Raw genomic sequence first — 117,261 nt, 5'->3', positions numbered from 1 at the left:
AATAGATAATATAAAAAATTGCATAAAGTCACGTAAAGTAAACATTGAGAATGAGAAGGAAATGAAATATAAATAATATTAAATAAAAAATATATTTTAGGAAGTATTAGTAATAATAAAAAGTTAGAACGAAAAAAAAAAAGAACTAAAAGAAAGAAATTAAAAAATAATCTATAATTACATCGTATAATTATCAGTAATTTACAACCTATCCCCTCTGAATTGGAGAGCGTAATTACATCTGTTAATTATAGTTAATTACCTGCTGACTTAAATATGTCTTAATATAATTACATTCAATTATACTAATGATAATTTTTCAAACAGGATATAAAAAATATTTGCAGCGCATTCTAACAAATAATAGAGAACGAAAAGAATCTGATCTAAGAAAGAAAAATAATCCTTCCACCTTCTGACAAAGTACACCAACTAACAAAAGTCCTATTTTTTCAAATTTTATGAAATTTCACAGAAAATTAATGCAAACAAAATTCTGATCTCTCGTGGAGAGCGTGAGCGTGCTGGACACACACATACATGAATGTTTCTTTTTGTGTATAAAATAATTATACCACGTTGATTTGCTTAACGGGACGATACTCTTTGCTTTTTTATTTATTTATCAAATATTTTTTAATTTAATTTTTTTTTAATTGATAATTTTGACAAATTAAGAAAGGATAATTTTTTTTACTATACTCTCAATTTATTAATATTGAGTTAATATTTTTAAAAAATATAGTGAGTAAATATATTTAAAACTCTATCAATTAATAAGGATAAAATGGTAAAGTCACTATACGAATCATTGTTTTCAACCGCACTATGGAAATTGGAACTTGTAATTTTTACTTCTTTTGTTTCATCTTCCACACATGTTCAACATTTATATTGAAGCTCCATTAACTACGGATCCACAATTTCACAAATTGTAAAATTTATATCTCAGGTCGCGCTCCTAATAACAGAAATTTTTCTCACATTCCCAGCGACTTTGAACCGAGACCTATGCTTTCCTTTGAAGAATATCAAATGGACGAAAGAAGTTTCAGAATTAATCTTTGGAATATAACCAGAATAAGACCCATTCCCATTTCCAAAGCCCCAAATTAAACGTCTGTGAGTTCTTTTGGAAATGCTATGTTACGTGCCCCCAAGTGCAAGGTAAATTTTTCAAGCTAAGTAGCCTGTAGTCAACAAATCTCATGATACCTTCAGAAATGAGAAAAATAAAGCCTACATTTGAGAAACTGCAAGTAGCATAAAAACAAGGGTCATTTATCTAAATAATATAGTATATATAATATTAATTACGAATTTTAATACATATTTTAATTTTATTAAAAATAATAGTATTTTTTTATTCAAAAAAATAAAATAATAAAAAAATATTTTTCTCTTTCTTCTGCTCCTTTCTCTCTTTCCTTTTTCCTTTCTTTTTCCATTTTTCCCTTTCTCTCTCTTTCTCTTTCTCCCCCGCACTCTCTCCTTCTTCTCTTTTTTTGTCTGATTTTTCTTTCTCTCTATTTTTCATGTAGAAGAAGCAAAAAAAAAAATATTTGATTCAAAACCTCAATAGAAAAGTGTTAAAAGTTGTTTAGGTGGTTTTGCAAAATCGGAGTTAAAAAGTAATGACATAGATGAGCCTTTTATCAAACGACAATCGCATAGATGATGACCCAAACTTTTAACGGATGACATAAATGAGCCTTTTCTCAAAGTTAGATGATTTATTTGAGCCTTTTTTTCCTTAAAATATTTTTAATACAATAATATATTCCGTTAATAAGAAAAAAAATAAAAAATAATTATAACAGATTTTGAATGCAATATATTATAATTAAAATATGGTGAATATATAATTAAAATATGTTTAATACAAAAATTATTATAAGTATTATATATGAATTTCAAATATTTAAATATTATTTAAATTAGAATAATTAATTATTATTTTTAAAAGAGAGAGGAAGAGAAAGAGAAAGAGAAAAAGAGAGTAACAGAGTGGTTTTAGTTATTAATTAAAGTAAATATGTTGTGATAAAAAAATATCTTAAAAAAAATCATTATTAATCTAAAAAAACTTTTTTATGTAATAATTCGTAAAAACAATAGATATGCGGAGCCGGATGGGTTTGAGTCTACAAATTTATGCGGATTGCCCCCGAACTGTTCGCCCCGTTTGCCATCCCAATTAGCAGCTCTGTTTGGGGTTCGAGCTTTTTTATGTCTTAACAATATCCAAGGTTCGGCAAAGTATTGGTAGACGAGACCCACATTAAACAGAGATGACAGTCCTACTTCCATAAACTATTGAATGAAGAAGGGGGCAAAGAGATTGTGTTGGGAGATTTGGAACATACAGGGAGGCGTCACGATTTTGGGATTTGCGAGAGTATTAAGGTTGAGGAGGTTAAGGGTATTGTTCGTAGTATGCACTGGGAAAGAGCGATCGGACCTGACGAGGTTCCTGTGGAATTTTGGAAGAGCGCGAGCTCGGTAGGTTTGGATTGGCTAACTATGCTATTTAATGTCATCTTTAAGACGACAACGATGCCCGAAGAACGGAGGTCGAGCGTAATGATTCCCTTATACAAGAACAAGGGGATATCCAGAGCTGCGACAACTATAGAGGTATCAAGCTTCTAAGCCATACTATGAAAGTGTGGGAAAGAGTAGTGGAGATGAGGGTGAGGAGAGGAGTGTCTATTTCAGAGAACCAGTTTGGATTCATGCCGAGAAGCTCGACTATAGAAGCCATCCATCTTATGAGGAGACTGGTGTAGTAGTATAGGGAGAGGAAGAGGGACTTGCATATGGTATTCGTTGACCTAGAAAAGGCGTACGATAAAGTTCAACGAAAGATACTGTGGAGATGTCTGGAGGCTAAAGATAAATCGGTGGCGTACATTAGGGTGATCAAGGACATGTATGAGGGTGCCAAAACTAGGGTAAGGACAGTCGGAGGCGACTCAGAGCACTTTCTAATGGTGATGGGACTACATCAAGAATCAGCCCTTAGTCCGTTTTAATTTGCCTTGGTGATGGATTGATTGACGCGACAAATTAAATGTGAGGTGCCATGGTGTATGCTTTTCGCAGACGACATAGTCTTGATCGATGAGACTCGTAGCGGAGTTAAGGCTAAGCTGGAGGATTGGAGACAGACCTTGGAGTCTAAAAGGTTCAAGCTGAGTAGGACCAAGACAGAGTACTTAGAGTGCAAGTTCAGTGATACACCTCAAGAGGTTAGAACTGAAGTTAGGCTTGGTGACTAGGCCATCCTAAAGAAAAGTAGTTTCAAGTACCTTGGTTCTATTATGCAAGGCAGCGGGGAGATTAACGACGATGTCACACATCATATTGGGGCAGGATGGATGAAATGGAGGCTCGCTTCCAGTGTGCTATGTGACAAGAAGGTGCCACCACAACTTAAGGGCAAGTTCTACAAAGTGGTGGTTAAACCGGCTATGTTATATGGGGCGGAGTGTTGGCCAGTTAAGGTATCTCACGTTCAAAAAATGAAAGTTGCTGAAATGAGAATGCTAAGATGGATGTGTGCCCATACTAGGAGCGACAAGATTAGAAATTAGGCTATTGGGGTCAAGGTAGGAGTGGCCTCGGTGGAAGACAAGATGCGGAAAATGCGACTGAGATGGTTTGAACACGTGAAGAGGAGAGACACAGATGCCCCAGTGCGGAGGTGTGAGAGGTTGGCCATGGATGATTTCAGAAGAGGTAGGGGTAGGCCGAAGAAATATTGAGGAGAGGTGATTAGACAGGACATGACGATGTTACAACTTATCGAGGATATGACCTTAGGGTAGAAGGCTAGTTCATAGTCTCGTTATTCTTCCTTTTTAGTAGGCTTATTAGCGCACTATAATTTCTTGTGATCTGATTTCTGTTATAATCTATTACTTTCTGTACTTTGATTGCTCTCTTCTATTCTATTTTATCTGAGTTGCTTGTGTTATTTGCTTAGCTTTGAACTTCTTATCCTTATCTGATTTCGCTTATGATTTTTTCTGAGCCAAGGGTCTTTTGAAAACAGTCGTCCTATCGTGGTAGAAATCAGGTCTGCATACTCTTTACCCTCCCCAGACCCCACGTGTGGGATTTCACTGGGTTGTTGTTGTAACAATATCCAAGGTTCACGTTGGGCTTCATATTCGAGCTTTTTTTATGTCTTAATAATATCCAAGGTTCATGTTGGGCTTCAAATTCGAGCTTTTCTATGTCTTAACAATATCCAAGGTTCACGTTGGGCTTCACATTTGGAAATTTGACACTTTCCATGGTGATGAAAATTTGGGTCTGCACACTAGAAGGGCCCAAATTCTTTGATAAATCTTATACTGGCATCTTTCCATGGAGCTAATAATCAACCCTAGAAAATTAAATTGAAGTGTTTTTATTAATAGCTCTAATTTGGATTATAATTATGATTAGTAGCTATAGTTTTTTCTAAATTAAAGAGATGAAAATTCTGTAAATTGGTTCATTTGAGGGGGATTGGTCCTATAAGTAATTTAATTGATCTAGCCCACCATTCTAATACTTTTTAGAAAGAATGACAGTTTTCAGAATCCATTTTGGAACATAAGAGTATGTAAATTTTTTAATTGAAATTGACATATTTATAAATTACATTACAGAATATTATAAATCATACGTTTCTACAATTGCAAATCTTTAGAAAATATCTTTAAAATCTTAATTTAAAAGCTTTTATTAGCCAAATAATAATAGTATTATATGATATAGATGAATTATAGAATTCCTAATTTGATCTGGCCGAGGGAAAAAAAAGGAATACCACCATCATTCAGTGACTATGTAATAAAGCTTGGTAAAGTATACATTTGATATATTTTTTTTAATCACCAACTATAATGAACTCTTTATTAATATATCAGTGACAATTGTCAAGTGGGCTAAAGAAAAAATTATCTGTTGACACTTTTTATGGCTGCCAAAGTTAAACGGGATCGTTTGGTTTGGATGAGATTAATTATGTTGAGATAGTTTTTATTGTTGGTTCCTTTGTCATATTCAAAATTATATTCATAACATAATTTTAAGAATAAGTTGTTTGTTTATAAAAATATCCTCCACTTTATATATTATTATTTTTTTACATTTTCTTTTCAAACTTTAGTTATTTATTCTTAAAAATAAAATTTTCATTTTATTTAACTTAGATATTTTTGTGTATGCATTTCCATGTTTGTGCCATGTGTTTTAAAAATTAAACTTTCATCTTACTCAACTTAAAAATAAAACTTTCATCTTATTTAACTTAAAAATAAAACTTCCATTTTAAGTTTATTAAAGCAAATAAAATTTTATTATTAAAATTATCTATATTTTAATTGATATATAAACATAAGTTTTAAGTATGTAATAAACTATTTAATTAAAAATATGTAATTTAGTAATCGAGTGAACATTTTAAGAGATATTAAAATATAAATAAAAATAAGAATTAGACAAATAAATTCAACTTATAATATATTTATAAATATAAGAATTTGTGTATTTCTTGTTTAATTTTAGACCAAGAATAAGCCGATAGACTTCAAAAAGGAAAAGCTCCATCTGAATTCAAAGTATGTGTCGGATCAACTTTTAGGGTGCATTTATTCTATTTTTAAATAATTTAGGGGTAACTCCCTAGCTTCTTGTCCTTCAAGCATGGTGGCACATCCCCAAGACAGTATCTAGTGCAGCTACTGAAACACGATAAGGTGACAGTATAATCGTGGAATAAAAGTTGTGCCTCGACAAGAAGCCTCACATTTTGCATGTGGATTCCAAGTAATAAAAGCTTAGATAAATTAAGATGTATCGCTGAAATTTCGATCATGGTTCGTATCTTATGATTATCCCAATTTTGAAATCATTATTTCTTTCTTAAAACTCCTGTGAATATAGCTCCTTAATTCTCTTTTAATCATAGTTAGGTTAGACTTCCTTCTTTTAAAATGTTCCAGATTGTAATATTCCATTATCCGTTATTTGTGAATTCCTTTCTTAGTTAAATAGGTCATATAAATAATTGATTAAGGGAGTACTTGAATTTTGTTTACCTTATCTTGTTCTGATTTTTGAGTAAAATTGTAGTAATTCTTCCCAGATTTTAGTTATAAAATTACATCGGATATATGTTAGTTGTATCTTGTTCTGGTCCTTCTGGCTAGGGTCAAATGGCATTTAACTTTTAGGTTGTGGTGATCAGTGATAACATTTGATTTACTTAACTACCTTATAAACTATTAAAATAATCTTTGTCGTCTCTGTCCCCACTTTGAAATAAATTAAAAGTTGAAAGTGTTGGGTTTAATTAATAGGTTGAATGGGAAATTGAGGGAAAAAGAAGTGGAGAGGAAATGATATGTTCTCTCTTATTTTATTAAATAAGCTTTGGTCCCACATAGGTGGTGGAAATGAAAAGTCTCCTATTTAAAAATAGAAGCACTCCTTCATGTTGCTAAAGGGTCAAGAAGAGGGTCTCCCCTCGCGCCGTCGTCGTCGCCGCTCGCTCGGCTCGGCTCCGGCTCCGGCTCCGGCTCCGGCTCCGGCTCCGGCTCCGGCTCCGGCTTCGGATTTGGATTTGGATTTGGTCAATTGATACTCGCGCCGTCGTCGTCGCCGCTCGCTCGGCTCGGCTTCGGATTCGGATTTGGATTTGGTCAATTGATTTGATTGATAATCTTTTTGGACCAAATTTTCTTTAAATTTTTAATTAATTAATATTATTTATTTAATTAATTAATTAAGTGGAAAAAAAAAATCCTGACCCGCGACCCGCGACCTGCGACCCGTTTCTTCCCGGATTAATTTAAAATTTCCCTCCGTTTTTTCCAACGGATTTTTGAATGGTTGCAACCTTGTCCGAAAAGTTGCAAACCTTCTCAACAGGCAAACCTTTTCCCAACAGGTGCCTTTTCTGAAAAGGTATACGAAATTCTGAACATATCATCTTCTTCTTCTTCTTTCTGCACTTCCTAAAATCGTGTGATATACATCCTTCAAGTGGTTCGCTGTCATCAAAGATTTGCAGTACCTCTACTTTGGTGAGTAATCGTTCTATCCTGGGAGGAAAGATTCCAAAAACCTCGGGTACTTTGAGGGGAATAATTTCCTTAAGGACACACTGTGCACTCAGTGGGCTCGATTCTGTTTCTGCATTAATATTTTCAGATTCTGTTTTTATTATTTTCAGAAGTTTCTGTTACTGTTTAATATTTTCCAATACAGTTTATTAACAGAAAGTTGGACATCCATGTGATGAATCTTTTTCTTACTTTTTTTTTGCTAGAAAGTGAAAGGCAACACTCTTTTCATATTACCTTTATCCTTACAATATAACAATATCTACTACTCTTCTCACCAGTTATTTTTTAAAGAAATGCTCACCCACATGACCAAACAAAAAGAAAGGATAAAAAGAATTAATCTATATTCACCCTCTTAATTTACTACTACTCAATACTAACCAAAATTTAAAATACTAGTCAAGAAGTTTTATGTGCCTATAGAAGTCAGCAGATTTAAGATAAAATTCAGGCCTCTATGTGCCAGTTACGGGTGGCAAATGGTCGGGTTATAAAGCTAAAGTTTAGCAAGTCAAAACAGATCAAATTAATAAACAACTTATAATCCACCTTGTTCAAAAATTACATAGGTCAAATAACAGGTCTTAAAACATGATCCAACCTCGTATCTTTTTGAAGGAAAAATATGAAAGCTAATATATTTGTCTTAAAATTATGAGCATAAGCTCTTCAATAAGGTGTATATTTTTCAATCTTCGAATTTGATTTTGTAGGTTTGTGTAGTGTTGCATTTTGGTCAGATGAATTTTGACCAAAAGCTTGAAAAATCATTTCAAGTTCAACTCGTTGGGTCAAATCAATAAACGAGTTATAAAATGGGATTTATTTCAATTTTGATCCAGTTACTAATTAAAATGAATTAATTTTACCATCTCTAGTGCGACTACTCAACAATATGTTTATTGATTGTCCTAAAATAAAGGGGAAAAGACTTTAACATGTATTTTTTATGCACTAAGAAGCATTGAAGCATTTGATTGAAAGTAGTAAAGATAATGCTACTAACACGATTTCTAATGGTGGGTCACTATATGCACTTGAGGTTGACTCTTTGCTTAATTCATGTTTTTTAATCTTCTCCTCCCTATTGTTCATATGACACGAAATGCACTAAACTCACTAATTATATCAAGTGGAGAAATTGACATTATGGAATTTGAATTCTTTACTGTGGGAGAAACTTAAAGTATATAGGGTTTTGATGATCATAACTATATGGCTAATACAGCTAAAAGGGAAAAAATGTGTGATATCAATGAGTCAGATTTATGTTTTATTTATGTTTTAGAATCTATTTAAATTGTCTTATTTTAAGTATTTTTTAACCCAAAAGCTAAAACTACATTCAAACAAACTTGTAGAATCTGTTTGGATTGGCTTTTTCTTTTGACTTATAAGCCAAAAGACAAAAACCATAAGTTATAAATTCTAACGTATGAGTTTTGACTTATTTTTAACATCTTACCTTAAAATCAATTGTATAAGAACTTTTTAATTTATTCAAACACTTCAATGTGCTTAAAAACTGTTTTGACTTAAATACACTTAAAATAAGCCAATCTAAATACTCTTAGTCATATTTGTATGTTTATTTAAGTCTGATGTTTTTTATAAGAGTATTTAGCTTTATCATAGATATACATGTAAGTATATTTATTGTAGCTTATGAAACTTATTTTTTTTATTTTTCTAATTTTTAAGGAATTTATTTTGAGAGAGAAAACATTTTGATCAAGTAAATACGAGAATAGTTTTAAGAATTTTTTTCTCCATAAAAACACACCTTGTATTTTGTCTATTACATTTTTGTTTCCTTCATATTTTTTGAAGAAATTTGAAGAGATTACTAATTAAATTTATTACTACTCTGAATGCTGTAAAGTGTAAAAAGCAGTGGAAAATGGAAGTTGTGTATTTGCTAAGAATGAGGTTGACAATATTCGTATAACCTATAGGTTAGGATTTAATCTTTTCTTGTATGCCAATCATGGGACTCTATTTTCAATCTCCACCTAATTATGTCTTCTAGAGAAAAACAACTTCTGCAAAATTCTGTTCACTCGGTTTTGATTTGTTACAAGATTAAATATTTGCGTAACTTATAATAGTTTGGGGACCTTTTGTAGAGTTATGCTTATTATGAAATGCTTAAAACGTGTTTTATTATAAGTGAAAATAGTAATGTTGACAACTCATATGGAACATTTTTCAAAGAAAATAAATAAGGAGGTAACTAGAAAATCTCTTTATGCAAACAGGGCGGAGCTGGCATTTATCGAAAATTACACTATTTATATATAATTAAAATTATTATTTTTATGTATATATATAACAAATGTTGAATCTCTTAACTTCTTCATGTGTTTATTTTTTCATATTTTGAACTTGATGAATGAAAATTTTAGCTCCGTCATTAATTGAAAATATCCTAAAAATGCATTTCTTAGGAATTATTATCTCCGTCTCATATTAGATGGGCACTTTTTATTTTATATGGTGATTAAGAAATCATTAATAGATTGATCAACTTTACTATTTTGCCCTTTGTTCATATTAATTAGTTTTTTGGAAAAGAAAATTTTTGAATCTTCAAAATTTATTTAAACTTTTAAATTATATTAATTATAGAAATAAAATTTTAAAAAAAAATTAATTTTATTCTAATTTAATAAGTAATCAAATAATATAAAATAAATATTTTTAAGAAGATAATCGAAGGTTTACCTTCATTCCCTTGGGAGTTGTAAACTGTAATATCCAAATGGCAGATATTTTTCAAAAAAAGGAATGGCTAGAAATGGAAGAACCCTACATTGAACGACGACTTTGAATTATTAGTTAGTTGTCCCAAGAAACACAAGAGACAGCACATTCATGTATGGGGGTAAAAAATTGTCATATATAAATGTCCTCTAAAGGGAAAGAGCAAAAGCCAAAAGAAAGAAAGAAAAAAAGGCAAAAGCTAAGTGAAAATGCCAAAAGCATTTATGCCATTAAAGAGCATATGGGGAATTTTGGGTCCCATATCCAACTAATTGCTAATATATCTAATATAAGATGTGGCTTAGATTTGCTCAGACCAAAAATATCTACTTTGTTTTATATTCAACAAATTGCCAGAGTCCACCAGCTGCACATAAATTGTTCTGATTTTCTAAGTGCCTTCTTCTAATGTCTACATCAAAACAAAAGTTTGATGTGATTGTCAACTCATTCAGATGAACTCTTCTATTCAATCTTGCCCAAGATAAATTTGAAGAGTTTTAAGTTATTTATAATTAGTTAAAGATTGTTCATAATTATCAAATAGATACTTAGAGCTAAGTCTTCCTAAAATATGACATTATGATCTTGGAAGAAAAAGGATATATGTTAGCTACGGTAAATATCATATGGTCCTATAAAAATTCTTTACGTTAACTGTATATAACTTAAACTCATTCTTGAAACAGCTAGAGATATCTGAGGTTGACAAGCAGTTTAAAACTTCTAAGCGACTGGTGATAAGAAAGGGAGAGGGGGAGGAGTGAATTTGGATGGACTACATAGCTTTTGTAGAATCCTCAAGGATCATAATTATCTGCATGAATGAGAAGACTTTAGGCACAATTGAATTCCCTCTAACATATTTCTAGACTTTGTGTTAGCTAAATTGTGTTTTTAGTTGGGATTGTTTTTTGGAGTAAACTTTAGAGAGTCATTCCTGCAGAAGATTTCATAATGTGAAGATAAAATCTGAAAAGAAGGCTCAATTATTATTCATACCACCCGTAAAATTGGAAAAGGCCGCCTTCCGAACTAAAATTTAGACGGGTACATGATATACATCTAAACGTTTCTCTCTTCCACTTTCAACTGTCAGTTGTATAAAGTTTATGTACATGGAAAAAACACACTGACAAAGCAAAAATATGTTACAAGGGAAGGATAAACACTGATTTAAACAATAGCTTTCCCTGTTTCACTTGGAGCACTTGAGGGAGATTCTTTGCCCTGGTACATACATGCTGTTGTAACTATCCATCAGGCTGGAAGACCAACATCCATCTTCCACAAGGTAAGTTGGTTAACAAGTATGTACTTCAAAGCTGAAGGGGACAATTGCTCACCTTAGACTCTCTCCTGGAAGCTGAGTGACCTAGAAAAGGCTGCAGGGTTAGCCTGCAAAGCCGGAGTTGTAGTGGCAGGGTGATCCTTCTCACTGCTTTTCACTTGCAAGGCCTTGAAAAGCCCTCCCCTGCTAACAGAGTCGTACTTGATTCCCAGTGTTGACCATATTGAACTCTTTGCAGCTTCATCGGGATCATCTATCCGCAATGTTTTTGGTACTAAAATAGACCCCTCTGAGTTCTTTTGACCCTCGGGATTGTTTGGCTTAAGCAATTCACCGTCCCTTGAATGCTTCCCTAAAGGAGAATTAGGAGCTGAGCCTGATCCTTTTTGGTTTGCTGTTGGCGATGGTGGAGTTAACCAAGGAAGACTCCATGGACCAGGCACATTGCAACTCCAATAAGGTGGAGGGCAGAATGGCATGGGATATCCAGCAGGACTAATGGCAGGGAAAGGAACAGCAGTGTATGGAAAAGGCCAAGGTACTCCTGGGATGCAAGGAACTGGAGATGGGAAGCCATTTATAGTTTGCACAACTGACTCTGGGGGGCAGTTTTTAACTCCTTCTGCCATTGAATTTGAAGTGGTGACTGAAGATCCACTAGAGCAGTCATCCCCATTTTCTCCACCTATGCCAGACGGATTCTTGTGTTCTGGTCTGTAAAAACCATTTCGGATCCCATTTGGTGTCTTGTTCTCAGCAAGATTCAAAACAGAGGCCATAGAGTCACACAGTGGCAAGTCACGACCAAACGATAGGACAGTTCCATTGGGTTTGAACGCTGGATGATGAAATCCGTTCGGAGGATCAATTCTTGCAGATTCAAGGGCTTCAGAGATCATGATGTGACGACAATTCGATGCAGAGTTCTTATTCTTGCGACGACCAGCTCCAACAGGCACATTCCTCATGGTACCCCCAGCAGTCCAATATCTCTGGCAACTCTTGCAGAAATGACGAGGCTGATTGACGTTGTAATTATTGTAGTAACAGAATTTCGTATCCATACTATTGCAACGAGGGCAGGGGAGGATTTTGTCTGGCTTCTTCAGTGTTTTCTGCTGGGAATTCGATGCATCATTCTGATCATCCTCAGTCTTAGAAGATTTCACTGTGGGGGAGTCATCATCAATAGTATGAGTTTTAGACTTGTTCTCTGATGGAGACTTAAGATTTTCTGATTCTTCCATCATTAGATTTTGGTCTTTCTCCTCTAGCTTGGCTTCACTGAGCTCTCTTGTCATTTGATCCTAAAAAATTTAAACCAAAACTTTATGAGTTGCCTGTAAGATTCCCATATGAAAGCTACAGTCAATGATGTGAGCTAAAATTCAGTCTGCACAATGGAAAGAATCTCAAAAGTTCTTGGCACTGATAAATTTGACTTTCCTATAGGATTCCCATTAAGTTGGAAAAGAGGATAAACTACAGAAAAGCTTTGATTCTTTCTCCAATTTCTTTAGTTACAACTACATCTAGTAAAAAGGGGTCATCATTGAAAAAGATATTGAGCATAAATTTTACACAGGACTTGTTAAAACTTCTAGATAATGACTGAACGGGGCAAAAGAATGTTCAATTGCTAATACGGAAATGGACCAAAAATGCAATATGCCTCACAAATGCTCTCATTTAACCTACAACAACAACATACCCAATGAAATCGCACAAGTATACACAAATCTTACAATTACCTCGTGCATACAGAGAGACTGTTTCCGAAATACATCGGAAACAAACTACTTTTTTGGTTCAAAATTTGCCCTAAAACGAACAGACCATACCTGATTATCAAATCTGATACTTTATTTCCATTGGAAAATCCCAGAAATTAATACCATAACATCAGAAAGCTAATACAACAATTAATTCAACTTACATCAATGGATAATTCAAATCAGTACCTTATCAGCCTCTTCCTTTTCGTATACACTTCCATCATCTGATTCATTTTGCTGTGAACTGTTTCCTTCCTTATCCACTAAACATGGATCACGATCCGACTCGGTACTACTTTCTTCAGCAGTAACAAAATCACTAGCACTCACATATTTCCCGACATCGGGATCTTCGCCGGAGACTATTACCGGTAGTATCTTTCCATTCTCAGGCAAAGCAATTTTCTTCCCAAATAGCTTAATCTCTGGGTCCTTCACTTGCCTCATTTTACCGGAGAAAAAAAAACAAACGAAAAAAGCGAAAAAAAGAAGAAGAAGAAGTAGAGATTAATCTTCTTATTGAACTCTCGTTTAGTCGCCGTGAATTCGCCGCCGCCGGCCAACGTCGTCCGAAAAGTGAACGATGATTTTTTTATTCTTTTTTTTTTCTCGCGAGATACGATAATAGAAAGTAGGAAATTAGGCCTTGTTGGCAATGTTGAGGTTTATGATTTTGATCTCGCTTAATTTAAACGATAGGATGGTAGAATATGGATGCCACGTCATGGACCCCCTCCATTAATTTTCTCAGCCACAAGATTTATTGTGGCCCTTCATTTAGCATATGTATCTATCAGTGCTTTATTACATTTATGAGTTTCTTTATGAATATAAGTAATTTTAAGTAATAGCAAAAATTATTTTTTAGAAAGCAAAAATAACAGATTTTTTCTCATAGTTATATCTGGAATCTTAATCCAGCACAAACTATTATATATATAATCACAATATTTTTAAAATTAATCAATTAAATATAAATTACTACTCTCTCTGTTCATTTTTACTAGCTTACTTTGTACCTGACATGTTTCTTAAGAAATAATAATTAATATAGAAAAATAATCATAATATTCATATTTAGTATTAAGTCTTGAAAAAATGATTTGGAGATTAAATAATTAATACTAAGGATAAGAATTTTAAATTTTTTTATCATTCTTGATATATTAAAAATAATAAGTAAAAGTAAAAATATTTTTGAAATAATATACAAATCTATTTTTAAAATAATAACCAAATAAAAGTGAAGAGATGGAATACTTTTAAAGAATATTTTTACGAAAAACACTTACAATAAAAAGATATTTTCTAAATAGACAAACTTTAAAAAATTTGTCGAATAAATTATTAGATTCATGAGTTGCACAGAAGCTTTTGGTGCACCCTGCGTGAACCAAATCATTTTGCTCAAATTTTAGGGGTTCCATTTAGTTCACATACTATTTAATGTAAAAAATGTGGTCCAAATGTTTGTAAAAAAAATAATAAAAGTGTTCTTGGAAATACATATTACATACAAGGATATATAAAGATTGATTTATTTTTTTGCAGAGTATATATTCCTGGCGTTTAGAATGCGCTAGTGCATAATATAGTTAAATTCTATCTTACGCTTTTATATCATATTTATTATATTTTAATTTTTCAAATTGAATTATAAATAATGCAGTGGTATCTTTATGAACATGTAAGGCATATTTTAAAGCAATAAAATATGGTTGTTTTTAGGCGAAAAATATAGATCACATATTAGTCAATGCAAAAGTTAAAATATAGGAATTATTTATATATAAATTAATATTGAAAAATCAATAATAATTTATTATTTGAAAATAATATTCTTTTTCAAAAGTGTTCTTTTTTTTCTTCCCTTTCTCCTCTTTTTCCAAATATAAATCAGACGGACATGATCTTGATAGTCAAACAACGAATAAGAACTAATAGTATCTTATTATTATCATAAATAATGTTGACTAAAAAATTAATATTTTTTTCGTTTGTAGTGTTGAAAACTTGAAATTCATCTAACTCTGTAATTTATAAATGAGCTAAATAAATATAGTTGATAAATATGACTTGACCATCTTAGTTAGAATTTCTATTGTTTGTATTACTTTATGTATGATCTGACAATAGTATATGTCTTGTCAAAAATCTAATAAAGCGTGTTATAAAGGGTCATTAAATTAAAGTTTGATGTCTATATATATATAATTAAATCTCCTCTTATATTCTCAAACTCAATTAAACTGCTAGTAAGAAAAGAAACAATGAAAAGAAGTCGCAGTCAAACGCTCCATATTTTTGGAACACGCTTTCCAAAATAATGTGTCTCTTCTCTTGAGTTTATGGTGTTCTTGACCCATGTAATAATCCAAGGAATCGTTTGATTGAGAATAAATCATTGCATGATTAATTATTTTGGGATTAACTATTATGAATAAGTTATTCCATCATGTATAAAAGATAAATGATCATCACATTACTATGGTATAAATCGTGAGATGAGTTATATCAGGAAGGAGGTGAAGTCGGCGGTTTGTCAATCAAACAAGACATCAAAATTTTATTTTTAGATTAATTTTTTTTATTCCAGAACTATTTATTTTTATCCCTCACACCAAACGACCCCTAAGAGTTGTTTTATAATCCATCCTTCTATTTTTACTTATCCACTATACTATTTTGAGATGTCCAATAATATTCTTCCAGTTTATAATACCAATTAATAATATACCATCTATTTTACATTTACTATTACATACTGTTTATTTTTCAATGTTTAAATGACTTGTATTTAATAAGAGTGATTTGGTAAATAATTCCTATCATTTACTTTTTTTTTAATTCTCATGACAAGTATAGTGGGTAACTATTGTTGGGGGAGGGATTATTAATTTGCTTATATTCAGTTCACGAATACTTTATATAAATTTTATGGCTGTGAGATCTAACTTGCAAATCTAAATTTATGGCTGTGATCTCTTGCAAATTTCATTGACAAAGAGAACAATAAATTAACAGGAAATACTAGACAATCAAAAATATCTTCTGTTTTTTTTAATTTTCTTTTATCATTTATCGCCTTTAAACTACAATCCGCACGACAGGTAGTTTAAAATCTTTTCCTTGCTGTCCCAGCTTGCAAACTCATAGTTTCCAATTTTATTTTATTATTTTTCTTTTTTTAAAAAATAAAATAGAACATAATATGATCTGTATATAGTAAGAGTGTGTTTGGTTCGACTTATTTTAAATATTTTTGAGTCAAAATAACTTTTAAGCAATTTTTGAGTGTTCGAATAAATTAAAAAATACTTATAAACTCTTATTTTTAAGATAAAAAGACAAAAATAAGCCATAAATTAAAGGCAATAAGCCAATACAAGCAGGCTCTAAGTACTCCATGTCTCCATGCGTTTAAAAAGAACGATCTACTTTTCTTTTTAATCTATTTGAAAAAGAATGATTTTTTTTCTTTTGGCAATACTTTATTTCAGTTTTTCACATGTCATATTTAAAATCACAAGATTAAATGATATTTTGATATATTTGACATAAATTTAATTAAAAATAAAAATTTTATTTTTTTATTTTTTTTAATTTCGTATCAAGTCAAATAAAATAATTCGATTATAATCGCAGGGAATATTATTCTATAGTCCGTATAGCCAACCTAAACCAAAAGGGCAAAAAGGTGAGGAAGATATCATCCGTCTGATAATTTTAAGCTGATCATTTGATTGGACGACTGCACATGGAGATTTGGGTAACTGATGCTGACTCATACATAAATTAAATGATATCATAAATCAACCAATCAGGAAACGGAGAGTGTGAATTATTGCAAAAAGGTGAAGCTCAAAACAACTTTGTTTACATTATTGTCACTCTTATCTCATATCTGACTCCACTCTGGAAAATTGGATAAAATGTTTTGTCCACAAAAAGTAAGGGAAAAAAAAAGAGTTAACTGACTAGAAGAAAATGTCTATTAATATATATATATGAAGTGGGATTATGGTGGACAAACCACAAGTTATTTGCCTTTTTGCCTGTTAAGAGGAGTATCTACTTGTTCACTTTTGCGATCACATTTGTCATTATTCTATTCACTAGCATTAACACTTTTGTGATTACAATCACAATACTACCTTCATCATCACAACTATCAACACTACTACTACAAATCATGTTCACCATCACCAGCTAACATTATTTTTATTTATCAAACAATTATTTTATTGAATTCATATTTTTTTGAATGCTTATTTACTATTTTATTTTAATTATATATTTATTGTGTTTACAAATAAATAAATAATGTATATTCAAATATTAGAAAAAAAAAGGGCTCAACCGTTCAGATTTAGATATTTTAATTTTAATAAATAAAAAGACTTTTAAGACATACTATGTGAATTAGTTACTAGTATAAGATTAAAATGGTCAAATTATTTTACTTTATATGTAGAAGCTGATACAATATGACATGTTTGATAAAGAAGAACATAAAAGGCCTAACTATTTTTGTATGTTCGCTGTTCTTAATTAAACATTTTATTTTGGTACATGATCAATCAAACATCAGCGTATGAAATAGGTTGCTACAAATGTTAGTTTTCTAAAACACTTAATAGAATACTAGTATCACCCAAAAAAAAATTTGACTAAATTTTCCAACTAAAAGTAATCTGACCGTAAAAAGAAAAAGGTACTATTTTTTTTTTCAAAAAAAGTTTAACTATAACTAATAAGTATCAAAAAGTTATTTTTCATAAGTAATTCTATCAAATCGAATATCAAATTTATAATTTACTCATCTATAAATATATATTTAAGATTTATATACATTGGAAGGAATTTGATTTCAAAATCTACCCATCAAAATTATGTTAACTTTGGTGAATTTTGATTGGTCTGCTATTTCCTCCCTGTCAATGGGACATCTCCACGTTAGGAAGCTAAGGGCTCATTTGATACGAAAAATAAAAAATAACTAATTTCGAGATTAATTTTAAAATAAGCGTATACTATATTTGATTGAGATAAAATCGCCGAATAATTTATTCTGTACTTGTAGTCTTATTTTTAACTCTCTTTTAAATTTGAATAATAATTTATTCTCCAATCAAACGTGTCCCTAAAAGTCCAGCATTATTTTAAAGCAAAGTTTGCTTATGTTTGGACAAAGAAAAGGTTGTTAAACAGATTAGTCTCTTAATCCATTTTATCAAGCAATAGTCAAGTGGCCATGACACTTGTTAATCATCCTGTAAAAACTTTACTAATCACGACATTTTTATGCTTATCTAATAGGATTAGAGAAACCAACATCTGTCCTGTTGGCTCTCTTTTAAGAAATTCCCCCAAAATAAAGAATGAAAAGAAAAGCCCGTAAAAATATAAAAGTGGCTGCAATATCTTTTTCTCTTTCGGTGTAGAGCCTTGCTGATTTGTCTCTAAAATAAAACACATTTTTCTACTCCCTTTGTCCATGTGTATCTATTTATATTTGACTTGACATAATTTTTAAAATATATTATTTATTATTTTATTTAATAAATAATAGTATTTAATAATCAAAATTAATGTAAAATAATAAATTAATTTATTAATTTTTAAATCAATTATATAAAAATAAATATTTATTTTTAATATAATAAATAAGTAAAAATTGTCAAATAAAGTATTTAAGTTTGGCGTAGACCCCAAAAGTATGGAATTTAATATTTTTGGGGATGTAATGATGATTTATTTTTGTAATATAAGTCTTCTCGAAAAGGGCCTTTTATTTTAATTATTCACTTTTCTTTAATTAAAAAAAACTAGGACGGTCATGTGGAACCTGTACACTTGGGGTTAATAAATTGGTCATTACGTAAAAGACAAGTTGTGATTAGACTTGTTGGGATCAAAATGGAAAAATTAGGAAGTAGTCACTAGTCATCTTGCTCTCTCGTGTTTTGCTTTAACTTGAGATTTATTGATTATCTTTAATCAATAAATTGTTGAAGTTTAACTGAAACAAACGAATTAGTACTTTATATTTGAAAGATGCAATAAATGACAAAATTCATTGTGTATAGTTGGGCAAAATTGTGTTGTTTGTATCTCAATAAGCAAGAAAAAAAAAATAACAAATATTTTGATGCATTTATTCACCCTTTTTGATGAAAGAAGTCTCATTACATCTCATGAAATAGAGGGCCTTTTTTGGGCTAATATTTCGATATACCAATACATTTGTTTTTTTGCTGAAAATTGCCACATTAGCACATCTTACCAAAACTTTTGAACTTATAAAATTATATATTTAACTTTTGTACTCCTAATCGTTTAATATAATCATTAACACTAATTTATAACTAGAATGCATCAACAAATCTTATGATTAAGAAATGGTGTTTACTTCATTAATTCTGAAAAACTCTTATGTATGGTTGGTATAGTGTATGAATTTGAACCAACAACACTTATTTTTTCTATGTATATACTTTGGGGTTATCTCAGTCTCGTAATTTTTTAAAATTCTCTAATTTGATTACATTTTAGCTTAGACTTGAAACTAATTTATTAATATTGTTGGTGCGGAAGATGTAGATATGATCTTAATGGTTTTATTTGAGGATGAAATAATTTCTTTTACCGTTATTTTTAGAGATGGAAATTAGGGTGGAGCACGCCTTGACCCGCTAAGACTTTGACGTGCCTTGTCCTGCCCTACTTAGTATTTGCCAAACTTTTATAGTTAGATATTCTTATAACTTAAAATTTTAACCTATGATTCTATGAATATAAATATAGAAAAATTAGAGAATTTGACGTATGTGAGTTTTGACGTTTGGATTTAACTTATCATTTCAGATCTGTTATTATAAAAAACTATACGTAAAAATATATTTTTATAAGATATGTTTTGTGAATCAAATATGGATTCATTTGAAAGAAAGGACCTTAGTTCATGTCTAAGTTCCTTACAGTAGGCTCGATGAACAAAGAACAAAATTGGCCCAAATTCAAACCCAAATATTTTGTTTTATTTTGGGTAAATTACCCTTTTACACATATTCCCCTAATATATTTACTTTTACTCCCATATACACCAAAAAAATTCCAAATTCCCTCCTTTTCCTTTCTCTCTCTAAACCTCACTGATACATCCGCCCTCTTCCTTCATTCTTGCCCTAATTTGCTCTAGTTAATTAGTTACTCTTCAACTGTTAATCAATTTCAAGGTTCCAAATAAAGTATTGTATCAATCTTTCCTTATATGGAATTTTAATCCATCCTCGTTCAATCTGATTTCTCCTAAAATTTGTATATTTTGATTTCTTCTGAAAATCTTTGAAAAATCTTCTAAATTTTTATCATTTGCTTTCTTCTGTAAATCTTTCTATTTTTGTTTCTCATACCTTCAATTATACATATGAAATCCGTTCATGGTCTCAAACAGTCCACTAAAAATCAACGTATTCTTGTTTCTCCTGGTTCTGATTCGTCTTGGGAAGGTTACGACGAAGTTAGATCCAAACATCGTAACGATCCAGCAGTGATGAATAAGCTACGTGAGAATTTGAAGTCGAAAGCTACAGTTAAACATGCACCCAATGAAATAGACAAAAAGATTGAAGGGGTTACAACACGCCCTAATCTCCCAAAGGTATGTGTTCAATTAAGTTTTTTGTTTTAGAATGAAAATTTTGTGAAGGTTTTAATGATTCTGATACATATCATTTATGTATCAGATACATAATATCTTTTTAAAATGAAATCTTTTTGGAGATTTTCTATTTCTGATACATCATGTTTAAGTGTCAGTTTCTGTTATTTTAATTTTTAATGATTCTGATACATAATGTCTTTTTCAAATGTATTTTTTTTGGAGATTTTCTATTTCTGATACATCATGTTTAAGTGTCAGTTTCTGTTGTTTTAATTTTTAATGATTCTGATACATATACAGTTATGTATCAGATACATAATGTCTTTTTCAAATGTATTTTTTTGGAGATTTTCTATTTCTGATACATCATGTTTAAGTGTCAGTTTCTGTTGTTTTAATTTTTAATGATTCTGATACATATATATTTATGTATCAGATACATAATGTCTTTTTTAAATGTAATTATTTGAGATTTACTATTTCTGATACATTATGTTTAAGTCTCAGTTTCTGTTATTTCAAGTTTAATGATTCTAATACATCTACATTTATGTATCAGATACATAATGTCTGTTTCATATGCAATTTTTTGAGAATTACTATTTCTGATACATCATCTTTAAGCCTCAGTATTTGTTATTTCAAGTTTTAATGATTCTGATACATATACATTTATGTATCAGATACATAATGTTTTTTTCAAATGCAATTTTTTGGAGATTTACTATTTCTGATACATCATGTGTAAGTGTCATTTTTTGATGTTTCAAGTTAATGATTCTGATACATATACATTTATGTATCAGAATATAATATATAATTGTTTCTGATACATCTTCTGTATGCATCAGAATCTCATCTCATGCATCAGATATTTTAATGCATATGATACATCGTATTTATGTATAAAGTTCAAGTTGTATTTAACCATTTTCATGTCAATGCAGGAAATGAAATACGTCATCAAGAAGATCCCGTCCCACCCATTGAGATTCGAAACGGCATATAGGGCTAATTTTCTTTATGATTTTGAATCATCAATTGGTGAAGGAGGTATAAAGTTATTTAGGCAATCCATATTTGGTCACTATTTAAATATACCAAACTGCAACTTTCAAGGGCAAATCATCAAATGTCTCTTACTTCTTGATGTAGACTAAAAAAACAAAGAAGAATTGCACATTCGTCATGTGCAGGGTAATATACTGCGATTTACAATAAATGATTTTGCTATCATTACTGGTTTGCGATGTACCGGTAATATGACTTCAAGTATTCTGATGATCAAACAAGTAGATTATTGTCTTTATATTTTCCTGGTGCCAAAAATGGGGTCAACAAAGCTCATTTCGTTGAGCGTTTTCTGGTTGGAGGATGGAAAACAAACGAAGATGCTGTTCAGATGGCCATTCTCTATTTCATCCATACTTTTATTTTTTCTCAACTAGGTGATGCACCTATATCAGTTGATGATTTTAAGATGGTAGAAGATGGTAGTTATGAGCAATATCCATGGGGGAAAATAGCATATTCAAAATTGATAAAAGGAATGCGTCAGGAGTTTTCAAATGCCAAACAAATGTATCGTCTAGGCGGCATGCCATACGCTCTGAATGTTTGGATATATGAATGTGCATCTCAAGTTCCCTCTTAAATTGCTGTAAGAGTGGGTAATAAAATTCCCAGAATTCTTAACTGGCGTGTTGTCGCCGTGAAGCCAAAATTTGAGACCTTCATGTCTACCATCTTCAGTGAGGTACATACTTTGAATATTATTCGTTTATGCACTGATTCATTATACATAAAATCTAAGATACATTTTATATTCATGACCTTGATACAGTATAATTTGATTCATAAAGTAGATGTATCAGCTCATATATTTATGTATCAGGATATAAATGTATCAATATATAATGTATCTGATACATATACTTTATATAACCTTTCTGATACATATAATTGTATGTATCAGAAACTTATTTATCAGTATTTACAGCTCATGAAAACTCTATATTATGTATCAAATTATAATATATCAAGAATTACATCTCATGATACATCTGCATGTATGTATCAGATAATGTTGTTTTTCTATCAGTTTAGCATGTATGAAGGATTAATGTTTTTGATACATCATATTTATGTATCAGCATTAACATGTATCAATTATTCAATTGTTTTTTGACAATCAATCAATATTTTTTGCAGTATCCATGCTCCAACATTGTCCAATCTCAACATGAAATGGAATCTATTGTCGTTCATGACAGCCAACAGAAACCCGGAGCTTCAACATCGGCTGCCAAGGTCAATTTCAGAAAACCTCATGAAGTCCCTGGATTTGAGGACTTTTCAACAACACCACCCACAGAATTATTAAAGAGATCCAAGGATGTCGCTGATACATCTTCTCCACCACCTTCCAAGAGAATAAAGACTTCCCCTGCTAAAAAGCCAATTCAAGTAGAAATAGCCAACATGCACAAGGATTTCATACCACCAAATGAATCAGAAAAGCCTGTTTCTCCTGATAATGAACTAGGGGCGAAGTCACCAAATGAATCAGAAAAGGCTGTTTCTCCTGACAATGTACCAGGGGCGAAGTCAGTTGTAGGAGGTGAATCTTTCGGTCATTCGGATCAAATTATTCATATGCAATTCAAAGCATTGAAGAAGTCCATAAAGAAGTCTCTAAAGAGATAAGTAAGTTTTTAATTTAAGATGATTCACTACAATATACTTTTAATTAGGTTATACATTCTGATTTTTCATATACATGTATCAAGGTTGATCGGAAGTTCAAGCGTTTGGAGAATAAAATGGATTCAAATCACATTGATCTTTTGAAAGCCATAGACAGTATGGCGAACCGAATGACTGGCACATCATCTCAAGTTAAAAAAGATAATTTTGATCAAATATTCCATATGGTTGAACAACAAGAAGCACCTACTGGATTGGAGGTGCACAATTTTGCAAATAAATCTAACCCACCCCCCAAAAAATGACAAATCTAATGTCCAGGAAGATATTAAGGTACATACATCATGTAATATTTGATATTTATGCTTTTAAACTTCTGGATACTTTTCATTGTCATGTATCAAATGCAAATGTTATTATATTTTCAGGGACCTGAACCATCCACCATGATAAATCAGGTGGACAATATATCGGAACAAAGCATTTCAGCAGATGTTCCTGAATTATTTGATCAGCAAGTTTATTCTGATACATTAAAGGTAATGTATCAGAAACAAATTGATGAACAATTTGATTCTATATATATATTTTGTATAAGCCAAACCTCTTTAAATATATATATATATATATATATATATATATATATATAGACATTTAGTACATATATATCATAAGTAAATGTTATTATGTTTCCAGAAAGATGAACCATCCGTCAAGATACAAAAGGTGGATGATGTATCACAACACAACATTGTATCAGATGATGTATGATATCTGCACAATTTTTATTAAGTAATTAGTTTTTTAAGATAATGTATTATATCCACAGTTTTTTATTAAGTAATTGTTTTTTTAACATTTGTAGGAATCGAAAACATTAAATTTTACACCACAATTGAAGGATGTATCAGCACACCAAGTGGAACCACAAAGAGCAGATACTGATCAGCTTATTGCTGATTCTGATACATTACAGGTAATGTATCAGATACATTACTGAGATAAAGTCAACATTATTAAGTTTTTTAATGATGTTATACATTACGTGTAGAACACTGGAAAGAAAGATGGAAGAGTAGCCGATGTTAAAACTGACAAAGTAGAAGAGCAAGTTGAGGAGATTGAAAAAGAAAAAATCAAACCAAGCACATCAGAATCCAATACTTCAGCACCATTTTCGACCGAAACTCTGGATGTGATAGATGCTCTAATATACGGACTTCCATTACCAGCCATGCCATTGACAGATGTTAGTCATGAGCAAGTTCAGGATGAATGTCTATTACGCGATAGCCAGCTACCAACCACTCTTCCATCAAAAGCTAATATATTGTCTGACGATGCGAAGACACCATTTCAAAGAAGCACGATTCCTTCGAAGATCTTATAGTCGCCGTATCTTTCAAACTTTGGATCGAGTGAAAAGGGAAAGGAAAATTTGTCAGCTGTTATGCATCAGACACACCCTTTTGAAGGTTTTGGTATATGCTATCATCCCCCATCCAAGCTTGTCACAGACTACTCTCAATGGATAGATAAAGGACTTCTAAAATCACATGGCAACAAGTAAGTATGATATATTCAACTTATACCCATACAAGTCGTGTATTATATTTGTTATGTTATTAAACTACAAGCTTCCATTCAGGAATTCAAAGGAGGATCATTACAGATCTAAGTGCTCTTCATTTGGCTTTGAAAAAATGGACTTTGTTGTGGCATTTTCTAAAGATAAGAACTGGTTCTACCTAATGTCACAGCCGAACAGATGCTGGAACGATGAGGTAAAAATTTTATCATAAATAATATGATACAACTCATACTAACTACCTGATACATACATATTAATGTATCTGATACATAGATAGATAAATGTATCTGATACATACATAATCTGATACATGATGCTAGTTGTTATATAACTAATACTTTCTTAAAATGTACAGCACATCGATGTAATATTTTACTACCTTCGGAAGAAATCGAAGATGCAGTTGAGCAATCAGTATCGATACACAACGACAAACTGCATTTTCAAAATTTACATCGAATATGCACACACACGGTACTATCACCTTCCACCTAATATTTCTACACAAGAAGATATGGCAAGGGCCACTGTTACAGCTCATCACGAGAGATCCGTGAAGAACATAATAAGAGGTTTCTCAATACCAGCCGGTTTGCCCTGGCATTTGGTAGATGAGGTATGCATTCCAGTAAACTGCGACAGGGATTTTCATTGGGTTCTTACGGTAGTTGTGTTGAAAGAGAGGTTGATACGTGTGTATGATTCATCCCCTAGACGAAGAAGTAGCAACCCTTCCCAAGAGATCCAAAAGATAGCAGCAATGCTACCAACATACCTGCAAGACAGTGGTTTCTTTGACAACAACGAACGTACTGATTGGTCGTCTCTTGATTCATACAAGGACAAATCAACCGGTAACATGCTTGAACCACATCACCCATTTGCAGTTGAGTATGTTGAAGGAATTGCGCAACAGGGAAGTGACAACTTGTGAGTATTAACATCGGCTATGTATACCTAAATCATTCATATGTCAATTTTAATTTTTTTAAATTCGTGTATTCCTTTCTTTGCAGGGATTGTGGAGTTTTTCTGGCCATGTTTGCTGAATATCTTAGTGATGGAATTTCTATTCCAAATACCGGACTAAACGCTGAATTCTTTCGTTCAAGATATGCCGCACTCTTATGGAGATATGGTTGTCAGAAGGCCATGGATGGTTATGTTAGCGATAACGACGATCCAAAAAAACCTATGAGAGACATCTCTCCAAATCAAGGAGAATTGATTGATGTCTAATAGTTTTTTTTGATAGTAAACATCTTAGGTGATTCTGATTCTTTCAATGTATCTGATACATAAAATATAATGTATCAGATTTTATATGTTTTAATATTTCCATACATCAGATTTACTATGTTTTTCTCTGGTGTCAAAATGGAATATAAAATCAAAGTTTATGTTTTATATTCTACTGTATCAAACTTGTATCGAGTATAATATTCATAAGTGTCACATTTTTTGAATTCTGATACATGAATCAAGTTTTATTTATTATGATACATCATGCACATATATCAGATTCTCATTTCTCAATATTTAATGATTCCGATACATTAATTTTTTGCATAAGAATTCTATGTCTCAAGATTTAACGTATATGATACATCTTGCTTAGGTATCAGATTAGCATTTATCGAAATTTACTGCATATGATAATCTATAACCTATATCAAATAAGATCTTATGTATCACCCACAACTCTTATGTAATTATGGTTGTCGAAAAGACAAGAATGTTTATGTTTGGGAAAATAACGATCCAAAAAATAAACCATATGAGATTTCATTAATCCAAGTCAAGGCGAACCGATGGACGTCCTGTATTTTATTTTAAAAAAAATTGTAGCAATAAAATGTTCTAATCTTGATACATATCAACTGAAAAAAGATTTTTATATTTATGTCACGTGTCAAACTCAAATATAAAATATAATAATAGATGTTATTATATGATTCAAATAGAATGTATACCGAGATACCACAAACATCATATCTATTTAGGAATGAAATTACAAGTATTTCTATTGTGGCCTTCGTGGCCACAACGTCCACAAGAATTTGTGCTACTTGTTATCTTCTCACTAACGAGCTTTTTTCTCCCTTTCTTTGATCTTCCTGGCATCCTTTTGTATATTGGCGGCAAGACAAATTCTTCCAAAATTTCCTTCGGAGCAGTCCAGTCTTTCTTATCTAGCATTGGAACCATTGGTAATTCATAAGTATTTGCCAACGCCTCTGGTTTGTAGTAATCAGAACAATATGGGTGCAGGTCAGTAATGTTCTTGCTCTTCAACACTGCAATTACATGTGGACATGGTATCTCGTCTAGTTGAAATCTACCACAAGTGCATGTTTTTCTCTCTAGATACACAATGTATCTTATACCTAATTCGTAAACGGAATAAAGATATTCTGATGAAGCAACAACCTGCAGGAATTATATTTCAAATATATGTATCAAAACTGCTTCCTCACATACACAACTATGTATCAGAACTGATGTAAAAGGGTAATAATTATCACAGGATATACATATCAGATGAATCAACAGCCAGCAAGAAATATATTTCACATATATGTATCAGAAAGTACGTATCAATTACAGAAATGATGTATCAGAACTGATGTATCAGTATGTATTTTAAACATGTTATGTTTATATGTGTCAGTACTTATGTATCAACTACACATTTGATGTATCCGAATTGATATATCAGTGTATAATGAGCACAGGCTATACCTGAATGACGAAGCAACAAACTGATATAAATAAACTTCACATATATCTATTAGTACTTATGTATCATCTACACAACTAATGTATCTACACTGATGTATCAGTATATATTTAGAACATGTTATGCATAACTGATTAATCATCATCCTGAAGGAAAATAATCCTTACATATATATATCAGAACTTATGTATCAAATGTAGAACTTATGTATCATAATTGAAGTTTCATTATTTAATTAGCACATGTTATATATAACTGATGAATCATCAGCCACCAAGAAATAAATTTCACATATATGTATCAGAAAGTATGTATCAATTACAGAAATGATGTATCAGAACTGATGTAACAATATATATGTATCAGAAAGTATGTATCATAAAGTATGTATCATGTACCAGAACTGATGTATCAGTATATATGTGTCAGAAAGTATGTATCGTGTACCTTCATTCTCGAACACTTGATCGTGTTTGAAACTAGGATATCTTCGAATTTTCTACCCAAAGTATGTTTTGTATAAGATGCTATTTCCCTATTTTTGCAGTTCCAAGAACCAAATAACATTCTCGTTTGCTCCAAAAAGTCAATTATAGGCAGCTCTCGTGCTTCAACAAGACATCCATTGATACATTCTGCGATGTTAGAAGTCATCATTATACCCCTGTTGACAGTGGCATGAACCCTTGACCACTTTTCGTATCCTGCATTTTTTAAATATTGTGTCACCCGTTGATCGATTCTTTCAACTTTGGCCATTAATTTATCAACTTCATCTTTTCGGTATGCCTTTGCCATTGAATAGAAGATGTCACTTAGTACAACTTTGCTCCTTCTGTATTTAGTACACACATTTTTCCATATATGCCATATGCATGCAAAATGAGGAACATTGGGAAATACCATGCTTACACTCTTGATTATGCTTTCGTTCCTATCTGATACAACACACATATTGTCCCTCCACCAAATGCATTCTTGAAATTCTGAAAAAACCACGTCCATGATGAATCATTTTCCGTATCAACAATACCATACGCCAACGACAATATGCAACCTAATAAATCAATAATAGCGATACAATAGTTATTAAAATTCATCAGAATCACAACAAACGTGAAAAATGAGATGACACACTGTTATTCAATAAGAAACAGTATAAGAAAGTAATACTTGCCCCATCAAGTGTGCTAGCTGATACAAACGTCCCTTTATAAGGTCCATCAAGATGTGCACCGTCAACAATAACTACTGGTCGACAAAACTGAAACCCCCTCATCAAGGGCCTTAACGCTCTGAACAAATACATGAACTCATCAGTTGATGACTTGTGCATACTTATGTACGAATTTGGATATACGGTTTTTAGAATATGTATGTATACAGGCAGCTGTCTATATCCATCAGCAGGTTTTCCCCTTAACATCTGCAAAGCATGCTCTTTTGAACAACATGCCTGTTGATAGGTAATATCAATTCCATACGCTGATTTAATATCCTCTCGTATATCATTAGGGGTGACAATTCTCTTATGATTAACCAATTTAGGTGCTGTGAATGCACTAACAAAAGCCTTTGTAGCATGAACTTTGTTGAAAATCCTATCTCTCAGTGCACATGAATGTTCACTATTGAAATATCTAACTTTGAATATATCTGATTTTTTCCAACATGAAGCTTTCATTCTCCAACAACAGCCTTCTGAAAGGCATACTAACACATAACTGCATTTGTATTAAAAAAATGACATGTATCATACCAATATTTTTTCATTTATAATATCAACAAATACAGTGACATACTGATAGGAAGTCTGTCAACCCACATGTACTTGATACATGCTTCTTTGTATGTATTATTAAAAAAAAACATCTGATACATAGAGTATTATGAATCTGATACATACTGACAGCATTATTATCATTTTTTAACTGAGTTACAGAAATGGAGTTTTGATGTATCATGACAGGAAAAATTATTTTATTTTAAGAATGTATCAGATACACACAATAATATGTATCTGATACATACTGTTGGATACTATCCAACATCAAAATTTTCAAATGCAGAAATGGAGTTTTGATGTATCATGACAGGAAAAATTATTTTATTTTAAGAATGTATCAGATACACACAATAATATGTATCTGATACATACTGTTGGATACTATCCAACATAAAAATTTCCAAATGCAGAAATGGAGTTTTGATGTATCATGACAGGAAAAATTATTTTATTTTAAGAATGTATTAGATACACACAATAATATGTATCTGATACATACTGTTGGATACTATCCAACATCAAAATTTCCAAATGTAGAATATGTGCATACCTTTTACTGTCGGATCTTTTAACCTTGAAATTTAATTCATTATTGATTTTGTATTTGGCCATTACATCAACTAGAGTTGCTTTATCCTTATAGAATTGATTCTCCTTCACTTCCGCACCATTTGTATCATCTATGTAGTTCGTCAACTCCAATTCTGCTATATAACAATTTGCAACATTACCAGATTCTTCTAAACTAAAAATGTGGGACTCATTCGCATTTGATTCGGCACAAACGATTGCTCCAGATGTACTGTCGAATGATTTTATCTCACATCTTTTTATATCAAAGCTTGATATGCACAGGGGATAATTCACGAAAACAGGCTCTTTCTTCTTCAACTCTATGTAAAGATTAACACCCATATCATTACGAATATATATTGGCGACGAGTTACCTTCAACTATGTATCGGATTTCAATTTTTTTCTCTGATTCATCCACACTCAATTCAGCAGCGATTGCTGCTTTTAGATTTGAGTAAGATACATTGTCACCGACAACGATTCCATCACTTTTGTATTGTTCATAAGTAATATCGGATTGCCAAACTCGAGAATGTCTTAGTAGTATCGGGATATTCATATCGATTAATTGATGAAACGCGAAGTTTGCTTTGAATTGATGCTCTGTTGTTTTCCTTGTAGTCGATGCTCTGACTTTTTGGCTTCAAAATTCATGTACATAACTGTCGCCTTTTTTAATAGATCAGTAATTGATATAAAGAGCCAATCTTTTATCCATAAATAGCTGATGTGCATTAACTATTCTATAGCTAAAGTTATGTATCAGATACATAACTTATGTATCAGCAAAAATGGAAAAATAATTGAAATCAACTTCGGTATGAATTGATGCTCTGTTTTTTCCATTCGAGACGACGCTATGTTTTTTGGCTTGAATCTTCATGGACATAACAATTGATTTTTTTAACAATTGATGTATCAGATACATAACTGATGTATCAGATACATAACCCAAACTGAAAAAAAATTTGAAATCGAAGTTGGTTTGAATTTATGCTCTGTTTTTTTAAGCTTAAATCTTCAACTACACAACCGTTCTTTTTTTAACCAAATTAATCCCATTAATTAGATCAATAATTGATTTAAAGAACCAATCATCCCTTATATTAAGATACTATCCATAAATAGATGATCTTCATTAATTACTCATTAGATAATTGATGTATGAGATACAAATCTAATGTATCAGAAAAGTTAAAAAAAAGGGGATATCGGGTAATTTTGATACAATGAGGGGTGTATAGTAATTAGACTTTTCCATTATGGGATTTAGGTAAAGTTTACTTTTATTTTTCTTGTACTACATGACTCATTATTCAATGCTACTTTTGGATGTAGTTATTTTATACAAACTTGTATTTGAAACTGAACCTAACAAATTAACGCTCAAAGTATTATCATTATATAGGAATTGTCTATCGAAAAAGGCATTTCTATCACACAAATTTGAATTGTGAAATTACATAAAATATATTATTATTGGTGCAGTATTCACACACACACATGAAGGGTTTATGAAAGAATATTTTATGTTTGAGTTGAGTTTGGGCCTTTCGATAGTGATAGATGGGGATCCGACAATTGAATAGCCTCAAGGCCCCGAAATACCTCAAGAATTTGGACTCATGGCCCACGTTCGAAGTTGCTCTAAACACAAGGGATAATTACCCTTTTTGAGCTGCTTTTATAAAATATTTACCATTTATAGCAATTGTACTATGTATTAAAAGTGAATTACATATGAAATATATATGTATTATACTTATTTTTGATAAAAAAGAAAAAATTGCACTATGTATTGAAAGCGAATAACGCATGTAATATAGATGTATTACACTATGTATAAAAGTTAGATGTATTACAAGTGTCTTAAAATGTATTAGATTTGTTTGGATAAAAAAACGTGCATTATGTATTAAAAGTAAATTGTACATGCAATACAATGTATTAAAATAGTTGACAAATATTTTCTAAATTTAATATATTGAGGTAAGTTTCCCTAGTAAATGCATGTTAGCAACTATACTCAACTCTTTTCAATGTCTTTATCCACTGACCTTTCACATTCTAGAATCTAGACAATACAAATAGTTAATAATTCATTCATAAAAATTAAAAACACTTGGTCTATGATCTTGTAAAAAATTACCCATGGCCCAAAGCTTAAAATTCGATCGGCATAGTTCAAGACCAAATTCAAAAAGTTATGTTTTTGGAGTAATATTTGGTTTCAAACCCAACTCAATTCGGTTTTGGGTTTTGGATAGTAGCCCAATATTAGAGCTTTCCAAACAGACCCAAGTTCAACCTTAACGGGTATAGACTTCAACAGCCCAATTCAGTCTTTCGTTTGAAACGGGTTAATATCCTTTCCCTCATTTCTTCTTAGATTATTAGCCCCGGGACATCTATATCAAAGCTTAATTAGAAGATTAGAACACACAGCTACGAACCACGATGTTGGATACTTAATGTGACATTGGGTCTATATGTTATCTATTCTGATAAAAACGCACTCTGACTTACTGTTAACAAAATGTTAGTCCATGTGATCAGTTAGAATTTTAACTCAAATATTTCAGAATTTAATTAGAGAGGATTTTGGCCCCTCAAATATATGAAAAGACGTAAAGGCATAAAATTAGACGAACTTTGTACCAAGCAAGGACCTCGGATAAAAATATGACTATTTTGTTCCCAAAAGCTCACTTTCTAACCATGACTTGTGAGCTAATATATTTGAGAACGAAATGAATGTTTTGGTGATAAAGCATTAAGAGGAACAGTGGATTCTTACCAGAAATATAACAACGTAACTCAAAGTACCAAATATTGGTTAATTTATAAGCCTGACATCTGGCTAGTGGAATGATAACAAATACTGTGTACTATTTTTTAAAATTTTAAACAAGGAATATAATAAGTAAAATAATGAAAGCCTAGAAAGTTCTACCTGTTTGAATCTGATGCTCATGCATGTTGCATGGGTTCTGTAGTGGAAGTCCCAAATTGTTTATACATTATTTTGCTGATTGTATGAATCTTTTCTTTCGATTATTTATATCAAAAGGGCCTTATTCAATACTTTGATAATTGTAGAGTACGAATTGATTTGTGGGCACCTTAACAAATCTAAAGTGGTACCTATCACTAACATGCATTTGAACTAATTTCACAAAGTACATATTTATTTTTTTACTAATACAGACATTAAATAATTTAATTTCACATAATATCTGTTAGCTCGATACGAGCGCCTATATCCATGAAACTCTCATATTATTATATATATGTTCCACTAAGGCCTCACAAAAAATATTAGAGTAGCAAGAGTACTTATTGAGGCACATCATTATTTTGTCACCCTCCACTTGCACAGTGTGCTCATATATATTTTGTTCCCCATTTTGACTTAATATAAATTTTTCCTCATCATAATACTTTCCACTCAAACACCAAAAAGTCAAGTGCCCTTATTTTTTGGCTTTTAAGTTTCATATCAACGGTTCACATGCAAAAAGGAAATTGGGAGGAAGATATGGACAAAGATCCCAAACCGCGTTATGTGTACTATTTATCTAATTATTAAATAATGTTGCATGCCTTCCATTGAATTCATTTTCTGATTTATACTTTTTGACTTTGTGTGACTTGATAAATGCGGATCTATAATTTCTATAGCATATGTGCACCGTAAAAAAATAAAATGTATCAAATGTGTTGGAGTGGATTAGAGACTTAATTGGAAGGGTGGTTTGCTTATATAAACTTGGTCAATTCTTTTTTCTTAAGCTAGTTTTTAGGGTTGAATTACATGGTATTAGAGTCAGATCCTTCCTTGTTTGAGCTCCTGATTTACGTTCCAGTCATGCTTGAACGTGAAGGGGTATTAGAGTGGGTTAAAGTCCCGCATTAGTTGGGAATATAAATGGTTTGCTTATATGGATTGGGCAATCCTATCTTGATTAACTAGTTTTTGAAGTTGAGTTAGATCCACGTGTCATATCTTTACATAATGAGAATCAACTAGTTTTTGGGTTGAGTTAAGCCTACGTGTCATATCTTTACATAGTGAGAATTGATTCCCCTTCCTCTAAGTAGATGACTTAGCATTCAACCAAAAACTCCATTTAGCCTTTTTTAGACTATGATTGCTAGCAAATAATATTAGAACAATTTTAAAATATATATACGTAAAATACCTCATTTATTAAAGAGACCATAATTTCACGTGCACCATAATCAATAAATTCGCCCATGAGTTGATTGCCTCAACCAAAAGAAGCTCACGGAATTAACTGCCTTTTTGTTTTCTCTTTCTTTTTTTGCCATAATAATGTGTTAGTGGTCCATATGTCCGTAATAAGCATGTATAAAATGGAGCACTAGACAGTTGTGTTGCAGCAAATTAAATCCTAGGAATTATTAGAAACATTGTAAGAGTAGTTGGTAATTTATAATAGCCATGGCTGGCCTTTTCTTTCGGTTATTTATGACTTTTCTTTGCTTTTCTCATGCTATCAACTGCTTGATTAATGCCGTCCCAATCACAAGTAAGTTCATATTTCATGAGCATAGGTATCTTAATTAATTTATTTTTCCTTCTGTTATTGATCGATCATCGATAATAATCATGAATATATATGTAATATATAACATGATTTATATCGACAGGAAGCACAAGTTTGGTACTACTGGACATATCTCATGAAGAACATAATGTACTGACAGACAATATAATTCGTACGGTACGTACTACTTCTTCATCTTTAATTATATTTTTCCTTTTAATTAGTCTGATGGAAATTTTTAAAACTGAATTTGTTAGGCAAATATGGAAGCAGAAAAAGCAACAAGAAGAATACTGGAGGCTGAAGAGATCATGAACGATTATCCAGGTTCTGGTGCAAATAATCGACACACTCCAAGGTCCCAATTAGGGAGAGGATGTTTTGAATGCTAGATCATCCATATATGTTTAAGATAATTAACTGTGTTAAGTACCATTTTAATCATAATTGGCTCATATTTTGAATAGTTAATTAAGAGATCTAGTTAATTGTGTGGATAATCTCTGAGAGATCTCGCTAGCTAGCACGTAGTAGCTGAATTGGTTGAGGAGTACTTATTAGCAGTATTATATATGTTTTATATGTAGTGTACTGATTTGTGTTATGATTAATATTAATTATATGAACTTTGTTTGCTATCACTTTACTAAATTGTATATACGGGTACCATTAGTTAAGAATCATGTATCATCCTTAATCTACTGATTCTGAGTCCTAAGATATGGTTCCAACTTAATTACCAATGGGAATTCTGTCAAAAAAAAAATGCAAAGCAGATGAAATGGTTCCAACTTAGAAATTTAAAGTTCTGATCTGTGGTCTAATATATTGTTGAAGGGTGTGACTATCTCACTTAAAAGATTAGGCTTTTAAAGAGAGCACACTTTTATTATTGAACTGTATTTTCTACCCTCCCCCATGTATGAGACTGATTCTTTTTCATGGGCCAAACACGTGAAAATTCTTTTTGATATGGGTGGAGGTGAGATTCGATTTCAGGACCTTTATCTGCTCTAATATCATATTGAAGTTTGTGGCCATCTAACACACTTTTATTATTTAACTATATTTTCAACATCTATAGGGAAGTTACACATGCAAAATCTGAAATTGTTTTTTTTTTACAAGATATGTTAAGTGAGTGAAACATATTATTCTCCTAATTATATTTTCTTATGAATTAGAATTTCTTAGTCTACTGGGTAATATAAAAATAACCAATTTAAGATACAACAATATTCAATATTAATGAATTTTAATTTAAAATCAATGAGTTTCATTTTTAATGTACGTGGGAAGGATATTGGTGGGAGGTGCTGATTCTGAGGCATAGTTAAAGCTTGGGAGCGCTATATCTTTTTCAAGTGCATAACAGTTTCTTCTAGTGTCACCCTTTATGCAACTTCTATGAATGTGGGGCAACCTGCAAATAATAACTTTACGATAAAATGGAGGGTTGCCGGAGTCTTGGGATTTTGTTCCAATCTGACGTGGGATATTTCTTTAGGCTTAACACACATTTTAAAATTAGCTCAAAAGGAGACGAATTGCACAAACCATAGAAGGAGTTACGTAGAACATCTCTTTCAACACTTCCCCTTTCAAAAGGGCTGGTGCTAGACAACCAAAGATTTAATGATGTTAAAATATGGCTATTAGGTAAACTAATCTCATGTACCTTTTAAATATCCTTGAGCAATTTGGCAAATCAACATTAAATGCTAGATGGAGATCGTGGGTTTTGAGGTGGTAACCATTCACGTTTATTGCATGGTCCCACAAAAATTTGGTAAAAGGTCATATTATCCCTTATTTAGAGGCTTGCTGGAATCATATCTTAGTTTTAGAAAATTTAATATTCTACTATCAATTAATATATAGTGGGTTTGAAATCTTGATGAATGCATAAACACATATCGACCGGATTGGACAATTTTAAAAAATTGTTTGTCTACTTTGGACGTCCATAGTTATATGCAAAGCAAGCTTTGGCATAAGTATTAAAAAACATAATTTAAATATAGCCTTAAAATATATTTAAAAGGTTACGTTATTTCTTAGCAGAAACTGCAAGAATATTCGGGATTGGATGCTAGTTGACTGTACTTAATTTGTAATGCATTCGTTCATTATTTAATATGCAAAAAAAGAAATAGATTAGTACGTGACCATAATGTTTCTATTTTGCCAATATAATACTGAATGAATTACTGGTGATATAACAAGAAAATCTAGAAGGGAAGTGAAAGAAAAAATAATAATAGCGTCATTCGATATTTATGTCCTCCAACTTTGGGTGTATACAAATTGACTTCTTAAATATCATAATTGTAGTTGACAAGTAGACACGCTTGTCATGCCTGTTAACTTGTGCACACTAAAGACAGAAGACGAAAATGTTAGGTCTTGACCGAATTAAAAAATACGATTTATGTGTTATGAAAAAAAAAAAACTCTATTGTCCGTCATCATCGGATGAAGGACCCAAAGCTGGTGTAGGGGGAGAAGCAATATCTGTCTGGTTAGGCTTCAAAAATCCGAGTTTTTTAATAAGCTCTTTAGCAATCAACTGGTTAGCTCTATCCGAAGGGTGGTATTCATCCCAAAACACATATTTGCTTCTGTCGCTGCACAATATCGATGCTGGATTACACGTCAATGCTGGCCTAATTTTTCCAAACGAGCAGCATGGCGAATCCGAGTTACTAAAACCTGCAATATTTACGTTGAATTTAACTTATGTACTGTATTGATAATATAAATATTTTTATATTGTCAGTCTATCACTGCACAAAATTAAAATTCTTCGTCACATAAAAAGCTTTTTATGTTTAGTCCTAATATTTATATAATTCTTGAAATAGTTCTTAGCAGTAATGTTATAATAAGTTTGTACCGTAATTGCCGGGATTAGTTATGACATCGTTAACAACATCATAAGCATCTCCAAACTTGTAGCTGGCATTTGGAAGTGTGTTTGCCAATTCCACGACAAGTTCGTCTGTTGCTTTGTTGAAGGTAAGTGCCAGCTGGTTAGTCTTGTCCTGACACTGACCATCTGAACTTAGAACTCTTTGAAGTGGAATACAACCCATTGGCCCTAGCCCAAACACCATCAACTCCCTAGCCCCCAAACTATGCAACAACTAAAAAAATTGACAATAGAAAAACGTCATAATTGGTTTAAAGATTAAGCAATTTGTTTAGGAAATTGGCATGGAAAAAACGTCTTACTGTGAGCTGTGACCTGAGAGTGTCCATTAAGTATTGGATGAAGGATTTGTCATTATACGTCCATGAATCACTATAAACAGGCATTAAGTAATTGTTGATGAAATCATTGCTTCCTAAGGCTACCACGTATCTTGCTCGTTGGAAAAATATGTCAGCTTTTTTGCTTCCAATTTTTTCTCTAATTAATTCCTGTGTGCCTTGAAACAACTCTATTTGCTTGTATAAGGAAAACCTCTGTATCTGTACTTATAATTCATCAAATTAAAGGAGACACAACATACATACTCGGTATATTTTAAAGGAAAATGTATTAATTTTTAGACAAATTGACAGGAGAATTACTTACAAATAAACCGCCTGTCTCGTTTAGAATGCCACCACCTCCAGAGGCAAAATTGACTCCGTCCTCTAGTATAACATCTTCTGTTAACGATTGATTCAGATATGCTGGTGGCCTTGGAAGCCCCATTTCATCACCTACACAATAGGCATGGTTAACATGTTGGGTGTGCAAACAAAATTCAACATTAATTGGTGGTTACAAATATTGGCAAGCTGCATATAAGTGTGACAATACTTTTAATGTTGCGTGATACATTTTGAATTTGATCTTTGGGCTGACTTAGTCGAACTTTAAGTATGTAAAGCTAGATTAGGTACTTAACTATCATCTAAAATACAAAATTGAAAATGTTAATTACCTATTATATCAGCAACAGTACGGCCATTGCAAAATCTACCATTAGGCAATCCAGTCCCAAAATCAATACCATACCATGGCAAATTCGCGCGAGCAAGGCTTTTGGAGAGGAAGTTGTTGTTGCCAACATCTGAAAGAGAGTCTCCAAAGATGAATTGTACAATCTTGCAATTGCAACCTCCAATTACAACAGCTAATAAAATTGTTACAAAAATTGGTAAAGTCAGAGTCAACTTCATGTTAAGTACTTGTAGAGGTACTGTGTTTTTTACAAGTGTTTGTAAGTTTATCCTAGGAATAATGAGGCCTTAATTCTTACCTTTTAAAATGTTTACCAAGAAAAGGAAAGTGCAAGTATCTGTGGGGACAAAATCCAAAGCATCAGCTGGGGAAGTTGGGATTTTTGGAGAGAAAAATGGACATAAAGAAGGTAGCAAGAGTTTGATAAACCAACTGTCTAAGAAATTCAAACCTACCATATCTACTTTGAGTTCTGTTACAACGATTCAACTCTAACAAATATAAGTTGCATATCCCTTTCTTAGATGTTGAGTTTAACTAATAAATATATATATTGACAGTACACAAAATTTTTACACTATTAACATAACTTGAATATGTCATAGCAGGTAGTTTGTTTTATGTTCTATGTATTTCACTCACAATAGATAGTTATATATAGTTATTTGTAAGATGACAAGGTAATTTTAACTTTATCTTCCAATTTCTGTGTATTGAAGTTAAGACTCTTCTTAGATTAGCAGGCGAGCATACCCCTTCTCTTCACTTTTATTTGTCAACTATTTCAAAAATAGATTTTCACTTTTACTTGTCATGTTTAATATATCAAGAAAATAAAATATTTTTCCCCTTGTATTATCTTTAATATTAATTTTTTATTTTTCAAATCATTTTTCAATATCTAATACTACTAAACATCAATTTAAAATGAATATTATGGGGATGCAAAGTCTAAAATGGATAAGTAAAGGTTAACAAGTGCATGGAATTCTAAAGCCAAGTTGAGTTTTTACTTCTTCGCCTCTAACACCAAGTCTCTGCTATCACTTGCAAAGGGTTATGAGAAGTCAAATTCATATATAGGTAGGCATATATACTTGGATAACATTGTTACTCCACTTAAAGAAAACCTTCTAAATTACAAATTATATTTACTGATTGTTGGACTTGTGAAAGTTTCCTCTGTCGAGATAGAGATGTGTGATATAAGAAGATTTAACTTCCTTTTAATTTCCAGTCAAAACATCGGTAAAGGTGCAAACCCAACGATGCTAGTGTTGCAACAAACTTGATTGATACTACAAGGTCACTGGTGACCCAAACAATATTAAGTCAGGCCCAGTTTACTCCTTTAAATATTAGACACTTACACTATCAACAGAAATTACGATAACGAATGTAGTTCAAGATTTGTGTTGATACCGGATTGGTTCCTCCTTATTTCCTCGGACCGTGTCATTGTTCTTTCCGTTTCTTTTACTAGTAGTCTGTTTTGGATTGACTAGCTTATAAGTTGAAAATTACTTATAAGTTTTAAAAAATAAATAGGTATAGTTTTTTTGACTTATAAGCTGATTTTAACTTATAAACTGTTTTTAACTCATTTTAACCACAAAATGACTTTAAGTTGACTAGTCAAACATTCAAAAAAAAAAAAAAACTAAAAACAATTTAGATGCAACTTATAAGCCAATCAAAATGATCCATAGATTTGATTTATTTCCCGTACAGGAATACTAAATAGAACTAATTCACACTTGATGATCAAAATTTAGAGTCTAGTATAGTGTGTAAGCATATCCGAGCACGGTGAGCCACAATCGAAAAATGTACCTAACGTGGCAGAATGTGAGCCACTTGGACATCATGCAAAATGAAAGACCCATACGATGATGAAACAAAAAAACGTAACTGAAAACAAACTACAAATCAAGAATCTGCCCACCATTATCCAAATCCAATCTTAGCCCTCCATCCCTTTTCATCAACGGCACTTATCCCCTTAATATCTCTAACCATATCCATCAAAAATCATACTAAAAAATTCATAAAATCTCCACACTCACTCTCTATTCTCACACACTACTACGCTAAAAACCATGGCTTCCATTGCCCTCAAAACTTTCATCGGCCTCCGTCAATCCTCGCCGGAAAACAATTCTCTAACTCTCTCTAAATCCCTCCCTTCTGCCCAAACCCACCGCAGGCTACGTATTAATGCTTCTAAGTCCAGTCCAAGAGTCACCGGCCGCAACCTTCGGGTTGCTGTGGTTGGCGGTGGTCCTGCTGGTGGCGCCGCCGCTGAGACACTCGCCAAGGGCGGAATTGAGACTTTCTTAATCGAACGCAAGATGGACAACTGCAAACCCTGCGGTGGTGCCATCCCACTCTGTATGGTGGGCGAATTCGATCTCCCTCTGGATATCATTGACCGGAAAGTTACCAAGATGAAGATGATTTCCCCATCCAACGTCGCCGTGGATATTGGTCAGACTCTGAAGCCTCACGAGTACATCGGTATGGTGCGTCGCGAAGTACTCGATGCCTACCTCCGTGACCGTGCTGCCGAAGCCGGTGCTTCTGTTCTCAACGGCTTGTTTCTGAAAATGGACATGCCAAAAGCCCCAAATTCACCTTACGTCCTCCACTACACAGCTTACGATTCCAAAACTAACGGAGCCGGCGAGAAGCGCACCCTCGAAGTTGACGCCGTCATCGGCGCTGACGGCGCAAATTCCCGTGTCGCAAAATCCATTAACGCCGGCGACTACGAGTACGCCATTGCATTCCAGGAACGAATTAAAATTTCCGATGATAAAATGAAGTATTATGAGAATTTAGCTGAAATGTACGTCGGAGATGATGTTTCCCCTGATTTTTACGGTTGGGTTTTCCCCAAATGTGACCACGTTGCCGTCGGTACAGGCACCGTTACTCACAAAGCAGACATTAAGAAATTCCAGCTAGCAACAAGACTGAGAGCCGATTCCAAAATCACCGGGGGAAAAATCATCCGAGTTGAGGCTCACCCAATTCCCGAACACCCAAGGCCGAGAAGATTGCAAGACAGAGTCGCATTAGTTGGGGATGCTGCAGGGTACGTGACCAAATGTTCAGGCGAAGGGATCTACTTCGCAGCGAAGAGTGGACGTATGTGTGCTGAAGCAATTGTTGAAGGGTCAGAAAATGGGAAGAGGATGGTGGACGAGAGTGATTTGAGGAAGTACTTGGAGAAATGGGACAAGACTTACTGGCCAACATACAAGGTGCTTGATATATTGCAGAAGGTATTTTACAGGTCGAATCCAGCAAGGGAAGCTTTCGTGGAGATGTGCGCTGATGAGTACGTGCAGAAGATGACATTCGATAGCTATTTGTACAAGAAAGTGGCACCAGGGAACCCCATTGAAGACTTGAAGCTTGCTGTGAATACCATTGGAAGTTTGGTGAGGGCTAATGCACTAAGAAGGGAAATGGACAAGCTCAGTGTATAAGAAGAGGATAAAATTTCATACTAGCTAATATTTTGTAATTGAAGTTTTTATGCCTTTAATCGAATTTCATGTTACTTCTTAAAGTTTTTATTGATGATTTAGCCACTTTGTTCCTATCACCTTATGTATTAGCGATTTTAAAGCAGATTCCCCGTTTATCAGATAGAGAAAGATCACCGAGATTTTGCGATCTGCAGGTAAATTTATTCCAATTCCAAGAGCATTCTGCCAGGAAGAGTAATAACTTTGAAGGAAACGGGCTTGAGTTAAGCAATGTTGAAGTTAGTTTTAAACTTTGAATTTGGATTTATGGACTAAACTGCATAACAGTGTAAAGCTTGGATAGGTAACTAATTAGATGGGGGATGCTATTTACGAAACATTACTCTTCTGCTCCTTTTTCTTCCTCCTATTCTCTCCTTCTTATCTTGCTACGTTAGTTTATTTTATAACACGTTATCAGCACGAGCCTTCATTGCTTTGAGCTATATTTTTAAGATGGTTACAAAAGATAAGAATTTTATTTTCTTAAAATGTCTAATATTTCTAAACTTGAATTTGTTGCTCTTGACATATCTGAAAAAAACTACTCATCATGGGCACTAGATGCCGAAATACATCTAGAATCGATGGGTCTGGCAGACACCATCAAAGATGATAATACGACATCTAGTCAAAACCGTGCCGAAGCCATGATATTTCTCCGTCACCATCTTAATGAGGGATTAAAATTACAGTACCTTACATTAAAGGATCCCCTTAAATTGTGTAACAATCTAAAAGAAAGATATGACCACCTGAAGTTGGTCATACTTCCACAGACATGTCACGATTGGCTAAATCTGAGATTAATGGATTTCAAAAATATAACTGAATATACTTCTGCCTTGTTTAGAATTATAACTCAGTTAAATTTATGCGGAGAAGAAATCACTGAATAAGACAAACTTGAAAAAACATACTCCACATTTTCACCTCCAAATATACTCCTGCAGCAGCAATATCGCGAAAAGGAGTTTAAAAAATATTTTGAATTACTTTCTCACCTTCTTATTGTTGAACGCCACAACGAATTATTAACGAAAAATCATGATAGTCGGCCCGTTGATTCTTTGCCACTCCCTGAATTGAATCAGACAAAATATAACCAACGAAAAAGAGGTCATGGCCCTAGTCGTGGTCATGGTCAAAGAAGAAATTATAATCATGATACTCGGCTGACATCGATAATGATCAGCAGTACAAAAATAAGAGTGAAAAGGCAAAAGCTTTACCAAAGAGAAATTCAGAAAATATATGTCTTAAATGTGGAGGTATGGGCATTGATCGCGGACTTGCCGGTCATCAAAACGTCTGGTTCAGCTATATAGGCATAGATGACAGAAAATAATCAGGAGACAAACTTTATCTCTGAAGATAATATTGAGCCTATGCATTTGGATGCAGCTGTTTTAGTTAATTTTTCAGAAGAAAATATGAATATTGATAAGCCCAATAATATTTAAATAATTTTTCTTTTTATTTGTCTATACTAAATAATATGTTGTATTTTTCTAATCCATGTAAATAAATAAAAGTTGTTATAATGAGCCATGTATTAATTATAATATTTACCTTATTTCTTTTTGAAAAAAATATGAATATGCCTCAAATTTTGTTTAGATCAATGATCAATCACGAGGATATTTGTGTAATTGATAATGGAACAACTCATGCTATTTTTAAAGACGAGAAATATTTTTTCAACTTTCTTAGAAGAAAAGGCAAATGTTATTACAATTTCTGATAATTAAAAAATGATTAAGCCTCCGGAAGAGCTACTATATTTCTGCCTAAGCGGACAAAGATTGTTATACACGATGCACGATTTTATTCTAAATTCCTAAAAACTTGTTAAGTTTTTAAAGATATCCGCAGAAATGGACATTATAATGAGACACTAAATGAAATGAATATTGAATATCTTGGTATAACCAAGAATTTCTCAGACGAGAAATATATTTTGGAAAATTTACGAACTTTGTCGTCTGGCCTATATTATGCAAAAATTAGTGCAATTGAAGCACACGTAATCGTAAACCAGAAGTTTACTGATCTAAATACATTTGTGCTATGGCATGATCGAATAGGTAATCCTGAATCAATAATGATGAGATGAATTTTTGAAAAATTCAACTGGACATCTGTTAAAGAACCAGAAGATTCTTACGAATGATGAATTTTCATGCGTTGCTTGTTATCAAGCCAAATTATTTGCCAGACCATCGACCCTGAAGGTTGACGTGGAATCTCCTGGTTTTTTAGAGCGTATACACCGAGATATATGTAGATCTATTCATCTACCTAGTGGATTGTTTAAATATTTTATGGTTCTAATAGATGCACCATCTAGATAGTCTCATGTGTGCCTTTTATTATCTCGCAACTTGGCGTTTGCAAAGATATTAGTACAGATAATAAGATTAAGGACGTAATTCCCAGATTATCCAATTAATACTATTCACTTTGATAATGCTGGAGAATTTACATCCCAAACTTTTGATGATTATTGTTTATCAATTGGAATAAAAATTAAACATCCTGCTGCTCATGTTCATACTCAAAATGGCCTTGCAGAGTCATATATTAAGCGTCTACAATTGATCGTCAGACCTCTACTAATGAAAACAAAATTTCCAAATACTGTTTGGGATCGTGCTGTCTTACATGCAGTAGTTTTTGTACGTCTCAGTCCCACACATCATAATAATTATTCTCCATCACAATTAGTATTTGGTCATGAGTCAAATATAACCCATCTACGAATTTTTGGTTGTGTGGTATACATGCCTCTAGCACCACCACAACGTATAGAGATGGGCCCTCAACGAAGATTGGGCATATATGTTGGGTTTGATTCATCCTCCATAATTCGCTAGCTTAAAATGTTGACAGGAGACTTATTTACTACTCGATTTGCAGATTGTTGGTTTGATGAAACAATTTTCCCACCATTAGGGGGAGAGAAAAAGACCCCGCAAGAGAAATTGCGTGGAAGATTTCATCACTATCTCATTTTGATCCACGTACTCGCACATATGAGCAGGAGGTCTAGAATATCATCCACTTACAAAACATAGCAAATCAAATCTAGATGCATTTACTGATTTGAAACAGATAATTAAGTCACATATCCCTAAAGTGAATGTGCATATCCGGATTGATGTCCCAAAAGAACCATCTACTAGTATCATAGCTTCTGAATCTCAAACACGCCTAAGCGTAGTAGACTATTGGGTTTAAAGGATAAAAATCCTAAAAAGAGAAAGGTAAGGAATAATAAAAATGATACTACAAAAGAACCCTCTGAAGAAGGTCAATATTTGAGTAATACTAATATTCCTGAAGAAATCAGTGAACCTGAGAATCAAGTGAATGAAGAACTTTCAATAAGTTCTATCGGTGATGAGTTAAATTTAGATCGATCGAAAATTAGGGTGGATTAATGTTTTTGCATATAATGTTGCAATTAACCTAATACAAGATAGTAAAAGTCTTGAGCCTAATTCCGTCGAAGATTGTCGACGTAGATATGATTGGCCAGAATGACAAAAGACAATTCAATCAAAATTAGACTCACTTGCTAAACGTGAGTTTTTGGACCTGTAGTCCAAACCCCTGAATGTCTAAAACTAGTTGTCTATAAATGGATTTTTCTGTGAAAACGAAATGAGAGAAATGAAATTGAAGATAAAATGCACGCCTTGTTGCACAAGGATTCTCTCAAAGACCCGGAGTCAACTATGAAGAAACATATAAAACATTAGAACGATATAAAACATATTTTGCGGTACCTAAAATATACCATTTATATGGATTTGTTTTATACTAACAAAGATTGTGCAGACCTTATTGGTTATGGAGATGAAGTTTATTTATCAGACCCACATAAAGCTCGATCTCAGACATGCTATCTATTTACACACGGTGGAACTGCTATATCATGGCGATCTACAAAGCAGTCTATTGTTGCTACTTCTTCAAATCATGTTGAAATAATAGCAATTCATGAAGCAAGTAGAAAATGTGTGTGGTTAAGATTGATGATATAATTCATCAACGAAATATGTGGCCTCGAAAATGATGTCAAAGTACCCACAGTTATATTCGAAGACAATGTCGCGTGCATAACTCAATTGAAAGGTGGCTTCATAAAAAGAGATAGAACGAAACATATTTCATCAAAATTATTCTTCACGCATGATCTACAGAAGAATAGTGATATTGATGTACAACAAGTTGGTTCTGGTGATAATCTTGCAGATTTATTCATAAAGGCATTAGCAACATCAACTTTTGAGAAGCTATGATATAAGATTGAAATGTGTTGTCTCCAAAATATCAAATGAAGTTTTCATCAGGGGGAGTAAAATACACGTTGTACTCTTTTTCCCTCAACCAAGGTTTTGTCCCATTGAGTTCTCCAAAATATCAATATGTGTAATCTTTTTTTCTTCACTAGGCTTTTTTCCATTGAGTTTTTTCTAGTAATATTTTAACGAGGCACAACATCTATGGATATTGAAAATAACTATATATATATATATTTATTCTTTCACTATAATTTTTCTTTTATATAGACATCCAAGGAGGAGTTTTATATTATGGATGTTATTTTCCAAGTGGGCACCACTTAAAAGTTGGCAAGTTGCCCACTTGGTTTCTACTCATTTTATGACTATAAATACATTTTATGGCTATAAATATAACCTCTTTCTTGCGCAATGATAGAGGAAAAAAAAAACACAAATACAAAACATTACTCTTCTGCTCCTTTTTCTTCCTCCTATTCTTTCCTTCTTATTTTGCGAAATTAGTTTATTTTATAACAGATTGTACTTATGTATGATTTTATGCTGGAAACAAAACACTTCTATCAAAAAATCCTTTTTTTTAATCTTCAAACCAAGGGCCGTGACTTGTGAGTAGTTAAATACAAAAAATAAACATTGTAGGGGTATTAGAGCCCGTTTAGATTAGCTTATAAGTTGCTTATAAGTTGTTTTCAGCTTTTTTGAATGTTTAACTGGGCTAACTTAAAGTCATTTTGTACTTAAAATAAGTCCAAAAAAATAATTAAATTTATTTAACTTAACTTATCTAAGACAGTTTAAAGCCAAAAAAAAAACTGGGTTACCTCAGTTTGAATGTCTTGGGTGAAGATTTTATCAATGGTGTGGGACCACATTCTGGACTCTGTTTCTTTTGGGATAAAATGATTGTTATTTGGTCCGTTTTTGCTAGTTTTTTTCTTTTGTGGAAAAGTTTGTTATAGCAACAGCTGTGGTAGAATAGTTGGTTTGATTCATGCGATTAGCTAAGCTGACAAGCAAATGTGTTTTCTATTCCATTCAAAGATGCTTAGATGTGCTTTGCTGATGCAATATTTTCTATTACATGCACCATGCTATACATTTACTATAAACCCCTTCTATTTCTTTTTGGTATTGAGAACCAACTTATCTGTTGGGAGCACCATAGCAGTGTGGATCAGGATTTGTTTGTCTAATCTCCCTAGCAATACCTGCCCTCTCGTTTCTGACACAGTTCGGCTTACCTTCTAGTTTCTTTTGTTAGTAACCCTGTTCCAGATAGATTCAGTTTTTGACAGTGTCTATACAGTTTCAATTCTTTTAAGAGAGAATACTCAACCCGTTAATATTTGCACTCTTGCTCTTGAACCAATTTGGCCTACTTTTTAGTTTATTCAGTTGATTCCCTCTGTGATTAGGTATTAGTTTTGGCCTACTTCCTAGTTTATTCCGTTGATTCCTCTGTGGTTAGGTTTTGGGGGTTTTTAGATTGGTTGTATCTATGCAATTACAATCTTTGCAAAACAAATACCCCCCCTATTCATGTTTGCATCTTATTCTAAGAGCCTGCATGGCCATGATTTGATATCAGGTTGATTTGAAGTTGACATGCAATTTAGTGTCTGTTTGGATTAACTCATTTTAAGCAGCTTGTAAGTTGTTTTTAGTTTATAAGATGCTTAGATAAATTAAGCCAAACAAATCCAATTATTTTTTTGGGTTTATTTTAAGCACAAAATAACTTTAAGTTGGTCAGCCAAGCACTCAATAAAACTGAAAACAACTTATCAGCTACTTATGAGCCAATCCAAATGGGCTCTTAGATCTCAAAAGTTGTATTGTTTCTTCTTAAAGTGAAAGGCGCACAATTTTATAAACTATCAAAACTTCCCCAATTCTTAGAAGCTTACAAAATGAGCTAATCTTAGCCTATAAATAAAGACTAAGGTATCAGAATATCCTTAGGCACCATATTAACAAATCTCATATCTCGATGTCAAACTCTGAGCTATTGGCACTCGGTGATTTCTTGATAATAAATAAAAGGATTTTCTCCTTCCTACTTTACTCTTTACAAGGCTATCCTTTTCAGTGCAATATTTTTTCTGAAAAGTGCTAATAACTCCCTATATTACTAAATCTAGAACAGGAAAGTATATCTTATGTGTCAAAATCTTGCATTATTTTGGTAATGATGTTAATAGGAAGTGTTAAGAGAACAATGGAAGTGATACTCAAGGTTATAATAAAGCTACGAAACAGTAAAAAATTAGTACTTGAGTATTGTTTTAGAAACTAGAACTAAGATCCCTCAAGTGATAATCTCGAGGGAGACGGTTATATCCTGGATTCCTTGAGGAAAGAGATGCCTATTTCATTTAACTAGATGTGCACCTTTTAGACGGCTCCTTCCTTTACTCCTATTTCGGCTCTTACATATGATGTTGTCACCTTTCAAACCAAGCTCTTGTGCCTGCTGTAGCTTGCCGGTGGCCATAACATAAATCGCTTTTTTGAGCTTGCATACCAAGTTAGGATTCCTAGGAGAAGAGAAGCCTGGAGTTGGAGGAAGCTGGATAGAAACTTATTCTTGCCTCCTTCTCTTATGTTGTTGAAAGGAATTCTATTCTGCACCTCAAATTGAAATAAGGCCACTAAGTTTATCTATTATGGGAAACTGAATGAAGCACATTACTGATTCTTTATTTATGCAATGTCACATGTTTTTATGTATCAGATAAGGAAGATTCTTCCTCATGCATCAGATGTGGTATGGTATGTACTAAAGAATTATCGATAGAATATTAACATCACGTTTCTGCTTTGCAGGGTGTGAAATGGCAGAAACATCAGCACTACTTTATCAGTCGGCTCAACCACATCTCTTGGTTGCAAAGGGAGCTCAATATCACAATCAAAAGCCTTTGGTATGAAATTCAACTCCAAAAACAACATTAGGAGTTTCAGTGGTTTGGAGGCTGCGACAACTGTAAGCTGTGAATCAGAATCATCCTTTCTCGGGAAAGAAAGTGTTGCTGTCCTTAAGCAATCTATTACTCCAAAGGCCCAAAAAGAAAACAAGGGATATGTTACTTGTGTTCAGCCTCAAGCATCTTACAAAGAGGCTAATCTTGGAGCCAGCGGTGGTATTGGCCAACCTTTGGCTCTTTTGGTCAAGATGTCACCATTAGTTTCAGAGCTGAAGCTTTATGATAGAGCTAATGTCAAAGGAGTTGCGGCTGATCTCAGTCACTGCAACACTCCTTCCCTAGTTACAGATTTCACTGGAGCATCTGAATTGGCCAACTGCTTGAAAGGTGTAAATGTGGAGGTCATACCTGCTGGTGTTCCAAGAAAGCCAGGTATGACACGTGATGACCTGTTCAACATTAACGCAAACATTGTGAAGACATTGGTCGAGGCTGTTGCTGATAACTGCCCTGATGCATTTATCCACATTATTAGCAATCCAGTCAACTCCACAGTGCCAATTGCAGCAGAGGTGTTGAAGCGAAAGGGTGTTTATGATCCTAAAAAACTTTTTGGGTTTACCACCCTAGATGTAGTCAGGGCAAACACATTTGTTGCTCAGAAGAAAAATTTGAGGCTTATAGACGTAGATGTCCCAGTGGTGGGTGGCCATGCTGGTATTACCATTTTGCCATTGTTATCAAAGACAAAACCATCAACTACTTTCACTGACGAAGAAGTACAGGAGCTAACTGTGAGGATTCAAAATGCTGGCACAGAAGTTGTGGAGGCAAAGGCTAGTGCAGGGTCTGCTACACTTTCCATGGCTTACACTGCTGCAATATTTGTTGAGTCCTCTCTCCGCGCACTTGATGGAGATAATGATGTCTATGAGTGTGCTTTTGTGCAGTCTGACCTACCAGAGCTTCCCTTCTTTGCTTCAAGGATTAAAATAGGAAAGAATGGGGTTGAGGCTTTGATTTCATCTGACCTTCAAGGATTGACTGAATATGAACAGAAAGCTCTGGATGCTTTAAAGCCAGAATTGAAGTCTAGCATTGAGAAGGGTACAGGTTTTATTGAGAAAGAACCTGTAGCTGCTTAGAAATTTACAAGCTGAAGAAATGATGACAGGAATAAAGTAATTTAGAAAAATTTATGATGATAAACAAATTCCAGTTTTGCAGTTGAGTTGAAAGGTGCTTCTGTTACGGAGAAACAAACAATAGTGTTGTAGAATTGTATCTCCTTTCTGGTATGTAAACTCTTTATGTGACGATGTTGAGGCACTCTTATTATGTTCTTTCTTGTTAAATCAACCTTAGTTATGCTAAAAGTGAGTATTTTAAACCCGTGTTAACTTTGCTTACCCAATTTTTGGCGTCTTACATTGAATTTTACCACAGATTATTTTCAATGTTTGTACTTGTAAGAGCTACTTTTTTTTTTTTTTGGAAAATAATTGATTGGTATTGAGGCATATTTGATTGAAATAATTGTTTCGTTCTTCAATATTGAACAAGATGAGTGTAACAAAATAAAATCCCCTCCATAAATAGGAAGCCAATTCTTTCTAAACTTCAAAAACGAATCTCCCAACCTGAACAAGATCATCCTGCCGCAACTACATCACAATTTCCAACTAGAATGGCATACTCGATAAAAATCCTATCCATTTGACTAGTATGTGATGCTAATGGAAAAAATTTAACACGAAAGAGGATGGGGAAGGAATTGAACAGTCCTTCGATAAGAAGGCCTTCGAGATTTTATTATAAATCACTTTGCCAGTTTGCGTTTGTTCTATGTAAACATCCCTTTGATTACAGTCCTTTTGCAGCCACTGTCTTCCATCTAGCAAATTCAACAATTTTCCCAGCTTGAAACTCGTTCAGTTCAGTCCATAAGCATGGAAAGTTAAGCCAGTATACTAATCACAACACTTACTAATGGCAAAATCAACTGCATCCTGTTATTTGATATATATTATAGATTCTCTCTCTGCCTATGGGTCTAGTTAAATCTAGCTTCAATCTGTATTCAGCTGACAATGGAATTCTCTTTCCTGTACAGCTAGAGTTCTCCTGACTCTGATATTATAAGTGTGATCTATACACCACATTGCATATCATTGTCATCATCCTTTCAAAAGATAAATCTTTACGAGTCCAGCTTTCATTCTGCTCCAGAATTTACTGGGTAAACATTTTACAATTACCAATAGTCATTGCACGAGCATCGACCTTCTCTGAAATGATGGAAGCGGTTCCGATCTCTAATAACAACTTCCCGACTATAGACTGCAGACAATATCTTGGCAAAGTTATGGCAATCAACACAAATCCGGAGGTCTTTTGCAACTCTAATTGACGTGCCAGGGGGAGTAGATAGAACCCCAAAAGCAATAGCCAATTTCTCACTGTGATATGATAATGCAATCTTCTTCTCTTCCGTACCCACATTGTGCAACTCTGACATTGTCTCAGCAACGTATCCTGCTATCCTCAGTTGCTGATTGATCTCGTCCAGCATCTCGTAAATTTCAGTCTTTCTTGGATGCATAAAGTCATTTGCAACGAATTCATGTATTTCTCCTCTGAACTCAATAGTACTACAAGCAGGGTTGGTTTGGATTCCCCTGTCTTTCATCATTTTTCTCACGTTTATTACCTTACCCCAATCACCAAGCGATGAATAAATATTCAACAGTAGTACATAATCTCCGGCTTCTTGTGCTTTAAGTTCAATCAAATGCTCAATGACATGTTCTCCTAGGTCAGCTTGGTGATGAATTCTACAAGCTCCTAGTAGAGTCCTCCATATAGTTGCATCTGGTTTGACCTTCATCGAATTTATAAGGTTGTAAGCTTCATCTACCATACCAGCACGACCCATTAGATCAACCACACACCCATAATGATGAATGTTTGGTGAAATCCCAAACTCTTTGCTCATACTATTGAAAAACATCCTACCCTCATCAAGTAGTCCAGAATGACTGCAAGCAGAAAGAACCCCAGTGAAAGTCTGATCATCAGGGGAAACACCTGCATTCTGCATCTCCCGAAATGCCTCAATTGCATCTCTGCCATAACCGTTGCTAGCCAACCCCGATATCATTGCAGTCCAAGACACGACATCTTTCTCGGTCATTCCCTTAAACACCTCAAAAGCATTTTCGACACAACCACATCGAGAGTACATAGTTATAAGTGCATTACAGATATTCATTGCCTTGTCAAAGCCATGTTCTTCACAATACTTATGAACTCCCTCACCAAATGCCAATGCATTCAAATTCGCACAAGCCTGAAGTAACAGCAAACAACTAACCTCGTCCGGCTGGCAATCATACGAGCTCTGCATCATATCAAATACACGCAAAGCATCGCGAGTTCGTCGGTTACGCATGTAGCAAGAAATCAACACATTCCAAGCGATTGTATCTCTATGAGACATTTCGTCGAACACTTTGCAAGCTTCGGTATACTTCTCATTAGATGAATAAAAATCCATCAGTGTGGTCAGCAGGCGTCCATCAGATTGATGCCCATATCTTAAAATTCGAGCATGAATCTGTAGCCCACCAAATAAAGACCCACTCTTTATACAACAATTTGTAACGAACGAAGATGTTAGAGAATTGGGTGACACACCTGACTTTAGCATTTCTTGATACAACAGAAAACCATTTCCCGGTGAATCACTCATTCCGTAAGCTCTAATCATGACGTTGTACTGGAAGACATCGAGTTTTCTAAATTTTGAAAATACCCGACAAGCATAACCCAAATCATGCAATGGCGGGAGAGCAAGACGAAATAAGAAAGCTGAGAAAAAAATTGAATCTTGAAAGAGAGACTTGCGGATGAGATGGGCGTGGATTTGTAGCAAATGGGGCTTACTAGAAGTTGACTTGATAAACGAAATCAAAGCTTCGGGTTTCTCCATATGGAAGTGAGTGGTAAAATTTGTGGGTCCGGGAATGCGTTGTGGGTGGTTGTCTACACGCGCCGCCGCATGAGAAGAGAGACAACGGAAGGTGGATATAGGAAGACGGTGAGAAGAGATTGCTCTCATTCTCTAATTAGTATCCTCTTTCACTCTGACCAAATTAATATGTAAATTTGGATTTAAATATGTGTGGTTAATTGTACTTATTTCCATTTTCAGTTAATTGTGATTTTGAGAATGACATTAAGGAGCAACTTGATCATTATTTTGGGTAAAACAATACAAATTGAATAACAACACGGTAAAGGTTACAATATTAGCACACAAAATTATAATTCCTCCCAATTCCTTCAAATTTAATACTACCTTCCTTCCTTTTTATTTATCAAATTTTGACTTGACACACCTATTAAAAAAATAATAATTGGTATCCTGAGTTTATCATTTTATCCCTATTAATTGATAAAATTTTAAATATATTTACTCACCATATTTTTCAAAGACATTAATTCAATATTAATAAATTGAGGGTATAATAAGAAGAAAACAAATTGTATTTTCTTGATTTATCAAAATTGACAAGTAAAAAGTAAATTTAAATTAGGAAATATTGGACAAATAAATAGAAACGAAGGGAGTAAGATTAATGACTAATTCATTTATTAAGTCAATTTGTTTTAACATGTTTAAATTTAGTCTATTTAAGAGTCTGTTTGACATTGTTGTTCAGAGACTAAAAACATTCATTTTTAGAAAAAAATATTTTTTTGAAATATTAAGTTGTTTGGCTAATCAGTAAAACCATTTTTAAATAAAACCAAAAAATAGTTTTTTTACTTTTAGAAAGAAGTTAAAAATTTCTTCTTCTTAAAAAAAGTAGAAGCAGAAAATTAATTTTTTCAAGATTAAAATATCCCTACCATATATACATATTTACCAATATATCTCTAATATTTATTTATTTTGTGTTAAATTTTCGTATGTAATGATTTTATTTGTGTAATGATTTTTAAATTTATTTTGCTTGATATTTTTAATTATATGTATTATATTGATTGAAAATTTGAATATGTAGATTTTAATTTAATAAAAATAAAAATTTAATTAAAATTTTATAATATATATTTAAAATAATTTCTCTTTATAAAATAATCTTAATATTAAAAGTTCATTGATACTTGTCCTTTTTTGTAATTTGACTTTCAAAAGCAGTTTTTTTTTTTTAAAATAGTTAAACACAATATACTTATCAAAAACACTTTTCAAATGAATAAATCAAACACAAATTATTTTGTTTCAAAATCACTTTTCTAAAAAGCTATTTTTAAAAAAAGTGTTTCTAAAAATAAATCGTTTTTTAGCATTAATGTCAAATAGGCTCTAAAACTTGGGGTGAATTAAGGCTAAATATTTGTTCAACTTTTTCATGAAGAATTTTGTCAAAATATTTTTAAGAACTTTTATTGTTTAATATGTTAAACAGAGCTTTAAGAAAGAAAAATAAATTTTATTAGTTTTGTTTAGTAATTAAACCAATTATCAGATAACTAACGAAAAATTAAAATTTAGTAAAAGTTGGACAAATTAAATTATGACTTACTCCCTCTAGTCTATATTAAATGAATTGTTGTAGTTAAAAATTTCATTAAATGAAGTGTAAATATAAAGAAAAAAGTTCTAACAATTCTCTTAAACTTTGAAAACATTACTTATTTTAAACTATGAAAAAATCTCAATAATTCACTTATTATTGAATTAGAGAAAGTATTATTTGACCCATCTTGTGTAATTGTTGGGTGGATCTTAATCCATTTTGACATATCCAAATTCAATTTAAACCATTCATATATTAATACCCTAATAAGTAGCTATTGTAAACAAAAAAAAGAAGTCAAAAGATATGTTTATTTTTCTTTTCCCCATTTTTTTAATTCTCTAATCCAACTAGCACTTAGCAGTATAAATTCTATCAATATTAAGAAGTAGAGCAAGTGAGTCCGTTCATTTTGAGTGAAGGTTATTAAAATATGACCAGATTCTTTCCCTTTTTTTTCTTTAGGTCAAATAGCAGTAATAGATTAAGATAGGTTTCTACTGCATAATTGTAGATTGGAAATACAACAATCTTTTAACAAGAAAAATTTGTAAAGCCTAATCCTAATTTCATGTCACCGAATTTAAAGTTGGTTTAACGGACATATAAATTAGTTCCAATTATAAATCAAGCTTTTGTGTCATTTCCATTTTGACAAGACTAATGTAATCTTTTGCACTACAGATTAATAATTAATCTTCTAAGCTAATTAGATGATATTCTCGCAAGTAAGAAACTAGTATATATAAACATTGTTTAATCAATGGTGGAACTGTTATTGCTACTGTAACATATAATTACAATCTTTCAGTGGATTAAGATATTTCTTAAATTAACAAAGTTTACGCTCATTCACATTGAACCTGCTATGCCGATGACGCAGCCGAAATTCTATCGTTTCGGTTCTTCAATTAAAGATAACAAATACAAATTAAATAAAAATCGTCCATTGTTATAAAAGTGAAATAAATTTATGTTAATATTGTTTTGGTCTTTGTGATAGTAATTCAAGTTCTCGAAGGTAGTCATTTGTGCGTTTTTTTAAGCAGTGGATTCCATCTGTCATATCCAATTAATTATTAGTCAAATAGTATGAAATGTGATAGTTGTGAAAACACTCCACAGTTCATAAAGAAAAAAGTTTGTAATTATTAGTCGTAAGGTGTGACATATGGTGTGAAATATGATTGATGCGAGTCACTCCGTATGTACCTAATACATAGAGTAACTTATTTATTTTAATTTATTTATCATACTTTTTATTAGTCTGTCTAACAAAAAAAAAATTATTTTCCTTTTTCTGAACTTTTTAGTTTTAATTTATCATATAGTATATTTAAGATCATACAATTAAAAAATATTTTCTACATTTTACATTTTTTTAATTAATTAAAAATCATAAGATTTCAAAAATAATAATTACTTTCTTAAATAAAGTCAAATTAAAATAAACAAATTAAAATGAAGGGATAAGAGTATATAATATTTAACTTCCTACTTAAGAGGACACTAGAGGGTGCGTTTGGTAGGGAGGAGAAAATATGTTCTGATTTTTTTCTTCATTGATTGGACAAATATTTTAAAATATATATTTTTCTTAAAGTTTACTTTAAAATGGAGTAGAAAAATTATTTCTCTTTGTGGGCGTAGAAAAGATAAGTTTTATAAATAGTATTTGGAGCCCGTTTGGATGAGCTTAAAAAAAATAACTTTTATGTATGAAGTGTTTTTAGAACTTTGAAATGCTGAAAGTTATTTTTATAAATAAGCAGTTGAGTGTTTGGATAAAAGTGCTTAAATAAGGAAAATAATGTAAATTTTAGGGTTACAAGAATAAAAATGGTAGTTTGGAAATTTAGTTAAAATATAAGGGATATAAAAGTAATTTCCATGATCAAAGAAAATGACTTTAAGCACTTAGAAAAAAAAAGTTAGGATTCCTAACTTTTTATTTTTGACTGACTTTAAAAAAACTTTATGACTTAAAGTTAGCATTAGACAAACACGTCCAAAAGCTAAAAAGAGACTTTAAGTTGTTTTTGACCAATTTAAAGCCCATCCAAACGGGCTCTTGATGCTAATTATCTCCTCCCCATACCCACGTCCACATACACACATAAAAAAGTCTCAATACTATACTTATAGTCATTTTAGAATTATACAAAAAAAAATTAGTAATTTAGAGTTCAATTATATATTTTACTAATTTATTTTCTTTTTCGTATAAAATAATACATAAATTCTCTAAGAGGATCAATCGAACAATCCCTTAATTATATGAAGTCATGAATCCGTGAAAGATTATCGGTTACACCCTTGTATGTAACAAATATACTAAAGCCGATTATGAATACATGAAGAGACACCCCCTATAAACTAATCTGTCATTAGTGAAATATTAAACTAACTTCTTGCAACAAGCATTACACGCATGACGCATGGTTTAAAGAAGAATTACTTCTATAGGCACAAACATTAGTAATTGATCTCAAGATCAAAACAATCACTCAAAATAACTTTATAACATCCTTCTAAGCTAATAATAACATTACTGTTGCGCAAAAAAAAAGAAGAAGTTCAGTCATGCAACGTTGGACTATTGTAAGAGAAGCAATCAGCAAGAAGAGACTTAATCTCTTCATCATCTTCTTCATTAGCAATTACATGAGCAGCAGTAGGAGTGTTAGTGCAATAACTACCAAAAGAAGCCTGTAATTCTGGCATACACATTAGCCTTCTCCTCTTGTAGTTAGCCTTAAAGCATGCTTGTCTCAATCTCTTTGTTTTCTCCTCAAGTTCCATGTCTGGAATTTCTTCCATCTTCTTCTTCTCTTTCTCTAATAGCTTTATCACATCCTTCAACTTTTGTTCCATCTCATTTCCTCCTCCCTTCTCCAATTCCTGCAAATATTGCATCCTCATATATAATATAGTTTAACTTCTATACACTCACTCAGGTCCTTTACTCTATTAATTTGTTTTATATATATATAAAAGCTTCTAATCTTGAATAAGAAAATTACATGTTACAACAAGTAAATATCACTTAATACTGAAAAAATTATTTCATACCTTTAGTGGACAGTAATTAAATTCATCTATAAAAATCATTGTAACATATTGTAGCAAAAGAAAAAATTATTAAAAAGTACGTGTACACTACAAGAAAATAAACTAATTTTTTCCCTCTGCATAATACTACATAACTGAAACAAGATTAACATGTTTATATAGAGTATGTAAGCCTTAACATACTTTTTTAGATGAAGTAGAAATAAAACATTGTCACATGAACGAAGGAAACGAAGGGAGTAAAGAGAGAGTGAATTAACCTTAACATTCTTGATTAGTGCCTGAAGACTCATCAACTTCCTATGAGGCCACCTTCTAATTCCCAAATCCCTACATCTTTTCTTCAAAAGTGTCAACCCAATATTGAGCTCCTTTGCTGCTCGAGTAATTGGCATGTAAAAATACTTTGAAATTGTATCTCTAGACAACATTCTTGAACTATTAATCTCCTCTCTAATTTCCCTTGTATTATCCTTCTCTTTTTCCGTTATATTAATAATTTCCTCATTAACACGATCATTAGCCATCATCTCTTGTTGATTAATGTTATCACATAACAACAATTGGTGGTATCCATTTCCGATTAATTCGGTACTTAATCCAAATTCACCGCTCATTCCATTTCCAATTTCCTCATAGCATAACTCTCCTGCACCCATAACATTGACAAATTAATAGTCAATAAATAAAAAATACTACGAGTTAATTAATATAAAATATGACCATTACCTGGGGTAAGGCTACAAAAAGATGAATAAAATGGATCTTCGAGAGTGCATTCCATCTCCATCAAAGGATTATTATTAACACTATTTTCTTGAATAGACAAATCATACTGATAATCGATTGCGTAGTGTCCTGAAAATTCACTGTTTTTAAACGTAACATATGAATATTTACGACCACACATTGAATAACAACAACTAACATATTCATTGAAATTTTACAAAATAAAATTTAGAGAGGATAGTATGTATGCGAGTCTTACCACTACAGTGTAGTGACGGTTCCCGGCACATGGAATAAAGGAGAACAAAATAATTTCTTGAAGTAGATAAAATTAAAATGAATTACCTGAAACCATCAAGAGAAGGGAGTTGTGTGGGAAGGGAAAATAAGTCTTGATGATTATCTTGCTTTGTCATGATCACTTCAAAGTTTGATTGATCACTTGCCATATTTGATATGGACATGAAATTATATGTAGTAGATCAAAAATGAATTTAGGTTTATTTTAGAGTAGGGAGAGGGACAAGATAAGGCAGGGATTAAAAGTGAAACTATGTGAAAGTAATTATTAGGATTAATTAATGCATTGGAAATCGTGCGCCGTCGTTATGCATGCATGTTTACCATTAATTAATTACATTCATCAAATGTTGATATTGATTGGTGTTTTTTATACCCACGTACGCCTGTGATAAAAACTTGTAATTATGATTTCTTTTTGGAATTTGATCCTCCATTTTCATTAAAGGATAAAATTGTTGTCGAAAATTAAATAAAAGCACCTTGAAAATATTATAGAACGAGTTGTGATGTAACAGAAAGTTTAATGTAGTTCTGTCGATATTAGAAAAATAACATAAGTATTAGATTCATGGGAACTTTCCATTGCACAGGGACTAGGAAGTCTAATTCTCTGTTACTCAATTAGTTTACTCCAACTTTGAAGGGAGAGTTGTATTGGTGGTTGCTGTTCTCAGATCCATCTCATATTAGTTGTTTATTTTTTTCTTCACATATCTTTAAAAAATTAAAATTAAAAATGATAATTTTACTAATATATTTCTTAATTTTATTTTGAAACTTTACAAACTTGTTTACACTTTCAAAAAATAATAATTAATTTTCTCTTGTTTTTGTAAATTGACTAATATTTGGGACATTTACTTTTAATAATACGGACAACTAATATGGACAGAAACCGGAGCAAGAATTAGAAGTATATGGGTTCACAATCCTAATTCTTTTAAATTCCTAGGTTCTAAATTAATAATATATAGTAAATATTCAATAAATTTTTTACTACAAGTTCAAAATTTGAACTAAAGTTATTGAATTTGGTTGAATACGTAATCATCACACTAACTTCGCCCTCAATATGTGATGGGGGTGTACATGCCAAATTTTACCAAGTAGCTATCTTAGTTATTACCATGCACTTTTTAATGGAAAATTGTTGGCAAAATATGATATCAAATTTTATATCAAATCAATAAATACATGATATATATTTATATCTTATTTAATCAAGATAAATTAATACTCTAATGTAGTGTAAACATCAGGGTAAGATGACCAAGATGATTTGAAGCACATTCCCCCACCCAATATAATTATTAAGAGTTTACTTTGATTTGTAACATTGTTTTCCTTATTTTTTTCTTTTCCTTTTATTTGTTTTCCATTTTATAGATTAGAGAAATTTTAACTTTTAAGCAAAGCTGTGGTCATGTGTAGGGACCCCCAGTATACTGAAAATAGACTCATAATATAACGTAGCAATCATTCATACTCATAAAATAAGAAAATTAATGTTGCATCATTCGTTTCATTTAGGATCATATTATAACGCTTAGGGAAGTTACGATTAAATTTATTTATTATTCACTCTAAGAGTGTAATGTCGAATTTATTCTACTTATCCCAAATGATAATCAGCAGTGGTGGGCTACTGCTACTTATTGTAGCATTTATTTGTTATACTAATGGAAGTATTTAAGAGTCCAGGTTACTGATTTATGGCAGTAAGTATTCCCCTAGATATTTGCTTCTTTTCAGACCACGCCCAACAAAAAAGTGTTACCTTGGGATAAGTTGATTTTTCCCCCTTCCCATTAGATACGGTTTTAATTTTTACTGATATTGAACTATTCTTTCTTTGTTCACTAAACATACATATGATAAGTAATTTGCATTCTACGTCAATCAACATATTAAACTTGGGATTGCAATTATCCCCATATAAAATTTATACTAAAATCTTGGTATTGTTCTTTGATAATCTTATTCTGAACCAAACGACCATAAAAGGTTTGTACGTTCTACAGGCGGAGGAGAGGGGGGGGGGGGGATATAGTTTCATGGGTCAAAACTCAAAATAGCAGACAAGCAACAAGGTTACTCAGACTCAGACATTTTCAACAAATTAACCTGGTTTTGGTGAGATATGGATGTTGCCGTGAAAACTCTAACCAGCAAAAACATCATGTCAACATTACAGAATAATGGATTTATATGACCAAAATTTGGATCAAAGAGGACTTAAAAAGACTGATCAGAATAAACTGGCAATCTACTGTAGGCTGTTTCAGTATCTTGACCTCCTTCCTCTTCAACGACCACGCCCATATCCACCTCCTCTTCCTCTACCGCTGCCACCTTTTCCACCATTAGCATAATGTTTTGTTTGCATGTTCGCTGGAAGGGGTTGTATCTGATCAACACACTTCCTAAAGCTAAAATCATCCACAGAATCGTCCTCCCTAACAACAAAGAAGCAGCGACTCTTGAAGTGTGGATGAAATCGGATTTGGAAAGCACGAACTCCTGTACCAATCTTCCTTTCTGGTTCTGCATGACCCTTCTTAAGTAAGTCAAGCAACACCATATGCTCATACTGCAATACCAAACTAACAAAATGTAAGTGATCAAGGTCATCATATCAAGCGCTCAGATGTAAGTAATAAATGTAGTATTCCAAGTATCTCCAACTCGGTCAGAGATTTAATTCAGAAAATTTAAATCCGTGAAAAATCAATCAGAGTTCCAATAGAGAATCCTTATAGAATCAACATTCTTATGCAGTAATAACTCCTCTCCAACGTAAGGTTATGATCAATACAAATCATATACTTTGCTGAGCGAGTATTTGGACATATTTCATATTTTGCTCTATAAAAAAATGAGATGAGTAGAAAATACAATTTCCACAAAGATACTAACTGAACCCCCACAAAAGTTCAAAAAGCAAGAAAGTACAGTGAATTCAAATTTGGAGCCCAAAAGAAAAGTTCTGAGGAACATGGACATTGATAGGAAGAAAGAGAGCATACTAAAAAGAAAAACCTCAAGGATGAACATGTAGTAATTCCGAGCAAAAACCAAATCAAACAGATTATCATCCCTATTCCAAAGTAAACAAGTCTAACTTGGGTTACATATTCTAAACTATTACATGGAAAGATTATAAGATAATCAGAGGAAGCCAAAAGATAATCCAGTTAACACTAATACTTACAGCTAGATGTTTGTGGTAAAAAATAGACATGTAGTCAAATACCTCGAGGTGTTGAAGCCTTTAGACTTAAAGGCATCTTTTGGAGAGAAATTATAACAGCTTATCCATGAATCAGCAGACATTCGGAAACATCCATATAAGTGCGATATAATACAATTTGATGCTTCAACGAAATGAACATTCAGAATCTTAAATGTAAAAAGTTCCTGATTCAGCTATGCCCGAGTATAATCAACTAAGCCAGAGGATCCAGGAGAAGGGTAAAAACTAAATCTTGCTTTGTACAATAATGACAACATAAAAAATCAGCTAAATTTGTGAAAATGTGATATATTATTGACATGTTTATAGATAAGACATAAAGCAAATTGAGTGGTTTTTAACCTTGTTGAGATTGAGATTGAGAGACCAGGAATGAAGGAGTTTGTAAAAGTAGTCGAACATCTCCACGGAGGAAAGGAAACTCTTAGACCCCACGCTAACTGGGACGGACACATCTTTCTTTTCCTCTTCTACAGACTGGTCGACTCTCGCTTTCTTCGTATCGTCTCCATTCTCTTCATCCTCCGGCTTGTCTCCCGCCTCCCTTGGACGCTTCGAGCCGCCGTTATCCGCCGAATCATCGGCAGCTGGAACTTCAACGTCCATCTTCTGAACGGAAGTTTCTTCTTTCTCGGCCATTGATAGGGCTTCGTTGGCTACAGGTTCAGTCTCCGCCATAGCTGAGAGCTGCCAACTTGAAATTTTCGGGGAAAAAAAAACCTAATTGTAGCTTTAGAGTTTAAAAACTGTAAACAGCGGGCTTTTTGACCCGACTTAACTGATCAAGTCGGATTATGGATACTTTGCAAGCTGTGGAAGAATTTGACAAATAGCCATTTGGACTGCTAATTAAGTTTTGGTCAATATTTTAAAACTATTTAGTGGTAGTATTTTTTTAATGTGAAAATAAATTATAAAAAAATAAATTAAACTACCACTATTTTGAATTAATATAGGGCCTTAATTTGCTGTGTAACGTATTTTCTTTTCTAATTTAAACCCTATAAATTTTAAATGTCTACACCAAGATCTTGATTTTTTTACTTCTTCATTTATTTATTTGTAAAGGAAAAAATCTTTTGGAAGAGAATGAATTAGTATAATTTACCAACACTTTTAGACCTTTCAAGCGTTATCGAATCATTTTGCTATATCTTTTATTTTACATTTGTAGATCATTGGAATTTTATTTTGGAACTCATAAATAATTACATGGCCATTCGTAATGTAAAGTTATTCAGTTTGCTGAATGTCAAGGAAGGCCCATCATTTTTCTCATTGGGCTAAAAGGTAGACATATCAACTGTTGTGAGAACAATCATTCATTGTAAAATGTATCCTTGCTCAAAAAGGGACCAATTTAGCAAAAGACTATATAGATAATTGGCACAAAGTATCATCTAAGAGATTCAATTGGCCTAAAATTTTAATAGCTTAATTAATTGATTATTAAAATTTTTATTTGTCTATGAGGGTTCGATTCAGTTTAATTAGCATAAAAAGCACTATTTTATTTTATAGCGTTGGCTGTGAATAAGCATACTCGCATTTTTTCTAAAAATATTCATTAATGTGAGAATTAATTAGTGTTAAATGACAAACTCTACTAGAAAACATATGCACGTGTACTTTTTAATTATTAGGTCTTGTTTCTTTGTCATATTTTCTCCTTTCACAGCCCCCAACCCCAGAATCCTTTCAAAGTGGATTAGGATTATATGGGGGAAATCAGAAAGAAAATATCTTACACTAAGATATTTTTTATTTTTAACCTACCTATTACCTATAACATGTGTCTTCTAGAAAGGAATATGTCCATTATCTTTAGCTCTTCTAATTAAAATTCATTTGAATCATGACCTATTCCTTTTTACAAAGTCATTATATCACATCATAATTTAAAATACAAAAGTATTCACACTTTTTGTATCCTTTTCTTTCTAATGAACTTTTCGTACAAACGTGGACAAATAGTGTGGCTTTGCGCGTGAAAATAGTCTAGGGAGTTTTGTTAATTAATTTATTTGTATAGTTGTCATGTTTAATTTGGTCTAGGCAATCAAAAAAGTCAAATATGTTCAAACTCAAACAATTGACGCTGTCCAAAATACTCTCTAAGTGCTTCTTACACTTGTTACTTCGAAGAAACCAATGCGTATGTATTATATGTCTTTTCTTTAAAATTAGAGATTACATATAAATTTAATTATTGTTATTTGGTAAAAAATTTAATATATCTAATTAAACACATGTATATTATATTATATAGAATTCTTGTTATTACGTTCTTTCATAACTTCTTCTCAAATATTTATTCATCAAGTCATTTTTTTTATGACTACTGAAAATCTTATTATCAAATTAAAGATAAATAACTTCTTATGGATAATAAAATAAAATTATACAACATATAAACTACTAAAACTATTTCGTATTGTTTCATTTTTATCGAATGTATCCAAAAATTAGTTAATTAAAAATCTCAAATACATCAAAAGAAGATATTTAAGTTTTTTTTGGGTCATTTAGGGTTTAGATTGTTTCAAAATCATGTTTAATATGAGAAAATAAAATTTTAGGATTTCTCAAATTCGGATCTTAAATATTTAAATCTTACATATTTTGAGACCGTTAAAGGTGGTAAACTGAAATCATTAGCTTAGTTCTTATAAAATGTAGTGAGGAATGAAAAAGAAAAGTGGATTTCCCCTTAATTAAGGACGAAACTTCCTTTTTTTCATGATAATTTATTTGTGGTTTTATTTTTATCATAAACAACCTTTTTAATCCCTATAAATTTAGAAATAATTTTTTCAAATTTTATTTGTGAAATTACACTATAGACGCTGTTATTATAAAAAGAATATAGAACACAATTTTAAATACTTATTTACTTTTTAAATTTGGTAGCCGTATGACATAAGTTGTGACGTAGCCGAGTAAACTTGGGTAATTAGCAGAGTAATTTCTGGGATGCCGACTATTAAAAGAGTGATATTGGGACTTCCATAAACGACGCCGTTGTATGGTTTTAGCGGTCCCGCAATTAGTGTCGATATAGTCCAAGAGAAGACTTGTATAGATGATTACTACTTTGATAATCAAAATTTGCAAGCAAAGGCCGAAAACGGAAGACTAGTTACAACTATTTCTTCTCTCAGAAAAGGAAACCACTCCTACAAATTCTCAGAAAACCAAAATCTATCAACAATTTACATTTTCAGGTACGCCAATTCTCTTTATTTTTTTTTTCCATATCAGATTGTTATTTTTCTTGTTCCGGGTTCAAGATTTTTCGTTGCGGTGAGTTAATCGGTTTCAGTTTTTGGGTTCTTGTTTCTATTACGATGAAATTGATTAAAATGGTTATGCTTTGATCTTCAAAGCTGGTTATGTTTTAGAATTATCTTACCCAGTATATTTTGTGTTGAAACTCGGGAATCGGAAGTTTTTCAAATGCAGTTTTCTTTAGTTTTTCCAATTGGGTATTTCTTTTGTTTTGTAAAAAGTCAACAAAAGGGCATACGGTATCAGTTTATAGCAACAAGCAACTACTTTGTGTTGAAGAGTTCAACTATACAAAATGGGATAGCTTGAAAATTCCCTGAATTTTGACTTTCCTATATTCATAGTTCGTTATCTATTGCAGGAAAAAAGAAAAGAGAAAATCAAAAGAAATATTAGTAGTTAGCTTACAGTTGATCTTATTAGTAAAAGCCATATCTCTTGATTGTACTTATGCTTTTGTTGGGTTTTGGAAATCTGCTTGTTAACGATTCAAACTTGAATATGGCATTTGGGTATTTATACCAGTGGACAAAAGGCTAAACCTTGTGAGGAGAAACTTGGGTGGGGGGGGGGGGGAGGGAAATCAATAATAGGCTTTTTATGAACTGTTTCTCTTGTGTGATAGAAAGGGTCACAACCTTGCACTAGGCTATATGGAGGTGTAACAAATTCCTTTCTTTTCTTGCTACGCTGACCATGTTTGTTTATTTTAGGATACGTGGGTGAACTGCTAATGGGAGAACACTTGGCTTTGTGTGTTGATCGTCTTATCATACCTGAATCTTTGCACTCTATGCAAGGGTCAGAGGATACAGGATCCTCAGGGGGAATTTCTTGCTCTCATACAGCAGTTCAATATGCCTATGGCACTGCTAATAAGGAGGATGAAGAAACAGAAGCCGGAGGCGAAGATGAGCCATTACTTCAGACTGTGGAATGCCGAATTTGCCAGGAAGAAGATAGCCCGAAGAATTTGGAGATTCCTTGTAGCTGCAATGGCAGCTTAAAGGTTAAATTTGTGAAGTTTAATTTTCGCTCTCTTATTCAAGTTGCTGCTAAATGTTGCTTGTGCATGTAATAAATATGTGTCTGTAATGCCATCTTCTTTTCTCAAGTTTCTCTTCTCAAGAACTTGACATTTTCATTATTCGTCATTTTACAACCCGCTTATCATTCATGTCTTTCATCTTGAAATTCAATCACATTGAATATTTTGATTTGTTTGTGTAAAGGGTGGTCTAGTTTACTGATTTTAGCTGCTAGAAAGCTGAGGAATGATTTTACTGATTACGTCTGTGCTGCAACTTCATGTCAAAGGTCTTTTTACGTGCATGGACTTGTCTTTTGTTCTAATTAATCTCCTCTTTTTTCTTTTCTGTGTCTTTGTTACAAAATCCAGTATGCTCATAGGAAATGTGTTCAGCGGTGGTGCAATGAGAAGGGTGATATAATTTGTGAGATTTGCCATCAGGTCCTTTCTTCTATCTGTTAATACTTGTTTGCATTTTGAGTGCTGATGCTTCATGATTTGCCTCTCCCCATCACAAAGGTACTTTTAGCCAAATGAGCTTGAAAAGAGCAAGGGAGGGAGGGATAAAGAAATAGCATGGTTTTGCATAGGCACAGAGAGTATTTGATTTGGAGAGAGATATAACTCACCTTATGCAGTAATTAGTTGATGCATTTTTCCCTTCAGAAATATAAGTAATTGGGACTTTAGAATATGTTAATGAATAAGTGCTAAAAGAGTTTCTAGTTAAGGCTCACTTATTTCATAAAAAAACTATATGTTGACTTTGAAAACTCTATAACATGCAGCCTTACCAACCCGGCTATACTGCTCCACCACCGCCTTCTCTTTCTGAAGATATTGCCATTGACATGAGGTTGGTTGAAATCGTGATTATCGTCTTTGTGCATACCAAATTTGATATATTTATCCAAGCATTTCCACAATCTATGGAACAGATATATTAATATTCTGAATTTGGTGTTTACTTTTCCAAGTATGCTTTTATCTGTATCTTTTCTACACTCTGACACTGCCACCAATATCCCAACAAAGAAGAGAAATGAAAAAAGAGGAAATAGACCACGGAATGGACGATCTTACTGTCTTCACACCTTCTCTCTGAACGGCTGAATTAGAAAGAAACAAAAAAAAATCTCTCTGAACTAATTTGTAAGTGAACCTGCGTTTTGTTCATGAACGCAAGAATAGGTCAATGTACTGTGCAATTCATGAAGTCCTGAACAAGCTCAACTGTACTTCATGCTTTCAGCAAAAAAAATAAAGGAATTTAATCGTATGTTAGATAACGGAGAGTCAAATCCTTGTCCATTGTCTATGACCATGAACTCTGCATTACCAATATGTTCAATATCTAGCGATGATTCCAATTCCCGGTTCAGTTTTGTTGTTCTATGTTTGTAGCTAAAGTGATACAAGTAGCAATTTATAGAAGATTAAGAGAAATTGTATTCATCTTTTTAGTTTTTGGTGCAAATCTGAATACATAGATGATCCTGAGGCAATCATAGTTGTCTTAGTCTCCTTGTAAGACGAGCAAGGTTTTTGTTTGCCTTTTCTTTTTTGGTGATCTGATGTAGTCACTCCACTTTGGTTACCAGTACAGTTTTTGTGCTGATGTCTATATATACACTGGAATATACCATCTCAAAAAAGTGAAAATTCAGCATCATTGACATGAAATTATTTTTCTTGGCGCAACAAGAACAGTATATGACGAACTGAACTGCCATAAACCTTTTCCCCCTCTTTTGGATATACTTAAAATATGTTTTAATTATTATATTTTGAGGCAGGTCAGTTTTAACAGTATATATATAGGCTCTTGCTGCTGAAATTTTGATTTATAATCTGATGTAACCTTTTCTTTGGTGCCAGCTTAGCTGTCAACGTCTTTATTGAGAACAATCTAACATGATCAGCATGTCATCTCACATTCTTAATCTTGAATTTTTTTTTCTTCTCTTTTCTGCCACTGATGGATTTGTCCACATGGATTGCCTTGCAGTGGGGGCTGGACAGTAGCTGGTACTCAGCTTGACTTACATGATCCTCGGCTTCTTGCAATGGCAGCTGCAGAGCGCCATCTCTTGGAGGCTGACTATGACGAATATGCTGATTCAAGTGCCAGTGGAGCTGCATTTTGCCGTTCTGCTGCTTTAATTGTAAGCAACTGCTATTCCTTTATGTTACTAAAATCATTTGCTAAATGCAGGCTAGTGGTAATGTGAGGTATGCATTATTAATTTTTTCTTATGGAAGATGATGCACCAGCAGATTCAACATTCTCCTTTTGGGTGGAGGTGGGGTTTAACCTTGACCGTATGGTACATGAATTTTCATCTTTAAGTAGTGACCTAATGGTGACTTGAGAAGAAACTTGGGAGTTCATACTTCATTGAGAGAAGTGGTGATACAATTTTCTTGGGCACATTTATCTTTGAATTATGACACTCCCTCCCTTCTTGAAAATGAGAAAAATGAGAATCTTCCTTTCTTAGGAGTCATGCTTAATGAATGCTCAAAATGGAAATAATATCAACTGCGCCCTTCCATTACCGGGAAAAAAAACTCATCCCACCCTATTTTATGTATAGTTTCATGCACATGCTACAATAGTTTTCCCTGCATGAAACTGCAGCACTAGTAAGAGAGAGGGCAGTGCAAGGTCTCATGCTTTTTTCTTCTTTTGATAAGGAAGGGTCTCATGCTACAGTTCATGCTTGTGTTCTCCTCTTATCTGCTTATATTCCCTTCCTTGTTTGTATTGCCTTTTTGTCCTTTCCGACTGGTTGAATGGATCATAAATGACCTTCACTTTATTGTCTAAATTTGTTGAAAGTTCTCCCCAGAAGCAAAATAGAGAAACTAGGGGAATTTTCCTTTCAATATTTACCTTTTCTTTTTGCCCATGCAATCTATTAATATTATATTTTGAGCTTATCTCGGTTTCTGGATAAACAAAGAATAATGCATTGTGTTCCTGCAGTTAATGGCCCTTTTATTATTGAGGCATGCTGTGACCATCGGAAATGGTGATGGCGATGATGATGATGTTTCTGCCTTTTTCTCGGTGAGTGAATCATACAGTGAAATCATCTTTCCATATGTTGCTCGATATGATGAGGCTATGATACATGAATCGCGTGGGATCACTGATCTGGTTGATTCTTTGACACAGCTTTTCTTACTCCGTGCTGCTGGTTTTCTTCTACCTTGCTACATCATGGCTTGGGCTATCAGTGTCATGCAGCGTCGAAGGCAAAGACAGGTTAGAGCCTTATATAGATTTCTATTGTTTTTCATAATCTGTAAATGGCTATTAACATGTCAAATCTTCATACTTGCTAATTTGATGATAACTTGGCATTTTTGCAAAAATCAAAATCCTTGTGGTGCAGATCAAACGATTTTTTGTTTAGTTGTAATGGTTGACTAATGCTCCATCCATGCACATGTATATAATAAATTGAGCGAATTGGATCATTGCTCTAATTATGGGAACTCTGTGGACTCTCTTTCAGAAACATTCAAGACCTACAATCCTAGTCATAGTTTAATACGTCAATACAGAGTGTTCTAGCTAAAACATGGAGAAGTCATGTTCACCCCGCATGAATGAAATACCTCATGCAAGGATATTTGTTTTTAGATACCTCACTAAAACATCTGGTCACTGAAGAAGTCCTCTTGTATGGAAGAAATACCTCATTTGCTCTTTGTACTTTTCCCAATAAATTTGTTCTCACTGTTACACATCCCAACTTCCAAACAATTCCAAGTTTATCTTGATGGTCTTACCTCTATTTTCCTGGTTTATACTTTGCATCCCACTTTTTGCTTTCATGTTGATTTTGATGCAAGTCCCAATAAATAATTGGTTATATGTCCAGTGTGATTGTGCCCACCACTGTCACTTCCAGTTGTGAGATTTTAGGTTCTGCTGATAGATGTCAGCACTTTGTACGCACATAAAGTAAATTTTAATTACGTAACATGTTGGAACTTATGTGATCTTATCATGAGAACCAAGTTGGATATTTAAGGGCATGTTGAACGAGGGATAAAAATAAATAGTCATGGAATAAAATTTTGTTGTCTTGTTTGGTTGTCAAGTTTGGGATAACTTATCCCACCATTTATACCATAGTGATGAGATAAGTTATCCCATATACATAGTGGGATAACTTATTCCAGGATAGCTAATCTTAGGATAATTAATCATGGGATAACTTGTTCCCAATCAAACAACCCCTTAAAATTCACTACTTGCTCTAGCTGTGGGAGTTAAGTCATGCTAATTTGCTTGCACTTATAAATTTAACTTTGATTAACAACAAATGAAAAAAAAGAAGAAAAAAGAAACAACTACTGTAACTTTTTCTGTCCCATTTTATACGAAATTCATACTATTTGGGAAATCAAGCAGCTTTTCTTTGACTACGTTTTATTTTAAACATCTTCAAATATTTGTGATTTTATATATATTGCAGTGTATTACTTTTTATGTAGTCTCTAAGTATATAAATCTTATTAAAAAAGTTAATCCTCGTCTGAGGCCACACCGAATATTAGATACTTTGATACTCCTACTTAGAACTCCGTTATTCATTTTGACATGGTCTGAAAGTTGTTTTTTTCATGCATCAAAACTGACAAAATAAAAGTTCATGCTAGTTCACTCATTCGTTTTTATTTTTATTTTGTGTTTGTTATTTTTCTGGATGTTTATTCTTCGTCTTTTCTTCAACACAGGAGGCAGCAGTACTAGCGGCAGCAGAAGTTGCTTTCATGCTGCAGGCAGGACAACATAGGGGCTTGCATGTAACAATAGCACCAGGACCTGCACAGGCAGCAGAACCTTCAGCAACACCAGCAAACCCAACTACCCATGTTGCAACACCAACCGGCCAGGTCGCAGCTCCTCCTCCGGAACTAGTATAAATGGCTTTGCTCAGCTGGCATGTTAAAAAGTTGTTACTGATAATGGCATTGTACTTTTGTAAGTTGCACAAGCTTAAGAGGATAGAGGTTCTTTTTTTCCTTTCTATGTATTAGTTGTATCTTAGCCCTGCCAAATTTGGAGTGATGCGGAGGCTGAAAGTGTTTCCATTTGTTCAATATTTCATTAATGCTTGAACATGTAAAAAAAACCATAGCAGCTAATTTATCTGCTTTGAATTTGGAGATACCATATCTTCATATCATGTACATTGTTTATTCTTATCAATATGGTTTACTGTTCCGTTCGGCTTCATTTAGTATTTACCGTACTTAATTGTTTGCTATACTTTCTGTCATGTTTTGGCACCACTGATTTGAGCTGGATTGGTTCTGTTATATACCTGTTGGTTAATTTCTTAAATTTAGAGTTGAACCAGCGTAAGATGTTTATAGGACATCAGATACGAATGGTGGTGTCTTAATAGTACAGACATGCAATATATCTTCGTAATTGGTTTAACAAAACCTCAGTTAAGGGCCAATTTCTGAGATATTTTTATTTCCTAATCATGGAAATATTTATATGAAGTGTTCCAGCGAAGTTCTGTCATACTTCTAAATATTTCCTGAAGCTCTTGATCATATTTATTAAATAATTGTCCTGTTTTCTGAAGTTGGAATTTACAATTGGTTTGAAGTAAGCGTCCATGTTCATGAATTGAGAGAACCTTATTATTATGAAGGTTAGCTGGTGCACAAAGCATCCTATATTTTTACACAGGGTCCTGGAAAGGACCGCACTTTAAGGGATGTGGCGTAGACAATCTATTTTGATGGTTATTTTCATGGTTTGAACCCATGACATAGAGACAACTTTATCGTTGCTCCAAGACTCCCCTTCAAAACCTTATTAATATGCGAGGAACAAATTCTTTCGGGGGATTGAGACAACACATAACAAAGGGCAAGATGAAGAAGAACAAATTCTGAATCTGAGAATAAGAAAAAGGAAAAAGGAAAAGTGAAAAAAAAGATGGTCCACATGGGTAATCAAGAAAAATAAAGAAGGAAAGAGTAATATGCTTGACAAGGTCCAAGAATTTTGAATGGAGAGAAATTTGCACAATCTAAATTAAAGATGAGAGCAAAGAAAAGCATAAAGAGAAACTCATTAAGCACAAGGAACCAAGACTGCCATTTTTGTTTTTTAGATTGGAATTCTAGAATCTAAAGTAGAGTTTAGCATAAAGCAAGTCCTTGAATTTATATTTTTCCAAGAGGCTTCTATTCTTCACATTCTCCAATACTCTCTACTTTATCTAGCTTTCTTGCAACTGTTGCAATCTCAGCTTTGGCTGCCTCATTTAATTAGCTTCTTTAATTCAGCCGTTTCTTTCTATATAATTAAAATCCTTAATAGTGGAAATTCTAAACCCTCTTTAATTATCATATTTAATTATCTAGCTGAATGAGGGAAGTTGTATTTAAGTGAATAAAGTTCAGTGATTATACTTGAAATTAATCATTTTTTCTTGTAACAGGTGATCAAAACTGTTGTAAAACAAAGCCAATATCAATTCCCTGATGTTAAAATGGTTTAGAGGTTCAAGATAAGGTGATTATCATTAGATGACTTGGCAGCTGAGTTGGCATAATATTCAATAAGAAAGATCTGGTCATTGCATTGTTTGGTCCAAAAGGGAAAAGCATGAAAGGGATGTAGGGAACAAATGTATAGATTCTTGGCCTAAAGAATGGTGTTCCAACTTCACTTTTATTCAAACCTGTCAGTTTCTTCTACAACAGCCTTATATTGCTTGCAGCATTTGGCAGGCTTATGATTGAAGTGAATCTTAAACTTCTATAGATGTTTTGTCTTGGGACCCTCCCCTGCTTTACTGTTAACTTTATTCTTGCAAATCCCATAAAAGATGAAACACAAGTTTATATGTACAGGCACTTGGTGTTGGATATGCAGAGTGTAGCCTCAGACAAGTCTCTCATTTTCTCATCATAATCTTGGCCAAGTAAACACTTTTTTTTTCCTTCTGTTGGACCAAAGTGCAGAAAAATGTTGTGTCCTTCCTGTAAGGTGATGGTCTTAATTCTTTGTATCGGGTTCTTGTCAATTCAACCAGAGAAAGTTTCTGCTCTCAGAAGTATTGATCTTGCTCTAAGATGGGGAGAAGCCAACTTATTTCATCTGAGAAGTTCTCGGATTCTAAAGGCTGCTGTCGTGCAGGACATGCATACAGAGCTCAATATAGCACCTGCACCTTCGATGACCTTTGATCCAAATCAATCAAACAAAAGAAGAGTGAAAAGAGGATCAGATCCAATCCATAATAAATGTTGACAGTGTGTCCAAAGCAAGTGTGCATGGATGAACGTTTCAAGATTCATGAAGATGGAAAAAAAACAGTTGCTTTCTTTTGCACTTTTCTAAGTGAAACTTGAGGATGGTGGGGAAATTCTAGGTCCTCAGACGCTCTTTTTAGGTTCGCGACACTGATCACTAGCATTTGTTTGAGTAGCAGTCTTTACTGAAAGCAGCAACTTCATGTGTTATGTAAAGCTAGAACCACAGAAAGACATCAGGATTTTAATGCTCATTGTCATACACAACAGATTGTTTTAATATTTTCTGACCATATAGATAGCATGTTATCTTTGAACACCAGTACTTCATGCATGTACGATGAAATGGAATTTTCTCTCTGTTGACTGCAATCTTCTGCCTCAAGACTTCCTCTTTTTAGTTTTCTTTTACTATACATGTTAGGGTTAGACAGTGTATCATGTTTTGTCATTTGTGTTGTACAATTAACAATTCCACGTATGTCTGGGGGAAATCCTGGTGGTTAAAAAGGAGAGTGGTACATGTTGAGTTTTAAAGGTGTGAATAGAAAATAAAAGGTTGTGACCTAAGGGTTGTGATCATTCCGAAAGGTTGTGACCGTTTCAAAAGATTGTGACTTTTTCAAAAAAAGTTGTGACTTTTTTGAAGAGTTGCGATTTTTCTGAAAGGTTGTGACTTTTGTAAAGGGTTGTGACTTTTTCGATAAGCCACAATAAGCACCTATTCACACTACCATTTGTTGTCTATTAATAGAGGATTTTCCTTTCATTTTTAAACATCGAATTTCTCATTCTTCTACATATATATTTTCTTACAAACAATGTTGAGTCTTTGTGTGAATTTGTTGCTGGCTTTTGAGTTCGCTGAAATTATTGAAATTTAAGATAATGCTAGTTGTTTAATAGTTTATTTTTTTATCTTGAAAAGAAATAATCCACAACCTCAGGTACAGTGAGGGGATTAAATTCCTCAAGGGCACACAATGAATTCTGTGGACTTGGATACTGTTTTTTATTTTCATCTTTATTATTTCTGATTTGCTAACTTTGATACAGGAATAACTCTGTGCTTGCAATCATAAATGAAAAGAATTTACAAATTGTTTTGAAAATTGGTTACTGCAAAAACATATTCATACCGTAAAGTAGAGAATCCAGCTCAACCTGGTTTCTGATCTCCTAGAAGGACTACAGGATGATTGTTTGAAATTTCACATAAGTAATCACAAATTCTGCTCTTTGAGGAAAAGCTGTGACCTGTGGTATCTGTTGTTACGGTGATCCTTCAGGTGTATATATGATACCTTTCTTGAAACTGCCTGCCAAATCATATCAACTGCATCATTAGTTTGAGATGGATATTGATATTCAAAATGTTTGCTGAGCACCTTTATCCTTTCCCACATTTTGGTCCACTGATCTTCTTTCATTCCTCTAAGAAAGTTCAGAAGGTACCCCTTCTTTACAGCATCAGATGAATGGACAAACACACAAAACTCTGAGTAATCAAGAATATCTTCGAATGGAAGCTCAATTTCATCGCTAATTATTACCGGAACACAGTGCCTAGCAATGGCATCAAAGAGACGATTTGAAGATGGAGTGTCTCCAGCAATATTCAGGCAGAATTTGGACGAGGACATTCCTTTTCCAGCATCCCTGACACCATTCGCTTGGATACTTCCAAATGTGAAGTGTACATCTTTTTCATCTTTGAGAAGGTAGTATAATTCTTGACGTATCTCTCCACCCTGGTATTAAATGAGCAACAAAAGAGATCTATCACTTCAATATTCTCTTTTCGAGCTTCAAATGACATAAACAGGGAATTTTCAGTTTTTTACTTAACAATTCACAATCAACATAAGGGGCCATTAAATCATCCTAACCATAGTACTCTTCGTTAGCTTCAGTTTTCCATTTCTTTTTCGTCCATAGTAACAATACCAACTGCACTTAATCTGGGATTCCTCTATTACATTTCTGTGGGATCTATTATGTCCTTGTGATACCTAAATGTTAAGAACTTATGAATGCTGGATAGGGTTCAGAACTCTACTAGATATATCATACTTGAAGAAAAAGATGGAGGGACTTAAAGAAATAGTTTCACCTGTCTCGGAATAAGCATGTATAATAGTGCATGCTATAGGTTAACAAACTTGCTCAGCATACAAAGGAAAAACCCAAATCAATTAACTAGCATGGGGAACAAGCACATGATATTGGATCTAGTCGACCCATAAGGGAAGCTAATTGGCTTATTAACCCATTAGTTAATCCTCCACAGTAACCCTCAAACGATTGCCTATAAATATACTATTACATGTGTTGGAAAAATACGGCTAGGATTCGTATATTCTCTAGTTTTTCTAAAGAGGGTAAATAGGCTGTGGAAACCAAGGGATTCTTCCATTTTGTGATAATTCTTACTGACAGGTACTTCATATTAGTTAAAAGGAATTTGCTTCCGCAAGGAGTAACACATAAGTCTCCTAAACTGGTTTTCACAGTGATTCCTTCCAAGTATAAAACAGCCAAAAATATACACTTTACATTGTCTGAAAAGGAAAAGCTGCGGTTATGTAACAACTATCTACCATTCTTTCACACTGATATTTGTGAGCAAACATAGGTTGAAACTACTTTCGATAACAAACAATAACTACACCTCAATTCCAAGATAGTAGAATTCAGTTATATGAATACTCACTTCTTCGATTTGGACCCATTTCATTACAAAGACATGAGAAAACTTCATCTAGCTCTCATGTTCAACTTTCCCTGCAACAAATACTAAATACCTGGGGCCTCACAAACTAATGCAAGCTACCTTATAGTTAAATTAAAGCATAACTTTAATGTCATGGGAAATAGCAATATCATTAACAAGTTAGTTAACTCATCAATTGCAGGTAAAAGCAGTTGTGAAACTTACATCTTTTCTATAAATTGCCCCTTGGAAGTAAACTAATGTATCTCGTTGTCTGAATGAGGGCGAGCTGCCAGCACCTATTGTCTGGACCATATGTTTGTAAGGAGCAATCACATCCTTTTCAATGTTTGCTATTTCGGCTCCATACCTTCCAAAATCTGCAAGTACAAACATGGCCGAACCAAGCTTCTTTCTTGCATCCAACATACTATTAGGGTGGTGAGCTACGATCAGATGATCATTTCCGCCCTTTAGCTCCCACTCGTCTCTGCCTTTTAAGAATTCTACCAGTTTATCTTGCAGTATTCTATTGAGACTGAATTTTTTCTTCCCTTGAACCTTAGAATGCCTATTGTAACTCAACGATGAAAAGAAGGGCACAAAGATTACATCTGCTTCACTTGAATTCGGTACTCTGACAGCAGTGCACGGTCTATTAATATTTGGGGTGTTTGAGGATAGAAGGTCAAGAGTAAGCCAATATTCAATGCTGTGCTGTAAATTTAAGCCCCCAGGGTACGAGGGTATTTGGCTCGGGTTACTAACACTAGGCCATGTTTCATCCTTATTTCCTTTCCCACCTAATAGCCCAAAGTGAAATTCAGGGGGTAAGTCATACATATACACTCTAAGAAGAGCTTGTTCTGGGCCACAAGATTTCCCAATTCCTAATCCACCGGAATCGTTGCTGAAACTGGAAGTTTCACAAGCTAACTCTTGGGGTTTCAGTATTTGTTCATGCGAAGTTTCAGAAGGCAAGATAACAGCTTTAGATTCCCCACTATTTGAGGTCAAGTAAACTGAAGTATCATTAACAAGAACTAAACTAAAAACTGATTGGGGCATAAAAGAATTGTCAGCAAATTGAAAAAGGGACAGTAAAGAAACTATCAAAAGGAAAACAGAAATGACTATTAGACAGAAGAGAAATCTTGAAGGTAACATGCTTTTATCAGGAATCAAACACATTGTGGACAATAATTTATCCACAAAACCAGAATAATCCCTTTTCAACAACTTTCAGATACTTCCAAGGTAGTGCATAAGTTGGTAAAACGGCGAATTTCAGCCCCAAATTTAGCTATTCAAACCATAAAACTTTGATTCTTTTACCGCAAATTCCTGCTCTTACACTGCAGAGGAAACTAATACTCCTATTTACCTGCAAATATCAAAGATAAAATAGAACAAAAGCAACTGAAATTCCAAACGAAAAAGGCACATAAAAAGATAACTATGTCAGCTGAAGAAAAAGAATCCAATCTTTCTCATTTGGGTCATCAAGAACACAAAGGCAAAAATAAAAAATAGACTGGAGTATTCAAAATCAAATCTTTTTCATATTTGGGTCATCAAGAACACGAGGCAAAAAGAAAAATAAGAATTCAAAATCCAATCTTTTTCATTTTTGGGTCATCAAGATTAATCAATATTCAAGAAAGGGTGGGGAAAAAAAACAAAGAACAAGGCTGCTAAAAGTAGAAAGTGAGTGTGTACCTGCTAAAGCTCGGAATTCGTACTTAGACATGTTGATCCTGATGAAACCTAATTCCATAATAATAGTAAAACAGTTACTGGACTTGACTATATTTTAGTATAGAAGTATTTCCTAAGTTTCCTTTAATTCCAGTTAATTTAATATTTCCCCTTTAGTCAATGCTCAGATATGCATCCTCTAGAAATCTGCAAATCACTAAACTTAGCTGGTGGAGAAGTGAGTCGGTGGAGGCTTATGCAGTCAATTTGCTTTTCTACGGTCCAATGAAATGATTCATTAGAAGAAATAAGTTGTTTGCTGTAAACCCATAACTTAACACAACATTTGAGAAACCGTTTCTTAATCTTTCTTGTATTTCCAAAATAATAATAAAAAAATCCTCGGAATAATGAAGCGGTAATACGGACATAATGTACATTTACGAATATATTTGATAATCTCTTAAATTTTTCAATTAAATATTTTTTATATAACTACATATATTATTTTGAGTCAACATATATCTGAGAGATTTTATGACTTATCAAGGTAAACTATGAGTAGATGGGGGTAAACAAATTGTTGATTTATGTAGTATTAACCTAATTTGATGGACAAAATAATGGTAGGTTCACCTAGAGTCACCAAAACGAGACAAACGAAGAAGAATATTGCTGTATCAGAGAAGACTCATTATATTAGCTCATGCAATTACTGCCACTGTCACTAGTTTATCATTTGGCGCCATCTAGAAAAATCTTTATAAATATCAACTCCATCTGATTTTAAATATTAATCCTATAGTGAATTAATATTTTTTTTCTTTGAAAGTAAATTATTTATTCTACCTTTTTTCCTTCAAATTCACTCATGTTTTTTTTAATTAATTAAGTATTAATTAAATAAGATGTTTAATGAAAAATAAATGATACGGTAAATGATGTGGACTGAACACATCACTATATTTTTTTCCAGAGCTTAATAAGAAAAGGAAAGAAAATACCTGCTCTGAAACTTGAAATTAGTAGTGATTTTGGCAAGTGTCGGCTGTCTCTGTTAGTACTTTTATTTTATGTTCAGTGTTTTTAAAAAAAAATATATTTTTTAATTTTCAATCTTTAAAACAACATGATCATGGTCTCACTTGGTTTCGGACAGACCACTGAGTAATTGAAATTGAGCTCTATAAGTAATCACACCGTTTCAATTTGTTTAACTTTATTTTACTTTTTGATTGGTTTAAAAAAATAATTCTTTTCTTTTTTTAACAAATATATTTGACATACTTTTAATTTAAAAACACAAAATTAAAAAATCTTCTATTCTTATGTTAAATAAATTGAAACGAAACGAATACTTATTTTCCACTACAATTATCAAAATACTTTTCTTTTTTTTTTGAAATTTCATATCGAAGTCAAAATTAATCACATAAAATATCTAGAGGCAGGGAGTATCAATTATGAATTTATGGGCAATCAGTTTTCACCCCCAAATTTACCCGCAAGTGGCCCCAACAAATGACCACCTACTAATGTTAAGACCACTTAAAGAGGGAAACTTATAAATACCCAGTATTAATATAGCTCAAATATACACCAATTAATTCGAGATCTTGAATATTTTCTGCAGTTACACATTCTATTGAGTAAAACATAACAATAGACCAAAAGAATCTGGACAAGATTGTTACATTAGAAAAGAGAAACATAACAATAGACCAACAGAAGAATTGGTCAAGCAGCTCTCATATCGGGCAATACAAAAGTATTCTAGCCCAAAGGAGCAATACATACATAGAGTAAAAGATAACACTTTTTAACACAAATAAAAAAAGGTCATACAACTAATGACCTCTTAATTCAGACAAAATAATAGTAGTAGTAATAATAATAATATGATCAAGAAGACCAACAAACAACAATATCAGTTAAACTTGGGGTGACAAACTAGAGTAACAATGTGGTTAAAAAATTAAGGGCACTTTGGTCCTCCTTCTTTGGTCTTCCAGTTGTTGTAGCAGGGGCAAACACCTTTGTTTCCATAGAAACCAGGAGGAACACATAGGCATGTCTTACAGCATTTCTGGCAAAAGAACATGCATGGCTTGTGGTACTGTGTCTTGCTACATCTTCTTGTACATTGTGGCAGGCATTCTGTTGTTCAACAATATTTAATTAGTAATTTCTTTTTAGTATTACAGTCAATTAGTTTTTTATTTAATTTTATCAAAAAATCAAATAGTGTTATATAAATTAAAACGAAGAAAATATAACTTATTAAATTAGGGTCATAGTGTAAAAATTGACCGGTCAAATAAGGTCAGAGGAAAGGGACAGGTGGTTCTCGAAATTGGTTAAATTAGACAAATTTGTAAGGAAACTGAGCTAGTTTCTGGAATTCGAGGCTATTGTGGCGCTTAACTTTAGCAGTTAGGGTAGGGTAGGTTGCAGCTATAACATTACTCCGAATTATCATAACTTCTTATTTAAGTGATTTAGTTTGATTAAATACAGTTTTTGTCAGAGTGATCAAAAATAAGTGACTTAAATTAGGACACAGGGTAATGGGAATAAACAATAACTCCCTTTTAAATAGTTATGCTTGCTAAAAATAATTATCTCAAAATAATTATCATTTTAAAAAATTAAGATATAATTAATTATTTATTTCCATTTTTATCGCTACTGAATAAATGTGAAAAGAGATTAATATGATGAATATTTAAGTGTAAAATGCTGGAACATTCCCTCAACCGGAGGCTATTAATCACTTAATAACTGTAGTTAAGCATCTGGTTAACAATACTTAGGAGTTGCCGAATTTTTTATTCTGAGAACGAATTGTAAATATTCCAGCCAGACAAAGATTCCTGACACTATTTTCATCTCAATATTTTAATGATCTTAGACTAAAATTGAGTTCTTTATTTGTAGTTAAATGTAATGAAATCAGAGAAAAAAAGAAGAAGCTTACGTGTTGGCTTCAAGCTCCCTGGACCATACCTTGCCTGGATTCATAAGCAAAATTGTTAGAATAAAAGAAACAAAGTCACAGGAGAAAAATGTGAACAAATAATTGGAAAAAAAAAGAAGAAGAAGAAGAAGAAACTTACACGATCAAGGTGGTACTGGGCATCTGCAGCCAGAACAGTGGTTGCAACCATGGAAATGGCAATAAGGGCCAAAAGGAAAAAAGAAACAAGCTTTGCCATTGCTGATTTTGCTCAACAGAAAGCAAAAGAAAAAAGAGTATTTTTTTTTGTGAGTGAAGTGTTTGTGTAAGAGGAGAGTGAGTGATGCAAAGTGCTGAGGAGTTTTGGACTATAAATAGACCCCTTTTGGGGTTGATGGTATCAATTTATTATTTTAGTAAAAGATACTCAATAAAGATTTGATCTGAATTTGGAGTACTTTTCCTATTATGCTACTCAATGGGGACATTTCTCACTTTTTGTCAATGTGTTCTCATTTTGTTCGGGATCTAAATTTTCAAATATTCTTGCCAAGTTAATTTTTGATGAAATTTTTATTACATGTTTGGTTATAATTTTTTTAATAATATTTGACAGTTTTAAAAGATATTATTTTATATCCATAAAATTAAAATTATTAAAAATACTCATAAGTTTTTATTATCATTTTATAATAAATATGTTCCGTTAAAAAAAACTTATAACATAATTTATAACAATCAACAACAAAACAATAACAATATGTGCCAGAATAATACATTAATTGCATTAAAAATAAATTATCAAAAAGGAATAGTCTGGTTATTTATTAATAGATAAAAATATTATTTAATTGTGTTGTTTGACCACGTTAATAAGTAAATTGGTAGATATTGATTGAAATTAATAAATGATGAGTATTTTTATAAAATATAAAAGTTAGGAATAATTTTTAAATTTTTAAAATTTTCCGTTCTCAAGTTCTATTTTTTTTATAACTTGAGAATTTGTAATATTTGTCAAATATATTTGTTAAGTAATAATAAATTATATGATCAATCATTGATTTTTAAATTTTTTTAAGCTTTCCCAAAAACTATTCGGGAACAAAGCACTTTTAACTCGTTAAGCATTGAGCTTCTTTCCCCACTTGTGGGTCAATAACTGTCCACTCCCCTTGCAATTTGTAAGATTGTATTCCTCCAACAAGTTTCGTCTATTACACGAAAAAGTGACCCCAATAATATAAATATATAATTTTTTTTATAATAATAGTGTCTAGATCAATTTAAGCACATTTCGACTATTTTATCAACGACTTATTAACTCTTTTTAGAATTCATTTAGATTGACTTATAAGTTATTTTTAGCTTTTTGAGTGTTTGACTAGTCAATTTAAAGTCATTTTATACTTAAAATAAACCTACAAAATAATTTGTTATGTTTGCCTTAGCTTTTTTAAAACAGCTTATAAACTGTTTAAAATAAGTTAAGTCAAACAGACCATTAGTATATTTGAGGAATAGTAAATTTGAAAATGCCGGTGCATAAAAATATAGCACTCCAAATGGAATGGTAGTTACAGAAACCAGACAGCAGTCCAAGCACATGCAATAGAATAGAGATATCAAGGAATGGATGAAATTTATTGGCATAAAATATTACAATTGGAAATAAAGAAATAAAACATTTATTCATTTTGACAACAACCGAACAAGTGGTGGATATATCCAGAACAAGTTCAAAATGAAAACATAATAGATCCATCTCATAAATTTCCTACTTATTGACTCTAAAGTGTGGATTCACTCCTAAAACTGAGTCAATCGAGGTAGATGTATCATTTACAATACAGGTTCAATAAAATTCAGTATCTTTGACTTAAATTTTTATCTTAAAAATTAATTTCATATGCACAAATTACAAATTTAGAATTCAATAATTTCAACAAACTAGTTAAAAATCAAAATCTTTAAATTTTAAATCCTGATATTAGTACAATAATATTTGAGGCTTTGCTTTTGGATAGAAAGACAGATGGTCTGAAAAGAAGGGGCCTTATCATGAAGATGATGAATTAAAGAAAGCGTAGATTGGATTTGGGAAAATGAAGATGTGAAATGAAACAAATAAAGAAAAAGAAGGATGATCTAGGTCCATAATTGAATTGAATGGGAAAGTTAAGTTGTAGAGAGGAAAAAAATGAGAGGGGGCATGGCATGTGCAAGCATTTTGGGATCACATGAGCAAAAGATAAAAACAGAGATGACGTGAGGTGAGAAAACATTATTTCCGCACTGTGCGCTGTAATCAATTATTTCTACCTCCACATGCTCATGATGCATCTTTATTTTCCATTCCCATAAATCTGTTTTACTGGTATAAAGCTGAATGAATAGATGTACGTATTCAACTTGATATATAATATATGTAGAATATAAATTATCATGTAGGATGCTTATGTTTACATGTTAAATTTTATATATATTTAAATATCTATTTATGCACACTTAAAATTAAAAAAAATATAAATATTAGATAGAGTAAAATTAAAGAATACGGTATCATGCCTTACATTCCCCTAGCTAGCTGCCCTTTGCATTTTCTTTTAAGAAAGAAAAATACTTTTTATCACATCTTTTATGTCACTAACTGCAAAGTATCATGCTTTTTAACACTAAATTCATTTGCAACAATATGTATATAATACTCCCTCCATTTCAATTTATGCCACATATTTTTCTTTTTAGTTTATTTTTAAAATGACTTATTTTAAAATTTTAGTAATAATTATTATTTTAAAATTTTAGTAATAATTAATCTTACACTTTTCATTTTTTCCGTAATAAGAAACTTTATAACCACGCAGTTGCTATGACAAGTTTCAAAAAAAATTATAACAATGTAAATACTATGACATGTTTTACACTTTAAATTTCAAAAGCCTTTATTTTCTTTTTAAAATTCATAGTGATTCGAATTATATCACATAAATTTAAAACGTATGGAGTGTAATTGTAGATTTAAATGATATATATTGATTGTGTACAGATTAGACCAATGTATCTTGATATATTTCGTATGTCTTATGATTTTTAGATCGGAGAGAGATATTACAAGTTACAACTTGTTTGGAATTGATTTCGGACAGAGAGAATTTCAGCAACTAGTAATAGATCTAATCTTAAAAGTTTCATTAAGTTAATGTGAGGTTGGAAAAAGACAGCCAACCAGCTAGCCTTTGATGCAATTTATACACTAACACCAGACTAAAAAGCTGCAGCTATATAAAGTAATCCTCTGTTTATTTTAAGTAAAACTAATTTTGTATCTATATATCTTACATAATTTTTACTAATGCTTATATTACCCTTAATAAGAGAGTTTTATATTCATCCAAAAATCATGACATTTCAATGCAGTCAAATAAATGTCTTTTTTTAGGAATTAATGAGCATGGTGTAATCTGGTGGTAGTGGTAAAATGATTTGATTCATTTGAAAAGGCAGTAGACTGTGGTCGTACTCACAGTGATATCAAAACAAGAACATGTGCACTTACCAGATGTACAGTTTTATTTACAGCAAATGAACCAACATGGCTTAAATCGCAGACCTCTCCATCTCTGACATTAATGCTTATGCTTTCCTTTCTTTGTTTTTTTATGGTTTTTCCCATTAGTTATTAGAGTCTGATTAATTCAAATTCATGTTGGAAAATTCTCATTTGAGACTAAAGTATTCCTTACTAAAGATGACTTTGATCCATATCCAGATTGATTTCGAAATTAAAACTCTCGTTAGAAAAATACTTATCACTCGATCACGATCTTTATTAATTATGCTTTTCTTTGTACTGAATGCTACACTAGGCGCTGCTTTTACCATTCCATCATGTGCCTTCTTTAATTTTCTGAATTATGGTCCAACGCTTAGTTTTACTACTACTTTTTTTATTATTTTTGTTTTCTTCTTCATAAAATATGTAATAATTTTACGCCCTCTCCCTAATTTATACGATAGTTTTGCATAACTTTGTCAAAAAATATAATATATTTTTATATTTAGTTGTAGTAATTTTAATTTTAAATTTCTTGTTTTATCATTTAGGCGGAATGACCAGAGACGCCCTTATACTTGACTCCGTTTGTAAGTTGGACTCTTATACTTACGATTTTGCCAACTGAACCCTTAAACTCACTGAAACACAATATTTTAAACCCCTCTGGCCATTAACTGGACTTACATGGCATTGATATTGCTGAGTTGGAAAAATGTTTGAATGTAGGCGTCTTAAAGCGAGTGAGTATCTTTTTTTATATTAAAAAATATTTAAAAAATTAAAACAAAAAGAGAAAAATCAACCCTTCAGCCCCGACCCCTCACCTGCAATTTTCTTCTTCCTTTAGCCCCCCTTCCCACCCCACCCCACCCCACCACCCCTCCTCCTTCTTCTTATTCATGCCCGCCCCGCACCCCTCACCCCAGCCAACCAAATCTCTTATCTCAAAATTCCATTTTAGTTTCTTTAATTTTGAAATTCAAACTCTTTTTCTATGAATCTTCTGAAATTTGGGTTTTCAAATTTTGTTGGTAAAAGAATTAGGTTTAGATAATCTTGAAATTTTGAGAGTAAAAAATAGAAAAGATTTGCAGGAATAGAAGGTGAAAATGAGGGATAAGATTCAAAAATTCACCTTCATCTCTAGTTGTACGTAGTGTTTTTCTCAAATAAAATAAAAATTTTCAACTCAAAAATTTCTTTTGTTGCAAAGTTTCCACAATCCTTCTACCACACTCCCATCAATTTCACGTGTATTTTTCGAATCTTTTATGAGTTATTTGTGAACAGTAATGGTGTTTATTGAAAATTTGAAAAGCTTCATGAAGAAGCTTTAAGAACAATAAATGGGTTTGTGAATTGATGAAATTAATTCAAAATTGTGATGGAAATTTGTTGAGTTTGTATTGGTGAAATTTTAGTGTAAAAAAATTCAAGTATAATAGGAAGAATTAGACCAATTTGACATGAATTTAGTGCTCAATTATGAGCAAATATAAAGAACATGATATTAAAATTTTTCAGAATGTGCAAACTTATTTTGTTAATTTTATTTCTTTTTTTTTTAATATTTAATTTCATTGTGGCATTAAAAATGACATGAAATTCTATAAAATGACATCAAATTCCACATGTAAGCAATTGTGCTACACGCACATACATCAAATGAGAAAGGAGTTTAAAATATTGTGTTTCAGTTAGTTTAAGAATTCAATTGGCAAAATCGCAAGTATAAGGGTCATTTCGCCTATCATTTATAAGATAAATTTATAATCACACTCATATTTATGGCTTGTTTTAATGAAAAATTATCTAACTACACACCTTATATTACTATATTTACTATTATTTCGTATCATTTGTAAAAATCTCAAAAAATCCTCTTTTTTTAATTCTCTTTCCAAGTCACTGATACATCCCATTCTTTCTCCCCAACTATCTTAAATTCACGCCTAATTTGAAGCCCCATATATAGCGGTTTTTTTTTAAATTTCAGTCCATATTTTTCTGAAATTCAAATTTCTAAATAAGGTAATTCAATTTCTTCCTTCACTATAATCTCACTTCAATTCCATCTCCTTCGATTTTCTATTGATTTTAACTGTATGTTTTTATTGATTTTAATCTTTTATTCACTGATACATATGCAATCCGCTGCATCATTTAGTGTTGGTCTCACACAATTAAATCAAAATAAAATAATTTTTGTTTCACTGAGGTAAGAATACTTCTGGTGAAGGGTATAAAAAGATTAGATCCAAATATCGCAATGATCCATTAGTTATGAATACTTTACATGCAAAATCGAAATCTCAAACTGCAAAGTCGAAATCTATAGTTCAGCAATCACCTCAAAAAACACAGGAGAAAGTCCCCCAATCGAGATTATCACCGATTACTCCCAATGGATAGATAAGGGACTATTAAAATCGCATATCAACAAGGATGTATTATATTTATAATTTATATCAATACAAACTGTTTATTATATATTTACTGTCATTTTAATATTAGTTTTCAATCAAGAAATCAAAGGGGAAACACTATAAAGCAAAGTGCTCTCCATTCGGATTTTAAAAAATGGACTTTGTAGTAGCATTTTCTTAAGATAAGAACTGGTTTTACCTCATGTCACAGCCCAACAAATGCTGGAATAATGAGGTAAGTGATAACATTTATGATTTTTATAATTATTTCTTGATACATTACAAGTCACTGTTTTAGACCGTAGTATCAATGTATTTGATACATAAGTACTATATACCAGACACATCTAATACAAATGTATCTATTGTGTTACCAACCATGTATCATTTTGTATAACTAATATTTTCTTACAATGTGCAGCACATCGATGTAATATTTTACTACCTTCGGAAGAAATTCAAGATGCATATGGTCAATCAATATAGATACACAACAACAAATTGTATCTTCAAAGTTTACATCAAATCTGCACGTACACAATACTATCACATTCCTGATAATATTTCTATCCATGAAGACATGGCATGGGCCATTGTTGTAGCTCATCAAGAGAGGTCCGTGAAGAACATAATCTGAGGTTTCTCAATCACTGTAGGTATACAATGATATTTGATAGATGAGGTATACATTTCGGTAAATTTTGATAGTGATTTTCATTGGATTCTAGCAATAGTTCTGTTGAAAGAGAGGTTGATACGCATGCATGATTTATTCGCTAGAACACGAAGAAGAAATCCTTCTCCAGAGATTCTAAAGATAGTAGTAATACTATCTACATACCTTCAGGACAGTGATTTTTTCGAGGAGAATGAATGAACTGATTGGTCGTCACTTGATTCATATAAGGACAAATTAACGGGCAACATGCTTGAACCATATCACCTTTTTCGGATTGAATATGTTGAAGGCATTGTGCAACAAGAAAGCGACAGTTTGTGATTATTAACAATTATGCATATTTGATTCATTAAAATACAATTTTTATTTTTTGAAAGTGGGTTAATTTTATTTTTGCAATGATTGTGGTGTTTTCGTGGTTGTTTTCGCTAAATATCTTAGTGATGGAATTTCTATTCCATCTACTGAACTAAATGTCGACTACTTTCGTTCAATATACACCTCTCTACTTTGGAATTATGGTTGTCGGAAGGCCAAAAATGCTTATGTTAGTAAAAATGATGATCCAAAAAAATCTAAGAGAGATTTCACCTTTTCTGGTCAAGGAGAATTGGTGGACGTCAAGTAATATTTTTGAAATTGGTAATAGTAAAATGTAGACATTTGTTTTGGCAGCAATAGTAAATATTTTTTTCTTATGTGCTATTTTTAAGTTTTTTTTTGAACAACTACTATGTTAATCTTTTGTTGTACAACTATTTATCAGTTGTTGTTAAATATAATTTTTTGTTGGTTATTTTTTTTACTACTCTCAGTATTGTTATTGATCATGATACATAACATAAACTCTTGTATCAGATACATCTCTCTTATGTATCAATTCTATGTACAAGTCTTCAAGATAACAAACTAAAAATATAGATCTGTGTCACTTTAAATCTGTGTTGCATTGTATCTAATAAGTCTAAATTAATATCAGTTTTGTTTATGATACCTAACCTTTCAATATACCATATACATAACAATTCTTATGTATCATCTCTTGTGGAAGATACATCATTCTGATATATCATTTATAGGTATCAGTTGAAAAGTCGTGTATCAGTATTCAATGTATCAAAGTCAAATATCAGTTGAAAGGTCATGTATCAACATTCAATGTATCAAACTCAAATATCAGTTGGAAGGTCATGTATCAGTATTTAATGTATCTGACACATTCCATAACAAATCTTTAGTGCATTGTATCAAATAAGTCTAAATCAATATCAAATTTGTATCAAATATATAACATCTTTTGTATCAGATACATCTTTTGAATGTATCATTTCCATGTATTAGATTCACAACAATGATGTATCAGTGACATGTATCACCTTAAATAGCTTACTAGATTTATTTATTTTGACAATTAAGAACTTTTACTTCTTGAGTACCAGGTAAATTACAATGAAAATAATTACCAATCAGACATGTATCAATTATCACTACTCAAATAGAATTTTTATCAATATTTTGTTCCTTACAAATTATATTTCTGATACATAGAGTATTTATCTCTAATGGGCATCTACTGAACATAACTGTGTATCAGTTATAACCTCTAAAATGTTACAACTCTCTTTTTTCTAATTTTTTTAAAATAAAAACAACCACCTTATTATAAAAAAAATATCAGATACATAAGTAATTGATCATTCTATCTTTTTTCAAGTCCAAATTGAATGTAACTTGAAAAATCAAAGTATCATTTTTCATTGAGAATGAAATTACAAGTCCTTCTGTTGTGGCCTTCGCCACAACGATCACAACATTTTGTGCTCGTACTTAGCTTCTCACTGAAGTTCTTTTTTCTTCCTTTCTTTGGTCTTTTTGGCATCCTTTTGCATCTTTGTGGCAAGACGACTTTCTCCAAAATTTCTTTCAAAATAAACCAATCTTTCTTATCTGGCATTGGAACCATTGGCAATTTATAAGTATTTGCCAATGCCTCTGGCTTGTAGTAATCAAAGCAGTATGGGTGCATGTTTGTAATGTTCTTGCTCTTTAAAACTGCGATTGCGTGTGAACATGGTATCTCGTCTAGTTGAAACCTTCTATAATTGCATGTTTTTCTTTCAAGTCACACAATGTATCTTCTTCCTGATTTATAAACAGAATATAGACATTTTGATGAAGGAACAACCTGCAAAAAATTACCACACATATGAATACAACACTCTAAAATATAAAAAATTATATATGAATCATATATAATCAGTTAAATAACTGATGCATACCTTCATTCTCGAACACTTCATCGTATTTTCTACTAGAATATCTTTAAATTTTCTAGCCAAAGTCTATTTTGTTTAAGCTGCTATTTTTCTATTTTTGTAGTTCCCAGCACCAAATAACATTGTCGTCTCTTTCAAAAATTCAATTATAGGCAGCTCTCATGCTTCAACAAGACATCCATTGATACATTCTGCGATATTTGAAGTCATCATTCTCCCCTGTTGACAGTTGCATGAATCCTTGACCACTCTTCATACCCCACATTTTTCAAATACTCTTTCACCCGTGATTAATTTTATCCACTTTTATCATTATTTTTTCGAATTCATCTTTTCGATATGCCTTAATCATTGTGTAGAAGAGGTCACTTTGTATAATTTTTCTCTTCCTGTAGTTAGTGCAGACATTTTTTCATATACGTCATATGCATGCACAGAGAGGAACATTGGGAAACACAATACTTACACTTTTCATTATACTATCGTTCCTATCTGATACAACACACATATTATCCCTCTCATCCAATTCATTTTTGAACTGCTGAAAAAATCATGACCAGGATGAATCATTTTTCGTATCAACAACACCATACGCCACTGACAATATGCAACCTAAAAATAATTCTCATCCATAAATTAGTTATTTTAGTATACCAGATACACAACAAATATATTAAATGAGATGATACATTGTTATTCAATACCTAACCATAATAAAAAATAATACCTGCCCCATTAAGTGTGCTAGCCGATACAAATATCCCTTTTTAAAGTCTATCAAATTGAGCACCGTCAACAATAATTACAGGTCTGCAGAACTGAAACCCCCTCATCAATGGCCTTGACACTATGAATATATACATAAACTCATTGCTTGATGTCTTGTGCATCCTTATGTACAAATTTGGATACACAGTATTTTAGCATATGGATGTATACAGGCATCTGCCTATATCCTTCAGCAAGTTTGCCCCTTAACATCACTAAAGCGTGTTCCTTTGCACACCATGCTTGTTGATAGGTAATATCAACCCCATAGGCTGCTTTAATATCCTCTCTTATATCATTAGGGTGTGAATTCTCTTATGATTAATCAATTTAGGTGCAGTGAATGCACTTACAAAAGCTATAGTAGCATAAACTTTGTTTAAAATCCTATCTCTTAAGGGACATGAATGTTCACTATTGAAATAACTCACTTTGAATATATCAGAGTTTTTCCTACACGATATTTTTATTTTCCAACAACAGTCGTCTGAATAACATATTAACACATAACTACATAATTTTAGGAAAAAGTTATTACCATATACCAGATACATAAAGTTTCTTATGTATCATGACTAAATATAATTTTGAAAAGTACATATTGACTGCAAAATGTTTTTCAGTTGTTCCAGATACATAATAATTCTTATATATCATGACTAAAAAATAAAGTACTGATTTTTTGAAATGTATAGAATATTAGGAAAACTTATTAAACTATATTAGATACGTAAGATTATGATGTATCATGAATATAAAACTCAAAAAAAATGAGTGAACATGATACAACTTGAAATGTACCTAGTGTTTTCCAACCATTGAGATACAATGTTTAGTAATGTATCAATATTCAGATTTTCACTCATTTTCTATATAAGAAAATTATAACTATATGTATTTGTATCAGTGTTATATCATAAGTCTAAATACATATCAAATTTGTTAATGATCCATATAACCTTTCAATGTATCACTTACATTTTAGAATTCATCAATTACCGTATAGATAGCAAAATAACTTCAAATGCGCGCATACCTTTTACTGTCAGACCTTTTAACTTTAAAATTGAATCCATTATCAATTTTGTATTTGGTCGTTACAACAACTAATGTTGCTTTGTCCTTATAGAATTGCTTCTCCTTCACTTCCACACCAATTGTATTAGTTATGTAGTTCGTTACATAAAATTTAGGTATATAACAGGTAGCAGCATTATTCGATTCATCTAAACTAAGAGCTTGTGTATCATTCGTGTTTGCTTCGACACAAACAATTGCACCAGAGGTCATATCGAATAATTGTATCTCACAACTCTTTCTAACTAATGTTGTTATGCACAAGGGATACCTTACGAATCCATTTTCTATGTAAAACTTAACACCCATATCATTACGAATAATTATTGGCGATGAGTTACCTTGCACGATGTATCGGATTGCAGATTTAAAGAATGCTATACTCTGCTCGTTTGAATTTTTGAATTTTCAAATTCTATAATCTGTTACACTTTGTTTGGGGGTTAATTCCCATTTTTTACTATGTGATTGCTTGAAAGAAGGAAACTTATTTTGATATAGTTTCCTTTCCATAAAAAGATCAACCGCATTAATTGCTATGTATCAACTCGCTATGTATTAGGCTTAAGAGTTATGTATCCGAAAATGAGCCAAAATCAGAAAATTCGAGTAATTAAAAAAGAGTAAGGATAGGCTGTAATTGAGCTTTTTCGCTATGAGATTTAAGTAAAATATATTATTTTAAATCACAAATTTCAAAAAATCTTTTTTATTCTTCAATTCTATGTCCAATCAAACATCATTACAAATTTGGACAAAGGAAGTGATAAAAAGTAGCCAATTGGACATTTTTCGACCCATAAAAACATGGGTTATGCATAAGTCGGATATCACTTTGCACACATATTTATTAAATTTGTAAACTTTTAATGAAATTTCTAATTTAACCATTGAACCAAATCCAAAAACTGATCCAAGATTTAAGTTTTAATGGTTCAACTCTTAAAAATTTTAACGTTGAATCTGCTATAGTTTTAAAAATTGGAGTTCAGACACCTACTTCTCCTGTCGTTTCAATTTCTTTGTGTTAATTTCTTTTTTAGTCCATCTCTTTTTTTGGTATATTTTATACATCTTTAATTTAGGATTACAAGATTCAAAATTCTATTATTTTTTAAAACTTCATTTCAAGTTAAAATCAGACAAACAAATTGAACTTTGTGACGTAGTATTTGTAATTTTGGTCTCTTTTCCTAAATTAAACGTGTGGTCTAATATTTGTTTCAATTTTAAGTTAGATTCAAAATTCTCTATTATTTTTTAAATCTTTATTTCAAGTTAAAATCAGACAACAAATTGAATTTTTGTGACATATTATTTGTAACTTGGCTCTTTGTAGTATTAGATCAGTGATCTGAAGTTCTAAAGTAGCATTATCTGAAGCTTAAAATTGAAACAAATATTAGATCACACATTTAATTTTGGAAAAGAGACCAACGTCGAAATATGTCCATAATAACGTGCAAATTCTTTCTAATTCGACAGCACTCGATAGCAAACTTTTATTGGGCCAAGCCCATAATTAGATGGGTGTAGATCAATGAGTAAACCTATGGCAAGAGAAAGCCCACTTTCCTGATGAAGAGACCAGGCCCGATAGCAATTACATTACGATGACTTTTGAGATCTTTAGCCCATAAAACTAAAATCATTGGGCTCAAGCCTATGTAGAGCAAGGATGGCAAAACAAAGGGAAAACTAAGTTCATGTCCCACATAAAAGTAAAATAATTACAGACCAATACTCCTTTACAATTCATACCCCTCAAAGTATTAGATACGCGATCAAGATACCGTCGCAGTATCAATATACTGACATCGTATCATTGAGGCTGCTTCAATTCTTAATAATACCACCACAGTATATCTATATACTCTCATGTTATCATTGATGTATATTTCAATCATTTAGCTACTTCTCCATGAAACCATCATATACTGGCATGATATTATTAAGGATCGTTTCATATAATTAGTAACACTCCTCAAATTATGTATGATACCATTGCAGTATGTGAATATCAATGATGTCATCACATAATATCATATATAATAGCATGGTATCATTCACTAATGAGCAGTCCTTCAATTATATATATATACTGACATGATACCATCACAAATATTGAATGATATCATTATAATATATATATATATATATATATATATATATATATATATATATATTGTGAGTCTGTCATGGAATCCTAAAGGTTTTCCTAAGTCATTTGATATTACATGAATGATACTATTATAGTATATTCGTATATTATCATGATATTGAAAAACTTTAATGAGACACTTTTAAAATCTTCAATGATATTATAATAATATATTAATACCTTATCGGCATCATATACGATTGAGATCTTTTTTTAAGAAATAAAAATAAAACAATGAAGAGAAAATTATTAAAATCATAATCTTATTTATTAAACTAATTAGTAAATATAATCTTTGAAATACTTTGTCGGTATGTTGATACCATATCGGTATCATATAGGATTTAGCTTAATCCTCTGTGATATTTCATCGATATATAGATATCCTATCGGTATCATGTAGAGTGGATGCTGAAATCAGCATGACGTCAGCACGCGAATTTAAAAATAATTAAAGGGGGTACAGAGGTAATTAGTTTGGGCTGAATGGGTACTGAAAGGAATTATTTTGAGGTGAGATATGAAATGGTAAATAATTTGTTTAAAGTGTCGATTTTGTGTAGTTTTCCTCAAAACAAATGTGTCTTTGATATATAGTCTAGTCAAATACCATAATATATGAAAATAGAACAAATACTACATAATAATGAAAAATATTTATTGTATATTAGAATTCAGAGGATAAAGATTAATCTAATTGATTTAAAATTTCTCCAGATGGACGAGTCCATTTTGAACAAGTACAATTCAGCAATTAGAAAAAGTTCTTTTAGTAAATATTAGTTTTAATGGAAGAAAAAAAAAAAGATGACGCTTTATCTCCCTATTTTTTTATTTCTTCCGTGAGATAACAAACACATACAAATCAAACAATGTACAAAATGCTAAGTTATGTTCAATCTTGATTGATTTTCTTTTTCTTTTATTATGATTCTACTTAAACTCCTGTATAATTAACATACAGAGATGTTAAAATTAAAATCTGCATAAGTTGCGTTCTACTTTGCCGCAAAAGTGGTTGCTTTCTTCCGAAAAATGTCAGTTTCACTATCATGGCCTTGCAAGAAATATAATTCGTTCTAAAGCTTTTTATTTCAATAACAGTAATGTATGGTTCGAAGGCTACGTATTGAAAAAATGTTCTAACATAAATAACTAGCAAAGCAGCCAACTTTTATACGTGTGTTCATTTTAGAATATTTTTTTGTTTTGAATAAAAGAGCGCATAAACTTTTAGTGTAAGAAGGTGTTTTCTCTGTGGATGGATAAGGTAAAAGAGCGCATAAATATTTTTTTGTTTTGAATAAAAGAGCGCATAAACTTTTTATGTTGATGTTATATTAAAGAAATAGGTGTCAAAAACACACCTAACTATTTTTTTTAATTTCATATCTGAACTATTGGAAGTGTGAGTTTAATACCTAAACTATCACTTATTAGTTTGAGAAACATACTCTCAATAATTTAGGTATGAAACTCATAAAAGTGTAATAGTTTAGTTGTATTTTTGACACTTATCTCTATATTAAAAGAATGAAATATGATTTTACCTCTGCCCCGTGACTACATTTTGATAAGGTCTAAGTTTAAGTTATATTAGCATAATTAGATTTGATTTGTTTAAAGTTTGCTATTTATAAAATATGGACTAAAACAGATTATTTGGAGTGCAAATTCGATGTTGTATTAGATGAAGCGGACGTGGAAGTGAGGGTTGCCACACAACCTATTCCAAAGAGAAAATATTTTAAGTATCTTGGGTTAGTACTCTAAAGTAGTGGGGATATCGACAGTGATTTCACACCTCGCATTTGGGTGGCATGGATGAAATGGAAGCTTGCCATCAGAGTCTTGCGTGAAAAAAAGTTACCACCCAAACTTAAAGAAAAGTTTTATAGAGTGGTGGTTAGACCGTCCTTGTTGTATTGTGGAGATGAGCATGTTAGGATGAGAGTGTGAGCAAACTAGGGGGGATAAGATTAGTAATGAGGTTATCCGGAAAAAGATAGGATGCTACAAAATGAGGGAAACGAGGCTAAGATGAATTGAACATATGCAAAGGAGGTGCGGTGACGCCCTAGTAAAAAGGTGCGAGATACAAGCTGTAGGCAGTGGCGGATACAAAATTTTTATTCATGGGTTCGAAAAATAAAACGTGTGAATAATCCAACAAAACACAATTCCAAGGGAAGTAGTAGTATATAGTTTATAGCTACAAAAAGTTAGTTTTGTCACAAGAGACCTAAAACTAATAGGAGTAATTATAGTAAAATAAAAAGTTGCCCCTTTACAATGTGTCAATCTAGAACTAGGAGGCTAGGTAGAGCAAAAAATGTGCTAAGTAGAGCAAACAAATTAGTCCTTCCCAATATATCACTCTAGAACTAGGGTGCTAAGTACAAACTCCAAAAAGAGATCAGTCCTAATACTTTTCAAGCACATTTACAATACTATTCTATGAAGTTTTATTGCTTGAAAAAATAAAATAATATCATCAGTGAAAACATCATTAAACACATCCTTTTTCATAAAAGGAACCATGCAACCACTTAAGAACTCATCATTCATTCGATTTTGCAAATCATTATTAATAAACTTCATTGCTAAAAAAGCTCTTTCAATGGATGCAGTGGCAACTGGTAGAAGTAAAGAAAATTTCACCAAACGAAATACAAGAGTATAACACGAATGCTTGTTTGTCTCAATCAATCTTTTTGAAAGATCACAAATTTCATTTAAATCAGAGAACCTTTTGTCGATATCACGAACTTCAATAATGTAATTTGCAAGCTGATTCTCAAGTGCACACATACTAAGTTCATCAAAGTCATCAAGATATAATTCAGCCATTCTCATTATTTTTTGGATATCAAAACTTGAAAATGGGTCTACCGGACTCAAAATAGCAACTCGATTAAGCAACCCAGTTGTCACCTCATCAAAACGATCATTAAGTTCTTGCAGTTGTTAATCAATTATCTTATAAAATACTTCAACACGATAATAATGAAAGACAGTCTTATCAGCAGGTTTACGCCATGATCTTCCAGAGTTAACATACAGATCATCAAAATTAGTTACCACAATGTTATACTTGACACAAAATATAGATAACTCAACAACATACAAATCTCATCTTTTATTTTTCCTCAAGCCTTGCAACCTTTTCTTGGCCACTTTAACAAGTAGCATGGCATTTGCAATGCCTTGCTCCTTTTTTTGTAAACACGTACAAAGATAATTTGTAATTTCTAAAATTTCTTTCATCAAATGCAATATGAATGAAACCTCATATGTTTGAGCAACTCTGATATATCCTTTTGCCCTGGATCTCATCCATAGAATATGCAGTTTCAATTCAACAACATTATCAAGTATATTCATAATGGTACCAAACTTGAGAATAAAACAATTAAAATATTTGAAGTGAGATCCCCAACGAGTATCGCAAGCTCTAGAAATACCAAGTTCTTGATGCAAACCTCTACCAGTTTTAAGCTCGCACATATCAAAAGCCTCTTGAATTTTTCTTTTTTGAGATTCTCAATATTAATCCATACGTTTATAAGAAGTTCTCCAACACATTAAAAATATCTGAAATCAAGTGTACAAGTTCTCCAACTTAAAGATATTTTTTAGAAACACCAACAAGAGTTAATTGAAGTTGATGAGCAAAACAATGAATTGAATAATCCGAGCTACTTTCTTTCTTAATCAATATCTTAAGGCCATTGATATCACCTTGCATATTACTTGCTATATCATAGCATTGTCCATGCACGTAAGATAGACTCAAGGAATGTTGAGAAAGTAAATTGACAACTGCATCTTTTAGAGATAAAAAACTAGTATTTTAAATATGAACAATGTCAAGAAGTCTCTCTATCACAAATTCTCTTCTATCAACATATCGTAAAACAACTGCCATTTTCTCCTTGCGTGAAACATCAAAAGATTTATCAACTAATAAGGAAAAATGGTCACCATTTAGTTCCTTTATGATACCCTTAATTGTTTCAATCTTGCAAGCAATCACAACTTATTTTTGAATCTTTGGAGAAGTCATTTGAACATTTTGAGAAGCATTTTCCAATACAAAAGTACGAATTTCATTAGATTTTTTAGCATAAAATGAAAGAATCTCAAGAAAATTACCTCTATTAAGTGATCATTTAGATTCATCATGACCTCGAAATGCCAAACCGTGTTTCACAAGAAGTCTTATTACATCAACCGAAACTGCTAAACGGATTCGATACCCATGCTTATCTTGATTAGATTGTTTCTCAAATAAAGCATGAATAGATTGTTGTTGGCGCATTAGATCTTCACATTTTCTTTTTGATTGATTATTGATGTTGTTATGTCAAAAAAAGACAGTTTAAAATTAATTTTAACTTTATAGAGAGAAAATCAATTTTAGAAAAGAAGAGTCTTCACTTAATTTTTTTAAAGAAATTAAGAAAACTTAATTTAAAAGACCCTAACAAATTTAAGTGTTAAAAATTCAGAGAAAAAGGTACGAGGTTCTTATTTTCACTTTGAGAAGGTGTTAAGCATTCAAAGTGGCCGCTAACGCGCGGTTATCCGACGATTTAAAAAATTATTTGACTAACTTTTGAAAATATTAATTTAAAATAAAACGAAGACTTTAAAATTATTTTGTAGAAAAAATAATCAAACTTAAACATTGAAAATAATATAGATGTATATAAAAAAAGTTAAAGTTTATCAAATAACTAAGTAAAGGTAGAAAATTATTTAAATAGTAAAATTAACATGAATTGGTTTATCATTAGGGAATCTAATTCAGTTAAAACAAATTAAAATTAATATCTAAGCAAGCATAACTAACATAAGTAAATAAATTATTACAACTCGAATCAATATAAATACAATAAATAACACATGAAAATACGGCCCGACACTTATTTTCTGTACGCCTAGACTAAGCTATTGGGTCGTCTACATTTTGGATCTTAAGCACAATCCCCTTATATATCGCAGTTATATGTACATTGTATATCGGACTGTATAAACACTATATACAGTATATACAATATTATTTCTGTATATCAAACTGTTTCGCACTGTAAACCGCGTGTTTGTTACCTGTATCTGCTATATATCATTGTATATCAATGTATATCAGACTGTAAATATACTATATACAGTGTTTGTTCCATGTATCTACTGTATATCACTATATATTAATATAAATCAGACTGTATATACACTGTATACAGTCTTTGTCCCATGTATCTGTTGTATATCATTGTGTATCATACTATATATACACTGTATACACTGTTTGTTCCCTATTTGCTATATATCACTGTATATCACTATATATCAGACTGAATATACACTGTATATAGTGTATATAACATTATTTCTATATATCAAACTACATACATACTGTATATCAGTGTATACGATACTGCTTTCCACCTGTATTCCATGTATACAGTCTAATATCAATATTCAAATCATGAATGTTACCTTCCTTTCCATGTATCAACTTTTCAATCATTTGAGCAAGATGATGGGAGACTCAAAACTCGACGATATGCAAGGATGGAGTCCAAAGATGGACTCGAATTGTTATCACATTCACCAAAATAAAATTACATAAGCATTTACTCATTTTAAGCTAAATCAAGGAGTATATCATGATATTTTAAGTTATCAAATTGATAGGCATCTTAGAAGTGACTAATCACATGCTAACTAGATCCATTTTAAAGAAAGAATTAAATCAATTAAGCCATGAAAGTTCTAACTAAATAATAACTTAAGCATATTTTTGTTATCTAAATCATGAAAATCTATATTGTCAAAGAAAACTACTTGGAAAAATAATGAACAAAACTAAGTGATTTCATTAAATAATCCTAACACATGCTAGGTAATTAATCCTAACACATGCTAATTATAAGAAATTTCTATCATTAATCTAACTATTTTTAATAAATGCTAACTAAACAAAAAAAATAAGACTATGAATCAACTAAATATAAAACATGAAATAATTAAAAAAAATAAAGCTGAGAAAAGATTTTACCTCTTTTCGGGCAGCGAGACTGAAGATGACGAGCGGAAGATGACTTCACCACCACCCAAAAGCTTGACGGAGCTTCAATCCACAAAAAAAAGAAAAATTGAAAATTTAGACTCGAACCTTCATGGGTTCGATGTTATAAGAACACTGTTCTTAGCCTAAATTTTGACTTCAATCTCCTATTTTCCTTGAAGAAAAATATAGATTGAAAGCTAGAAATTTTCACAACTTTTAGGCGGGGGACAAGAGTCCAAAATCCTAGCCAAGTTAAGAAATTTTCTAACTTTGGGGTGGCTAAAAAACCTCTCCCTTCTCCCCTTCTTAATGAAAATATGAACCTTTATATAGGCTTCAAAAACCCCAAATTCCTCAAGGATTTTCGATGTGGGAGACTTGGATTTTTATTTTATTTTTTTTAGAAAAAACTAAAAAATTTAAAATGCAAACTATAATTAAACTAACCTAACTATCATTGTATTTAGTTAAAAATAAAATCTATTCAAAGATGATTTTCGAATAACTACATAAATAGTAATCAAAGATATAATTATATAGAAATATGTATATTATACTAAAATTTATAAAAAAAATAAAAAAAATTAAAAATAACATGAAAATATCTTTGTTTTTATAATAGCTAATTATTTAAAAAATGTTCGAAATTCAAAGAAACTCGATAGCTAATTTGCGTTGTGGAGGATCAAAATTGGGTGTCAACAGATGCTAGTAAGCCCACCAACATGTGTTTTCAAACTAGACTTTTTGTGCCAACTTTTAAAACCCATACTCGAAAATGCTTCACCTCCACCTTGAAGATTGTTGTTTCCCTTGAATAAATAACAATACAAACAATAGGATGCATCTTTACTTACACTATACTCTAACCAATTAGGAAATTATTCAAACTATTTACGATTAAAACGTCGCATATCTCCAGAAATCTCTGTTTGAGAAAACTCTCTTAATAGAGGTTGACAAGCTTTTTTCTGAAAATAAGCTCTTTTGATAGCGTCACGATGATTTGTATGAAATTCTAAGATTTGAGGTCTTTCACCTGGACTGGCCTTTAAAGAACTTAAATCAAATTCTTGAGAAGAAGATGATGGTACTTCTAAATGATTAGCATTTTCTTCCCGATTAGGTTGATTCTGAGCGATAGAATTTGAATTTGATACTTTGAAAAAGTACTTCTTCATTGATTCTTGAATATGTATAAGATAGTTGAATGTTAAATATATTAGAGACAATTCTTTACAAATTACAATAGGTGTTACTATCAACATTCCTTTACTCTTCTATTAGTAGTCAATGATAGTTTTAACAAAGTTAGGTTGAATATTTATTAGATAACTAGTAAGATTTTTGTGAATGACTCAAGAATATTCGATAGTATACTTATTGTTAGAAATTAGAATATCCATCATTATTATCAAAAGCAATATATTATCCTAATTCCTAAACTATTCTAATTTAAAATTTCAATTTTAATGTGCATAAAACTAAAATTTACTAAACAATAAGTAAACATAATCAATTTCAATTTAGTTCCTCTTTTCTTCAATCTTAACAAATTAAAGTTAAGAAAGTTTTTATTCTCGGTTTCTAAAAATTCAAATGGTTTATAAATCTATTTACAATTATCAAAGAAAGAAGTAGAAAAACAATCTTGAAAGTTTCACAACTTAGAAATGAAGATAGCCAAAATATAATCAAGAAAGACAAACTTTTGAAAGAAATGGAGAGAAGAGCTTAGTTTGGAGAAATACCTCTTTGGTATAAAACAAATCAACAATAACAAAATTATGTGAGATAATTTTAATATTTGGCTCTTAGCTTTGGGGGGGGGGGGAAACGAAAGAAGTGATTTAAGAATTTGGGAAGAAAGAAAAGTGATTTAGCTTTTGAAAATTGGACCTTTAATTTTGTTGGGGTTTAAATTTATTATTTCAGCCCTTCTTTAAAAAAAATGTGAAAGATGGCCAGCTAATGAATGTTCCCAAAATTAATAAAGAGAAGCTAAAAAGTACAATGCCCACAGCGAGATTCAAACACTGGACGCGAGGGTCTATCTACCATTGCACTACACTTTGCTTTATGTGCAGCAGGTTCAAAATTAATATATAACCATAAATATTGAAAATTTATCTTATATATATAGTGTAATTTTTTGCCGAGTGGGTTCGAGTGAACCCCCTCACATCTCTCTAGATTCGCCCCTGGCTTTAGGGGGTACGCACAGGGGTAGAGATAGGCCGAAGAAATATTAAGGAGAGGTGATTAGACAGGATTTGGTGCAACTTTATATTATCGAGGAAATAACTCTAGATAAGAATGAGTTGAGGTCACGCATTAGGGTAGAACGTTAATAGGGGTGAAGTGTTAGGCTTGTTAGTGTCTGTCGTCGTACTAGTCGCACCCTTGTAGTTCTTGCCTTATGCTGTGTATTGTGTTTCGATTATCACACTATTTGCCCAAATTCATATAAGTAGACCATCAGTCCATTCCCCAACTAGTATGAGACTTTTACCCACTCTAACACCACCCTTCACGCCTGACCATATTGGAGCATAGATCGGTAGCCCAAACAGAGATGGACCTAGCTCTGATACAATGTAAAGATATGGCAACTGGGCCTAACTCAACCCCAAAATCTAGCTCATGAAAGGAGGATTGCCCAAATCCATATAATCAGACCACCAATTCATTCCACAATCAATGCGGGACTTTTACCCACTCTTATAGACTTTACACTGCCTTTCTTATTAACGGCTATGCTTTTTTCATTGTTTCTTCTTTTTCTTTTACTTGGATTTGATTCACTTGATCAGAGGATCTTTCGGAAACAACCTTTGTAATATTCGAGGTAGTGGTAAGGTCTGCTTACACTATATTCTCCCTGCCCAAACCTCAATTAGTGGGATTTCACTTAATATGTTGTTGTTGTTGGATCATATTCTCTAGAATAATCGACAGGTCATAAATGGATAAAATACCTCAACGCTTTAAATCCCATCTAGGATTAGAAAGGATGAGTAAAGGCCATCTATACATGAATCCTCACTGCTCTTCTGGTACAATTATTGCAAAAATTATAGAAGGTAATTCAAAAGTAGAAATATATAGAAGAAGGTGATTCAAAAGCAAGAATATTTATTAAAATTTGTAGAGCACTAGAAATGTTGGTCTTTCTTATTTAAAAAGTACTGTGAAGGTATGACTATTCGGTGAAATTCCACCTACCAAATGCTTGAAAATGTTATTCATTATCAGTGAGTTTATATTCAGGATATATTCATTATACCTTGATTGACACTGATTAAAAAGATATAAAACATACAATGCAGAAGGCGGAAGATCACCAACAGGGCAATTGACTCCTTGAAGAAGAATTCTGATTAGCACGGTAACAACTACTATACCTAGAATCTAGATATGATATTTTTGAAATGAATGGAAAAAAAAAGGTTGGGACTATATAATAAACTTTTTGAAGTCATTTTATGACATTGTTTACGTGATGTAAATACCCACAACAAATTCGCGTCTTCCTATTATACGGAGAATAAAAATGTTGTTGGATGAACAAAAAAACAGTGGACATTTCATGATGATGATGTATGTTAAGGAAGTTTAATAAATATTGGAGTCGTATAGTATCATTTTATGTATACCTACATATTGTCTTTAATTTGATCCTTGATAGTAATTGAGGTTTGCTTTTCAAAGCTTAATCCTGAGATTGTGATGAAAGTGAAAGTTATTGGGTGGAATTTATAATTGTTGTTCAAAATGTACTTATTATATCTTCGACTACAACCCAGTTATAGAGGAAACACATGCTTATATATTTGAGTAAGACTTTTGGTCTCGTCCCCTTCGTGTTATGATCACTTTATTTATTTTAATCCATTTGGTGGCACTAATTACATTAGTTAAAAGATAATTGTTCGTAACTCTATTTAATAGTAGTTTTGATTGTGTGTATGTAATTCTTAAAAAGTTGCGGTCATCGAAGTCTATTACATCCTTTAATAGAAAATAAATCAGCTAATAAAAATGAAGAAATTGACTGTTTTTTCTACCTAAACTTGCAGCTTCTGCTTTCGTCAAAGATAGTGTGTCATTTTTTGCATTATTAATTGATCATTCAAAGTCAAAGGAACAACTGTTTTAAACCAAGTTGATTAAATTGAAACATAAGAGGGCAGAAGTTGTGTTTCATCTACTCACGTACATTGTGTTAAAGCCACAGAACCCAATCACAAATAGACACATAAGTGGCCTGATGTCACATCACCCGGCGTCGTATCAAAATTGAAGATATTTATTTTGGTACAGAAAATGATTTTTCCAATTCATTTTCATTGAACTAGATCATGAAAAAAATTCATCGCGAAAACAAATTCTTATTGGAATACTTGAAATTGCCACTGAACATAAATATTTTTTGGTGAGAAATTTCGATGGAAAAATAGTAATATGTAGTAGTGATTGTTGTGTAATAACTAACCAAATCATCTTTAATCATGGGCGGATCTATATTCATCCGTGGGGTTGTTATGCCATCCCGTAATCTCGATTAAAAATTTATATATACATGTATATTTGTATAAATATTTATAAGGAAAGTATAAATATTAAACGTTGCAAAATATTGTTAGCGAGTTTATTGTAAAATGAATTGTGAATAAGTAGATTAGAACCCTAAACCTATTATAAGTAAAATCTTAACTAAATCAACAAAACAAGTCTAACTTTTGTATGCATATTTGCTAATAAATATTAATTATTATTTTATTCAACGCTGAAGTTTTTGGTATAAATTATTGTTCAAAATAACGTGGCAGAGAATCAAAATTTTATATCCCCCTCTATCTCTAACTTTTCTTTTTTTAGATTTTAGAAGAAAAGGACAAGTTTTCCATTGTTAGGATACAGTAAAACATGGAGTAAAGTTTTATCCCTTTCTTTTCATATCAAATCCAGTTGTACATGTACTTTCAGTGTAGGACTACAAGAGGATCGCACAAACCAATTTGTGAAACGAATTTGGCAATATGTTAGGGGTTACTGGTCTAAAGAGTGAGATAATTTGCATAAATTATTTAAACTTAACCAATAAGATATGTTAATTTGCACATAAATTTTCACATTTTTTTTTTTTTGGGGGGGGGGGGGGTTTCACCCGGCGTCTGGAGTTCGTGGAGCTCAGACTAAATTCAAATCGTGCACTATAGGATCTATTCAAAGGTGATGCTCCCAATATAATTTTTTTCATACTCAGGATTAGAATTCAAGCCCTCTAATTAAAGATGAATTAAATGTATTCTCACCTTATTAAATTACTTAATTATAATAAATTTATGATTTGATTCAAACATACGATGGGATTAAGTATAACTTGAAAATCTTAATTAAACCCATTGTCGTAACTTGAAGAACGTGGAGTCATTCTCAACTACATCACTTTTTTTTTTTTGAGTGATTCCATGCCATTCTTTTGTGCAGTGCCACAGTTTCTACACCTCGACCAGAACCTAAAAGTTAGACATGACACCAAAAAGAAAAGGGAAATCCAATTTTTATAATAATATAATATAATGAAACTAAAAAGAAATCGCTTTTAAGTGACAAGGAAAGTCGTTTAAGATTTAGATTTTTTATTTTATTTTAATAATCAAGATATAGATGACTTCGGTGTTGAAAAGTTTTAATGACTAAGTTCTATTTCTCTTTTTTCAGAGTTCAAATCTGCATAGTTCACAGTGCACGTGCACACATGTTAATGGCCTTGACATGATCTTTGCTTCAACCACTGTTCAAAATTCGATGAATATTAAATTTGTCCACTATTCATTTAAACTTGAGAACTGGAAATTCAAATTAATAATTTGTGTCTAACTTACATATTATGTGTCCAAAAGTGCGGTATTTGCTTTCTACTCAACACGCTCTTCCTTTGATGATAAATAATTGATTAAATAAATCCAATTTGGAGTCATCAAATAAATTAAGTGTATGGATTGGCCACTTTGATTTTATGTAAAATCACTTGACATATTCTACTAATTCTTTAACTTTTGCTTTCTCGTAATTTTTTCTAATATAAAGTTTCAAGATCATGAGGAGCACTTGAGCGACATTATTTTTTTAGAAGCTATATAGACTTTAGAGTCAGCTTTTTAATTAATAACAAGGAAGACTGCATTATAGCAAGACAACATGAGTAGATATGTGGGCCTAGAAGAGTTGATATAAAATAAAATTCTAGCAAAGCTGAGATGATGCAACTTGATTAAAAATTGTGTTCCTCCTATTGCCTGCCAGAGAGTTCAATGGAGAAATAAAATATGACAAAAAGATTGTATATTCTTTTTTTTACTTATCTGTCTATTGGTTCCTTGGAGTACCAAAAGCTCCAAAATAACTCAACTCTATTATAATGCCTGGCTGAACTGGAAATTGTCTGTTGTAGCTTCATAAAGGGGACATATTATCTGTCTTAGAGATGAAGTTTCTTCAATATTCTTTCAGCTAAAAAAAGAGGTAGTCGTGCCCTAAGCTTCCACTATGCTCGGGATTTGGAAAAGAGCTTCAATACAAAGATTTATTGTACTCAATTCTATTTTTTGATCCCATGACAACAGTTTTACCAGTCACCACAAGAGTCTCTTAAATATTCTTTATCAGCTATGTATACTTAAGTTTCATCAGCATATTAAGGTAAAATCATAGTCCTATTTCCTTGAATTGCCAAGGTTTTCTCTTCCCTAATTAAAGAAGACTCTAATTTAGTCAAATGTACATGCAACTTAGGCACGATTAAACTATATTTGGTAAAACGAATGTAAGTTTTTTTTTAAAAAAAGAAGAGCATTTGGAAGTTGAAATTGGTATTAGACCTGATCAATTTCAATGTCTTAGAAGGTATTTTATCAAATTAGTATTTCTCCAAACAAGACTTTTATAATTGAAAAACAAAATTTCATTAATATGTTATGCACTTTCAGATTTAATTATTGAAACATTAAGATCAAAAAGCAATTTCTAGAATTTAATTAGTTATTTCTTTCTTAGCAATTTATAAAAATTTAATTAGTTCGGAAACAGTCTCTCTATCTCAATGAGATAGTGATAAGGTCTGAATACATCCTACCCTCTCCCGATCCCGGTGGTAGAATTCTACTGGTATGTCGTTGTTGTTTCTTAGCTGCAGTTCCTGAAGAATTTGTGATTGGATCCTATTACTATTTAACAAGCGAAAAAAGAAAAAGATAAATCAAACACTTAAATAAATAAAATCTTCTGATGAGTAATACTTTTTATAAATCTTGTTTGAGTTACAAGAAAGATTCTTCTTTTAGCTGGAAATTCATCAATTTTGTACATCAAATTATACACAAATATTCAAGCACAAACCACAATGAAATTTTATCAACTCTGATACATTAATTAATAAAACTCACCTTTAATTCAATAATTTTGTTTTTGACGAAACATGATCGCTAATAAGACTCAGAAACAACTTCGCCGACATCAACTTCTCTCCGGTGAAAATTCCGGTGGCATCCACAAGCTGCACAAGTAAGGGCGGCGGTGGTCCCATCTTCTCCACTTGCCATGAATTCACGGCAGCCGTCGACGGCGTAGCCTCCGATATTTGCCGCATGGTTTCTCTGACATTCAACGTATCGTATGTTCCTTGTCCTCGTCGATGATCCACCGGTGTTCCTTCTCACCACCACTTGCCTCTTTTTCATCATTCTTCAAATTATAAAAAAATTAAAATTATTATAGGGAGACTAGAAATTTTGATCGACTCTTTCGTATTCTCAACTTAAACCTAACCCTAGCATGTTAATATATACTAGTAGCCTTGCGTTCTTTCCTCCATTTTTCCTCCATTTCATATTATTTGATCGTTATATTAAAAATAATTTTTTTAATTGAGAAATTTATTATTTTATATTAAATAATTACATATTAGTTGTCAAATTTAAAAGCATAACCAATAAAATTAACTTAATAAAATAAATTTTTAATAAATATTATTTTAAAAATGTGTCGGATCAACAAAGTCAAGTGAAATAAAGCATGTGGAGTAGTTTCAAATTTATAATAAAGGAAAAATGGAAAAGGAAGAGAATTTGGAGAAGTGGGGGTAGGAAGACCATTGGCCTTTTTCAATGATTGTTTCAATACTCTTTTTGGTCCAAAAATTAGGCAAGATTCTCTGATCGCGCACATACTACAAATTTCACCTCACCAGTTAAAAGTTGCCACATTGTGTAAACTTTAGACTTAAGTTTTTTTTCTTATTCTTTTCTACTCGTATCTCTAAGTTTACTTTTTGAAATTTGGGACGAGATTGGTTTGTCATATAAAGTTGGACATGATGTTGGTGGGCCGGCCGATGAAAACGGGTCAGAGAAAAATAATAATACTCCTCTCATTTTTATTTATTTGTTAAATATTTTTTAAAGGATAATTTTTAAAGCAGGGAGACAAAAGGCATTTTTAGAAGAATCCAAATTGAAAGTTAAGTGAAAGTAAAAAAATAAGGCATAATACAATTTATCAATATTACACGAGTATTATAGACTCAAAAATAACCTAATTCAAGGGACAAATTAAATTTATGAGATTTGTTGGATCAAAAATAAATAAATATATGTTATGGAATTGAGTTGTAATAAATTTAATACTTACTTTTTGTGTTATTTCATCATAGGCTATTTAAACTAGATTACTTCTTAATGCTATGTATGAAGAGAATTTAACTATTTAGTCCCACAACTATACTTACAAAATCTTACTTGCCGATCTAACTTGGACTAATATCTTGAAGGTCCTTGAACTTTTCTCTATTTTGTTTCAAAGTATCAAAGCCAACAAGATAATTAAGTAAACAAGCTAGCAAAGCTTCTACAACTGAAGGGCACACATAACATATTAGTCAAATTCACATCAAAATGAAAGGTTTTATACAACATAACACTAGTTAACTTGGTACAAACACTTTTACCTAAACTTTATGATGATATAGCCTAAAGAACGAATTCAATTTGTGAGATTTGTTGGACCAAAGCTAATACATCTCATTAGCTTCATGAGTTATTTTTATTGTTCCACGAATCACAATTCACAAGGGAAGCAAGAAGCACATCCGTAATAGTATTGCACTATTTTATGACGTCTAAATCTTCTTTTTTTTCTTTCTAATTAATCAACAAAGCACTAATTCTTTTTTTAGAATGCCCTTGTAGTCGACGTTAATTGATGGTGGAAATCTTGGAATGAGGGTTTGAAATGATCTTTGAACTGCCTTTATTAGTAGCCTATATAGAAGAGAAAGGTGGTGATTTTTTTTGCTAATTAGTTCGTCGTTCAGCTGATTGCAATTCTTTGCTTTGCTGACAAGAGGAAAAAAGTGATTGATTTACTTGCTAATTCCACAATATGTAGGTCCTTTAATGATGTTTAAAAGCCAGGTTACTATTTGTACTGTGTCAACAACTCTTCTATTTTTCTCGTAAACTCTATAATGGCAAATTAAACTCAAATTTCAAAATTCTTATAAGAAAAAAAAAGTTTGATTATTTGACGTGACATTAAATATGTTGGGTGTTTGCCCTAACTTTTCTAGTATAATTGGATTTTCCTTTTACTAAAAGAGAAACATAAAGTCTCCATATTTGATCAGTCTTTTTTCTTGTAGAAAAAAGTTTATAACTCTATAAATAGAGGTTCATTCTTTCTATAATGGTAGCATGTACAATGTAATCCTAGGGGCTTTGAGAGTTTTGGGTAGGGGGAGAAACGATGGGACACAAGTGATACGTTATCACTTGTGTGAAGCTCATTGTATTTCGAATGAATTGTGTGAGTTTATTTCTCTCGATATTTTGTACTCTCATATTTATAGTGGATTGCTCATCAGAGCAGCTCTGGATATAGCTCGGTTGACCGAACCATGTTAAATATTTTTATTTCTCGTTTGTCTTCTTAATCACGGCCTTTCGAGGTTTGCTTTGCTAACTTCCGCATGACACCTATTATTTCGATACTAACAAAATATGCATCTTAAGTATTCTTTATTACTTAAAATAGTTTAGTCTAAGCTTTCTCAACTTGGGAGCCAAAGACATTTCATTCTTTATTCGGGCTTTATTTTGTAGCACTAGTTGTAACACGCTACCACTTAGACTTACCAGCTAAAAAATATCACATGTTTTGGATAGATTTTTCCTTCTTATTAATGTTATGATACGTTAAAAGCACAAATTTCAATTTTTTTATAATCACAGTACAAATATTATCATAGCCACAACACAAGTTCTAAAAAATTTCTTGTTTTGTGTTAAGAAATTTACTTAATATGTATAATAATTTAATCTGAACCTATAAATTCAAAATTTGAATCCGTATCTAATAGTAAGTCAAATAAATTCTCATATATTGAAACATAGGAATTGCCAGGATTGGTTTATATTGTTTGATACTACAACGTTTGGTAATTGGTGCTAGCTAGCTCGTTAAATTAATATAAGGTTTTACCCTCACAATAACATTAATTAATGGCTATTGTGAATTAAGGGTTTGAAAGGAAAAAAACAATGGAAAGATGAAGCTTGAAGGTGTAACAAATTGTTGATAAAATTGTGATTAGAAGCTCTATTAGGTGAAGAAATATTAAAGTTGTATATGAATAATGGATAAGTAGAATTGAGAAGCATCTCTACCATAGAGGAAAAATAGCTGAGATTGACAAAAATTAAAGAGAAAGATACATTTTCAAGAAGCACATGCCTTTATCAAATAATATTGGACGAAGTGTATTACTTACACAACAGGAGCCACTAGAAGATCATATATTCAAGAAAAATCATAATGGAAAAGTCCCACCAGAATCACTACATAAAAATAAAAATAAAAAGAAGCTAGAATTTGCTACTGCAAAAATAAATTGGAAAAAACCCCACTGGCCATAAGAAAATACAAAATTTTAACAGAAATGTAATTGTTCCAGATATATACCGTACCTTATATAATAGTGAAAAATTATAAGAATGTTATTATTCAGTATAAAATTAAAATCATTTTTCGTTATCCAAGCTAGTCAATTCTGACATTTTTTTTAGTCATTAGAAAATTCAAACAGTTCCTCCAGTTACATGTCCAATTTGGTGAACCCTTAAGGAGCAATACATAGAATAATAATTTTATTATATAATTCTTTAAATATAATAAATTTAATATGATTGGACGAATAAAAGTGAACATCTCTATTTTCAATGTAGTGAATGAAGGGAATGTTATTTCCATAAAAAGTTAAGATTATTATTGCATCTATCTCAAATTATCTATCCTAATTTCTAAAAATAGTTTTTAAATACTACAAATACTTTACACATGAATAAAGTAACTAATTATATCTTTTAACACATAAAAAGAAATAGGACAAAAAACATTAATTAAAGGGGGGAGTATGATATGAAAATTATAGAGTCAACCATATATATCTGCATTAGGTAAGTCATAGGATTAACAATTATTTCTGGTAATAACAAGTCTCGAGAACACCATAACAAGGCCAGCAGGATGAGTAAAACCCGGGATTTTTCCCAGAAAAGCTAATGCAAAAAGAGTCTTCCACCAAACACAAGCAACAGTGGCTATAGCCTATATATATATATATGTATAATGCCACTATGATTGGTGTCTTTTATAATGAAAGGGTTGAGGGAATAAGAGGGGTGGGGGTTACATGTGATGGTAACATCTAATCCAAAACGTTGTCTGTTGGACAGGTCAAATCTTACTAACATTGTCAAAATTATTATTATTATGTATCAATCTAAATGTCTTAATTTAGCTGGATATTGTATGAAAATTATAAAAAAATAAAAAATATTTGGATCTCAATACTTTAATGTGATTAGGAAAATGACTTTTTTTAATAGAAGTAAAAGATCAGTTCTAATGACATTTCAAATTTATTATCTTTTTCTATGCACCCTCACCATCGGTCCATCACCATCCCTACCTTGGCCTATAGTATTTTTCTAAATTATGTATAATTATTTTTGAAATAATATTTTATTTGCTTATTTTTCAAAAATATAAAAACAAAAAAATACTACTTATTTATTTAAGATTTTTTTTCATAAAAAATATTTTTCTTGATACCAAACACGTTCTGTACCATTTGGCCACAAATATTTTTGGAAAAAACTTGAAAAAAACTTGAGAACTAGTGTTTGGCAATATGACTTGCCATACTTGACAAATATATTTGACAAACATCCCAAGTTTTCAAGTTCTAGAAAAAATTAAAATTTAGGTCAAATTCTAGTATTTGATGGGATCCCTACAACTAATTGTATCATACTTCTCTATGTTAAAAAGTTCAAATACTATTTTTCTATTAGAAATTTATAAAGGAAAAAAAAATCTCATCACTTTCTTAATGGAATTCCATATCATGTCTCTCTGTTGTTTGCTAGTTTTTCCAATGGTTTGTCACAAATCTTTTATAGTGCAATGAATAATAATAATGATGAGTCTCTTCCTTTCTTGATCTTCTTATAATAAAAATCAGTGGCAAGATGACCCCCTCACAGTCATATAGCAACTCTTTTCAATATTTTCTCAAAACATGTATTCATTGTGTGACGTACGTCATTTCAATAATAATAATAATAATTAAAAAAAATAGATGCGTAGCCATCACTTTAAATATACGATTTTTAAATCACAATCATTTTTTATTAAGTTCTGAATAAATTATATATGTATATAAAATTTGAGACAAAGCTATTAGATATAGTTGAACTCATAGCTTTAGTATGATAAAAGTATTTTTTTCAAGAAAAAACATTTCCTAAAACAAATTAAATGATTTTCTAAGTTATTTGCAGAACTCACTTTGTTTTTAAATAACTTTCAACTTTTATTTCTGTATTATCATCGAAACAATCTCCAAATTACTAATACAATTATTAAGGTGGAATATATCGAACCCTTTAAATCTGTCAGTATATTTCATTTAGTTATTTAAATTATGATTTATCTTAATTAAGTACCTAATTACATGATAAATGTTCTTGAAGTAAGCATCTCTTGTAAAATATTAGACATATTGGGCTTAAGAATTCATTAAAAGGGTTTTGCGAGTGCACTCAAATACCTATTAAATATATAAGTTAACCACATAAAATATATCATCGATGTTCTTTAATTATAGACACAGCCTCAGTTGGATTAGGGTTGAGTTAATGTGTACAATTAAAAAAGATAATGTATTTTAAGACGTTATTAACTTATTTATCTAATGAGTGCTTGAGAACATACACTAAGGTTTTTCAAAATTTGAGCTCGAAGTGTCCAATAAAAACTCATTTTCTCACTTGCTCAAGTCTTCAGTTTTGGAATAAGTCCTATATGGAGTGTGTAAAAAAAAGTTACAAGTTTAAGAGATTGTTGATGCTGTATGCCTATTATTTATATTTAGTGTTATTAATTTTTTTGAATTTTTAAAATATTTTTCACGCTATCACGTAAACACCATGAAAATTAACCCATTCTTTCAAAAACAGATTCGACATACAAATTGATATCTGCTAGAAATGCTATTGGGTGAAAGAGTTGATATGAAATTGAAGAGAAGGTTGATTGGCAACATATAGACATTTTGTTTCTCACCAACCGTACCCTAGCTATAAATATATATTAATTCTACAGTACAATAACCTATGACTTATGACTTTGAATTTCTTATGCCCTCAAAAATATATTCTCTCTCTTTCCATTCCATTAAAATCATGTATGTTTTCTTTTCTTATAGCAAGTGAGATGATAATTTCATCGACTTAATTGGAATAATATAATTATGAAAGTCAAAAAAGTGATCTAGACTTAATTGTAACTAAAATGCACCCCCACAATGCCAATTGATGTGATGCATTTCGACCCGATATATAGTTTGAAAAAAAACAATAACAACATATTCAGTAAAACTTCATTAAATGAGATTTGGGGAAATAATTAAACTTGTGTTCTAAAACAAATTATAAATATTTATGTGACTATCGATTATTTTATTAAAGATAAAATGAAAAGTTTAAAATTAACTTTTTAAATAAACAAATTTATCAGAATTTTTTTTAAAAAAAATATATCACATAAAAATTAAACAGAGTAGAAATTTGAAAAATACAAAGTGGACAAAAGCTCCACTATGTTAGGTTAGGTTTCACGTGGCTTCTTTCTTTTCATGAAATACCATTTCTTAGGAAATATACAAGGAACTCATTAGTACCCCTTGTTAATATTATTAAATATATTTGTAAAGGTGTGCAATAATCTTTAAAGATATATAATATAAATCAGAGTTAATTAGTTACTCTCTCCGCTCCCAATTTATGCGGTATACGTTTTGTTTTAATCCTTCCATAAAAAAGACTTACATTTATATAAATAAAAGTAATTTAATTTTATAATCTTCTTTTTATTATTAATGAAATGACTTATATCAACACCTTAGAATCACATCGCAACGGTTGCCTTCGATAATTTAGTTATTGGCATTTAATAACACTTCTTAACTATGAGAATCTAAAATGATGGACTTCTTGACTCACCTTCCTTACATACTTCCTTACTCTTGAAACGATTAAATTTCTTATTTATGAATTAAGGGATTAATAATAACATGATTATTTAGTGGATATATATTTTTATCAATAGATGTTTGATTTATTGCACTAAAGATGATATATACTGGGTATAATATAACATATGTGTTTGATTTTAGCCTAGCTAAGTAGAGGAGAAAAAATTAATTTTAATTTTAACATTGAATTTGTAAAAGAAGTTGGCAGAAGAACCTTGAAGGACATCGTTGTCATTTTGATATTTTCCCAGGATTAATAATCTCCAATTACTATCAATAAAATGCAATTTTGAAAGTGGAATAGATCCCTAGGGTAAAATCATTTGATTATAATGATAAATTCAAAAAAAATTTGATCATATTAGTACCATGACCAAAATAAACTCTTACTTCCATCATCTCTTCCAAATAATAATATCACATTCATCTGGATTGTTTATCTCTTATCCCACCATCCAAACGACCTTAAAATATATACTACTTCAATAGTCAAGAGTGTACAAGTGCTATAGTGAAGAGACACCTATTTTTTTTTTTCCTTTGATTGAAAGAGAAGGAGGAGTTTTGACTAGACATGTATACAAGTACAACACATACATATGTAAAATGGGGCGGACTAAATAAGAAAAGGGTGCTACGTAAAATGATGAAATACAGGGAGTATAATAATAGTACGAGGTATACTGTTAAAGGCCCAAATAAACATCAATTCAGTCCAACATCCCCTTCCGTCCTTTAGCTGAGATTCTTTTGGTTTAGGGCCCAATCGAGAGGACCACACACCAAACCCGACATGACTTGGTACCATGCTTTGGAATGTCAAATTACACTTGAGTTCTTGCTTCTCATTTCTCACCACTAATTGGACCAGAATGTCTACATTCTTTTGCCCTCATATCTCTTTATTCACTCGTGCACCCAATAAATTTATCATCTACAATTCCTACATTCTCATCTTATTAAATATTTTTTTTTCTTATAGATGTATCTACATAAAAGTGACTAGCACGGATAGTAAATATGCTTTTTTCTTTCATAGTTAAGATATTCTGGTGTCTAGGCGTAAAAAAGAACCAGACCATTCCATTTGATACTTGGTAGCTAAATTCTTTCGCAGTGGCGATACTATAGGGGAGTAGTTCGATATCAAGATGATATAAAACTGAACACTTCTCATTCTTATAATAATCTTTTCAATATAAAAACGAAAAGAAAAAAAGAAGAGATCTTTGAATTTTGTTGTCATATATTAAAGGCGTGTATAATGTCTAAAAGACATTTGAAATCTTATGATCTTAGTCATATCATGTTAGATGAGATGCGGAAACTAAATTTTTTAAAGTTAATTTTCTTAACAGAGAAAGTAAAGTAAAGTTAAAACAGGAGGAGTATTAAATAAATAAATTGCTTGCATGTAATCCAAAGCCGAAAGTCCGTAGGGCATCCATGGGACAAAAGTGAACTTATATAGTGATGTTAAGAAAAACTTCTTCACATTTAATGACACGATTTGTCCATGGGTTGATTTTTATTTTTTGCCTCTAAATATAGAACTATATCTAATGAGACATACGTTTTTAAAAATGTATGGCTTAACTTATGAAATATTATGATGCAAAAATATAATTTATGTCCCACGAAAAAAGTTGCTCAAAGAGACAACAATTAATAAAAGAAAAAATTAGATAAAATATTCATTAAATCAAAATTATTTACCCAAAATAACCCAATAATTATTCATTACAAAAAATGGCCTTTCGGCCATACTTGTTGCAGGTGAAGTACATGAAATTGTTTCGGCCATTGGCCAATTATTTGCCTATTAATTGTTTTATTTGTCAGTTAAGGATTGGTGAATGTCCGCTTGAATTCACATTCATAGTAAAGTTCTCGTCTCTTTTGTCAAAAATTATTTCTTTTTCAAAATCACAAAATATTATTTCAATCTTAAAACACGATACAAAGATGCAAAAAATCCCTTTTGTTTACATCAAATTCATTGATTTTTTTTTTTGCTAATTAATCCTAAATTATGATAATATTTTTGCATCAAACATTTAGCATTAGAAATTGATCTTCAAATAAGTGAACAACTACCTGTTAATTTAAAAAATATAGAGGTGTTTTTAAAAAAATTAATTGTTTAGATTTAATAATATATCCAAAAATGGAAACATGGAGAGGAGTTCGTATCTAAATTTTGGAACTCTTTAGAGGAGAATTAAGTTGGTCAGGATTGAAAAAAAATAACTCGTTAAGGAATATGAACTACTGCAATGTATAAATATGATATAAACAGTGTATATGAATTTATATACATCACTGATAC

The 117,261-nt window shown here is 31.9% G+C and overlaps 12 protein-coding genes across 14 annotated transcripts; 4 read left to right on the top strand and 8 right to left on the bottom strand.

Annotated features, from left to right (window-relative positions):
- Positions 1-10,860: 10,860 nt before the first annotated feature.
- On the bottom strand, positions 10,861-13,613 carry LOC129896298 (cyclic dof factor 1-like). The gene is made up of 2 exons (XM_055972157.1): positions 13,140-13,613; positions 10,861-12,485 (listed from the first exon to the last, which is right to left on the bottom strand). The coding sequence occupies exons 1-2, from the start codon at positions 13,398-13,400 to the stop codon at positions 11,235-11,237; spliced, it is 1,512 nt and encodes a 503-aa protein (XP_055828132.1). The 5' UTR covers positions 13,401-13,613; the 3' UTR covers positions 10,861-11,234.
- Positions 13,614-34,330: 20,717 nt separating this feature from the next.
- Positions 34,331-35,229, top strand: LOC129896312 (uncharacterized). Its single transcript, XM_055972174.1, has 3 exons — positions 34,331-34,570; positions 34,692-34,765; positions 34,846-35,229. The coding sequence occupies exons 1-3, from the start codon at positions 34,483-34,485 to the stop codon at positions 34,978-34,980; spliced, it is 297 nt and encodes a 98-aa protein (XP_055828149.1). The 5' UTR covers positions 34,331-34,482; the 3' UTR covers positions 34,981-35,229.
- Positions 35,230-36,831: 1,602 nt separating this feature from the next.
- Positions 36,832-38,992, bottom strand: LOC129896304 (GDSL esterase/lipase At1g74460). The gene is made up of 5 exons (XM_055972164.1): positions 38,524-38,992; positions 38,169-38,299; positions 37,823-38,062; positions 37,485-37,734; positions 36,832-37,300 (listed from the first exon to the last, which is right to left on the bottom strand). The coding sequence occupies exons 1-5, from the start codon at positions 38,759-38,761 to the stop codon at positions 37,044-37,046; spliced, it is 1,116 nt and encodes a 371-aa protein (XP_055828139.1). The 5' UTR covers positions 38,762-38,992; the 3' UTR covers positions 36,832-37,043.
- A 1,582-nt stretch (positions 38,993-40,574) lies between these two features.
- On the top strand, positions 40,575-42,173 carry LOC129896300 (geranylgeranyl diphosphate reductase, chloroplastic). Its single transcript, XM_055972160.1, has one exon. It carries the CDS (start codon positions 40,643-40,645, stop codon positions 42,035-42,037), a length of 1,395 nt encoding a protein of 464 aa, XP_055828135.1. The 5' UTR covers positions 40,575-40,642; the 3' UTR covers positions 42,038-42,173.
- A 6,750-nt stretch (positions 42,174-48,923) lies between these two features.
- Positions 48,924-50,673, top strand: LOC129896303 (malate dehydrogenase, chloroplastic-like). The gene has a single exon (XM_055972163.1). The coding sequence runs from the start codon at positions 49,319-49,321 to the stop codon at positions 50,462-50,464; it is 1,146 nt and encodes a 381-aa protein (XP_055828138.1). The 5' UTR covers positions 48,924-49,318; the 3' UTR covers positions 50,465-50,673.
- A 392-nt stretch (positions 50,674-51,065) lies between these two features.
- LOC129896296 (pentatricopeptide repeat-containing protein At3g47530) lies at positions 51,066-53,497 on the bottom strand. Its single transcript, XM_055972155.1, has one exon. The coding sequence runs from the start codon at positions 53,437-53,439 to the stop codon at positions 51,574-51,576; it is 1,866 nt and encodes a 621-aa protein (XP_055828130.1). The 5' UTR covers positions 53,440-53,497; the 3' UTR covers positions 51,066-51,573.
- Positions 53,498-57,484: 3,987 nt separating this feature from the next.
- Positions 57,485-59,157, bottom strand: LOC129893957 (protein RKD2-like). The gene is made up of 4 exons (XM_055969411.1): positions 59,054-59,157; positions 58,709-58,848; positions 58,240-58,628; positions 57,485-57,808 (listed from the first exon to the last, which is right to left on the bottom strand). Exons 1-4 carry the CDS (start codon positions 59,155-59,157, stop codon positions 57,485-57,487), a joined length of 957 nt encoding a protein of 318 aa, XP_055825386.1.
- Positions 59,158-61,060: 1,903 nt separating this feature from the next.
- Positions 61,061-63,000, bottom strand: LOC129896310 (protein EMBRYO DEFECTIVE 514-like). The gene is made up of 2 exons (XM_055972172.1): positions 62,607-63,000; positions 61,061-61,601 (listed from the first exon to the last, which is right to left on the bottom strand). The coding sequence occupies exons 1-2, from the start codon at positions 62,940-62,942 to the stop codon at positions 61,317-61,319; spliced, it is 621 nt and encodes a 206-aa protein (XP_055828147.1). The 5' UTR covers positions 62,943-63,000; the 3' UTR covers positions 61,061-61,316.
- A 2,341-nt stretch (positions 63,001-65,341) lies between these two features.
- LOC129896308 (uncharacterized) lies at positions 65,342-71,827 on the top strand. 2 transcript variants are annotated; one of them, XM_055972167.1, is made up of 9 exons: positions 65,342-65,488; positions 66,266-66,561; positions 66,952-67,023; positions 67,371-67,438; positions 68,591-68,747; positions 69,572-69,655; positions 69,764-69,853; positions 71,338-71,555; positions 71,614-71,827. In XM_055972167.1, exons 2-8 carry the CDS (start codon positions 66,286-66,288, stop codon positions 71,524-71,526), a joined length of 936 nt encoding a protein of 311 aa, XP_055828142.1. In that variant the 5' UTR covers positions 65,342-65,488; positions 66,266-66,285; the 3' UTR covers positions 71,527-71,555; positions 71,614-71,827. The 2 variants fall into 2 exon arrangements, with proteins under 2 accessions (XP_055828142.1, XP_055828143.1); XM_055972168.1 differs by lacking the exon at positions 66,952-67,023.
- Positions 71,828-73,215: 1,388 nt separating this feature from the next.
- LOC129896299 (probable arabinosyltransferase ARAD1) lies at positions 73,216-78,652 on the bottom strand. Of its 2 annotated transcripts, XR_008767941.1 has the most exons (4): positions 78,317-78,652; positions 76,823-77,981; positions 75,024-75,635; positions 73,216-73,812 (listed from the first exon to the last, which is right to left on the bottom strand). XR_008767941.1 is itself a non-coding variant. In XM_055972158.1 (3 exons), exons 2-3 carry the CDS (start codon positions 77,786-77,788, stop codon positions 75,108-75,110), a joined length of 1,494 nt encoding a protein of 497 aa, XP_055828133.1. In that variant the 5' UTR covers positions 77,789-77,981; positions 78,317-78,652; the 3' UTR covers positions 75,001-75,107. The 2 variants fall into 2 exon arrangements, 1 of the variants encoding a protein (XP_055828133.1); XM_055972158.1 differs by lacking the exon at positions 73,216-73,812 and having other exon boundaries at positions 75,001-75,635.
- Positions 78,653-79,918: 1,266 nt separating this feature from the next.
- Positions 79,919-81,593, bottom strand: LOC129896311 (gibberellin-regulated protein 6). The gene is made up of 3 exons (XM_055972173.1): positions 81,412-81,593; positions 81,273-81,306; positions 79,919-80,452 (listed from the first exon to the last, which is right to left on the bottom strand). Exons 1-3 carry the CDS (start codon positions 81,508-81,510, stop codon positions 80,271-80,273), a joined length of 315 nt encoding a protein of 104 aa, XP_055828148.1. The 5' UTR covers positions 81,511-81,593; the 3' UTR covers positions 79,919-80,270.
- Positions 81,594-107,550: 25,957 nt separating this feature from the next.
- LOC129896313 (mini zinc finger protein 1-like) lies at positions 107,551-108,152 on the bottom strand. Its single transcript, XM_055972175.1, has one exon. It carries the CDS (start codon positions 108,019-108,021, stop codon positions 107,764-107,766), a length of 258 nt encoding a protein of 85 aa, XP_055828150.1. The 5' UTR covers positions 108,022-108,152; the 3' UTR covers positions 107,551-107,763.
- Positions 108,153-117,261: the final 9,109 nt, after the last annotated feature.

The sequence above is a fragment of the Solanum dulcamara genome, chromosome 7 (assembly GCF_947179165.1).
Source record: "Solanum dulcamara chromosome 7, daSolDulc1.2, whole genome shotgun sequence".
Classification (NCBI taxonomy): Eukaryota; Viridiplantae; Streptophyta; class Magnoliopsida; order Solanales; family Solanaceae; genus Solanum; species Solanum dulcamara.
This window is presented reverse-complemented; position numbering and strand designations above follow the sequence as displayed.

Excerpts from the sequence above, each read along its gene's own strand:
- LOC129896298 (XM_055972157.1), bottom strand. The coding sequence starts at position 13,400 with ATGAGGCAAGTGAAGGACCCAGAGATTAAGCTATTTGGGAAGAAAATT. Across the intron at positions 12,486-13,139 it reads AAAAGGAAGAGGCTGATAAG|GATCAAATGACAAGAGAGCT; the intron begins GTACTGATTTGA and ends TAAATTTTTTAG.
- LOC129896312 (XM_055972174.1), top strand. The coding sequence starts at position 34,483 with ATGGCTGGCCTTTTCTTTCGGTTATTTATGACTTTTCTTTGCTTTTCT. Across the intron at positions 34,571-34,691 it reads TAATGCCGTCCCAATCACAA|GAAGCACAAGTTTGGTACTA; the intron begins GTAAGTTCATAT and ends TTATATCGACAG. Across the intron at positions 34,766-34,845 it reads CAGACAATATAATTCGTACG|GCAAATATGGAAGCAGAAAA; the intron begins GTACGTACTACT and ends TGAATTTGTTAG.
- LOC129896304 (XM_055972164.1), bottom strand. The coding sequence starts at position 38,761 with ATGAAGTTGACTCTGACTTTACCAATTTTTGTAACAATTTTATTAGCT. Across the intron at positions 38,300-38,523 it reads TACTGTTGCTGATATAATAG|GTGATGAAATGGGGCTTCCA; the intron begins GTAATTAACATT and ends CCTATTGTGTAG. Across the intron at positions 38,063-38,168 it reads ACGAGACAGGCGGTTTATTT|ATACAGAGGTTTTCCTTATA; the intron begins GTAAGTAATTCT and ends TTATAAGTACAG.
- LOC129896300 (XM_055972160.1), top strand. The coding sequence starts at position 40,643 with ATGGCTTCCATTGCCCTCAAAACTTTCATCGGCCTCCGTCAATCCTCG.
- LOC129896303 (XM_055972163.1), top strand. The coding sequence starts at position 49,319 with ATGAAATTCAACTCCAAAAACAACATTAGGAGTTTCAGTGGTTTGGAG.
- LOC129896296 (XM_055972155.1), bottom strand. The coding sequence starts at position 53,439 with ATGAGAGCAATCTCTTCTCACCGTCTTCCTATATCCACCTTCCGTTGT.
- LOC129893957 (XM_055969411.1), bottom strand. The coding sequence starts at position 59,157 with ATGGCAAGTGATCAATCAAACTTTGAAGTGATCATGACAAAGCAAGAT. Across the intron at positions 58,629-58,708 it reads TTTTTGTAGCCTTACCCCAG|GAGAGTTATGCTATGAGGAA; the intron begins GTAATGGTCATA and ends TTATGGGTGCAG. Across the intron at positions 57,809-58,239 it reads CACTAATCAAGAATGTTAAG|GAATTGGAGAAGGGAGGAGG; the intron begins GTTAATTCACTC and ends CAATATTTGCAG.
- LOC129896310 (XM_055972172.1), bottom strand. The coding sequence starts at position 62,942 with ATGGCGGAGACTGAACCTGTAGCCAACGAAGCCCTATCAATGGCCGAG. Across the intron at positions 61,602-62,606 it reads TCAATCTCAATCTCAACAAG|TATGAGCATATGGTGTTGCT; the intron begins GTTAAAAACCAC and ends TTGGTATTGCAG.
- LOC129896308 (XM_055972167.1), top strand. The coding sequence starts at position 66,286 with ATGGGAGAACACTTGGCTTTGTGTGTTGATCGTCTTATCATACCTGAA. Across the intron at positions 67,024-67,370 it reads TTTGTGAGATTTGCCATCAG|CCTTACCAACCCGGCTATAC; the intron begins GTCCTTTCTTCT and ends TATAACATGCAG. Across the intron at positions 69,854-71,337 it reads AGCGTCGAAGGCAAAGACAG|GAGGCAGCAGTACTAGCGGC; the intron begins GTTAGAGCCTTA and ends TCTTCAACACAG.
- LOC129896299 (XM_055972158.1), bottom strand. The coding sequence starts at position 77,788 with ATGTGTTTGATTCCTGATAAAAGCATGTTACCTTCAAGATTTCTCTTC. Across the intron at positions 75,636-76,822 it reads GGGCAATTTATAGAAAAGAT|GGTGGAGAGATACGTCAAGA; the intron begins GTAAGTTTCACA and ends ATTTAATACCAG.
- LOC129896311 (XM_055972173.1), bottom strand. The coding sequence starts at position 81,510 with ATGGCAAAGCTTGTTTCTTTTTTCCTTTTGGCCCTTATTGCCATTTCC. Across the intron at positions 81,307-81,411 it reads CCCAGTACCACCTTGATCGT|GCAAGGTATGGTCCAGGGAG; the intron begins GTAAGTTTCTTC and ends TTATGAATCCAG. Across the intron at positions 80,453-81,272 it reads AGGGAGCTTGAAGCCAACAC|AATGCCTGCCACAATGTACA; the intron begins GTAAGCTTCTTC and ends GTTGAACAACAG.
- LOC129896313 (XM_055972175.1), bottom strand. The coding sequence starts at position 108,021 with ATGATGAAAAAGAGGCAAGTGGTGGTGAGAAGGAACACCGGTGGATCA.